At 48.3% G+C, this 139512-nt stretch overlaps 2 protein-coding genes and 2 pseudogenes across 6 annotated transcripts; 2 read left to right on the top strand and 2 right to left on the bottom strand.

Moving 5' to 3' along the window:
* Positions 1-3060: 3060 nt before the first annotated feature.
* On the top strand, positions 3061-7251 carry LOC134735926 (large ribosomal subunit protein uL15-like; annotated as a pseudogene).
* Positions 7252-17907: 10656 nt separating this feature from the next.
* MYBL2 (MYB proto-oncogene like 2) lies at positions 17908-67985 on the top strand. 5 transcript variants are annotated; one of them, XM_055266361.2, is made up of 14 exons: positions 17908-18184; positions 24831-24924; positions 32481-32552; positions 33490-33582; positions 37575-37795; positions 43139-43301; positions 51191-51478; positions 54577-54990; positions 57838-57977; positions 61407-61506; positions 62935-63048; positions 64454-64558; positions 66630-66779; positions 67458-67985. In XM_055266361.2, exons 1-14 carry the CDS (start codon positions 18165-18167, stop codon positions 67584-67586), a joined length of 2103 nt encoding a protein of 700 aa, XP_055122336.2. In that variant the 5' UTR covers positions 17908-18164; the 3' UTR covers positions 67587-67985. The 5 variants fall into 5 exon arrangements, with proteins under 5 accessions (XP_055122336.2, XP_063490265.1, XP_063490266.1 ...); XM_063634195.1 differs by having other exon boundaries at positions 62890-63048; positions 67392-67985; XM_063634196.1 differs by having other exon boundaries at positions 17920-18184; positions 67392-67985.
* Positions 43798-44221, bottom strand: LOC129474763 (large ribosomal subunit protein eL30-like; annotated as a pseudogene).
* A 9692-nt stretch (positions 67986-77677) lies between the features above and the next one.
* On the bottom strand, positions 77678-78523 carry GTSF1L (gametocyte specific factor 1 like). The gene is made up of 2 exons (XM_055266430.2): positions 77933-78523; positions 77678-77857 (listed from the first exon to the last, which is right to left on the bottom strand). The coding sequence occupies exons 1-2, from the start codon at positions 78209-78211 to the stop codon at positions 77765-77767; spliced, it is 372 nt and encodes a 123-aa protein (XP_055122405.1). The 5' UTR covers positions 78212-78523; the 3' UTR covers positions 77678-77764.
* Positions 78524-139512: the final 60989 nt, after the last annotated feature.

The raw sequence follows: 139512 nt of genomic DNA, 5'->3' as shown, positions 1-139512 counted from the left end.
TATTATTTTTTTTTTTTTTGAGAAGGAGTCTTTTTCTTTCGCCCAGGCCGGAGTGCAGTGGCGCTATCTTGGCTCACTGCAAGCTCCGCCTCCTGGGTTCATGCCATTCTTCTGCCTCAGCCTCCCAAGTAGCTGGGACTACAGGAACCCACCACCATGCCTGGCTAATTTTTTGTATTTTTAGTAGAGACGGGGTTTCACCGTGTTAGCCAGGATGGTCTTGATCTCCTGACCTCGTGATCCGCCCGCCTCGGCCTCCCAAAGTGCTGGGATTACAGGTGTGAGCCACCGCGCCTGGCCATTATTATTATTTTTTAGCTCATCAGCCATTGTTAGTGTATTTTGTGTGACCCAAGATAATTCGTCCAATGTTGCCCAGGGAAGCCAAAAGATTAGATACTCCTGATTTAGAAGCTGAGCCTGGGGAACAAAAGTGAGAGTCCATCTCTACAAAAACGAAAATTAGCCAGGCATAATGGCACACACCTGTAGTCCCAGGTATTTGGGAGACTGAGGTGGGAGGATTGCTTGAGCCTAGGAGTTCAAAGCTGCAGTAGCTATGATCATACCACTGCCCTCCAGAATGGGCCTCCCACACTTCTTCCCTCTCCTCTGGCTTCCTGAAGCACTCAGTTCTATCATCATATTGGGTTGTAATGTAGGGCCAAATGTAATCATCTGTTCCAAGGAGGCTAGAGGGTATTGTCATGGGACAATGGGAGAGACTGCACCTCTCAGAATGGTGCAGCTGGTGTATGGAAATGCACAGCAGTGTACTGACATACACAGAGAACCAGCTTTGGGCAACTCTGAAAGCCAGATGGAAGGTTGCAGAGCCACTGAGGAAAGGAGAGGAGGGGAAGGGAGGAGGGGAGCGGGGAGGGGAGGGGGAGAGGGGGAGGGGAGGAAAGGGGAGGAGCAATTCCCATTGCTGCACAATGGTAATAGTTTAGCTGGTGTTTCTATAAAGATGGGAATGGTAGAAGGATGGTCATTTAGAGGAGAGTTTATTATTTACCCCAAGAGCAAATAATAAGGATGTGGACTAAGGTGGAATTATATTAGGAAAAGTGGCATTTTGAAACACATTTGGTCTGGGCGTTGAAAGTTAGATTGGCAAGATTTGGGGTTTGACTTCCTGGGACAGTGGGGGCAGCTATTAAAAGATTGGGAGTCTGGGCCAGGTGTGGTGTCTCATGCCTGTAATCCCAGCACTTTGGGAGCCGAGACGGGCAGATCACCTGAGATCAAGAGTCCTAGACCAGCCTGGCCAACATGGTGAAACCCCATCTCTACTAAAAATACAAAAATTAGCCAGGCGTGGTGGCAGGCACCTGTAATCCCAGCTACTCGGGAGGCTGAGGTGGGAGAATTGCTTGAACCCTGGAAGCGGAGGTTGCAGTGAGTCAAGATCATGCCATTGCACTCCAGCCTGGGAAACAAGAGGGAAACTCTATTTAAAAAAAAAAGATGGGGAGTCTGAAGGGTGAGTGGTTTTGGAGCATAAGAGTCCAGTTGAGGGCCGGGCGCGGTGGCTCACGCTTGTAATCCCAGCACTTTGGGAGGCCGAGGCGGGCGGAACACGAGGTCAGGAGATCGAGACCACGGTGAAACCCCGTCTCTACCAAAAATACAAAAAATTAGCCGGGCGTGGTGGTGGGCGCCTGTAGTCCCAGCTACTCTGAGAGGCTGAGGCAGGAGAATGGCGTTAACCCGGGAGGCGGAGCTTGCAGTGAGCCGAGATCGCGCCACTGCACTCCAGCCTGGGTGACAGAGCAAGACTCCGTCTCAAAAAAAAAAAAAAAAAAAAAAAAAAAAAAGAGTCCAGTTGAGACTATGGCAATTAATACAGGTGGAAATAACTAGTAAATGGCTGGAAATCCCTAATTTAGGCTTAGAAAAGATGTCCAGTCTTAAGAGTTGAGTTGTTCATATGGAGTAGTTAATTAAAGTCATGAGAATCATTTGTCAAAGAGTAGTTTCAGAAATTTAAAAGCTTGGGAAGAACAGCTCAAGTCAAATCCTGAATTTCAAATGATTTCTTCATGGTAAAGCTCTGTTCATAGGCTTCCATTCTCTCCCATACTCAAGCCCTAGTACACGGCTTATTCAGAGTTGCCAGCCAGGGCAGAGCACTGGGCAATGGGGAGGCCACTCCAGGGGCAGAATTTGGGGGCTGTAGCTCAAAGCTGGGAGATAAGCAGCTAGAGGACAGGCCTGGGGAGTGCTGTGGCAGTGTGTTCCAAATACATACCCTAAATGTGTTCAACGATTGTCTCCCAACCCAAATGCTCTTCTCTTATCCTGTGGGCTTGAAGCTCCTCCCATTGAGAGGTGGGGTCTCTGTTCTCTTCTCTGAATCTTTGAATCTGGCACTGTGGCAGAAGTGATGCTGGCGACCTCTGAGGCTAGTTCATAAAAGGCTATACAGCTTCTGCCTGGTTCTCTTGGGACATTCACCTTTAGAGCACAAGCCTCCATGTAAGAAGTTCAAGGCCACGTGGATAGGCCGTGTATAGGTGTTCTGGCCAACAGCCAGAGATCTCAGTCTATACCAGCATCTTGGTATAAATCGCTTGCCAAACATGAATGATGATACCTCCAAATGACTCCTGGCCCCAGCCATCAAGCACCTCAGCCTTTTGTCATCCCAATTGAGGCCCCAGATTTCATAGAGCAGAGACAAGCCATCCCTGCTGTGACCTTTGTGAATTCCTGACTCCCAGAATCCATGAATGTAATAAAATGGGAGTGAAGGTGTGCCCTCACTGCCATTTTGTTATATTTGTTTTTATTTTTATTTTTGATTTGTTTTTTTGTTTTGTTTTGTTTTTTGAGACAGGGTCTCATTCTGTCTCCCAGGCTGGAGTGCAGTGACACAATCTCAGCTCACTGCACCCTCCGCCTCCCAGGTTCAAGTGATTCTCCTGCCTCAGCCTCCCCAGTAGCTGGGATTATAGGCACATGCCACCACGCCCGGCTAATTTTCTGTATTTTTAGTAGAGACGAGGTTTCACCATGTTGACCAGGCTGGTCTCAAACTCCTGACCTCAAGTGATCCACCCGCCTCAGCCTCCCAAAGCGCTGTGATTACAGGCGTGAGCCACTGCGCCCAGCCTTGTTTTTGATTTTTTTGAGACATGGTCTTGCTCTGTTGCCCAGGCTGAAGTGCACTGGTGTGATCAAAGCTCACTGTAACCTCAACCTCCTGGGCTCAAGCAATCCTCCTGCTTCAGCTTCCCAAGTAACTGCGACTACAGGTGTATGCTACCATACCCAGCTAATTTTAAAAAAATGTATTTTGAGTGGCTGGGCGTGGTGGCTCACACCTGTAATCCCAGCACTGTGGGAGGCCGAGGTGGGCAGATCATGAGGTCAGGAAATCAAGACCATCCTGGCTAACACAGTGAAACCCCGTTTCTACTAAAAAATACAAAAAAATTAGCCAGGCATGGTGGCAGGCACCTGTAGTCTCAGCTACCTGGGAGGCTGAGGCAGGAGAATGGCGTGCACCCAGGAGGTGGAGCTTGCAGTGAGCGGAGATCGGGCCACTGCACTCCAGCCTGGGCCACAGAGCGAGACTTGTCTCAAAGAAAAAAATATATATATAAATATATATATATATATATATATATATATATAGAGAGAGAGAGAGAGAGAGAGAGAGAGAGAGAGTCTTTCGCCTGAGCCGCCAACATGCCATCCAGACTGAGGAAGACCCAGAAACTTCAGGGCCATGTGAGCCACGGCCATGGCCACATAGGCAAGCTCCAGAAGCACCCCGGAGGCCACGGTAATGCTGGTGGAATGCATCACCACAGGATCAAATACCACCCAGGTTACTTTGGGAAAGTTGGTATGAGGCATTATCACTTAAGGAGGAACCAGAGTTTCTGCCCAGCTGTCAGCCTTGACAAATTGTGGACTTTGGTCAGTGAGCAGACACAGGTGAATGCTGCTAACCAGCTCCCCTCATTGATGTGATGCAATCTGGCTACTACAAAGTTCTGGGAAAGGGAAAGCTCCCAAAGCAGCCTGTCATTGTGAAGGCCAAATTCTTCAGCAGAAGAGCTGAGATTAAGGGTGTTGACGGGGCCTGTGTCCTGGTGGCTTCAGGCCACATGGAGGGAGGTTCATTAAATGCTAACTACTTAAAAAAAACAAATAGGCTGGGCTTGGTGGCTCACGCCTGTGATCCCAGCACTTTGGGAGGCCGAGATGGGCGGATCACCCGGTTGGGAGTTTGAGTCCAACCTAACCAACATGGTGAAACCCCGTCTCTACTAAAAATACAAAAAATTAGCTGGGTGTGGTGGCACATGCCTGTAATCCCAGCTACTTGGGAGGCTGAGGCAGGAGAATCGCTTGAACCCGGGAGGTGGAGGTTGTGGTGAGCCGAGATCGTGCCATTGCACTCCAGCCTGGGCAACAAGAGTGAAAACTCCATCTCAAAAAATAAATATAAATTTAAAAAATTATATATATATATTGTTTTTGGGGGGTGTGGGGAGCTGGGCATAGTGGCTCATGCCTGTAATCCCAGCACTTTGGGAGGCCAAGGCGGGAGGATTGCTTGAGCCCAGAAGTTTGAGACCAGCCTGGGCAATATAGCAAGACCCTATCTCTATTTATTTATTTTTATTTGAGATGAAATTGCAGACATCATAGCACTTTACCCCTAAAATAAATAAATACCTATAGAAATAAATATTGCCCAGGCTGGTCTTAAACTCCTAGCCTCAAGCGATCCTCCCACTTTGGCCTCCCAAAATGCTGAGATTACAGGCATGAGTCACTATACCTGGCCTTAAAATGGCAGTTTTAAGCCACTGATTTGGAGTAATTTGTTATACAGCAATAAGTAACTAGAATAAACACCTATAATCTTACAAGGAACTTTTTGGTTCTATCTGAATCTAATCCAACTTCCACTTTCACTTTTCAAAGGGATAACTGAGGCCTAGTTGCAGAAGAGACTGGCAATCTGCCTAGTAACCAGGAGTTTCTCCCAGCACACTCTCCTGACCAAGGAGGTGCCTTGGAGGAAGCAAGGCCTGCTCTGCCACAGGGTCAGTAGGCTTTTCACCTTCATCCATGGATGGCTTGTGGCAAGGATATATTTTTTCTCCCATTTATGTGAAAACTTTGAAAGTAATTTTGTGTTCTGTGAATGCTAGCTCTCTTGAATTGGGGTAATGGTTATTGTTTATAGAGCATAAGCCAAGTTTCATATTCTACAATGCAAACAGGTACCTGTTTCTAAATAAAACTGTTTACATTTAAAAAAAAAAAAAAAAAAAAACTTTGAGGGCCAGGCATGGTTGCTCATGCCTGTAATCCCAACACTTTGGGAGGCCAAGGCGGGCAGATCACTTGAGGCCAGGAGTTCAAGACCAGCCTGGCCAACATGACAAAACCCCGTCTCTACTAAAAATACAAAAATTATCCAGGTGTGGTGGTGTGCGCCTGTAATCCCAGCTACTCGAGAGGCTGAGGCAGAAGAATCCCTTGAACCCGAGAGGCAGAGGTTGCAGTGAGCCAAGATTGCATCACTGCACTCCAGCTTGGGCAACAGAGCAAGACTCTATCTCAAAAAAAAAAACCCACTTTGAAACAGAAAAGTGTAAAGAATAGTACATTAAACACCAGTGTGCCCATCAGACTTTAAAAAATTGCTAACATATTGCCATATATGCTTTCCGTATGTATAATCATTTTTATTTTTATTTTTTTACATGTAAACCTTAAAATCCCAATGTATAGGCCAGGCGCAGTGGCTCACACCTGTAATCCCAGCACTTTGGGAGGCCAAGGCGGGCGGATCACTTGAGGTCAGGAGTTCAAGACTAGCCTGGCCAACATGGCAAAATCCTGTCTCTACTAAAAATACAAAAATTAGCCGGGTGTGGTGGCGGGCGCCTGTAGTCCCAGCTACTTGGGAGGCTGAGGCAAGAGAATTGCTTGAACCTGGCAGGCGGAGGTTGCAGCGAGCTGAGGTTGTGCCATTGCACTCCAGCCTGAGCGACAGAGCAAGACTCTGTCTCGAAAAAAAAAAAAACCCAATGTATGTGTCATCTTTTTTTTTTTGAGATGGAGTCTTGCTCTGTCACCCAGGCTGGAGTGCAGTGGCACAACCTTGGCTTGCTGCAACCTCTGCCTCTCGGGTTCAAGCGATTCTCCTCCCGAGTAACTGGGATTACAGCTGTGAGCCACTGCCCCTGGCCTGTATAATCAATTTTTTTTTTTTAGACAGAGTCTTGCTCTATTGCCGAGGCTGGATGGAGTACACTGGCACAATCACTGCAACCTTCGCCTCCTGGGTTCAAGTGATTATCCTTGAGCCTCCTGAGTAGCTGGGATTACAGGCACACACTACCATGCCTGGCTAATTTTTTGTATTTTTAGTAGAGACAGGGTTTTACTATGTTGGCCAGGCTGGTCTCAAACTCCTGACCTCATGATCTGCCCGCCTCAGCCTCCCAAAGTGCTGGGATTATAGGCGTGAACCACCTCACCCGGCCCTGTATAATCTTTTTTACCAAACATTTGAAATGAAATTGCAGACATAATAGTATTTTACCCCTAAATACTTCATTGTATAACTATAATGCCATTATCATTTCTATTACCCAATGTTTAATACATATTCAGACTGTCCTCTAATTGTCCCCAAAATGTGTTTTATAGATTTTTTTTCAAGCCAGGATTTAGTCAGGGTTCACACATTGTATTTGACTGTCTCTTTAAATCCAGAACAGTCTCCCTATCTCTTTTTTTTAATGATCTTTTTTTTTTTTTTTTTCCAGACAGGGTCTTGCTCTGTTACCCAAGATGGAATACATAGCTCACTGCAGCCTCGACATTCTGGACTCAGTTGATCCTCCCACCTCAGCCTCCACAGTAGCTGGGACTACAGGTGTGCACCACCATGTCCAGCGAATTCTTTAATTTTTTGTAGAGACAGGGTCTCACTGTGTTGCCCAGGCTGGTCTGGAACTCCTGGGCTCAAGTGATCCTCCTACCTTGGCCTCCCGAAGTATTTGGTTTACAGGCATGAGTCACTGCTCCTGACCAGACACTGATTTTTTGAAAAGATCAAATTAAGTGTCTTGCAGAATATCTCACATTCTGGATTTATCTCATTGCTTCATCATGGTGTCTATTAACTTGTTCCTTTATCTTCTTTATTTCCTGTAAACTGAAGTTAGGTCTGAAGGCTTGACTGTGAATTAAACATTTTTGGCAAGAATATTTCATAGGTGGTGATGTCAGATTAGTTTTTATTAGTAAAATTAAGCTTAATCAACTAGCTAAAGTGTTGAGCAGGGGTGTTTTTTTGTTTTGTTTTTTGTTTTTTTGAGACAGAGTCTTGCTCTGTCGCCCAGGCTAGAATGCAGTGGCACGATCTCGGCTCACTGCAACCTCTGCCTCCTGGGTTCACACCGTTCTCCTGCCTCAGCCTCCCGAGTAGCTGGGACTACAGGCGCCTGCTACCACGCCCGGCTAATTTTTTGTATTTTTAGTAGAGACGGGGTTTCACCGTGTTAGCCAGGATGGCCTTGATCTCCTGACCTCGTGATCCGCCCGCCTCGGCCTCCCAAAGTGCTGGGATTACAGGCGTGAGCCACCACGCCCGGCGCAGGGGTGTTTTTAAATTCAAACATGAGCCACAAGAATGCCCCTTTATCCCAGCTGCTATTCACTATGTGCACAAACTTCCTGGTTCATAAGATAGTGAAAATGAAAAATAGCCGACTTGAACAAGTGTTCCAACTTCACTCTTAAAAATAAAAAAGCAAAGACAACCAAAAACAAAAAACAAAAGAAGAAAACATATATACCAGTCCTAGCAGGTAACAGTGTAAAAATAACTGGAGATCGCGCCACTGCACTCCAGCCTGGGCAACAGAGCCAGACTCCGTCTCAAAAACAAAAACAAAAACAAAAAAATAAAATCCTCTGATCCCCGAGTTTTCTGGGAGACTGATTTGAGTAATAATACAACTCCGGTCTCCCGCACAGCCCGCTCCGCGCGTTAATTATCCTTTCTCTATTGCAATTGCCCTGTCTTGATAAATCGGCTGTGTCCAGGCCGAGGGCAAGGTGAAACCCCTTAGGCAACCTCACAGGGCTGCCCTTCCGCAGCTCACAGTCTAATTGCTGAGAGAAATTAACCTAGTAAGAGTTGCAAACGGGACACCGGGCATGCAGTGTAAGGAGCTGGTCCAGAGCCTCTGACCCACACTGGGAAGTCATGGACGATTCAGGGGTCGGGCGCGACAAAATGTCCGAGGCCTGCGACGTCCCTCCCTTGCTCCCTCTCATCACTGCGACTTTCTTTCACCCGTCCTCCACACGAACGAGACCACGCCACCGAGAAGAAGGCTCTGGGGCGCGGGGCTGGTTAGAGCCCCAGACCCCCCGCAGCCCGGCTCCAGATGTCCCTGCGCACAGGCGCCCCACGGTGACGTCAGGGACGCGACTCCCGCAATGCCCCCTGAGCCGCCTGATCCCAGGCGCGGGCTCAGCCTGGGATCTCGGAGTTCCCCTGCGCCTTCCTGACGGTGCGGTCTGGCGGCCCGGGGCGCGGGCGCTGCCATGGGGCAGCCTGGAGCCTTTGGCCTCGGTTTACATGGGAGGCCCCTCGAAACAGGGCACTTCACTTGCCCCGGGCGGCGAGACTCTCGGGTTGACTCCAAGGCCTGACATTCCCCTCCGGTTTTCACGGAGGAGGGTGAGGATGTTGCCAGGAGCTGCCGTAAGGCTGGAGGAGCTTGCGGTTGGGTCCACCCGCCTCTGGATAGGCCTTAGCGTTCACCCGCGGTTTCTCCCTGACTTTGAACCCAAACTCCCTACCCCGCAAGTCCTTCCCTGTTTGATTGCTGAACTGCAAGTGACAGAAGAACTAAGTGTTGGCGAAAGCTGATGCTCCAGAGGGTGCAGAGTAGAGGTCAGGGGTGGGGGCCTCGCCATGGGGTATGTATAATGTAGCCCAGGGTCCTGGCACCGAGTCTCTTCAGGAATGGAAGGGATTTGGATTAGATGGTTTCTTAGAGATCTAAATTATCCCCCTTTGCAATTGCATACCTAAAGAAACTGCTAGGGCTGGCATGAGCCTGGAAAAACCCAGGCAGGGTTAATGGCCCTGTCCTTTAGTCAGTGGCCCACATGTCTTCCAGTGACTCAGAACGGGCCCCTGGAGTCGTGCAAATGGAACGTATCCATTATGCGCCAAAACGTCCTTGTGTCTCCTTGTAATCCCTTCCTCTCCACAACCATTGTCACTTTAGATTGGTTTCTGTCACTTTAGATTTGTGTGTAACTTCTAGAGTTTTTTTTGTTGTTGTTGTTTTGTGGCAGAGTCTCACTCTGTCATCCAGGCTAGAGTGCAATGGCGTGATCTCAGCTCACTGCAACCCCTGCCTCCCAGGTTCAAGTGATTCTCCTGCCTCAGCCTCCCAGGTAGCTGGGATTACAGGCGCGAGCCACCGTGCCCGGCCTAGAGTTTTATATAAATAGTCCTATAGGCCGGGCACGGTGGCTCACGCCTGTAATCCCACCACCTTGGTAAGCCTAGGTGGGTGGATCACTTGAGGTCAGGAGTTTGAGACCAGCCTGACATGGCGAAACCGTATCTCTACTAAAAATACAAAAATTAGCCAGGTGCGGTGGCTCATGCCTATAATCCCAGCTACCTGGGAGGCTGAGGCAGGACAATCACTTGAACCCAGGAGGTGAAGGTTGCAATGAGCCAAGAACATGCCACTGCACTTCAGCAGGGGTGACAGAGTGAAACTCCGTCTCAAAAAAAAAAAAAAAAAATTAGCCTGACATGGTGGTGTGTACCTGTAGTTCCAGCTACTCAGGAGGCTGAGGTGGGATGATGGCTTGAGCCTGGGAGACGGAGGCTGTAGTGAGCCAAGATCGCTCCACTGCACTCCAGCCTGGACTATAGAGCCAGACCTTGTCTCTAAAAAATTTAAAAATTAAGAAAAAAATCATACAGTATGCTCTCTTTTGCTTCTTTTAGCACAGTTTGTAACTTATTTATATTTTATCAATTTATTCTTTTTGCTGAGTAGTATTCCACTGTATGGATATATTTGTTTTTTATCTATAATTTGTTTATTCAGTCACCTGTTGACATTTAGGTTGTTTCCAGTTTGGGGTTGTAACAAACAAAGCTATCTAAAAGCTTTGTGTGGAGATATGTATTCATTTTTCTTGGAGTGGCTAGATGATATGACAGGTGTATATTTAAGGTTTTTCTTTTTTTTTTGAGACAGAGTTTTGCTTTGTTATCCAGGCTGGGGTGCAGTGGCATCATCTTGGCTCAGTACAACCTCCACCTCCCAGGTTCAAGTGATTCTCCTGCCTCAGCCTCTTGAATAGCTGGGATTACAGGTGCGCACCACCATGCCCAGCCAATTTTTATTTTATTTTATTTTATTTTTTTGAGACGGAGTCTCACTCTGTCACCCAGGCTGGAGTGCAGTGGCGCGATCTCAGCTCACTGCAAGCTCCGCCTCCCGGGTTCACACCATTCTGCCTCAGCCTCCCGAGTAGCTGGGACTACAGGTGCCTGCCACCACGCCTGGCTAATTTTTTGTATTTTTTAGTAGAGACGGGTTTTCACCGTGTTAGCCAAGATGGTCTCTATCTCTTGACCTCGTGGTCCACCCGCCTAAGCCTCCCAAAGTGCTGGGATTACAAGCGTGAGCCACTGTGCCTGGCCCTATTTAAGTTTTTAAGAAACAGTTTTCAGGCTGGGCATGGTGGCTCAAGCCTGTAATCCCAGCCTTTGGGAGGCCAAGGCAGGTGGATCACGAGGTCAGGAGTTTGAGACCAGCCAGTCTGAGTCACCCCGATCAACATGGTGAAACCCCGTCTCTACTAAAAATACAAAAATGAGTCAGGTGTGGTGGCGTGTGTCTGTAGTCCCAGCTACTCGGGGAGGCCGAGGCAGAAGAATTACTTGAACCTGGGAGGCGGAGGTTGCCGTGAGCCTAGATCTCGCCACTGCACTCCAGCCCGGGATACACAGCGAGGCTCTATCTCAAAAAAAAAAAACAGTTTTCAAAGTGGTTGTACAATTTTACATTCCCACCAGCAGTATTTGAGAATTCTAATTGCTCCCTATCTTCATCAACATTTGGTATAATTAGTCTTTTTAATTTTAGCCATTCTAATAGGCATGTAAATCTCATTGTGGTTTTAATTTACATTCCCCTAATTACATGGTATTGAGCATCTTTTCATGTGCTTTTGCCACTGGATATAGGATTTGCAGGTGGATCAGACACGTGATGTGAGAGAGTCAAGAATGATTTTGAACCCTTGCCAATCCCTGAGTACTTCCTAATCCCCCTCCTCCTTGCCATGCGCTGGCTATTTCCTGTGCCATTCCCTGCATTGCAAATTCCTAAATCATCCAGCTCTAAAGAGCCTTCAGTGATCCTGTTGGGTGGGCACTCACAGTCCTGGCAATTGATCTTCACCTGTACAGAGCTAATTTTCCACTCATTATCTTCTGGACCAGTTGGTGAGCTTCCTGAGAATACGGATGGTTGGATTTTCTCATTATGACTAACCTCTAGTTGTAGCCCAGACTCAGACTTTCAGTATACATCACAAATGGTACTCTCCAATCTAATATCAAGTTGTGGATGTTTTGCTTCAAGCTACCCGCCCTTAGCTGTGTGATCAGTGCAATTTACTTAATATCTCTGTGTCTTAATTTGTTTGTTGTTAAAATGTTACCTGCCGCACAGAGTAATAAGCATTAAATGCAAAATAAGCCAGCACAGTGGCTCATGCCTGTAACTCCAGCAAGCTGGGAAACTGAAATGGGAGGACTGAACTCAGGAGTTTGAGCTTGTTTGAGCCCAGGGGTTAGAGGCTGCAGTGAGCTATGATGGCACCATTGCACTGCAGCTCCCCAGATTGGAGTGCAGTGGTGCCATCATAGCTCACTGCAGCCTCGAACCAGAGACCCCATCTCTAAAAAAAAAAAAGGCAAAATGAATGTAAAACTCAATATGGAGCCAGGCACATAGTGTCTTCCCTAGAAAAATCATCCTGTTATTCTTTTTTTTTTTTCCGAGACAGGGTCTCACTCTATCACCCATCTCAGAGTGCAGTGGTGAGATCTGGGCTCACTGCAACCCTTGCCTTCAAGCAATTCTTGTGCCTCAGCCTCCCGAGTAGCTGAGACTACAGGCGAGCAGCACCACACCTGGCTAATTTTTGTATTTTCAGTAGAAATGGGGTTTCACCATGTTGCCCAAGCTGGTCTTGAACTCCTAGCCTCAAGTAATCTGCCCATCGTGGCCTTCCAAAGTGCTGGGATTACATGCGGGAGCCACCTTGCCCAGCCAAGCTGTTATTATTTTCTGATCTGAATACTTTGATAGTCCATTCCTGGAACTCAAAGATAGATGCTTTGCAAATGGTTATTAATGTAATCTCAATCTTTTGAGTAGTAAAAGCTGACATTGGGGGCCGGGCACGGTGGCTCACGCCTGTAATTCCAGCACTTTGGGAGGCCAAGGCAGGCAGATCACCTGAGGTCAGGAGTTCGAGACAAGCCTGACCAACATGGTGAAACCCCATCTCTACTAAAAATACAAAATTAGCCGGGTGTGGTGGTGCATGCCTGTAATCCCAGCCACTTGGGAGGCTGAGGCAGGAGAATTGCTTGAACCCGGGAGGCAGAGGTTGCAGTGAGCCAAGATCATGGCGCCATTGCACTCCAGCCTGGGCAACAAAGAGTGAAACTCTGTCTCAAAAAAAAGCAGGTGTTGAATTAGTTTGATTCCTTGAATCAATTATTTCCTTGAATTGCTTTCCTTCCTCCTTCCACTGAGATCCACATTGTTGTAGAAAGTGTCCCTTTCCAGGCTGAGTCCTTGGCCTCTTACGCCTATATGGCCACTTGTTTGCTACCATGTCTCTGTTCTCTACACTGATGCCCTGGAGTGGGACAGAAGAGTCTGAAAAACACCCCTTTGTTTCAAAATCTCTCTCTCTCATTTTTAGTAGAGACGACGTCTAGCTGTGTTATCCAGGCTGGTCCTGAACTCCTAGCCTCAAACTACCCTTTCACCTTGGCCTCCCAAAGTGTTAGGATTACAGGATTACATGTGAGCCACTGAACCCAGCCAACAGGTGTATGTAATAGTTTAAGGAGACTTGATATTTAGGTTTTGATTTAACAAATTTTTTTTGTACAGACAGGGGATCTCACTATGTTGCCCAAGCTGGTCTCGAACTCCTGGCTTTACACAATCCTTCCACCTAGCCCTCCCAAAGTGCTGGGATTATTACAGGTATGAGCCACTGCACCTGGCCCCAAATCTCTTTTTGAGACAGAGTCTTGCTCTGTCACCCAGGCTGGAGTGCAGTGGCACAGTTTGGGCTCACGGCAACCTCCTCCTCCTGGGTTCAAGTGATTCCCCTGCCTCATCCTCCTGAGTAGCTGAGACTACAGGTTCGTGCCACTATGCCCGGCTAATTTTTGTATTTTTAATAATTATGGGGTTTCACCATGTTGGCCAGGCTGGTCTCAAAGTCCTGACCTCAAAGTAATTCACCTGCCTTGGCCTCCTAAAGTGCTGGGATTACGGGCATGAGCCACCGTGCCCAGCCTGAATCTCTTTTGATGTCCCATATTTTATGAGATATAATTCAAACTCTAGCACTCCCAGCTTTCTCACTTGAGGTTCAAGCCTTTCTAACTCTCCAGGCCAAATGTTAGCTTTGTAACATTGCATCCACTCAATTTAAATGGAATGTGTAAAACCCTTCCATGAGTACCTACCAGAAGCCAAGCTATAGCAAACTTCTGAGTTCTGAAGCTTAAAATGTGCACAGGCTGTCCTTTCTCTTGAGAGAGAAATAAAATAGTGGGTGGAGGAAGTGTGATGAGGACAAGAATGGTAAGGAGGATGCTCTGGAGGTGGAGGGGGAAGACTCCAGCCAGAAGGGCCATGTGATTCTACTTATCATCAATCAGTGTTTGGTGTCCAAGCTGGTGCTGAGCCCTGAGCATTTAATAAGTTGATTTGATCCTTATCTTCCCAACATAGGGTCAAGGCCTGGGTCTGGAGCCGGGGTTGGGGCAAATTGTGGAATAACCAAATACCTGGAGCCTCCCTGTCCAAGGAGGGCGTTTTCAGGAAAAGTTTCCCAGCAGAGGTAAGTTCTGTATGTTATTAGTCAACAGTCCAGGGACCACTTCCAGGTGTGGTTTCACTCGGGACACTGGGAATCCTCTCTCCAGAGGATATCTGTTGGTATGATGATAACTGGAGAGGAAATGTGTGGAGATCATCAGATTCCATCTGGCACTAGGGTGATCTCCCTGCTGCCTGACTCGCAGCACTGACTCCAGGCTTCTTTGGCTCTAGGGCATTGGTTAACTGGCCCCAGTTCCAGGTTGCAAGTGCACTCTGCAGCTGTTCCCTGCCTCTTGCTTTGGGCAGATACCTTGCCCAAGCTGTCAGGTCCTGCCTCTCCCTGAAATGGGATGACTAATGTGTGGACCTCAAAGGATAAGAGTGAGGGCAGCTGAAGAATTACAGTAGTAATAATAGCTAACAGTAATATAGTTCTTTTTTTGCTGGGCTCAGTGGCTCACGCCTGTAATCCTAGCACTTTGGGAGGCCGAGGTGGGTGGATTGCCTGAGATCAGCAGTTTGAGACCAGCCTGGGGAGTATGGTGAAACCCCGATGTCTATTAAAATACAAAAAATTAGTCGGGCATGGCGGAGTGCTTCTGTAACCCTAGCTTTGGGAGGCTGGGGTTATTGAGATGGAGTCTTGCTCTGTTGCCAAGGCTGGAGTGCAGTGGCACGATCTCGGCTCACTGCAACCTCCGCCTCCTGGGTTCAAGTGATTATCCTGCCTCAGCCTCTTGAGGAGCTGGGGTTACAGGTGCACGCCACCATGCCTGGCTAATATTTTATATTTTAAGTAGAGACGGGGTTTCACTATGTTGGCCAAGCTGGTCTCAAACTCTTGACCTTAGGTGACTCACTCACCTCAGCTTCCCTAAGTGTTGGGAATACGGGCATGAGCCATTGCGCCCGGCCAATATAGCTCTCATTATGTGCCAGGAACTGTTTTTGGTGCTTTACACATATTAATTTATTTAATCCTATAATTATCTACAAAGTATAGTGATTAAGAGCATAGACTCTAGAACCAGACAGGCCAGGTTTGAATCCCTGCTCTGCCATTTACTAGCAGTGTGACCTTGGGGAATTCTGTGCCTCAGTTTTCCCATCTGCTAAAAGAGGATAATCCCAGTATCTACCTCATAGAGTTGTTACAAGGATTAAATGAGTTACAATTTATAAACAGAATGCTGGCTGGAAATATTAGCCGGGCATGGCTGCGTGCGCCTGTAACCCCAGTTACTTGGGAGGCTGATAGTTTAAAAGCTATCTAAAATTTTGATAAATCCCATTTTTCCAGGTGAGAAAACTGAGGCACAGAAGAGTTAGGTAATTGGCTGGGCATGATGGCTCATGCCTGTAATCCCAGCACTTTGGGAGTCTGAGTCGGGTAGATCACCTGAGGTCAGAAGTTCAAGACCAGCCTGGCCAACATGATGAAAACCCGTCTCTATAAAAATACAAAAATTAGCCAGGCATGCTGGCGCGTTCCTGTAGTCCTAGCTACTCGAGAGGCTGAGGTGGGAGAATCATTTGAACCCGGGAAGTGGGGGTTGCAGTGAGCCGAGAGCACGCCACTGCACTCCAGTCTGGGCAATAAAGCGAGACTTGGTCTAAAAAAAAAAAAAAAAAGTTAGGTAATTTGCCTAAGATACGGCAACTGAATGGTGGAGCTGGGACTTAAACCCCAGGAAGTTTGGCTGTGGAGGCTGTGCTTTCAATGAAGTGGGCATGTCCACCTTAATTACTTTATAAGGGGAGTGGGCAGGAGAAACCCTGAGTTAAGTGATGTGGAAGCTTCTAGCACTTAAGATGTGAGTTAGTCTTCCTTCTTCTGTGGTAAGTGAAGTTTGCAGCAGCTGGTGGCTGGACTGTCCCCAGGTGGCCAGCAGCTTCTGGAAGGGGGCTCTGAGGCCTGAACAGGGGCTAAAAGGCTGGGGTTTGGCTTGGTCTCTTCAGCATCCTGCCTCAGAGCTCATTTATCTTCCTCTCAGCACTGCTCCCAGGAAGTCCAGTGTGGCTTGATCCTTGGTACTTGGTAAATGTCAATCTAAAATAGAAAACCTTTGCTAAATCTCAAGGAGAGACAGTCTCACTGTCTGTCACCAGGCTGGAGTGCAGTGGCGGGATGATGAGGGCTTGAGCCCCTCGAACTCCTGGGCTCAAGCAATCTTCCTGCCTCTGCCTCCCAAGTAGCTGGGATTACAGGCATTCACCACCACAGCCAGGTAATTTCTTATTTTTTCTTATTTTTTTGTAAAGAAAGGGTCTCGCTGTGATCCCCAGGCTGATCTCAAGCTTTTGGACTGAATCAATTCTCCCACTTCAGCCTCCCTAAGTGCTAGGATTACTGGCGTGGGCCACTATGTCTGGCCTAATCTCTGGGAGTTTAAATCCAAGGTAAACTGAATTCAATTCAACAAACCTTTGCCTGGGGCTTCTTATGTCAGGTCCTCTACTGGGCCCTGGAGATACTGGGGTGCATTGAGAGGCCACCTGGACCTCAGGATGCTCCCAATTCAAAGGGGGAAATGCAGAAGCCCACAGGCAGATTGTGGGCAGTGGACCCCAAATTAAATAGGAATCAGCCACGTGGGAGGGGCAGGAAGTGTTCCTGCCCTGGGTAATGGTTCAGGCAAAGGCAAAGAGGCCGTTTCTTTTGGCCAGGGCTGGGTGGTGGTCTGGAAGATCAGATAAATGTGATTGTGGAGTAAGGAATTTACCCTGAGGGAGAGGAGGATGGTTTTAAATTCTGGAAAGGGTTCACGCCTGTAATCCCAGCACTTTGGGAGGACAAAGCGGCAGGATCCCTTGAGCCCAGGAGTTTCTAGACCAGTCTAGGCAACAGCAACATAGCAAGACCCCCCCACCCAAAAAAAAAGCGAGGTGTCTCACTCCTGTAATTCCAGCACTTTGGGAGGCCGAGGCGGGCGGATCACGAGATCGAGAGATCGATACCATCCTGGCCAACATGGTGAAACCCCGTCTCTACTAAAATAAAATAAAATAAATAGCCGGGCGTGGTGGCGCGCGCCTGTAGTTCCAGTTACTTGGGAGGCTGAGGCAGGGGAATCGCTTGAACCCGGGAGGTGGAGGTTGCAGTGAGCCAAGATCGCGCCACTGCACTCCAGCCTGGCGACAGAGCGAGACTCCGTCTCAAAAAAAAAACAAAAAAACAAAAATCAGCCGGGTGTAGTGGCGAGTGCCTGGTCTTAGCTACTCGGGAGGCTGAGATGGGAGGATCGCTTGAGCCTAGGAGGTGGAGGTTGCAGTGAGCTATGATCGCGAAACTGCACTCCAGCCTGGGCGACAGAGCAAGAACCTGCCTCTAAGAAAATGAACAACAAAAAATAAAGTCTATTAAGGAGGGTCTCTCGGAGGTAGGAGAGGAAGCAGGGAGAGGCACAGGTAGGGTTAGGGGCCGCTTTAGGGTGGGGCTCTAGGGACGCAGGAGTGGCTTGGACTAGCGTGGGGGATTCCGCCCTGGCGCTTTCCCTGGCTGGCTCTCCCATGCTCGCGCCTCGCTCCCCTTCCTCGGTCTTCGCTATGTGGGATACTCCTGGGCCGCCCCGGACTGACACCTGAGCCAGGCCTCGGTCACATCCCAGCCCGCTCCACAACTCCCAAGTCGCGGCCGCCGCCCCTGTCCGGCAGCCGGCCCTGGAGGGTCTGGGCAGGTGCCTCCCCGCAGGCCCCGCCCCGCCCCGCAGGCTCCGCCCCTCCCGCAGGCCCCTCCCCCGGCGCCCGCGCGCCAGGCCCGGGCGGCGCCGACGCGCTTGGCGGGAGATAGAAAAGTGCTTCAACCCGCGCCGGCGGCGACTGCAGTTCCTGCGAGCGGGGAGCGCGGGACCTGCTGGCACGCTGACGCCTTCGAGCGCGGCCCGGGGCCCGGAGCGGCCGGAGCAGCCCGCGTCCTGACCCCGGCCCGGCTCCCGCTCCGGGCTCTGCCGGCGGGCAGGCGAGCGCGGCGCGGTCCGGGCCGGGGGGATGTCTCGGCGGACGCGCTGGTGAGACGAGCCGGGCGGGCTTGGGCCCCTCCCCCTCCCTTTAACTCACCCCTCCCCCACCCAGCTCCCCCCGACCCTCCCCAGGTTCCCTCCAAGCTGGGGTGTGTGTGTGTTTTGGGGGCGGGGTGTTTCCGCGGAAATGCTGCGTCCTGGGCCCTCTGAGGCAGGGGCGCTTGTAAAGCTGGGGGGCTCTTGGGAGTACCTCGCGGCTCCCCGGACCTGCTGGGCCTCAGAGCTGGGTCGGGCGGGTCTCCTGGGACCCGGGCCAAGCCCTGCATGATGTCATTTTGTCTCCCGCCTAATTGCGGGATGGGGGTGGGCCGGCCGGTGTCAGCTGGCAGGGCCTTCGCCGGGGAGGGAGGCGACCCCTGGGAGCGAGAGGGAGTCTTCAAGTCCCAGCCAGTGGGAGACCGAGCCTGGGAGGCATTTGTTCCAGCCTAGTTTTGGGTCAACTTTGTGGGTGGGCTTGGCTCCTTAACATTCCGGGGAGCACAGAGTACCCCAAGCCCTCTCTCCTGGACTGAGAAGGGTGCTCCCACCTGGGTTCCGCACCCCATCTTGGTTCGGTTTGAGACCTCTCTTCTTCTTCCCACGAGGAGCTTTGGGCAGCTGGGGTTGAAGGTGCGGGGGAGAGAGAGTCCCTGGGGCAAAGGCAGGAACTGCGGTCTCCATTTTACTTATTTCCCCAGAGACTTAAGTGGCAGAGCTAAGCCCGGAGCCAGGTCTGTGGCTCCAGATCCTTGTCTTACACCTGTGCGCCTGGGGCCTGAGCTCCAAGCTTTTCAGCCTGCCTGGGAGACAGGACAGTGGGGTCCTGACCTCTTCCCTGCCTGGATCGCTGCAGCTCAGATAACCTTCGGTCCCTCTTTTTTTTTGGAGAAGGAGTCTCGCTCTGTCGCTCAGGCTGGAGTGCAGTGGCGCGATCTTGGCTCACTGCAACCTCCGCCTCCCAGGTTCAAGCGATTCTCCTGCCTCAGCCGCCCAAGTAGCTGGGACTTCTGGCGCGTGTCACCACGCCGGGCTAATTTTTTGTATGTTTAGTAGAGACAGGGTTTCACCGTGTTAGCCAGGATGGTCTCGATCTCCTGACCTTGTGTTCGGCCCGCCTCGGCCTCCCAAAGTGCTGGGATTACAGGCGTGAGCCACCTTGCCCGGCCAACCTTCGGTCCTTCTTTAGACGATAGCCTCATCTGAAGATGAAGCCTTCCATCTCTCTAGACTTTCGCCCTTTCAGGCTGAGGATAGGGATCTGAGCACAGGGACTGTGTTCCTCAGGCCCCACTTTCCCAGGACAGCGCCAATGTCCAGGAAGAGTTTTCTGTTCAGGCACCTATCAGACCCTGCCCTGGTTTTTTTTGTTTGTTTTGTTTTTTTTTGAGGCAGGGTCTCCCTCTGCAGTCCAGGCTGGAGTGCTGTGATGTAGTCATAGCTCACCATAGCCTCAACCTCCCAGGTTCAAGTGATCTTCCCATCTCAGCCAGCTGGGACTGCAGGCTGAGTAGCTGGGACTATGGGCACGGGCGCCACAACTGGCTAATTTATTTAATTATTTATTTAGGAGACAGAGCCACTCTGTGTCGCCCAGGCTGGAGTGCAGTGGCACAGTCTCGGCTCACTGCAACCTCTGCCTCCCGGGTTCAAGGAATTCTGTCTCAGCCTCCCAAGTACCTGGGACTATGGGTGCATGCCGCCACACCTGGCTAATTTTTTGGATTTTTAGTAGAGATGGGTTTCACTGTGTTGCTCAGGCAATCCGCTCGCCTTGGCCTCACAGAGTGCTAGGATTACAGGTGTGAGCCACCTCGTCTGGCCTGTTTTATTTTTTGTAGAGATGGAAGTGGGGGGTGGCCTTGCGTCGTGTCTCACCTCACTATGTTACCCAGGCTGGTCTCGAACTCCTGGCTTCCAGGGATTCTCCCCCCGTTGGCCTCCCGAAGTGCTGGGATGACAGGTGTGAGCCACCTTGCCTGGCCCCATCCTGATTTTTTGTTCAGGAAGAGTTATTCCAGAAGTGACTGCCCCTAGACCACCCCCAGGTCCTAGGCTACTTCTCCCACGAGGGGCTCAGTGGAGGAACCCCTCCCATGTGAAGGATGGCAGCTCCACAGCCCTCAGCCCATTTCCTGTCCACTTGCTGTAACTCTCCTCTGCCCTAGTGTCCCACTTCCCGCTTTGTCTCTGACTCACCCCTGTCCTGGAGCAGAGCCCAGCACGTTGAAGGGCAAAAGGTAGGGTATGTTGGACCAAAATGTGGTTGCCACCACTAACCTCTGCTTTTTCAGCCGGGATTAGGATGTGAGGACTTGCAGGTGTCTGGAGTTAGGAAGGTTCAGAGCCTGGCTCTAGGAACTTGGCAGGTGGCCTCACCCCCGCTGAGCCTCAATTTCCGCATCTGTTAAGGGGGATAATGAGAATGTGGGTGAAGTTGATGGCCAGCACATACTGTAAAATATATCATCTCACAGAAATGCCCCAGTCGTCTGAGATGCTGACCCTATCAAACAGCATTGGAGGCTGGGTGTGGTAGCTCATGCCTGTAATCCCAGCACTTTGGGAGGCCAAGAGTTCAAGACCAGCTTGACCAACATGGTGAAACCCCTCGTCTCTACCAAAAATACAAAAATTAGCCAGGCGTGGTGGTAGGCGCCTGTAATCGCAGCTACTTGGGAGGCTGAGGCAGGAGAAATTCACTTGTACCCAGGAGGTGGAGGTTGCTGTAAGTCGAGATCATGCCACTGCACTCCAGCCTGGGTGACAAAGCGAGACTCTATCTCAAAAAAATAAACAGCATTGGAGCACCAGGGAGTGTCCATGCAGACATCTTTTCATCCTTGAAAGAATATTTGCTGACCTGTTAGAAGCCAGGCCTTCTTTGTGCTGGATGCTGGAGAAGCAAAGATGGTTTCTGTCACGAGCTGTCTGGGGGCAGTTGATTTTAAAGCCAGCTTCATTCTGTTATTAGTATCTTCTGGATTTTTGCCTTCTATATTGCAATGGTGGAGGACTCATGAACTGGGTCAGGAATGAATTCCAGATCCTTCTGTATTGCTGACTGTAGACACCGTCCCTTCCTTTCCTATTTCTGAAAATTTTTTTCTTTTGAAATTGGGTCTTGCCTGGCCTAAAAAATTTAATTAGTATTTCTTATTGACTAATAGGCAGCAGCTTTGCACATTTTTTCATTCATTTGTGTATTCAGTCAGTCCCTGGGCAAACATTTCTTAAGGCCTTTTGGTGATAAACCCTGGGATACCAAGGTGGAGCTGACCTTTGTAGATGATGTAGAGGAGACAGGCAGTTGCAGTGTAAGGGCCCGAGACAGGAAGGTTTCCCATGTGCTGTGGAAGTACAGGAGTGACTCTAGGAAGCAACGGTGAGCTCTGGAGAACAAGGAGAAGGTAATGTGGATAGCACAGTAAGCCTTTCATTTGGTCACAAGACCTAGACTTGCCTTGTTTGGAAACCTGTAAGCTTTTTCCAGTTTACAAATGTCTGACCTAGCAACTTACCTGACCAACGTGACCTGATGCAGGTCCTGTCGGGTGGAGTTGGGGAAAGATTACTCACCTTCCTCAAGCACTTGACATCTCTGGAGGTGGATCCTATGATTTCCATTTTTTTTTTTTCTTTTTGAGACAGAATCTCCCTCTGTTGCCCAGGCTGCAGTACAGTGGCACGATCTCGACTCACTGCAACCTCTGCCTCCTGGGTTCAAGCAATTCTCCTGCCTCAGCTTCCTGAGTAGCTGGGACTACAGGTACATGCCACCATGCCCAACTAATTTTTGTGTTTTTTTTTTTTTTTTTTTTTTTGAGGTGGAGTCTTGCTCTGTCGCCCAGGCTAGAGTGCAGTGGCACGATCTCTGATCTCCGCTCACTGCAACCTCCGCCTCCTGGGTTCAAGCAGTTCTCCTGCCTCAGCCTCTCGAGTAGCTGGGATTACAGGCGCATGCCATCACACCCAGCTAATTTTTTTTGTATTTTTAGTAGAGACATCATTTCACCATGTTGGCCAGGCTGGTCTCGATCTCCTGGCCTCGTGATCCGCCCGCCTTGGCCTCCCAAAGTGCTGAGATTATAGGCGTGAGCCACTGTACCTGGCCTTAATTTTTGTATCTTTAGTAGAGATGGGATTTTACCATATTGACCAGGCTGGTCTCGAACTCCTGACCTTGTGATCCACCCACCTTGGCCTCCCAAAGTGCTGGGATTACAGGTGTGAGTCACCGCGCCCGGCTGATTTCCATTTTTTTTTTTTTTTTTTTTTTTTGTGAGACGGAGTTTCGCTCTTATTGCCCAGGCTAGAGTGCAATGGCTTGATCTCAGCTCACCGCAACCTCTGCCTCCCAGGTTCAAGCGATTCTCCTGCCTCAGCCTCCTGAGTAGCTGGGATTACAGGCATGCGCCATCACGTCTGGCTAATTTTCTACGTTTAGTAGAGACGGGGTTTCTCCATGTCGGTCAGGCTAGTCTCGAACTCCTGACCTCAGGTGATCTGCCTGTCTTGGCCCCAAAGTGCTGAGATTACAGGTGTGAGCCACCACACCTGGCCTGATTTTCATTTTTGTAACTATTAAACTGGATAAATATGAGGACTTTTTGGAGCAACTTGGAAGATTGCCTGGTAGAGTAAAAACACTCAGAATTCAAAGCAGCTCGTACTGTTTTTTTTTTTTCCCTACAGCTGCGTTAGAAGATATTGTACACTGGGCCAGGCGCAGTGGCTCACGCCTGTAATCCCAGCACTTTGGGAGGCCAAGGCGGGTGGATCACAAGGTCAGGAGTTCAAGACCAGCGTGGCCAAGATGGTGAAACCCTATATCTGCTAAAAATACAAAAAAAATTAGCCAGGCGCGGTGGCAGGTGCCTGTAATCCCAGCTACTTGGGAGGCTGAGGAAGGAGAATAGCCTGAACCTGGGGGCAGAGGTTGCAGTGAGCTGAGATGTCGCCACTTCACTCTAGCCTGGGCAACAGAGTGAAACTCCATCTCAAAAAAAGAAAAAAGATACTGTACACTGATTTTTCTCTCCATTAATTATGCCTGTGTGTAGGCAATTGTACACTGATTTTTCTCTCCATTAATTATGCCTGTGTATAGGCAAGGATTGAAAAGGGATTTGCAAAAATGGACATAAGCCGGACACGGTGGTGCACACCTGTAATCCAAGTTACTTTGGAAGGCTGAGGCAGGAGGGTCCCTTGAGCCCAGGAGTTCAAGACCAGTCTGGGCAGCATACTGAGACCCTGTCATTACAAAAAAAAAAAAAAAAAAAAATCCCCACACGAAAAAACAACTTGGCCAGTCACAGTGGCTCAGGCCTGTAGTACCAGCACTTTGGGAGGCCAAGGTGGGAGGATTGCTTAAGGCCAGGAGTTCCAGATGAGCCTAGGCGAAATAGTGAGATGTTTCTACAAAAAAATACAAAATAGCCAGGCATAGTGTCATATGCTAGTTGTTCCAGGTACTTGGGAGGCTGAGGTGGGAGGATTGGATTGCTTGAGCCTAGGAGTTGGAGGCTGCAGTGAGCTATGATTATGCCACTACATTCCAGTCTGGGTGACAGAGCCAGACTCTGTCCCTAAAAGAAGAAAAACAAGAAATGGACATAGAGAATATATTTAGAATTTTTTTTCCAAATAACTAATACCTCTTAAAATCCTGATGCCTGATAGCTTACTTCATCAACTTTATTCCTTAAAATATCCATGCAGGTTGGTTACTGAAAGGAAAAAGTGATAGTCTGATTTTGAACATAATATTCTTGGTGAAATCTTAACTTTCTTTTTCCTTTTTTTGAGACAGTCTTGCTTTGTCACCCAGGCTGGAGTGCAGTGACATGATCTTGGCTCATTGCAACCTTCACCTCCCGGGTTCAAGCAATTCTTCTGCCTCAGCCTCCTGAGTAGCTGGGATTACAGGCATGCACCACCGCACCCAGCTAATATTTGTATTTTTAGTAGAGATGGGGTTTCACTGTGTTTGATCAGGCTGGTCTTGAACTCCTGACCTCAAGCAGTCCACCCACCTCGGCCTCCCAAAGTGCTGGGATTACAGGTTTGAGCCACTGTGCCTGGCCTCTTTTTTTTTTTTTTTTTTTTTATACAGCATTTGAAATCACTAGGGCATTCCTGAAAATAAAAAAGAAGAAAGTAGCTCTTAACCCTATTTCATTAAAAAAATTTAAAAAGAGGTGTGGTCAGGTGTGGTGGCTCATGCCTATAGTCCCAGCACTTTGGGAGGCCGTGGTGGGAGGATTGCTTGAGCCCAGGAGTTCAAAACCACCCTGGGCAATATGGTGAGACCCCGTCACTACAAAAAATACAAAAGTTAGCCGGGCGTGGTGGCATACCCCTGTAGTCCCAGCAACTTAGGAGGCTGGGGCGGGAGGATCATTTGAGTCCAAGAGTTCAAGGCTGCAGTGAGCTACGATCATGCCACCCTGAATTCCAGCCCAGTGACAGAGTGAGACCCTGTCTCAATAAAAATAAGTGAAGCAGAAGTGCCTATGTCTTAAAAAGAAGAAAAAGTAAGAGCCTCTCTCCCCTAGACCTTTCCCTAGGGTGGGCTGGCCGCTGCCTACACGTTGTCCATTATGTAAAACATATGGACACACCATCCTTTACCCTTGGCCTGCTTTCCCCATAGCGAGGATCTGGATGAGCTGCACTACCAGGACACAGATTCAGATGTGCCGGAGCAGAGGGATAGCAAGTGCAAGGTCAAATGGACCCATGAGGAGGTGAGTGCCATGGGGAAGAGAGGGTTGATGGCAGCTGGGGGCTGTCCAGAGGAGCTGAGCCTGGAGTGTCTACCTGATGTCTCATCAGATGGGATGAAGAGGAGGAGCCGGTGAAGGAAGGGTTGGGTCCACTGATTGTCCTCATGCCTCTTCTCAGAGCATTCTGGGGGACTCTCAATTCTGAGGACTCAGCGGGTGGGAAGGGGATGTGTGTCCTAGACCTCAGGGTCCATCGTGTCTCCTGAGCAGCTGGCATGTTCTGTGTCATGGACATTGATTGTGCTTTTTGCCTTTTGACTGCTAGGAGGTTTGGCCAAGTCTGTAACTCCCCCTTTCTTTTTTTTTTTTTTTTTTTTTTTTGAGACAGAGTTTCGCTGTTGTCACCTAGGCTAGAGGGCAACGGCATAATCTCAGCTCACTGCAACCTCCGCCTCCTGGGTTCAAGCGATTCTCCTGCCTCAGCCTTCCGAGAAGGTGCGATTACCGGCGTGAGCCACCACATCCAGCTAATTTTTTTTTTTTTTTTTGAGACAGAGTCTCGCTTTGTCACCCAGGCTGGAGTGTAGTGGCACGATCTTGGCCCACTGCAACCTCTGCCTCCCGGGTTCAAGCAATTCTCCTGCCTCAGTCTCCCGAGTAGCTGGGATTACAGGCATGCGCCACCATGCCCAGCTAATTTTTTTTTTTTTTTTGTATTTTTAGTAGATACGAGGGCTTCACCATGCTGGCCAGGCTGATCTCAAACTCCTGATCTCATGATCTGCCTGCCTCGGTCTCCCAAAGTGCTGGGATTACAGGCATGAGCCACTGCGCCCGGGCTTAATTTTTGTATTTTTAGTAGAGATGGAGTTTCACCATGTTGGCCAGGCTAATCTCGAATTCCTGACCCCAGGTGATCCGCCTGCCTCGGCCTCCTAACGTGCTGGGATTACAGACGTGAGTCACTGCACCCTGCCAACTCCCACTTTCTTTTTCTAAAAAAATTAACTGTATTGAACCTTCTGACATCAAGCCCTGAATTGGTTTCCTTCTAGCTCCGTCTTTTTATTTTATAATAAATGTGATTGAAATATAATTTATATGTAATCATATGCAATCAAATGCCCTTTTTTTTTTTTCCTTTTTGAGACAGGGTTTTTGCTCTGTTGCCCAGGCTGGAGTGCTATGCTAGCATGGCTCACTGTAGCCTCAACTTTCTGGGCTCAAGCAATCCTCCCCCCTCAGCCTCCTGAGTAGCTGGAACCACAGGCATGCACCACCACGCCTGGCTAATTTTTGTATTTTGTAGAAACAGGGTCTCAACATGTTGCCCAGGCTGGTCTCAAACTTCTGGGCTCAAGCAGTTCTCCCACCTCAGCCTTCCAAAGTGCTAGGATTATAGGTATGAGCCACTGTCCCTGGCCAAATGCCCCTTTTTATGGTGAACAGTTTGATCAGTTTTTTTTCCTTTTTTTTTTTTTTTTGAGACGGAGTCTTGCTCTGTCGCCCAGGCTGGAGTGCAGTGGCGCAATCTCGGCTCACTGCAAGCTCCGCCTCCCGGGTTCACGCCATTCTCCTGCCTCAGCCTCTCCGAGTAGCTGGGACTACAGGCGCCCGCCACCACGCCCGGCTAATTTTTTTGTATTTTTTTTTTAGTAGAGACGGGGTTTCACCGTGGTCTCGATCTCCTGACCTCGTGATCCGCCTGCCTCAGCCTCCCAAAGTGCTGGGATTACAAGCGTGAGCCACCGTTTTTTTTTTTTTTTGATATGGAGTCTCTGTCTCCCAGGCTGGAGTGCAATGGCATGATCTCCACTCACTGCAACCTCCGCCTCCTGGGTTCAAGCGATTCTCCTGCCTGAGCCTCCTGAGTAGCTAGGATTACAGGCACCCGCCATCATGCCCAGCTAATTCTTGTATTTTTGTAGAGATGGGGTTTCACCATGTTGGCCAGGCTAGTCTTGAACTCCTGACCTCAAGCAAGCAGTCCACCCACCTTGGCCTCCCAAAGTGCTGGGATTACAGGCGTGAGCCGCTACGGTGAGCCAGTTTGATCACTTTTGACAAATGCATATACCAATGTAAGCACCACCCTGATTATCCCAAGAAGTTCTCTGTGGCCCTTTGTGGTCAGGTTTCCCCAGCTCCAGGCAGTTGCTGATTTGATTTGTTTTGCCTGTTTCTTTCTGGTGTGTGTGTGTGTGTGTGTGTGTGTGTGTGTGTGTTTTGTTTTTAACTTTAGGTTCGGGGATATATGTGCAGATTTATTATATAGGTAAATTGCATGTCGTGGGAGTTTGATATACAGGTTGTTTTGTTACCTAGGTAATAAGCATGGTACCCAATAGGTAGTTTTTTTTTTTTTTTTTTTTTTTTTTTTTTTAAGACAGTCTCTCTCTGTTGCCCAGGCTGGAGTGCAGTGGTGCGATCTTAGCTTACTGCAACCTCCGCCTCCTGGGTTCAAGCGATTCTCCTACCTCAGCCTCTCAAGTAGCTGGGATTACAGGCACGTGCCACCATGCCTGGTAAATTTTTGTATTTTTAGTAGAGACAAGGTTTCTACTTGTCTCTACTAAAATGTTCACCAGGCTGGTCTTGAACTCCTGACCTCAGGTGATCTTCCCACTTCAGCCTCCTAAAGTGCTGGGATTACAGGTGTGAGCCACTGCACCCAGCCCCAATAGGTAGTTTTTTGATCCTCATCCTCCTCCCACCCTCCACCCTCCTTCCACCCTCCACCCTCCTTCCACCCTCCACCCTCAAGTAGGCCCTGGTCTCCTTGTTTTGATCCTCATCCTCCTCCCACCCTACACCCCCCTCCCACCCTCCACCCTCAAGTAGGTCCTGGTCTCCTTGTTCCCTTCTTCGTGTCCATGTGTATTCAGTGTTTGGCTTTTACTTATAGATGAGAATATGTGGTATTTGGTTTTCTGTTCCTGTGTTTGCTTAGGATAGTATGTTTTGCCTGTTCTTGAATCTTCTGTAAATGAAATCATACGGTTACATTCTTTGCATCTGGCTTTTGCTCAGCATTGTGTTGGGTGATTCAGTAACTTGCCCTTTTCTATCACTGGATAGTAGTCCATTGTATGGGTATACCACACAGCATTTCACCTGTTGATGGATGTTTGGACTGTTTCCAGTTTTTGGCTATTATGTATAGTGCTACCTTGAAGATTCTTGCCTAAGTCTTTTTGCAAATACATGTTTCCCTTTCTTTTGGGAAGACAGTTAGGTATGGTCATGGGGTAGGTGTATGTTTAGTTTTACAGAAACTGCCTTTTTCTTAATTGATTGTACCATTTTAGACTTCTACTGGCCTTTTTATTTTACCTCAATTTTTCTTAGTGTCTTCAGTTCTTAAGTGTTTTTTGTTTTGTTTTGTTTCAACCCATAGTTAACATTATAGATGTCTTTAATTTTAGGATTGGGTTTTTTTTTTTTTTTTTTGTATTGTATTATTTCTATGGCTTTTGTTTTTTGTTTTTAAATAGAGAAGAGGGTCTTGCTATGTTGTCCAGGCTGGTCTCCTGGGCTCAAGCAATCTTCCTACCTTGGCCTCCCAAAGTGTTGGGATTACAGGCAGGAGCCACCATGACTAGCTTGTTTTGTTTTTTCTAAAACTTGCTGTGTGAGTGGTAAAACCCTTTTAAATCATGAAAGATGTTTTTCCAGATGCGTGCTAAGCAAACCTTTTCTGCTCATCCTGTTGTGGACCAGGGACTATATTTGGCTCTTGTGGGCTTAGAAGAATAAACAAGACCAAGTTCCTACCCCAGAGCAGCTTTCTCTCTGGAATGGAGAGATAAGACCGTGTACAGGTCCCTGGAATGTGCCGTGGTCATCCGTGGCACCGGTAGGATCAGTGTCTGTTGGTGCTCACTGTTGTAGCTCTGGGCACCTGATAATTGTAGGATGAGTGGGTGGCAAGTACCTTTAGAAGGAGAGATTACTGCTGCCTGAAGAGGTTAAGGAAACTTATGTGGAGAAAGTGACCTTTGAGCTAAGGATGAGGATTTGGAAATTTAGCAGTGAGGGAAGACCTACAGTGTGCAAAAAGGTGGGTAAGTCAGATCAGGAAAGGGGCTGTAGGTGGAGAAAAGCCAGTACAGGAGGCCAGTTTGGTTGGAGGGAAGGGTCCTTGAAGGGGAGAAATGGTTGACGGAGATGAAAGGATACACTGGGGCTGATTCTTCTAGGGCCTTGAGTGTTGGGCTTAGAAGCTGTAGGATTGTTCAGCTCTCAATGCAGAACAGAGCCAGGTTAGCTTGGTTTTTGGTTTGTTTTTTTCTAACTCTGAACTGGACAAAGATGGAAGGTTTTTAATGCCGGGAGTGATGTGAATGTAGCCGGGCTTCAGGGGAGTTCATCTGCTGTGTGGGGGATCGATAAGAGAGATGGGTGGCCTGGTGCGGTGGCTCACGCCTGTAATCCCAGCACTTTGGGAGGTTGAGGCGGGTGGATCACCTGAGGTTAGGAGTTCGAGACCAGCCTGGCCAACATGGCTGAACCCTGTCTCTACTAAAAATACAAAAAAATTAGCTGGGTGTGGTTGTGGGCGCCTATAATCCCAGCAATTTGGGAGGCTGAGGCAGGAGAATCACTTGAACCCAGGAGGTGGAAGTTGCATTGAGCTGAGATTGCACCATTGCACTCCAGCCTGGACAACAAGAGCAAAACTCCGTCTCAAAAAAAAAAAAAAGATATAGAGCACAGGCTGGGGCTGAGAGACCAGTGCTGAGGGAGTGGGAGAGGGCGCTGTGCCAGGCAAGCAAGAGGTGGCTATGGAGAGGGCAGTGCGGGGATGGAGCTGACCACGTTGGGGAGTCCCAGGGTGGGTGGGAAGAGTGTAAGTTTGGGAACGATAGTATCCAGGTCAGTTGTCAGGGAGGGTGGTGGTGCCGGAGATGGACTGGGGAACACAGAAGGAAGCAGGTGAGAGCCTGGCCAGGGCGGGTAGGGGGCATGGAATAGGTAGGGAAGGGTGTCCTAGGCTGGCTCACCCAGAGAATTTACGGTGACTTTGTCCAGCCTGTACTGGTTCTGGCCAAGCTATAGTTGAGGGCTTTGATACCTGTCGTGGGCCACATTGTGACCAATTTTTCTGTCTAGGAGCATGTATATATATATACACATATAAATTTGTGTGTGTGACAAAACCACCTCACTTTAAGTTTATCCCCTTTTCCTCCCCCTTAAATCTACCCCTTAACCATCTTTAACTTTGTAGTTCAGTGGTGTTAAGTATTTTCAGATTGTTTTGCAAAAGATCTCTAAAACTTTTTCATCTTTGAAATTGGCTGAGTGCGGTGGTTTATGCCCGTAAACTGAGCAGTGTGGGAGGCCGAAGCAGGAGGATTGCCTGAGTGCAAGGAGTCCTAGACCAGCCGGGAAAACATAGCAAGACCCTGTCATTAAAAACAAAACAAAAAATACCCGCCAACTTGGTGGGTCACGGTGGCTCAGGCCTGTAATCCCAGCACTTTGGGAGGCCGAGGCAGGAGATTGCTTGAGGCAGTCTAGACCAGCCTGAAGAACATGTGAGATCCTGTCTCTACAACAAAAAAACAAAAATTAGCCAGGCATGGTGGTGTGTGTCTGTGGTCCCACCTACTTGGGAGGGTGAGGTGGAAGGATCACTTGAGCCCATGAGGTTGAGGATGTGGTGGGCTGTGTTTGCACCACTGCACTCTAGCTTGGGTGACCAAGAGAGACCCTATCTCAAAAAAGGATGGAAAACTGAAACTAATTAAACATGAATTCACTCTCCTCCCACCCTCCAGCCCTTGGCAGCTATCTTTCTACTCTGTTTCTGTGATTTTGACTATTTTATTTATTTATTTTATTTTTTCAAGACAGAGTCTTGCTCTGTCGCCCAGGCCACAGTGCAATGGCATGATCTTGGCTCACTGCAACCTCCACTTCCCGGGTTCAAGTGAGTCTTCTGCTGCAGTCTCCCGAGTAGCTGGGATCACAGGCGCCCGCCACCATGCTGGGCTAATTTTTGTATTAATAGAGACGAACTTTCACCATGTTGGCCAGGCTGGTCTCAAACTCCTGAGCTCAGGTGATCCACCTGCCTCGGCCTCCCAAAGTGTTGGGATTAAAGGCGTGAGCCACCGCTCCCTGCCTGATTTTGACTATTTTAGATGCTTCCTGTGAGTGGAATCCTGAGTATTTGCCCTGTCTGGCTATTTGACTTAGCATAGTGTCCTCAGCTTTCATCCATGCTGTAGCATGTGTCAGAATGCCCTCGACTGAGTAATATCCATTGTTTATATGCATGACATTTTCTTTTTTCTTTTGTTTGAGACGGAGTCTCACTCTTGCTCTGTTGCCCAGGCTGGAGTGCAGTGGCACGATCTTGGCTCACTGCATCCTCCGCCTCCCGGGTTCAAGCAATTCTTTTGCCTCATCCTCCCGAGTAGCTGGGATTACAGGCACCCACCACCACACCTGGCTAATTTTTGTATTTTTAATTGAGATGGGGTTTTGCCATATTGGCCAGGCTGGTCTTGAACCCCTGACCTCGTGATCTGCCCGCCACAGCCTCCCAAAGTGCTGGGATTACAGGTGTGAGCCACCGTGCCTGGCTTGACATTTTCTTTATATATTAATCGATTTGACTGAGGAAAGCTTTATATATAATTAACTACAACCATTTGTAGTACAATTCAGTAGAACCGCCAGAACAGCCAGGCTATAGAACATTTCCATTGTCCCCAAGACGTTCCTTGCCCCCCTTTGCTGTTCATCCCTTTCCACCACTGGCCTCAGACAACCACTTTTTGTCCCTATAGCTTAGTTTACATTTTCTAGAATTTCATATGCATGGAATCATAGGGTGTGTACCCTCTTGTGTCTGGCTTCTTTCACACATCATAGTGACACTGAGATTCATGTTATCGCGTGAATTGGTAGTTCATTTCGGGAGGTTATTTTGATAGATACTAGCCTGTCTTCTAACTACTCTTGTTTTTGCCCAGGCCTCCTGCTTCTAGTGCTGAATCACTGTCAACTCTGGCCCGAGTTCAGTAATGACCTCCTTATGTCGACTCTGCTGCCTTCCAGCCCCTTTCCCACCCTGTAGCAGGCAAAGAGAACTTTATAAAAAGCGCGTTTGACTGTGACCACCCAGTGTTCAAACACATCAGTGGTTTTGCATGATAGATGGTTGAACTGATGCTGCGAATGGTCTGGCCCCTATGGTTCCCTCCAAAATCATCTTGGATCTGTTTTGCTTCCTCCTTTTTAGCTATTCGGCATTTCCTTGGAACCTATCCCTTAGTGTCCCTGAGTAGGCAGTCACCACGTACCTCTCCATATCTCCCAGCAGGGTGTGGCTTTGCTTTTGTTCCTGTGAGCCTTCTATTGCCAGCTGGCTCCCTCCCATGAGATCAGGGGCAGCTCTTTTGCTGCCTGCTGCTGCAGCTGTAGCGCCTGGCACCTTGTACGTATTCACTTCATGACGGAATGGATGAACGAGGCTGTTCCTTTTAGATTGGGCTCTGTCATGGGCAGCCCTGAGGTTTTCTGCACGTATGTGTGCTGAGCCCCTGTCTTTCTGGTGTTGGCAGGACGAGCAGCTGAGGGCCCTGGTGAGGCAGTTTGGACAGCAGGACTGGAAGTTCCTGGCCAGCCACTTCCCTGTGAGTACAGTCCCCCTGTGGCCCTCCCTCGGGGCAAGGGCTCTGGGAGAACAGTGTGCCTGCGACAGACTTTGCCACGGAGGAGAAAAGGGAGTTCCTTACTAAGCCCCTGAAAACAAACCAAATAAAACAGGGCAAATGGACCTTTGTAGGATCTCTCTTCCCAAACTGGCATTCAGGGTACACTGCTGTAAACATCTCCCAGCTCCTCAGCATGCCTGGTGGTCTTCAGGCTCTGAGACATTTGCAGCATGTGGTGCATATTTGCATTTCTTCCTGTAAGTCAGGAGTGAACAGGTGTTCGGTTTCTCAACAGTGAGACTGAAACTGAGGGGAAGCGATGCTTTCAGCAGGCTTCATGGTGAGGCCCCTGCAGGGCTGGCAGGTGCTACCACATTCGAGTATTTAGAGCCTCCTGATGGTGAGGGAGTTCCCCTCAGGACCTCCTTCTCAGGCCCTCCCACCCCTGACCCACAGGTGTCTGGGAGGGAGGGGGTGTGGCAGGAGCTGCCATATGTCTTACTGCCTGGGCTGCTCAGAAAGCACGTCACCAGATCCCTTCCTGCCCCATTTCCTCATCTCCCCCTCTTCTGTGTAATCTGAACTCTTCAGGGAATAAAAATGGTCTCCTAGAAAAAAGCAGGGGTCCCTGACATACAAGGAATTAAAGACTTGTGATGATGGCCCCTTGTATTTGGTTGGTAGGGGGTGGCTTCCCACAGGGGCCCGAGTTTGCCCTCTCGTGTAGCAAAGGGAAACCACCCATGTTACGGCATGTGGGCTTGCAGTGTGTGGTGGCTGCATGGAACAGGACACACCTACCCAAGGTGTGCCTAGTCCCAGGCCATGGGCCCCTGAGCCTAGTACTTAACCAGGCTCCCAGCCCGAGGTCCCAGAAGTTCTCACAGATTGGTTTGTTCTTCTGTTCTTTTCCCAGAACCGCACTGACCAGCAATGCCAGTACAGGTGGCTGAGAGTTTTGAATCCAGACCTTGTCAAGGGGCCATGGACCAAGGAAGAAGACCAAAAGGTAACTGCTGGGACAGTGCCTTGCACACAGTGGGCCTTCACTCACCAGTGTACCTGGGGACTGTGAGATTGCCTTGTGTTGGGGGCGTCAAGCTGAGCATTGGGTGTGAGTTGTCTACCAGCCAGTCTGGACACACTTATGCTGCCCTGGCTCCAGGCCTGAGATTCCAAGTTTCAGAGTGTCTCCAGGCTTCCCTACTCATGGTCCGAGGGCTGTTGGGCTGATTACTTGGCTTCTCTTGTTCCACCCATGGAGGGGAGCAGTAGCAGTGCACGTTGTCATGAGAGTTAAGCAGGTGATGCTTGTAGGGGGCTTGCAGGTCCTGTACATTTGCTCTCAGCAAATGGCAGCTGCTGCTATCCCTGATTTAATGATGATTGCACCCTGTGACCTTCACAGGGCACAGATGCCTTCTTTTGATCGCCATAGCAGTCCTGTGAGGTGGGCAGAAGTTGTTAGTCCCATTTTACAGATGGAGAGAGCAAGGCTCAGAGAGAGGGGCTGGGGATGTCCCCAACCTAGAAGAGGCAGTAAGTGCTATGACTGCCCGGGGCTACCTTGGGAGTTCCCTCATCTTTTCTTGATACCAGCCCAGAGGATGCCATTCCACCGAGGCAGGCGTGGCTCATGGGAAAGAGGGAGATGAAGGGAACTAGGCATTTTTTTTTTTTTTTTTTTTTTTTTTTTTGAGATGGAGTCTCATTTTGTCACTCAGGCTGGAGTGCAGTGGCACGATCTCAGCTCACTGCATCCTCTGCCGCCCGGGTTTGAGCGATTCTCCCGTCTCAGCCTCCTAATTAGCTGGGATTACAGGCACGCGCCACCACGCCTGGCTAATTTTTTTATATTTTTAGTAGAGATGGGGGTTTCACCATGTTAGTCAGGCTGGTCTCGAACTCCTGACCCCGTGATCCACCCGCCTCAGCCTCCGAAAGTGCTGGAATTACAGGCGTGAGCCACTGTGCCTGGCCTGGAAGTAAGCATTTTTAAATTAATTTTTTTTGAGACGAGTCTTACTCTGTTGCACTGGCTGGAAAGCATTGACTAATTTTTTTGATTGATTGATTGAGGTGGGGGTTCGCTCTGTCACCCAGGCTGGAGTAAAGTGACACAATCACAGCTCGTTGCAGCCTCGACCTCCCAGGCCCAAGCAATCCTCCCACCTCAGCTTCTAAAGTAGCTGCTACTACGTGTACCACCATGTCTGGCTAATCTTTTTGAAAAATTTTTGTAGAGAGAGTGTTTTGCTGTGCAGGCTGGTTGAACTTCTGGGCTCAAATGATCCTCCCACATCAGCCTCTCAAAGTGCTGGGATTGTAGGTATGAGCCACCATTCCTGTCCTTTTTTATTTTTTTGAGACTGAGTCTTGCTCTGTCGCCCAGGCTGGAGTGCAATGGTGCGATCTTGGCTTACTGCAGCCTTCGCCTCCTGGGTTCAAGCAATTCTCTGCCTCAGCCTCCCGAGGAGCTGGGATTACAGGCGCCTGCCACCATGCCCGGCTAATTTTTGTATTTTTAGTAGAGACGGGGTTTCACCACGTTGGCCTGACTGGTCTTGAACTCCTGACCTTGCGATCTACCCACCTTGGCCTCCCAAAGTGCTCGGATTACAAGTGTGAGCCACTGTGCCCAGCCATTTTTTTTTTTTTTTTTTATTTGTAGAGACGGGGTCTTCCTGTAAGTTTTCCAGGCTGGTCTTGAACTACAGGGCTCAAGCTATCTTCTCGCCTTGGCCTCCCAAAGTTCTGGGATTACAGTCATGAGCCATGGCTGGGACTTTGCCTTAAAATTAATTTTTAATTAACTCAGCGTGGTGGTGAGGTGCCTGTAGTTGGGAGGCTGAGTTGGGAGAATTGCTTGAGCCCAGGAGTTCAAGGCTGCAGTGAGCTATGATCACACCACTGCACTCCAGCCTGGGTGACAGAGTGAGACCCTGTCTCTTAAAAAAAAAAAAAAAAAAAAAAAAAACAAAACAAAACGCCTGGGCGTGGTGGCTCACACCTGTAATCCCAGCATTTTGGGAGCCCAGGGTGAGTGGATCACCTGATGTCAGGAGTTTGAGACCAGCCTGACCAACATGGCAAAACCCCATCTCTACTAAAAATGCAAAAATGAGCCGGGTGTGGTAACGCATACCTGTAATCCCAGCTACTTGGGAGGCTGAGGCAGGAGAATCACCTGAACTGGGGAGGCAGAGGTTGCAGTGAGCCGAGATGGTGCCATTGTACTCCAGCCTGGGCAGCAAGAGCAAAACTGTCTCGAAAAAAAAAAAAAAAGAATGAAATAAAATTTATTTATTTATTTATTTTTGAGACAGAGTTTCCCTCTTGTTGCCCAGGCTGGAGTGCAGTGGCATGATCTCAGCTCACTGCAATCTCCTCCTCCCAGGGACAAGTGATTCTCCTGCCCCAGCCTCCCGAACAGCTGAGATTACAGGTGCACGCCACCACGCCTGGCCGATTTTTGCATTTTTAGTAGAGATGGGGTTTTGCCATGTTGGTCAGGCTGGTCTGGAACTCCTGATCTCAGGTGATCCACCCGCCTCGACCTCCCAAAGTGCTGGGATTACAAGCGTGAGCCACTGGGCCCAGCCTGAGACCTTGTCTCTTAAGAATAAAATAAAATTTAGTTTGAAAATACTTTTTTGGCTGGTTGTGGCCAGGAGTTTGAGAACAGCCTGGCCAACATGGTGAAACCCCGTCTACCAAAAAATACAAAAATTAGCCAGGTGTTTTGGTGTGCCTGTAATCCCAGCTACTCGGAAGGCTGAGGCAGGAGAATCGCTTGAACCCAGGAGGCGGAGGTTGCAGTGAGCTGAGATCGCCCCACTGCACCCCAGCCTGGGCAACAGAGTGAGACCCTGTCTCAAAAAAAGTAAAAGCATAAAATCAGGCCAGGCGTGGTGGCTCATGCCTATAATAATCCCAGCACTTTGGGAGGCCGAGTCGGGCCGATCACCTCAGGTTGGGAGTTCAAGACCAGCCTTATCAACACAGAGAAACCCCGTCTCTACTAAAAATGCAAAATTAGCCAGGCGTGGTGGTGCATGCCTGTAATCTCAGCTACTTGGGAGGCTGAGGCAGGAGAATCACTTGAACCTGGAAGGCAGAGGTTGTCGTGAGCCAAGATCGTGCCATTGCACTCCAGCCTGGGCAACAAGAGCGGAACTTTGTCTAAAAATAAATAAATAAAAAATAAAATAAAAAGTAAAAACATAAAATCTTTAAAAAAAAAAATCAAAGTGATACATGGTTGCTATAAAAATTTAAACCATACAGAAATGAGGTCAAATATTTCTTCACCAAAATCTTTGCCAAAAGAAGCATCCACTCTTCCCAGTTTCTCGTGGTCTGTGTGCACGCGAGAACGTGTGTGTCTGTTGTGTGGCGGGGCCTGGCCTGGCTCTTATGGCTGCGTATGTTGTGGTTTGTGTCCTGAACTAGGAAGCCTGACTGAAGGCAGGTGGGGACTCAGGTCTGGCTAGGTCAGCCCACCATGCCTGCTACCATGGCTCAGCCTGTGCCCTCCCAATTTCCATGGAAGTGCTGGAGGGTCTTGGCGGCAGCCTGGGGCATGGCTGGGGTGGGAAAGTCTATTTCCCACCTTTAGTTTGGACTCCCTGTGTGTTGTTCCTCCTCATCCCTCTGCTCTTTTCTACTTAGCTTATTGGGTTGAGCCCTGAAGAGGGAAGCAGGACTCTGGCGCCTTGTTTACCCCCACTTGATCTCTACTCTAGAAAGTGTCTGGCCTTCTTGGCCTAGATTTATTCCAGGCAATAAATGAGAGGGATGCGGTCAGATCCTCAGGTAGGCCCTGTGGGCTACACAAAGTCATCCTGGGTGGCATCCCCTGCAGCCCACTCAGTGTTGCCTGAGGGGATGTGGTAGATGGCACCTCTCAGGGCCATGGCAAGGCTCAGGTGGATGTGAAGGGCTATGGTGGGGGTGTGGGAGGGGCTGGTGCAACTGGCTACCCAGAGGCTTTTCTCTAAGGTCATCGAGCTGGTTAAGAAGTACGGCACAAAGCAGTGGACACTGATTGCCAAGCACCTGAAGGGCCGGCTGGGGAAGCAGTGCCGTGAACGCTGGCACAACCACCTCAACCCTGAGGTGAAGAAGTCTTGCTGGACCGAGGAGGAGGACCGCATCATCTGCGAGGCCCACAAGGTGCTGGGCAACCGCTGGGCTGAGATCGCCAAGATGTTGCCAGGGAGGTAAGCTGTCTTCTTGGGGATTGGGGCAGGTTCCCAGGAGGCCAGGCCCATGTTTCTAATGGAGGAGGGTTCCTGGGTGGGTACTGTGGTTCTGTGCTCTTGTTCTCTAACACCCAGCCTTGGCTCCAGGGCTCCTAGAGGCATGCATAGTCAGGAGGAAGGGTGGTTCCCCAGGGAAGGCCCTGTCTTCTGTCAGCTTAAAAGAACAGATAAGGGAGACCTCAGCAAGAAGTTGGATACCCCGGAGTCTAGTTCTCATCCTGTTCCTAGCTCACTGTGTCTTCTTGGTTAGCCTCTTCGACTTCAGTTTCTTCTAACAGAATAGGCTTGAGATGTGGGGTAGATGGGCTTTCTTTAAGAAGAAAATGATCAAAAATGAGGTAGTACTATAATCTACTAAAAGGTGTTTTTTTTTTTCTTAAAGGGTTTATAATGAAAAACATCAGCCTCTGTTACCACTCTGTTAAATCACTCTACTAAAACAGACTCCTCTTTTTGAGTTCATTATCTCTTGAAGTGATATGCCATTCTACATATTGATCCTCTGCTACAGGAGATTAGCTTTCTTAGGCTTTCCCACTCCCCATACATCCCTATTGCTCCAATAACGTATGATAGTTATTAAAATAATAATGTTTATGGACGGGCATGGTGGCTCATGCCTGTAATCCTAGCACGTTGGGTGGCTGAGGTGGGTGGATCACTTGAGGTCAGGAGTTCGAGACCAGCCTGGCCAACACAGTGAAGCCTCGTCTCTACTAAAAATACAAAAAATTAGGCGAATGTGGTGGTGAGCCTGTAATCCCAGCTACTTGCGGGGCTGAGGCAGGAAAATTGCCTGAACCTGGGAGGCGGAGGTTGCAGTGAGCCGAGATCACATCACTGCACTCCAGCCTGGGTGACAGAGCGAGGCTGTCTCAAGAAAAAAAAAAAAAAATTTTTCTAAATACTGAAAGCATTCCATGATCTTTTCTCCTAGTTTTCATCTCTTTTGCTTCATTTTCTGGGAGACTTCTTATCTTCTCTTTTTTTTTGAAATTATTTTCACTAAAAATTTTACTTTCTAAGGGCTCTTCCCTTTTCTGGCACTCTTTTTTTTTTTTGGGAGCCCAGAGTCTCGCTCTGTCACCCAGGCTGGAGTGCAGTGGTGTGATCCGGGCTCACTGCAACCTCTGCCTCCCAGGTTGAAACGATTCTCCTGGTTCAGCCTCCCAAGTAGCTGGGACTACGGGTGTGTGCCACCATGCCTGGCTAATTTTTGTATTTTTAGTAGAGATGGAGTTTCACCATGTTGGCCAGGCTGGTCTCGAACTCCTGACCTCCTGCCCACTTCAGCCTCCCAAAGTGTTGGGATTATAGGCATGAGCCATTATGCCTGGACTCTTTGAAACAGGGTTCTCACTCTGTCACCCAAGCTGGAGTGCAGCCTCAACCTTCTGAGCTCAAGCAATCCTTCTGCCTCAGCCTCCCAAGGACCTGGGACTACAAGTGCATGCCAGCATACCCAGCTAGTTCTGAAATTTTCTGTAGGGGCAGGGTCTCCCTGTATTGCCCAGGCTGGTCCCAAAGTGCTGGGATTATAGGCATGAGCCACCACACCTGGCCTGGCACCCTGTTCTTATTTTGTGGTTTCAATAGCTTACCTCTCTGTCAATATTATGTTTTTTAAGACCGAATTTTGCTCTTATCGCCCAGGCTGGAGTGTAGTGGCATGATCTTGGCTCACTGCAACTTCTGCCTCCTGGGTTCAAGTGATTCTCCTGCCTCAGCCTCCTGAGTAGATGGGATTACAGGCGCTCGCCACCACACCTGACTCTAATTTTTGTATTTTTAGTAGAGATGGGGTTTTGTCATCTTGGCCAGGCTAGCTAGTCTTGAACTCCTGACTTCAGGTGATCTGCCTGCCTTGGGCTTCCCAAAGTGCTGAGATTACAGGTGTGAGCCACCACACCTGGCCCTAAGCTGGATATTGTTCCCCTGTTTTCCATCTTCTGAAAACTTGTAAAAAAAATCTCTTACTAGTGGCTGTCTTCTACCTGTTTCTCTTTGTCCTTGTGAATTTTTGCCTTGCTTTATTTTGAATCCTTTTTTTTTGTCATGGCAGTGTGGTCCTGGCAGGGAGAGAAAATGCCAGATGGTGTGTTTTCCCCAAAGTCTGAAATGATCCCTTTTCAAAGCTCAAGCTTGAATGTGTCATCTTTCTGGGGCTTCCCTTGCCACTTGGGTTGGAAACTCTGGCTTCTTTCCCCACACGGCCTGTTTGGCTCACAGGTGCCACCAGCCTCACGTTGATCCACTGTCACTCCTGCTCACTCGGTTTTAGCTGCTTTGCCTCTTTTCAGTCCCTCAAACCCTGAGCTCTTCTCAGAGCTCCTAGTGCTACTCTGTCGGCCTGCAGTGCACTCCCTCTTGTGCTTATTGTGTAGCTAATGTGTTCTCATTCTTCAGTTCTCAGTGGGAGTGCTATTTCTTCAGAGAAGTTTTCTCTGTTCTCCCAGACTATGGTTGGTCCCTGGTGACCTCTGTGTTGTGCCCACACCTGTCTGCAGAGTACTGTGTACCCCAACTGTAGCTGGAGATAACATTCATCTCCCCTGCTAGATTTAACTGTCAGTGGCAGCCACCTGTCCTATTTACCGATGGATCCCCAGTGCCTACAATAATGCCAGGCACATAATGGTGCTTTTTGTTTGCGAGCAAAAGAATGAGTCTCACTATAGCTTGGGGCACCGCAGACTCTGGTCTTGGGGAGTGGGAGGGCTGGGGAGGTGTTTTGGGTCAGGTTCCCTGGAAGTGGAACCTGTGACTCAGAGTTTCAGGTGCATGGGATCTCTTGGAAAGGTTCTCACCTGTGAGGGAAGGAGTGGAGAAAAGTAGGGAAAGGGCCAAACAAGGGATGGGGTCTTGGAAAATCCAGCTTTGGCCTGCTATAAGGCCAAGGGGTGTGTGTGTTCACATGTATACATGCGAGGTATGTACGTGTGAGGAGGGCACATGTGTACATGGGTCGGGGAACTCCAGGGGCATCTTTGTTTGTGCCTTCCAAGGGCTGTTTTTTGTTTTTTTTTTTTTTTTTGTTGTTGTTGTTGTTTTTTTTTTTTGAGACGGAGTCTTGCTCTGTCGCCCAGGCTGGAGTGCAGTGGCGTGATCTCAGCTCACTGCAACCTCCACCTCCCAGGTTCAAGTGATTCTCCTGCCTCAGCCTCCTGAGTAGCTGGGATTACAGGTATGCACCACCACGCCTGGCTAATTTTTGTATTTTTGGTAGAGATGGGGTTTTACCTTGTTGGCCAGGCTGATCTTGAACTCCTGACCTCTGGTGATCTGCTTCCAAGGGCTGTTACGCAGATAAAGTCATAGTAGAAGCCGTCGGCAGCATGCCCGGCAGCTGGGGAATTGGATTTGCTGTAGGGACAGAGGATCTGGGCAAAGCACCAGGAGCACCCCTTACCCTACACCTTTGCCCAGGAGCATTGTGTCCCTGAGGGCTTAGAGTGCAAATGATCCGAGGATATCCTCTTAGACTGGGTGCTCAGTTAAGCTGTTACTCTCTGTTCACTTTTCAAGGGAAGAACATTCTGCTTGGCACTCCAAAGAAGGTGGTGACTACTGTGTGTCAGCACAGTACCTTTGTCTTTTTAGTAAAGATGGGGCTTCACCATGTTGGCCAGGCTGGTCTTGAACTCCTGACCTTAGGTGATCCACCTGCCTCAGCCTCCCAAAGTGCTGGGATTACAGGTGTGAGCCACCGCACCTGACCTGCCGCTTGCTTCTCACCACTATACTTCTATACACTTTTGTGGTACTATCCCATCCTCCTGTATTACTCTATGCCTTTATTACTACATGTTTCTCTGCTAATCTACTCTGTGCTTTATGCTACTGTTCTACTGTAGATGTGTCTCCTCCCTGAATCTTTTTTTTTTTTTTTTTTGAGACGGAGTCTCGCTCTGTCGCCCAGGCTGGAGTGCAGTGGCACGATCTCTGCTCACTGCAAGCTCCATCTCCCGGGTTCACGCCATTCTCCTGCCTCAGCCTCCCGAGTAGCTGGGACTACAGGCGCCCGCCACCACGCCCGGCTAATTTTTTGTATTTTTAGTAGAGACGGGGTTTCACCATCTTGGCCAGGATGGTCTCGATCTCCTGACCTCATGATCCGCCCACCTCGGCCTCCCAAAGTGCTGGGATTACAGGCGTGAGCCACCGCGCCCGGCCCTCCCTGAATCTTTAGTGAGTGATAGAGTATGACGTAGTCTTCTGACCTTCCAGATAAAGAAACCAAGGCTCAGGGAGGTGAACAGTTGTGGGCCTTCTGCCCTCTTTGGCCACTTATCAGTCTGTGGGAGGTGAACAGGCCTTGCATCTGAGGTCAGTGTGAGACTCAGTGGAAATGAGCAGACAATGTTTGCTTATGGTTTCTACACATTCGAAGTGGGCAGGGAAGGGGCTGAGAGTTCCAAGCACATATCTTCAGTTTTATAATTTTTAAAAAATTTTTCATTTTTCATTTTTATTTATTTATTTTTATTTATTTTTGAGATGGAGTCTCACTCTGTTGCCCAGGCAGTAGTGTGGTGGCGTGATCTCGGCTCATTGCAACCTCCACCTCCTGGGTTTAAGCGATTCTCATGCCTCAGACTCCCAAGTAGCTGGGATTACAGGTGCCTGGCATCACGCCCAGCACCTCCCAAAGTGCCAGGATTACAGGCATGACCACTGTTCCTGGCCTTATAATTTTTTTTTTTTGAGATGGAGTTTTACTTTTGTTCCCAGGCTGGAGTGCAATGGCATGATCTTGGCTAACCACAACCTCCACCTCCTGGGTTCAAGCGATTCTCCTGCCTCAGCCTCCCAAGTAGCTAGGATTACAGGCATGTACCACCATGCCCGGCTAATTTTGTATTTTGAGTAGAGACAGGGTTTCTCTGTGTTGGTCAGGCTGGTCTCGAACTCCCGATCTCAGGTGATCCGCTCGCCTAGGCCGCCCAGAGTGCTGGGATTACAGGCGTGGTGAGTCACCACACACGGCCATTATTTTTTTTAATTAAAAAAATTTTTTTTTTTTTACCTGAACCTGACAGTAGCTGATGTCGTTTTATAATTTTTGCCATAGCCTGAGAGATTCAGTTGCTTATTTCACAGAGCTTCGTGGAAATGCTTTGTAAATTATTAGGGCTAGAGACTCGTGAGGCTTCATCTTGGAACTGAAAGAGAACTTTAGAGTTCATCTAGTGGAAGATTCATTTACAGGAGCAGGAACTTGGCTTAGGGAGGTTAGTCATGTGCCTGGTGGCACCCCACCCACAGAGCTGGGGTTCAAAGGCCCCCTGCTGCCCCCTGCAGGACAGACAATGCTGTGAAGAATCACTGGAACTCTACCATCAAAAGGAAGGTGGACACAGGAGGCTTCCTGAGTGAGTCCAAAGACTGCAAGCCCCCGGTGTACTTGCTGCTGGAGCTCGAGGACAAGGACGGCCTCCAGAGTGCCCAGCCCACGGAAGGCCAGGTGAGACAGCTGCTCAGCCTTTGGCTTGGTTTGATTTCACATTCATCTGACACCATCTCATTGAACACCTTGTCCACAGCTATTGGTCAGTTTCTACCACAGAGTCTAAAAGTGGGCCATGTGCTTCTGGGGCCTTGTGACACTTCTGCACATAACTGGCACTTGTCTGCCTACAGATGAAGGATAGCAGAGCAAGCGGATTATATAAAACTGTGAATTAGTTAAGGAGATCCTCAGCCTCCATCTCTCCTTGCTGGTGGCCTCCTTCTTACCTGTTGCTCATTTTAATTTTTTAAAACTGAAAGCATGTTTGCAATTAAAAAAAAAAAAAAAATCAGAGGTGCCTGGGTGCATCGGCTCACACCTGTAATCGCAGCAAGTTGAGAGGCCGAGGCGGGCGGATTGCTTGAGCCCAGGAGTTGGAGGCCAGTTCAGGCAACATGGTGAAACCTTGTCTCTATCTTTTTTTTTTTTTTTTTTTTCTAACAAGCAGAACTTTATTAAAGGAAAATTTTGCATGGTTTACTTTTCACCAGTCTGTTCTGGCATGCTTCTAATGATGTCAGAGTCACCTGCATCAATGATAGCCAGTGTGCACACTCTGTAGTATTTTCCACATGCTGTGCCCAGTTCAATATTATTGCCACTGTAGTGATGGACACCAGTTTTAGCCAACATTGCATAGTACTGTATTTCAGATTTCCTCAAAGCTGGGCAGTTGTTAGCGAGAATGACTAATTTCGCTTTGCCTTGTCTGATCATCTTCAGAGTCTGCTTGTACCCCAGGACTTACTTCCCACTTTTCATAACGAGTTGGAGCCTAGAGTTGATAGACTCCAGTGACTTTTTCTTCTTCTTTGCGGCCACCATCTTCCTGCCTTAGGTGCGGGACGGCCCCCAACCAAGAGCAGCTGCTAAGATGGCCGGGGAGCGAGAAAGGCGTCTCTATCTTTTTAATTAAAAAATGTATTGAGTTGTAATTTACATACTCTTAAACAGTTTTGAGTTATGACAAAGCATACAGCCATGTAACCACTGCCACAGTCAAGGTATAGAACGGTCCCATCACCCCAGAATTCCCTTGTGCTCCTTTTCTAGCCTTTTTTCGGCCCTTAGCTCCTTGCACTGTGATCTGTTTTCTGTCTCTATAATTTTGACTTTTCTAGAAATTAACAATTAAAATCCTATAGTATTACATTTGCAGGCTGTTTATTTTTGAGACAGAGTCTTGCTCTGATGCCCAGGCTGGAGTGCAGGGTGTGATCTTGGCTCACTGCAACCTCTGCCTCCTGGGATCAAGCTATCTCATGCCTCAGCAACCTGAGTAGCTGAGATTACAGGCATGCACCACCACGCCTGACTAATTTTTGTATTTTTAGTAGAGATGGGGTTTCACCACGTTGGCTAGGCTGGTTTTGAACTCCTAGCCTGAAGAGATCCACCTTCCTTGGCCTCCCAAAGTGTTGGGATTACAGATGTGAGCTACCATGTCTGGCACTACATTTGCAGTTTTTATTTATTTATTTTTTTGAGGTGGAGTCTCACTCTGTCGCTCAGGCTGGAGTGCAGTGATGTGATAGCTCACTGCAACCTCCGCCTCCCAGGTTAAAGCGATTCTGCTAGCTCAGCATGCCGAGTAGCTGGGATTACAGGTGCACACCACCATGCCTGGCTAATTTTTGTATTCTTAGAGATGGGGTCTCACCATGTTGGTCAAACTGGTCTCAAACTCCTGACCTCAAATGATCCACCTACCTGAGCCTCCCAAAGTGCTGGCATTACAGACGTGAGCCACCATGCCCCAGCTACATTTGCAGTTTTAAAAATGAAATCGGTGTATACTTATGTTAACATCCACTGTCCTATACACCAGAGCAAAGTTTTTATTTATATTTTTTAACTATATCTCTAAAGGTTATTTTTCAAAATAAAAATTTGGGCAGGGTGTGGTGGCTAACATCTGTAATCCCAGCACTTTGGGAGGCCAAGGCGTATGGATCTCTTGAGCCCAGGAGTTTAAGACCAGCTTGGGCAACATGGTGAAACCCCATTGCTATAAAAAGTAAAAAAAGTTAGCTGTGTGTGATTTTGTGCACCTGTAGTCCCAGCTCCTTGGGAGGCTGAGGTGGGAGGATTATTTGAGACTGGGAGGTGGATGTTGCAGTGAGTGGAGATTCCGCCACTGCACTCCAGCTTTTATTTATAAATAAAATAAAAATTTGAAGGCCAGGCACAGTGGCTCACGCCTGTAATCCCAGCATTTTGGGAGGCCAAGGCGGGTGGATCACGAGGTCAGGAGATTGAGACCATCCTGGCTAACACGGTGAAACCCCGTCTCTACTAAAAGTACAAAAAATTAGCCGGGCGTGGTGGCGGGTGCCTGTAGTCCCAGCTACCCAGGAGTCTGGGGCAGGAGAATGGCGTGAACCCGGGAGGCGGAGCTTGCAGTGAGCCGAGATCACGCCACTGCACTCCAGCCTGGGTGACAGAGTGAGACTCTGTCACAAAAAAATAAAATAAAATAAATAAATAAATAAAAATTTGAAGCAAGCATGACAAAACATTAAGATTTGATGATGCCGGATGTGTGGTAGGTAACACAATTGTCCTTTGTTATTTTCTAATCTTTTCTGTCATGGTGTGAACTATTTAATAATTTAAAAAAATCTTTTTCCCTCTTCTTACTGAGTAGAGATAACTTGTTGACAGCTACAATTCTTCCACAGTGCCCTCCTAGAGTGATATATTGTGTTTTTGCCTCTATTTCTTGATTTTTCAATTTTAGAGAATATCTCTCGATTTCCCAATATGAATGCACCTATGAGGTAACTTTCAAATGGTAGAGAAAGGTATAAAATGAAAAGTAAAACGACTTCTTTTTCTAGTTTCAATTCCATGTGCATCTCTTAACCAGAGGAGTCTACTTCTGACAATTTCTTGTATATCTGAGTAGTATGCTTTTGATCTTTTACTTCTGATTGAAGAAAAGGTCTCCATTCCACAAAGAGAAACAGTGGGCATCAGCCGACTCATAGAAGACTTTCAGTATAGGATGGAGTGAACAGATCTCTAGTCTCTTAAAAACTCTACTGTGCTGAAAGCCAGTTATTGACTTGGCTTTTGTCCCCTGACACTGAGTGTCTGGAGTGCTGGCTGTGCTGGGCTGGGACCAAGCCCCAGACCATAACCATAACCCTGAGCACAGGAGGTCAGTTTTTTTTTTTTTTGAGACAGAGTCTTGCTGTTGCCCAGGCTGGAGTGCAGTGGTGCCATCTCTGCTTGCTGCAACCTCCACCTCCTGAGTTCAAGTGATTCTCCTGCCTCAGCCTCCTGAGTAGCTGGGAAGCTGGGATTTATAGGCATTTGCCACCATGCCTGGCAAATTTTTGTATTTTTAGTAGAGATGGGGTTTTGCCATGTTGGCCAGGCTGGTCTCAAACTGCTGACCTGAGGTGATCCACCTGCCTCAGCCTCTCAAAGTGCTGGGATTGCAGGCATGAGCCACCGTGCCTAGACTGTGTTGATTTCAGCCTTACCCATTTCTCTCCAGTGTTGTCTTTCTGGTGTGCTATTTATTTAACTAGTTTCTTACTGATGAAGATAAGGATATTACTGTTTTTTTGTTATTAGAGATAAAACGCTAATAGTCACCCTTGTGGCCAAATGACTGCTTCTTTGTGCAGTTATTTCTTGAGAAATTCCTAGAGATGGAAGAATATATATGGTGGTGGGGGGAACCCTTTTGGCTGAGTATGGTGGCTCATTTCTGTAATCCCAGCACTTTGAGGCCAAGGTGGGGGGATTCCTTGAGACCAGGAGTTCGTGACCAGCTTGGGCAACATAGGGAGACTCCGTCTTTACAAAAAAAAAAAAAAAAAGCTGGTGTGGTGGCACACACCTGTACTTCCAGCTACTTTGGAGCCTAGGGCAGGAAGTTCACTTGAGCCCAGGATTTCAACAGGGTGAGGCTCTGTCTTTGAAAAAGCAAACAGGCCAGTTGTCGTGGCTTACACCTGTAATCTCAGCACTTTGGGAGGCTGAGGTGGTCATGCTGACACAGGCTTGTAATCCCAGCTACTCGGGAGGCTGAGGCATGATAATTGAGAATCCACTTGAACTGGCATGACGGAGGTTGCAGTGAGCCGAGTTCGCACTGCTGCACTCCAGCCTGGGTGGCAGCAAGACTCTGTCTTAAAAAGAAAAAAACCTCTTAATACATTTTGTTAGATTGCTGCCAGAAGAATTTTGCCTGTTAATTCGTGTATGGGACCACTCCCAACTTCCTCCACTCACTGGTCAGTGCTTGCTGTTATAAAATTGGTTCCTCTGCTTCAGAAGTAATGCGTGATCATTGCAAAAACTTAACAACTGTATAGAATTGGGCAATGCAGAAGGCTGAGCCTGCTCATCTCAACTTTTTTTTTTTTTTGAGACGGAGTTTTGCTCTTGTTGCCCAGGCTGGAGTGCAGTGGTCTGATCTTGGCTCACTGCAACCTCCACCTCCCGGGTTCAAGCGATTCTCCTGCCTCAGCCTGCCGAGTAGCTGGAATTACAAGCATGTGCCACCATGCCTGGCTAATTGGGGTTTCTCCATGTTGGTCAGGCTGGTCTCAAACTCCTGACCTCAGGTGATCTGCCCACTTGGCCTCCCAAAATACTGGGATTACAGGCGTGAGCCACCATGCTGGGCCTAAAATTAGATGATGTCTTACTGTTTTACAACTTTCTTTTTCTATTTAACATATCTTTCCATGTTGTTATGTGTATTCATATCTCCAGCATTCCTGAATTTGCCGTATCTTATTTAACCGTTATATTGTTGAACATCTGTTAGTATTTCCATCAATGCTATAATGAACATCATTGTTCAGTTTCTTTGTACATTTGCTGAACTGTGTGGTTGATTTTTTTGTTTTTAGACGGAGTCTCACTGTGTTGCCAGGCTGGAGTGCAGTGGCGCAATCTCGGCTCACTGCAACCTCCGCCTCCCAGGTTCAAGTGATTCTTCTGCCTCAGCCTCCCGAGTAGCTGGGATTGCAGGCATGCACCACCATGCCCAGCTAATTTTTGTATTTTTAGTAGAAACGGGGTTTCACCATGTTGGCCAGGATGGTCTCGATCTCTTGACCTCGTGATCTGCCCACCTCAGCCTCCCAAAGTGCTGGGGTTACAGGTGTGAGCCACTGTGCCCGGCCGGTTGATTTTATAGATATGTGGAATGATTGGGTAAAATAGTGTGGACATGTGAAGTTTTCATAAGCATTGCTGAATTGCTATCAAAGGGATTGTACTGTTTAATCCTGCTATCAGCAATATATGGGACTGCTTGTTTCCAGCCTTATTGTCAATACCAGCTATGGTTATATAAAAAACTGCCAATTTTAATGAGCAACAAATGCATTATCATGTTCTTATTTGATTGAATTATTTTGGAGTTGATCTTTTTTTTTCAGCTTTATTAAAATATAATTGACAAATAAATTGCATATGTTGACCAGGGGCTGTGGCTCATGCCTGTATTCCCAGCACTTTAGGAGGCTGAAGTGGGCGGATCACTTGAGGCTAGGAGTTTGAGGCCAGCCTGGCCAATATGGTGAAACCCCATCTCTACTAAAAATATAAAAAATTAACCGGGTGTGGTGGTGCACACCTGTAGTCCCAGCTGCTCAGGAGGCTGAGGCATGAGAATCACTTGAACCCGGGAGGTAGAGGTTGCAGTGAGCTGAGAGCGTGCCTCTGCATGCCAGCCTGGGCGACAGCAAGACTCTGTCTCAAAAAACAACAACGGCTGGGCGCGATGGCTCACGCCTGTAATCCCAGCACTTTGGGAGGCCGAGGCAGGTGGATCATGAGGTCACGAGATCGAGACCATCCTGGCTAGCATGGTGAAACCCTGTCTCTACTAAAAATACAAAAAAAAAGAACCCCAAAAATTAGCCGGCCATGGTGGCGGGCACCTGTAGTCCCAGCTACTAGGGAGGCTGAGGCAGGAGAATGGCGTGAACCGGGAGGTGGAGCTTGCAGTGAGCCGAGATCACGCCACTGCATTTCAGCCTGGGCGACAGAGTGAGACTCCATCTCAAAAAAAAAAAAAAAAATTGCATATATTTATGGTGTGCAATGTGATGTTTTGATTCATTGTTTTGGTTTTCATTTCTTTTACTATTAATGAGGGTGAGTAACAAATTACCCCTCAATTTGTTATTTGGCTTGGTTGTCTTTTTTTGTTTTTTGGTCTTGTTACTGGTTTGTACATTTTATTTGTATATTAAGGATGTTACTCCTTTATCATGTAGTAACTATTTTTTCCCAGTTTGGTAGCTTTTTTCTTTATTTTATAAAGGTATAATTTACATACAGTAAAATTCACTTTTTGTTTGTTCGTTTGTTTTATAGAGATGGGGTTTCCCTATCTTGCCCAGGCTGGTCTCGAACTCCTGGGCTCAAGGGATCTGTCTGCCTTGGCCTCCCAAAGTGTTGGGATTACAGGTGTGAGCCACCACGCCCTGCCTTTTTTTTTTTTTTTTTTTTTTGAGACAGAGTCTTGCTCTGTCACCCAGGCTGGAGTGCAGTGGCGTGATCTCGGCTCACTGCAAGCTCCTTCTTCCGGGTTCACACCATTCTCCTGCCTCAGCCTCCCAAGTAGCTGGAACTACAGGCACCTGCCACCACGCCTGGCTAATTTTTTGTATTTTTAGTAGAGATGGGGTTTCACTGTGTTGGCCAGGATGGTCTCGATCTCCTGACCTTGTGATCCGCCCTCCTCGGCCTCCCAATGTGCTGGGATTACAGGCGTGATTTTTTTTTTTTTTTTTTTTAATGAGTCAGGGTCTTGCTCTGTACCCCAGACTGTAGTGCAGTGGCGTGATCATAGCTCACTGCAACCTTGAACTCATGAACTCAAGGGGTCCTCTTGCCTGAGCTTTTCAGAGTTCTGGGATTACAGGTGTGAGCCACCATACCCAGCCCCCTCCCCCCCGCTTTTTTTTTTTATTAGAGTCTTGCTATGTTGCTTAGGCTGGAGTGCAGTGGTGTGATCATAGCCCATTGCAACCTTGAATTCATGAACTCAAGGGACTCACTTGCCTCGGCCTCCCAAAGTGCTAGGGTTACAGGCATAAGCCACTGTACCTGGTCTTTTAATTTTTTAATGTTTATTAAGCATTAAAAATTTATTTTTTAATTTTTTTTGAGACGGAGTTTTGCTCTTGTTACCTGGGCTGGAGTGCAATGGTGCGATCTCAGCTCACTGCAACCTCTGCCTCCCAGGTTCAAGCAATTCTCCCTCAGCCTCCCGAGTAGCTAGGATTACAGGTGCCCACCACCACACCTGGCTAATTTTTTTTGGTTTTGTTTTTAGTAGAGACAGGGTTTTACCATGTTGGCCAGGCTGATCTCGAACTCTTGACCTCAGGTGATCCACCCACCTCAGCCTCCCAAAGTGCTGGGATTACAGGCGTGAGCCTCTGCACCCAACCTCTGTGTATTACTTCTTTCATCTGAGCCATTTGAGAATTAGTTATGTAGCATAGATTCCTAAGAATAAGGCCATTTGCTTACATAACCACAATAAAGTTATATTCAATCCAGGGAATTTAAGCCTAATTCAGGATCTTTATCTACAGTTTATATTCCATTTTTCCCTGCCCATGATGCAATCTAGGACCAGACATTGCATTTAGTTGTCCTATCCCTTTAGTCAGCCTTTCTTAGTCTCATGATATTGACATTTTTGAAGTATATGGTATGGCTAATTATTTTGTAGAATGTTTCTCTATTTGGGTTCATCACAGTTTCCTTCTTAGATTCAGGTTGTGTGCTTTAGCTGGAAACTACTATATAGTCTATATCTCAGCGAAATCCAAATGTTGTACTCTTGTGTCTTACAGGGAAGTCTTCTGACCAACTGGCCCTCCGTCCCTCCTACCATAAAGGAGGAGGAAAGCAGTGAGGAGGAACCTGCAGCAGGCACCACATCAAAGGAGCAGGAGCCCATCCCTACAGATCTGGACGCAGTGCGAACGCCAGAGCCGTTGGAGGAATTCCCGAAGCGTGAGGACCAGGAAGGCTCCCCACCAGAAACGAGCCTGCCTTACAAGTGGGTGGTGGAGGCAGCTAACCTCCTCATCCCTGCTGTGGGTTCTAGCCTCTCTGAAGCCCTGGACTTGATCGAGTCGGTATGTTGGTCACAACACTTCACAGTGGACACAGAACACCCCTAGCAGGAAGTGCTTCTCTCGTGGGCCCACATCCTTTTGCTCATTCCGTCGCCCTGCTAACAGTTACTGACTTGATGCTGAGTGCCCAGCCCTGACCCAAGGGCTGGGGACACCAGGGTCGTCACCATGCAGTCCCTATCCTTGGGGAGCTCCCGGTGTGTGCAGCAGGAGTTTGTGGTGGCATCTGACCTCTATGTATGGCACAGGGTGGGGTGGGAAGTCTGCCCAGAGGAGGTGGCACTGCACTGAGTCCTAAAGGTTGACTGGCAGGTGACAGCACAGGACAGCGTGGTATTTGTGGCATCACACATGGTTGGGTCTCCCTGAAGAGGAGCCCAGGAAATGCCAAGGCTTTGTGCTGGTCTTGGAGTGGTGAGTGGGTTCTGGTTACTCAGGGTTGGGGCAGCCATTGAGCCCGTGTTGTGGTTACTGTGTTGGCTGTGGGGTTGTGTCCTTTGAGGTGGGCTTCTTGGTGTGACACCCCAGCTCCTGGCTGCATCGGCCAGGCCTGCTGTATAGAGCGGGTTTTGGGAGGTGAAAGACCAGAGCCCTGGTCACTAGGGTGGGGAGTTCATTATGGGGGTCCGTGTTTGCCTTCCCACCCAGGTGTCCCATCCTAGAACATCTAACTGCCAGGGTCTGAGCTTAACATACAGTCTGCAGGGCCGGGCGCGGTGGCTCACGCTTGTAATCCCAGCACTTTGGGAGGCCGAGGCGGGCGGATCACGAGGTCAGGAGATCGAGACCACGGTGAAACCCCGTCTCTACTAAAAAAGACAAAAAATTAGCCGGGCGTGGTGGCGGGCGCCTGTAGTCCCAGCTACTCGGAGAGGCTGAGGCAGGAGAATGGCGTGAACCCGGGAGGCGGAGCTTGCAGTGAGCCGAGATTGCGCCACTGCACTCCAGCCTGGGCGACAGAGCGAGACTCCGTCTCAAAAAAAAAAAAAAAAAAAAAAAAACAAACATACAGTCTGCATGGTATCCTGTGAGGTGTGTCATTTCTGTTTTGTAGGTGAGACTGAGGCTCAGAGAGGTCAAGTAGTGAACCCAAGGTTGCACAGCAAGTATACTTGGTGGTCTTGACTGCCATGCTATGCTCCTGCTACTACCTGATGAAGGGTTGGGGGGCCATCTACTCAGGCCTTTTTTACTGTAAGTCTCACCTCTTGACCCCAGTGGCTGGGACTGGACCCAGCTGCAGGGTCTGTCTGTGGTGCCCCCACCTCTAGGGAGTGTCAGAGGCACTAGCACGTTCTTAGATTCTCAGCACAGCTCTGAAGCAAGCACTGCGCCCCATCCCTCCCCCTAGCCCTGAGGAGAGTGTTGAGATGAGAGTTGGCCCCTCTGTGCCTGGCACACTGTGTGTACCACAGCATCACCTCCCTTTACCCCAGACTGTTCTGTTTTCTTTTGCTTGGCAGGCACAGCTCGCTTGTATTGAGCACCCACTGATTGCCGGAGCCAGTGCTTAATGAGTAATTACAGTACCTAACATTGGAGTGCTTGCCACGTGCCAGGCCCATCACTTGCTACCTAATGTGTAGGCTCTTAGTTGGTCTTTAACAGCCTGTGAGGTGGGTAGTGGACTCATCAACAGTGAGAGCACCCCACGCTCAGAGAGGTTAGGAGACTTGGCCAGGTTCACACAGCCGGTGACCTCCAGGAACAGGAGTTAGACCCTGCTGTCCGGCTCAGAGCTCAGGCTCTTTCCACGACGACCTTCAGCGCCTGTTGGGGGAGTTATTGCATGTGTGGAAATCCTGTCTTCCCTCCTCTGCTCTGCCCACTTCAGTGGTCCTTGTAGGATGTACTTCTGGTCTACCAGACACTGTCAGTGCTGGGTCCTCCCTGAGTTGGGGTGTGGGCCTGAGGTCAGTCCTGCCCCCAGCTGGCCTCCACCCTTAGGAGTGAACTACTCTAAGGAACCAGACTTCGACTTTAGTGTCTGGGTCCGCTCAGAGGCCAGAACCCAAAGACCAAAGTGGAAGCCTCTGTGTCCAGAAGCCTTTTGGTTTGTGTTGTGATTTATTGGGTAAAGGAGGGAAAACCTGTAGTGACTCGCGGGCTTGTTCTAGAAGCTGAGTAACTTCGGGAAGACTGAATCCCCTTAGCTCAGCTTCCTTGGTATGAAAGGGAAAGTAATGCTTCCCTAGCAGAATTGTGGGGATTGGAAACAACTTTTGTGAGCTTCCCCAAGGAGGGATCAATGATGAGTTATGAGCTGCCCCAAGGAGGGATCAATGATGAGTTACATCCCATTCAATGCTCTGTATTTCGTTCTATAAAAATATCTGCAGGCTGGGTACTGTGGTTCATGCCTGTAATCCCAGCACTTTGGGAGGCTGAGGTGAGAGGGTCACGTGAGCCCAGGAATTTGAGACCAGCCTGGGTAACATAGTGAAACACAGTCTCTATAAAAAATATTTTAAAAAATTAGCTGAAGCCGGGTGCAGTGGTTTACACCTGTCATCCCAGCACTTTGGGAGGCCAAGGCGGTCAGATCACCCAAGGCCAGGAGTTCGAGACCAGCCTGGCCAATATGGGCATGGTGGCACGCGCCTGTAGTCCCAGCTACTCAGGAGACTGAGGCAGGAGAATTGGCTTGTACCTGGAAGGCGGAGGTTGCAGTGAGCCGAGATTGCACCACTGCACTACAGCCTGGGCGACAGAGCAAGTCTCCGTCTCAAAATAAATAAATAAATAAATAAATAAAAAATTACCCGAGAATGGTGGTACATGTCTGTAGTCCCAGCTACTCGGGAGGCTGAGGCGGGAGGATCACTTGAACCCAGGAGTTCAAGCCTGCAGTGAGCTGTGATTGTGCTACTGTACTCCAGCGTAGGCAACAGAGTGAAACCCTGTCTCTTTAAAGAAAAAAAGAATCTATGAAAATATAGATGTATAGTCATAGAAAACTTTGAGGAAATGCATGAAATATTAATGATTGGTCCTGGGCTGTGGGATCATACTTGACACTTACATATTTCCCTTAATGAATGAGTCCTCTTGTATTAAGAGCATAGTAATTGCAATTCCTAACCTTCCTCCCTGGACAGGACCCCGATGCTTGGTGTGACCTGAGTAAATTTGACCTCCCTGAGGAACCATCTGCAGAGGACAGTATCAACAACAGCCTAGTGCAGCTGCAAGCGTCACATCAGCAGCAGGTCCTGCCACCCCGCCAGCCTGCTACCCCGGTGCCCAGTGTGACCGAGTACCGCCTGGATGGCCACACCATCTCAGACCTGAGCCGCAGCAGCCGGGGCGAGCTGATCCCCATTTCCCCCAGCACTGAAGTCGGGGGCTCTGGCATTGGCACGCCACCCTCGGTGCTCAAGCGGCAGAGGAAGAGGCGTGTGGCTCTGTCCCCTGTCACTGAGAATAGCACCAGTCTGTCCTTCCTGGATTCCTGTAACAGCCTCACGCCCAAGAGCACACCTGTTAAGACCCTGCCCTTCTCGCCCTCCCAGGTGCGTGGACCCCCCTCTGGCTGCTTATTGGGTCGGTACAGACACCTAGTGTTCAGTGCTGGGGCAAGGGTGAGCAAAACCAGACCTGGCTCTGCCCTCATGCAGCTTATGCTCTGGTAGGAAGACCAGTTAACTAAAAAAGACCCAGAAAATGTGATAATCAGGATGAAAGAGAAGGTTTATGGTGCTGCATATGTGTATCTAGTCTGGGCAAGTCCAGGAAGACTGCCAGGAGGAGGAGGAGGATGCTGGTAACTGGGTAATGAAGGAGAGAAAGAACTGTCGTGTTTGTTCAGTCCATGTGTGGAACCTATTTCATAGCTGACTTGCCAGCACTGGGGAGCAAAGATGAAGATGATGGGTTGTCCCCAGCACTGGCTGGCCCTGCCCGGTCCTGGAAAGACCTGGGATAGCCAGTGCTGGGGATGGGCTTGTAATGAATTAACCAGAATAGAGTGTGGGAAGTGCCATGTGATAGCAATTGCGAAGTCACTGAGAACGCACCGTTCTGGGTGTTGCCCCTGGGTGCTCTGTTAGTAACACACAGAGCCTCGGGAACCGGGATGGGTGCCAGGGTCTCTCTGAGATAGAGGTCGTGGGGGGCACCTGGCCTTCCTGCAGAGAGGTGTCTGGGATGGGTCTCCTTGAGCACCTTGACCAAAGGCACAGAAAAGGAAGGGCAGAGTGGATGTGGAGTGGTGGGGGGTGGTGCAGGGCCTTGGTGGGCCTAGGTATAACTTAGGGGCTTTGGCTGTCATTAGGTCTGTTCTTCCTGTGAGGCTGTGGGAGAGAGCGAGGCCCTGAGGTGGCCTGGTGCAGGAGGCGACCCTCTCATCACGGGTCAGGATGGCTAGTGGCATTTTGAGAGAGACCCTGTGTCGGTTTGCTCCAGCTGCTTAACAGAGTACAACAGACTCAGTGGATTCGACAAGAAATTTAGCAGCGTTGTTTTCTTCTGAGGCCTCTCTCCTTGGCTTATAGATGCTGGCTGCTCCTGTGTCTTCACGTGGTCACCTGTATCCTAATCTATTATTTTTTCTTGTAAAACCTCTTATTTTATAATGTTATAAGGACACCAGTTACTGGATTAGGGCCCACACTAATGACTTTATTTTTTTATTTTTATTTTTTGAGACGGAGTCTTGCTCTGTTTCCCAGGCTGGAGGCTGGAGTGCAGTGGCACGATCACAGCTCACTGCAATCTCCGCCTTCCAGGTGCAAGCAATTTCCTGCCTCAGGCTCCTGAGTAGCTGAGATTATAGGCATGAGCCACCATGCCCGGCTAATTTTTTTGTATTTTTAGTACAGACAGGGTTTCACCAGGTTGGCCAGACTGGTCTCGAACTCCTGACCTCAAGTGATCCACCTGCCTCAGCCTCCCAAAGGGCTGGGATTACAGGCGTGAGCCACCGCGCCCAGCCTCTAATGACTTTATTTCAACTTACCACTTTATTTTTTATTTTATTTTTTTGAAATGTAGTCTTGCTGTGTTGCTCAGGCTGGAGTGCACTGGTGTGATCTCAGCTCACTGCAGCCTCCACCTCCCAGGTTCAAAGAATTCTCCCACCTCAGCCTCCTGAGTAGCTGGGATTACAGGTGCCCGCCACCATGGGGTTTCACCATGTTGGCCAGGCTGTAACTTACCACTTTATTTATTTATTTATTTTTTGAGATGGAGTCTCGCTCTGTTGTCCAGAGTGCAGTAGCGCAATCTCGGCTCACTGCAACGTACGCCTCCTGGGTTCAAGCAATTCTGCTTCAGCCTCTCGAGTAGCTGGGATTACAGGCGCCCACCACCATGCCTGGCTAATTTTTGTATTTTTAGTAGAGACGGGGTTTCACCATGTTGGCCAGGCTGGTCTCAAATGCCTGGCTTCAGGTGATCCACCTGCCTCAGCCTCCCAGAGTGCAGGGATTACAGGCGTGAGCCACCGCGCCTGGCCTAACTAACCACTTTAAAGGCCCTATCTCCAAGTATTAATGCAGTCCCATTCTGAGGTGCTGAGAGTTGGGACTTCAGGATGTAAATTTGAGGGAGACACAGGTCAGCCTGTAACATTTTGCAAGTGAGGGCTGCTGGCTGGAGAAGGAAGGCAGCGGGTCCCTGAGCTACTATTTGGGAAGCTCAGGATGATGGAGCGTGGTGGCCACCCTACTTCAGAGACCCCATTTAGGGTGGTGACCCTGAGGGTTGCAGATGGCTCTCTGTTATAGCACCTTCAGGGAAGGGAGGGAAGAGAGGGAGCTTCAAAGGATGGATGTTAGCTTAGATCTAGATTTGAAACTCACTTCTAGCGCTCAGTGCAAGACTCAAAACCTCTCTAAGTGTTGGTTTTCTTATCTGTAAAAGGGGGATAGTAATAGTGCCTATGTCTCAGGATTTGTGGTAACTAAGTGAAATTATTTGTGTGAAGTGCTTAGCACTGGCAAGAGAAGGTGCCCTCTAAATGATAACCCCACTGCCACCAGCATCACTACAACTGTCACATGCCTTTTGCCTTCACAGGTCAGTTCAGAGCTAGTTTTATTTCTTCTGAGAAGGAGCCACTCTCCCACAGTTGGCTTCCTGTGCCTTAACTGCGTCGTCAGCACTTGAGTAGAGATGGCAAAAGCTAGGATTAGGGCGACGGAAGCCCAGAGGCCTCTGTGAACCTGCTTGGTGGGCTTCTGGCATCGATCTGTCCCAGTCCTTGTTCTCTGGTGTCTGATGGGTCAAGAGGGGACCTCAGTATCAGAGCAGACATTTTGGGGGAGGGGCTCAAGGATCTCTCCCCATGACCCCCTGAGGTCTCAGGGATACACATGCAGGTCATCATTTTGTCTCATTCCCTCTCTCTTCTTTGGCAGTTTCTGAACTTCTGGAACAAACAGGACACGTTGGAGCTGGAGAGCCCCTCGCTGACATCCACCCCAGTGTGCAGCCAGAAGGTGGTGGTCACCACACCACTGCACCGGGACAAGACACCCCTGCACCAGAAACATGCTGCGTGAGTGCTGCAGTGCCCCCCACATTCGCCATCCTCTCCCTCAGCAACACCAGACCATAGGCCTCAGGACCACTGGTGGAACAGTGGGGAGGGGGCACCCTTGGAATAACACTGAAGACTGTTTTAAGAAAGCCCTGTCCTTTCTGGCCACCACGATTTATCATTTTTATCAATATAGTTTTGGGCTCCACCTTGTTGTTGTTGTTCTTTTTGAGATGGAGTCTTGCTTTGTCACCCAGGATGGAGTGCAGTGGTGCAACTCAGCTCACTGCAACCCCCGCCTCCCGGGTTCAAGCAGTTCTCCTGCCTCAGCCTCCTGAGTAGCTGGGATTACAGGCACGCGCCACCACAACCAGCTAATTTTTGTATTTTTAGTAGAAACGGGGTTTCACCGTGTTGGTCAGGCTGGTCTCAAACTCCTGACCTTGTGATCCACCTGCCTCAGCTTCCCAAAGTGCTGGGATTACATGCGTGAGCCACTGCTCCCAGCCAAAAAAATTTTTTTTAATTAGCTGGGCATGGCGGTGTGTGATTGTAGTCCCAGCTACTCGGGAGGCTGAAGTGGGAGGATTGCTTGAGTCCAGGAGTTTGAAGCTGCAGTGAGCTATGATTGGCTACTGCACTCCAGCCTAGGTGACAAAGTGTGATTCTCTTTCTAGTTTGTTTAAAAAAAAAAAAAAATCGGAAAAAATCGGTTTAAAGAGGTGATCTAAAGCGTAACTTAGATAGGTTTCGTGAGAAATGATTGTCCGTTCAAACCAGGATCTTGGACTTCGCATCTAAGCCCTTAAACACATGCTGTCACTACAAAAGTCATTGATACTTCTCTCTCTCCCTTTCTTTCTCATCCATGTGGCCTCATTTGCTGCCTCCTTCCAACTCCTTTTTTCTATAGGAAGAAGCATCTCCAGTGCTCTTCATTCTTCTTTAGATCCATATTTCCATCTGGTTCCTTCTGAAGGCCATCCTTTAACCATGTAGTGTGGGCCTGCTGGCGATGAATTCTGATTTTTATATTTTTTGCTAATTTTTCTATTTTTTTGTAGAGATGGGGTTTTGCCATATTGGCCAGGCTGGTCTCGAACTCCTGACTCAAATTGCCTGCCTTGGCCTCCCAAAGTGCTGGGATTATAGGCGTGAGCTGTAATCCAGCTGTTATTGCTTTGTAGAGAGTCTCTTTAGTTATCCCTCAAATTTGACAGGCTGTATGGTGGTGTGTTATTTCTCTATTTTTCTCCCCCCTGGCTTTCATTATGAGACTAAAGATTCAAACCTTGAGCTGAGGAAGTGTTTATTTCTTTAGTTTTTCTTTCCCTGTCTGCCCCTTCTCCTACCTTAGGAATTCCTTCATATATAGGCTGGATTAGTCTCTGTGTCTTTTTCGTCTTCATACACCTCTTCGCCATCTTAAGCCATTTCCTTAATCTGCGGAGAACATGATGGGATTGTTTTCTGATTCACTAGTTTGGTTGTCTGTGGTTTCCAACCTGCTGAGTTCTCTGATTTACAGAGCTGCATTTTTTATCTCCAAGCAATCTTTTGAATTCTCTTTTCAAGTCAGCCTCCCTGCCTCCCTGAGTTTTCTTTTTGAGACAGTCTTACTCTGTCCCCAAGGTTGAATACAGTGGTGTGATCATGGCCCGCTGCAGCTTCTACCTCCCAGGCTCAAGCGATCCTCCCACCTCAGCCTTCTAACTAGCTGAGACCACAGGTGTACACCACCATGCCTAGCTAATTTTTTTGTGTTTTTGAGAGACAGGGTCTCACTGTGTTGCCCAGGCTAGTCTTGAACTCTGGTACTCAAGCAGTCCTTCCGCCTCAGCCTCCTAAAGTGCTGGCATTATAGGGGTGAGCCACCAGGCCCGGCCTCTCCCTGAGTTTTCTAATGTGTGTATATACACTCTTTTTTTTCTTTTTTCCGAGACAAGGTCTTTCTTAGTCACCCAGGTTGGAGTGCAGTGGTGCAATCATGGCTCACTGTAGCCTCGAATTCCGGGCTTGAGTGGTCCTCCTACCATAGCCTCCGGAGTAGTTGGGACTACAAGCACCACCATGGCTGGCTGATTTTTTAATTTTTAGTAGAGGTGGAGTCTGTGTTACCCAGGCTGTTCTTTAACTCCTGGCCTCAAGTGATCCTCTCCTGTCAGCCTAACACTAATCCCAGAGCGTTAGGATTACAGGTGTGAACCACCGCCTTTGGCCACATGTATGCTCTTAGTCCTTGTTGATGCCACGAATTAGAGAGGTTCTGGAATTTCCTCATGTTCCTCAGAAACTCCATGTCCCATGGAGATGCTTGAGTGGCTCAGATTCACCCCTGTGAGTTGTGGTTTGAACTGTAAGATGTGTACATTTAACTTGTGCTTATCTGTCTTCACTCTTCCTTACAGAGGGGGATCTCTGTGTGTCCCAGATGGGGGATAACAAGGGTTTGGGAAGAGACTGTGGATCCCTGACTAATCTCTAGGTCCTGAGGAAGGAAGAAAAGAATGGTCTGCACTTGTTCTAGTTTTTTATCTCCCCGTGGAGTGGCTGGCCAGCTGCAGGAAGTGGAGGCAGCCAGGCCCCAGGCTGCTGTTTCTAGGAGTTGGCCTCATCACCCAAGTCCCTGGCTACCTGGGATGTTTCTCTCATCCTCTAAGTGCCCTGGTTATGCCATGAGAGTCAGCCATGGTGGCATCTCCAGGTGACTAAGGTCACATACCAGCACACAAGGGCTCATGTTTTTGGAACCTGGTAGCTTCCTTCAGAGCTGACACTTGCCCACAGCCAGCCTGGCCCAGCCCCGTACCACCAGCCCTGGCGCTCTGGGGCGTGAGGTGCCTTTTCTGCCCCCCTGCTCCAGGGCAGGCGGAAATCAACCATGGTGGGTCTACATCTGATAGAAGCATCTTACAGTTCTGTTTCTGGACCAAACCATCCTGGGTTTTTGTCTGCTCTGCTGAAGGGTTCCCTCCACGTGTCCATCACCTCGGTGAACTCTCAGGATACCTGGGAAGATGCTGGCCTCACCTCTCACCCCTCCTTTCCCCATTGTGCTGCCACCATCCTTCTCACACAGGCTGTCCAGGGAGAGCTGGGCAGGATGGGATCTTCCTGGGTTCCCAACTTGCTCCGTGCCCCTTTCACTGTTCCTGAAGTCTGGCCATGGACTGCCTTGTTATCTGGAAAGTCCCAAGTCTGGACCATGACTGAACAGCATTCTCGGCTATCTGCCACCCGTCTGGGGCTCCTGGCCCCTCTTAGACTCCCCTCTCCCTTCTGTTTCCCCCGAGCCCCTGACTTTGACCTGCAGGGTGGGGAGAGGGATGGGAAGAGAACCTGTACTGGGGCCAAAGGTCACACTGGGGGAAGGTGGAGCCAGGGCAGCAGAGTGCCTGGCGTCAGCCCCTATCCTGTCACTGGTTCCCCCGTTCTGGCCCCTGGCAGGTTTGTAACCCCAGATCAGAAGTACTCCATGGACAACACTCCCCACACGCCAACCCCGTTCAAGAACGCCCTGGAGAAGTACGGACCCCTGAAGCCCCTGGTACGTGGTGTGGTCGCTGCCACGGATCTCTGCACAGTGGGATCCCTTCGGTTCATCCAACCATGTTCAGTCCACAGGACCCTTCCCTCTGAGGTCTCATTTGATTCTTCCTCCTGATAAGATGCAGAGATCCTGATAGTATAAATGGGGAAGCCGAGGCTGCTCCTTGTCACTTCCTTGGACTGCTCCTGAGCACCTGAGTGTGCAAGCAGGCGCTGGCTGGTGCTGGAGACGTGGTGGTATCCCGTGACACTCAGCCTCAGGATGGGGGAGACTGATGTGAAATACAAATAACTTAAACACTTTCAGGCAAAGATAAGCGCTGGGCCTAGTTCAGAGAAGTGGCAAATTGCTGCTCTGGCCTATCTTCTGACCAACTCCCAGTTCTCTACAGAGCACCGGAAAGCCCCTCGGGAACGTCTTTCCTGCAGTGTGCAGGCTGCCTTTCTCCCCTACTCTTCCCAGTTGATGGGATGGTTGTGTTTTCTCTATGAAAAAAGGAGTTGGCACCTTGGGCTTTCTGAAACACACAGGTGTTTTAGAAATCAGTGGAGGGTGAGAGAAAGGCATGGTTGTGGAGGCACTGGACTGTGAACAAGGTCTGCAGTGGGTCCCCCTGCTGTTTCTCTCCACTGCGTGGAGCCTCCTATGAAGCCCAAGGTGGCTGGGGGCTGAGGCTCCCCTGGGCCTGCCATGGAACTGATTCTAAGTCAAGCAGACTTTCCACGGACCAGGCTACATGAGCCGAGGTGAGGCACTAGTTAGTGCTCCTTTCCTGTTGCAGTGGAGATTTGGCTCCTCTGTACTAAAATGTCTGCATGCTCTCCAAACAGGTGTGAGGGCAAATCTCATGACCTTGGCAGCTGTAATTAAAAGTTTGCGGGGGCTTTTCGGATGACTTATGAGGAGTGGTTGTGCTTCGCACCTTTTGCTCTTAGTAGCACTCTCCCTCCCCTGTTCTCTGTTGCCTGAAGCTGGAGAGGTCCTTGGAACCCCCGGGACTGAGAAAGGGAAATGGGTTTGAGAGCCCCCATTAGTGTGGAACAAAGGGTTGAGTGAGCCTGGGCTTTTGAGCTGTCGGGGTCCTAATTCAGCAGCTGTGTGACTGTGTGCCAGGCTCTTGATCTCTGAGCCTCTGTTTCTACTTGCTTAAGATGACAATTATTGCACAGGGCTCTGTGAGGGTTACTGTGCATCTCTGGGCTGCTCCCAGCCATGGCAGGCCCCCGGGAATCAAGGTCATCAGCTGCTTGTCCAAGGCAGCAGTTAGTGGTTGTGAATGGTGTGTGTGAGATCTGCATCCTGGCATCAGGGCTTCTTCCTGCCTTACCCAGGACAGCCCAGTTGCAGCTGGGTTGGTCCCACAGTCCCACACACTTACAGCCCGAGTATGGTGCCTTACGTGGGCTGCCCCATGCCTACCCACAGCCGCAGACCCCGCATCTGGAGGAGGACTTAAAGGAGGTGCTGCGCTCTGAGGCTGGCATCGAACTCATCATCGAGGACGACGTCAGGCCTGAGAAGCAGAAGAGGAAGCCTGGGGTGAGTAGGCTGGGGGTGGAAGAGCCTGGGCAGGGGGAATTGGAGCCGTGGCATGGGGGAGGCATCTGGGGACAGGTTGTAGAAAGTGAGGCTCTGGGGAGAATGGGGGCGCAGCATGTCCCCTTTGCCCCCTTTCTCACGGTGGTTGTCGAGGAAACTGACAAGATAAGGACAGTGTCTCTGGGACCCTCCCCTGCTCCGCTTTGAAGGATTCACTTACTTCTCCAGCATTGTGTTCTGACCCTGCTCAAGTGGGGCTGGGCTGGATGTGGTGGATGGAGCAGCGATTACGACCCAGACTGGATCTCCCCTTAGTGTTCAGGGGGCAGAGACAGATGCTAGACAGACACACCATGACTGAATTTACAGGGTACCAAGGGCCACAGAAAGGGAGGTTCCAAGGGAATCCTTTGGATAGAGGTGAGGCGGTCAGGATGAGCCAGTCAGGCCAGGCAGCGCTGGGCTGAGTGTCAGGCTGTATGAGCTGGGGGTGGGGGGATGGGTTCAGGTGAGGTGGAGTCTGCAGGGACTCCTGGGCAGGGGAGCAGGGAAGGGACTGTCCCAAGCCTCCATTCTATGCCAGCCTCTCTCCCACTGTGTTGTTAGCTTTCATGACAGTGCGCTATCCCTTCGAGTCTCCTTGTGCTCCTTTTTCCCAGACTGCTCTCCTCAAGGGAGAGCTGGGAACGGTGGGATGTGCAGGGTGTTAGGTAAGGAGGGGAGGTGGGCAGTCAGCCTGGGTGGGACTTGCCCGAGCTGGCATCCCATGTGCAGGTGGAGAGAACTTGGCCTCTGGCCTCCAGGGTCCTCCCTGGCCTCTCCTTGGTGGTGGGGATGGTTGTGAGCTGTGGCAGCCCCTGCTGAGTGCACTATTGGGTGGAGTGGGGGTGTGACTCTCAGAGCTGCTTCCTGGTATCGGAGCAGACCCTGGACCTGCTTCTGTGAGGTGCATGGTTAGGAATGGGGCATTCCTTGCTTGTATTAGGCATTGCAGAGGGGCTTGTCCTGAGGGGTTTGTGTTCCCATATTACTGGCCTGTGGGTGGTATTTTAGGTGTTACTGGGATGATTCTCTGCTGGGCCTGTTTGAGGGGCTGTGTCTGGTCCATTTAGGGTGAGAACAGGTCACTTTGTGGTGGAGGTTCATGCTGTGTTCCTGTTCACTGTTGCAGCACCTGGCAGGACAGGGTCTACCTTGGGTAGAGAGTCTAATGGGGCCATGAGGCCTAACTTTCCCAGCACCCCCCATTCTTTTGACAGCAGATTCCCACTAGCTGGGCCTTGCTCCAAGTCTGCACTGCAACAGGGCATGGTTTTGTGACCATCCATGGCCATGACCCATCCAGGCGCTGACCATGGGGAATCCAGACACTCACCCTAACCCCCTTCTATCTGCAAACCCCCAGCTGCGGCGGAGCCCCATCAAGAAAGTCCGGAAGTCTCTGGCTCTTGACATTGTGGATGAGGATGTGAAGCTGATGATGTCCACACTGCCCAAGTCTCTGTCCTTGGTAAGGCTTCAGCCACCCCCATCCCACTCCAGAGCTGCCCCCAGGAGGATGAGTTCTCCTTGGAAGGCTTCTGCCCCTTGGAACTGTTGAGTTTTGGAGAGGACCCTCAAGGTAGAGTTAGTGTAGTGACTCTCCAACTGGGCTTCTGGAACTCTGGGCTCTGCAGGGAGGGGCTATCAGGGAGGGTGCGTCTGGGCACCCACTCATGGCTTCAGTCAGCAGCTCTGCTTGTCTCTCACAGAAGGTTTTGTTTGGCAGAGTTGCGCACCTAGGACATGTTTGAAAACCATGCGTCTGGGTCTCCAGCATCCTCCCAGAGAGGGTCAGTGATGTGTCTTTTTTTTTCTTTTTTTTTTTTTTAATCGGAGTTTCGCTCTTGTTGCCCAGGCTGGAGTGCAATGGTGCCATCTCGGCTCACCGCAACCTCCGCCTCCCAAGTTCAAGTGGTTCTCCTCCCTCAGCCTCCCAAGTAGCTGGGATTACAGGCATGCATCACCACGCCCAGCTAATTTTGTATTTTTAGTAGAGACAGGGTTTCTCCATGTTGCTCAGGCTGGTCTCGAACTCCCGACCTCAGGTGATCGGCCTGCCTCGGCCTCCCAGAGTGCTGGGATTACAGGCGTGAGTCACCGTGCCCAGCCTGGTAATGTGTCTTAAGGTATAGCCAGGCACTTGGGCACATCAGTCCTAGGATGGGTGCTATACGGCCCCCAGGCCAGTGCACTTGCTATGCCGGGTACTACAGTCAGGTCGACCTCAGAAAGGGGGTTGTTGCCTGTGCAGAGCCTGGGTCCCCAGAAGCCAGGGTGTGCTGCTGATCCCTCTCTGCTCACAATGGAGTGAGTTGGCTTGCCCTGGCTCAGAGCGGGGAGGCGGTGAAAGGCATGGCGGCGTCATGAACAAAGGTTAAGGGTTGCCTGATCTTCCAAGTAGACTGCTGCCCTCATGGTCCTTGCAGAGCCTTGTCCTGGCTAGGGGTCCCTGACAGGCTGGGGACCTGCAGCCAGGTTACTGCAAAGAAAAAAACGTCACTGCAGGGAGTGAAGAGCACAGATTGCGTCAGGTGGGCCTGGGTTTGAGTTCTGACACCATCACTGCTCTCTGGGATCTTTCAGGTTCCCTGAGCCCCAGTTAAAAGCCTATAAAAGGGGTGCCAAGCCTAAGTCAGGAGGGCTGGAAAGGCGTGGGAGGGGCTTTGTACAACTCTGCTGTGCTTGGGGTTAAAGCTGCGTCTTTATGATGCTTGTGGATGTTTCTGGTCCCAGGAAAACTAGGAACAGCCTTGGCTCCTCCTGAGGCTTTATGTGACAAAGGCAGCATTATTGAGTATGTTATTACTCGATAATGCTCAGTAATACTCCACATTTATTGATTATGTTATTATGGCCTGGGAGCTGCACGGCACCCATCCCAGGGCTGGTGTGCCCCCAAGTACCTGACTGTGCCTCCAGACACATCACTGAATCAGGCTCTGAAATGCACACAAATGTTTCTTTACTTGATTACTTGATTTTTTTTTTTTTTAAGTAAGAAAGTTCTTTAGAACAAGATTAAGTTCTTCGCTTAATTTTTTTTCTTTTTTTGAGATGGAGTCTCGCTCTGTCTCCCAGGCTGGAGTGCAGTGGTGCGATCTCGGCTCACCGCAAGCTCCACCTCCTCCCAGGTTCACGCCATTCTTCTCCCTCAGCCTCCCAAGTAGCTGGGACTACAGGTGCCCACCACCACACCCAGCTAATTTTTGTATTTTTAGTAGAGACGGGGTTTCACCCTGTTGGCCAGGATGGTCTCGATCTCTTGACCTCGTGATCCGCCTGTCTCGGCCTCCCAAAGTGCTGGGATTACAGGCGTGAGCCACCACTCCTGGCCCTTTAATTAATCTTTTAAGTATAAAGTAAGATTAAGCTCATGTAAACTCCCCATCTGAAAGCAGAAACTGAGGCTTGGAAAAGTATGTATCCTCTTTCAGGTCTCAGCAGCCAGGTGGTGGTGCTGGGGTGGGATTGCGGGTTTTCTTTTTCCCTCTCACAGCTTCTGGCAAAATGGTGACTCCTTGACTTGGTTTTGGTTTCAGCCGACAACTGCCCCTTCAAACTCTTCCAGCCTCACCCTGTCAGGTGTCAAAGAAGACAACAGCCTGCTCAACCAGGGCTTCTTGCAGGCCAAGCCTGAGAAGGCAGCAGTGGCCCAGAAGCCCCGAAGCCACTTCACGACACCTGCCCCCGTGAGTGCTGTGGCCATCCCTGGGGGTCCTGTAGTGTCCGCCTTCTTAGCTCAGGGCTGAGTGCTGGCCATCCCTGGGGGTCCTGCAGTGCCCGCCTTCTTAGCTCAGGGCCTTTGCATAGGCTGTTCCTCTGCCTGGGTGCTCTTCCTGCTACTTCCCGTGGCTGCATTTGCTTAACTTACTCTTCTGATCTCAGTCTCAATGCTGCTTCCTTAGGGGGAAGCCTTCCCTGGCCCTACATTCTGTAGAGATACCCCCATTCTGCCATTCTCTCTTTTGTGGCCTGGGTTTCACTTGTAACTAAGTCATTATCCCTGTATTTGGTTTGCTGAGTACATGTCTGTCCTCAGGCAGGGGCTGGCTTCAGGCTGCTGACCCATCTCACTGCTCCTTCTCACCCGCCTCCTGGCTGTGGCTTCTCCTCGAGGCTGGTGCTGCATGCGGGGGCGGGCAGTGCATGGCCATGTCTCCTTGTCCAGCTTCCTACTTACAGTTGAGGAAGCCCACAGCCAGGAATTGACTTGTCCAGGGTCACAGGGAATGTGGAGAGAAAATAAGAAGGCTCTGGCTTCTAGGGGAGGGAGGCTTATAACTCCACCCTTCCCTGGCCAGGATCACCAGGGTCTGTTGGGAACACATAGTCCCTGCCTGGATGGCAACCCTCTTGCCTCCTCCCAGATGTCCAGTGCCTGGAAGACGGTGGCCTGCGGGGGGACCAGGGACCAGCTCTTCATGCAGGAGAAAGCCCGGCAGCTCCTGGGCCGCCTGAAGCCCAGCCACACATCTCGGACCCTCATCTTGTCCTGAGGTGCTGGGGTGTCACGAGCCCATTCTCATGTTTACAGGGGTTGTGGGGGCGGAGGGGGTCTATGAATCTGAGAGTCATTCAGGTGACCTCCTGCAGGGAGCCTTCTGCCACCAGCCCCTCCCCAGACTCTCAGGTGGAGGCAACAGGGCCATGCTCTGCCCTGTCGCCGAGCCCAGCTGTGGGCAGCTCCTGGTGCTAACAACAAAGTTCCACTCCCAGGTCTGCCTGGTTCCCTCCCCAAGGCCACAGGGAGCTCAGTCAGCTTCTCCCAAGCCCAGGTCAGGCCTGGCCTCATCTCAGACCCTGCTTAGGATGGGGGACGTGGCCAGGGGTGCTCCTGTGCTCACCCTGTCTTGGTGCATTTTTTTTTGGAAGAATAAAATTGCCTCTGTCTTTGTGCTGGTCTGGACTCTGCCTCTCTACTGGGCCCTGCTCATGGTTCCCTGGTGACCTAGGGGCCTCTTCTGGGATATAGGGACCTGAATGCTCATCCTCAGAGGCCAGCCTTATCGGCACAGCCCAGGCCTGAGCCCTTGACCCTGTTTCCACAGAGGGGCACAGTGAGCTGAGAGCAATTTCTCTCATCTCTGCACCCAGTGGGCATCTCTGCAAAGCTCTGAGTACTATTAGCCATGGGGTTGGGCAGGGGTGGGCAGAGACTGGGGGTGGAGGAGGACGATGGGTTGGTGCAGTAGGGCCTTGTCTGGCCCTTCCTTGCCTTGGGTGGCTCACCTGCCCACTAACAAGCCCCTGCCTCAAGCTGAGCCTGGCCCCCAGGTCAGACTAGTAAGCAAGGAAGGGGGTGAAGGCAGCTGGGCAGAACCCTCTAGCCCCATTGGGCAAGGCTGCGCAGGAGGCCAGGATGGGCCAGAGCCTCTGCCCTTGTGGCCCTAAATCCCTAGTGTTGTGGCTACAGAGCACAGTGCTTGGCAGGTGGTTGGGAAGAGTCACTGGGGATTGAAGAGGGGAAGATGCCAAGTCTGAGAATGTCTAAATGAGGAAGTGATGTTTTCAGCAGCAGACTTCATGGGACAGGCACATGGCCATCCCGTGGGCAGAGGTTGAGCGGACTTGGGGCAGGTCCTCACCTGGGGCAAGAGATGCGGCCAACTCTAGAGGGATGGAGACTGAGTTAATTAGGGCGCCAGAGTTCAGATGTGTCTGGCCTCAGACACACCCCTTTCTCCCTGCTGATCTCCCACCTACGGTCCCCCTACTCCTGTCCATTCACATGCAGGCATGCCATGCTTGGTCCTGGCAGTGTCCCACTTCTTGATCTAAAGCCGAGGAGGAGCGGGGGCTCTGTGCTTCCCACCTGGCACCCTGCAGCCCATGTGGCTGGGCCGCATGCTCCTGCAGGTTCCATAGATGAACCACACCTAACTCATGCCCTGAGCTTTTGTGATTTGTCAGCCTGGAGCCTGTCCCCTCCCCAACTTCTTCCCCAGGCTCTGTCACTGGCCGCTCCCTACAGGCCTTGGTCACCCAAGGTGGATGACCTATGCCCCACAGTGAGGATGGAGACTGCGTTACCTTGTCTCCTACAGCTCACACCAAGACTCGGTGGAACAACTTTGTCAAACTCAAATGCAGTGCGCTGCAGGTTAATGATGAAAATTCCTGGGCCCTCTGAGTCAGGTACCTGGGATGGAGCCTGCAAAAAGGGATTTTTAACAAACCACCAGTGGGTGATTCACATGCAGGGCATTGACTGGCTACACTCTGAGCTGACGCCTGTGAGGCTCCAGGGGCTTGTACCCCATGCCCTGTCTTGCCTGAGGTCTTGCTCATTCCCAGGGACTGCCCTGAGTCCGTTTCCTGTCCTGGAGGGAGGAGACTGTAAAGAACAGAGTGGTTGCAGGTAACAGCAAGCTTAACATACCATCCTCACTGAGCTCTGTGTGCTGTGGGCTTGTTCTTTGGTTCATGCATTAAATAAATACTTACTAGGCCGGGTATGGTGGCTCATGCCTATAATCCCAACACTTTGGGAGGCCGAGGAGGCCAAATTGCTTGAGTCCAGGAGTTTGAGATCAGCTTGGGCTGCATCATGAAACCCTCTGTCTACTAAAAAAAAAATACAAAAAATTAGCTGGGCATGGTGGCATGTGCCTTTAGTCCCAGCTCCTCGAAAGGCTGAGGTGGGAGAATCACCTGAGCGCAGGAGTTGGAGGCTGCAGTGAGCCGAGATCATGCCACTGCACTCCAGCCCGGGGAACCAGAGGGAGACACTGTCTCAAAAACAAAAACAAAACCACACTTATTGAGGGACCCTCCAACCCTACCCCCACATGTCTGGCATAGTTGTAGTGCTGAAGGTACAGCAGTAAAGGATAGAAACCAGACCGGGTGTGGTGGCTCATGCCTGTAATTTAGTACTTTAGGAGGCTGAGGTGGGAGGATCACTTGAGCCCAGGAGTTTGAGACCAGCCTGGGCAACATGGTGAAACCCCATCTCTACAAAAAATGTTAAAAACGTAGCATGATGGCTCATGCCTGTAGTCCCAGCTACTCAGGAAGCTGAGGTGGGAGGATCTCTTGAGCTGTGGTTGTGCCTCTCTACTCCAGCCTGAGTGACAAAGCAAGACCCTGTCTCAAAAGACAAAAACCAAAAAAACTACCTTATTCTCATGGAACTTAAATTCTTCATTTTTTTTTTTTTTTTTTTTTTTTTTTTGAGACGGAGTCTTGCTCTGTTGCCCAGGCTGGAGTGCAGTGGTGCCATCTTGGCTCACTGCAAGCTCTGCTTCCTGGGTTCACACCATTCTCCTGCCTCAGCCTCCTGAGTATCTGGGACTACAGGCACCCACCACCATGCCCGGCTAATTTTTTTTTTTGTATATTTAGTAGAGACAAGGTTTCACCGTGTTAGCCAGGATGGTCTCGATCTCCTGACCTCGTGATCCGCGTGCCTCAGCCTTCGAAAGTCCTGGAATTACAGGTGTGAGCCACTGCGCCCGCCCATGGAGCTTAAATTCTAAAAAGCAGACAGATATAAACCAACCAATCGATATAAAATGTGCCAGAGGGAACACAAACTTTGAAGTAAAGCAGGGGGTACCATGAGGCCAGTCATCTGCTCAGAGAAAGTGGGGAGGAGTCAGATTTGACACAGCTCCTGGCCATCATGGGGACAGGGAGAGTCCACATGGGAAGGCAGATTGGTTGCCACTCAGGAGGTGCTGGGGGCCCAGCTGCTGTTTGATCATGAGTTTGGGGAACTTGGTCATGAGGATTGATCCAGGCCTGATGTTTCCCAGGCTAGTGTGGCAAGCAAGAGGGAGTTAGCCAGATAGCGCTGAGGGGCAGAGGGCCTGAGTTCAGGATGGTAGTAAGGAGTGGAGGCGCTGCGGTCAGCCTGGGAGAGGGACAGGCAGGAGGGAAAGATGAGGCTTAGTTAAGATGGCAGAGGGAGGCCGGGCGCGGTGGCTCACGCCTGTAATCCCAGCACTTTGGGAGGCCGAGGCAGGCGGATCACCTGAGGTCGGGAGTTTGAGACTAGCCTGACCAACATGGAAAAACCCCGTCTCTACTAAAAATACAAAATTAGCCAGGCATGGTGGCGCATGCCTGTAATCCCAGCTACTTGGGAGGCTGAGGCAGAAGAATTGCTTGAACCCAGGAGGCGGAGGTTGTGGTGAGCTGAGATCACGCTATTGAACTTACTCTAGCCTGGGCAACAAGAGCAAAACTATCTTGGAAAAAAAAAATGGCAGAGGGTGAATGTTCTGGCAAGATCCAGATGATTGTCTGGCATTTGGTGGCCAGCATGGCCTGGAGGTGAGAGGCTCACAGATATAGAGGCTGTGGTAGATTGTTCCCAGCAATGGCTCCCAAGGGATCACTGCTCCCTGTAGCTATTCCCATGAGTGGGTCATGTGGTTGGCTTTGCCTCTGGGGGACTCTGGGAGAATCTGCTGAAGGAGGTGAGAATTCTAGTTGTTCTGGTTGAGACTCCAGACATGTGAGTAAGGCCACCCTAAACCATCTAGCCTCACCTGATCTGGCCCAGACTGGAGGAACTGCCCGTCTGATCACAGAGTCATGAGAATAATAAATCAGTATTGCTTTAAGCCCTAAGATTGAGGATGGTTTGTTACACAGCAGAACTTGACTGATACAGATGCTGGCATGAGGAACTGGGATATGTGAGTACTTGTGTGGTCCAGGATAAATGATAAAGTGTCCTGCTTCTCAGAGCAAGGCAGGGACTGGGGCAGGAGCAGGCCGCAAACCTGTTTTGATAGGCCAGGAGTAGTTTGGGAGTCTTAATTAGCCACTTTCTCAGCAGACCTTGGTGTATCACTGAGGAAAATCAACACTGAGCCATGGGCTCAACAGGGTTGGGGAGAAACAGGAGACCTAGGGTTCCAGGAACTTTGCGGGAAATGAATGGGGTGAAGGATTCTGGAGTTCAAAGCCACTGTGACCATACCTGTGTCTTGTTCCCCAGAGCTGAAGGCACTGGGGAGAGATGTGGCTCATAGCATCTGGCAGACTCTCCCAGGTCCTCCTGCAGTCCTGGGTAGAGCTCTTACTTTGGATCAGACAGACTTGGGTGTAAACTCAGCTTAGCTCTTGGGAGCTGTGTGTCTCTTTAATGCACTGAGCCTTGGCTCCTTGGCTGTAAAATAGGGAGAATCCTTCAACTTCAGACTTGTTGAAGGGATTGGGAAGAACATGGCACATACTTGGTGCTCAGATAACATGGGCTCTTAGTATGTTATTACTTAGTATGTTTTTAGATGTTAGTTTTTCATTTCTTTGTTACACACAATATACCCTGCAAAGGAGAAATTAGTACCCACGTTTCAGGTGAGTGCTGGGAGGGAAGATGGTAGATAGTGGTTGAGTCAGGACTTGAGCCCAATCCTGGACAGCAAGTCTGGCATTTTAGTATGCCCCATTCCATGCCATCCTCTGTGACATACTGTTAAGGGATCTTTGGGTTGTCACTTTTCTGGCCAGAAACATCTGTGGCTGATGGCACCTTTACCCGAGTTCTTGTCCTGTGTCCAGGAGGTATGCAGACAGGTGGAAGGTGAACATGATGAAGAGAAGCTTTATTGAGTGTTACAACAGTTCACAGGAGACCCTCAGTGAGTAACTTCTATCTGTAGGCAGATGGTCTGCAGTGTTAACTCTCAGCAGAGAGGAGTCCCTGGAGGAGGTTGCTCCTCTCTGCTACTGTTTGTCCCGTTATCTCCAGTTATCAGCATAGACAGTAGCTTCTCTCTGCAGCTGGTCATCCCTTTCTCTGTCCTCTCACCTGCTCTGGCTGAGCCCAGGACTTTTATAGATCTCAGAGGGGGTGAAGTGCATGCTGATTGCTCCGTGGGTGGCCATGGGCAGCAGGGAGGGGGCACCACAAGTCCCCACTCCGGTCCTCGGGACTGGCAGCTGGCTCCCAGCCTTTAGGCCTCCCTGGCCTGAAGGAGGGGCCTTACTGGGGACCCGCCCCCTTCTGCCCAGGAATCTGACTCCCGCTGCCATTCATGGCCCCTGGGGTGCGGCCCCAACCCTGCTCCCAGATGGAGCAGGCGCCGGGAGAGGAGAGAGTCCAGGCAGCAGGAGCAGACACCCCTGAGCCTGCAGGGATGGGGAGCATTCCCCGCCTGAGAATGCAGGCTGCAGAGATGCCCAGGTCCTGCACCTGGAAGGGCCACTACAGCTGCACCCAGGGAGCTCCCACCCCGCCAACTTGGAAGGGGTGGGGATCCTGCTTGTCCCCAGCACCTGCCTACTTTGTGGAGCAGGAGGCCCAGGTCTGCAGCCGCCAGTCAGGTGGCTGCAGCTGCACCCAGACAGGCAGATCTTCCCTGCTCCCAGCCCCCCTAAGAGCAGGGGAAGGCTTGGATCCACAGCTGCAGTTTGGGCAGCTGCAGTAGGGCAGAGTTCCTGCCTGCTCTGTGGAGCCGGAGGCCTGGGTCGGCAGCTGAGATTTGGGCAGCTGCAGCGGCCCTGGGGGAGCACCAGATCCATGGAGTGTGCAGCTCCCGCGCGCCTCCCTGCCGCAGGTGCCTCCCTGCTGCAACCCATGTGATGGCAGAGGCCGTTGACAATACCTGTCAGCCAGGGTAGGAGTATGGTGCCATAGAAAAAAACCATAAGCATTAGATAGAGGTTCAGTTAAAATCTTTCCATCGGAGTGCAATATTCATACAGAAGAGTACATGAATCCCACGTGGCTGTGGATATGTTTTCACAAAGTGAACAGACTCGCATAACCAGCACCCAGATCAAACAACAGAACAAGAGCAGCACTGGAAACCCCCTCTCCACCCACGAAGGGTAACCGCCATCCTGACATCAAACACCAGCTTTGCTTTGCCTTTTTATTTTCATTAAATATTATGTCAACAGAATTTCACATTATGTGAGATTCATCCAAGTAGATATGGGTAGTTATCATTTGTTCATTCTCATGACCGTTTTGTTTTATTTTCTATTTTATTTTATATATATTTTTTATATTTTATTTTATCTTATACATAGTCTTACTCTGTCACCTAGGCTGAAGTGTAGTGATGTGATTTCGGCTCACTGCAGCCTTGAAATCCTGGGCTCAAGTGATCCTCCCACACATCAGGCATCCCGAATAACTGAGACTGCAGGTGCACCACCATGCTCGGCTAATTTTTTTTAATGTTTTTATAGAGACAGGGTCTCACTATTGCCCAGGCTGGTCTTGAACTCATGGGCTCAAGTGATCCTCCTGCCTCGGCCTCCCAAAGTGGGGCTGGGATGAATTAGAGGCATGAGCCACCACACCTGGCCAATTTTATTTTTAATTGACAAATAATTGTATATGTTTATGGGGTACGATGTGATGTTTTGATGCGTTTATACATACATAGTAGAATGATTAAACCAAGCTAATTAACATATTACCTTGCATACTTATTTTTTTGTGGTGAGACCATTTAAAGTCTACTCTTCTCAATTTTGAAATTTACAATATTTTTCATTGTGTGACTTCCACAATTTACCCATTATCTCAAAGGACGTGTGGATTGCTTCCAGACTGGCTATTACACGTAGTGCTGTTAGCACCTCTGCTCAGCCACCCCACAGTCTGGGAAGTAAGAAGCACCTCTCCCTGGCTGCCATACCGTCTGAGAAGTGAGGAGCACCTTTGCCCGGCTGCTGTGCCACCCTCCAAGTGTGAAGTGGTAGCCTTGTGTGTGATCTGTCTGCCCTCTCCAAGTTTGCATTTTCGAAATTAAAGTTTACTTATAAATTAAAAAAAAAAATAGAGCTGTTATGCACACCTCATCCTCAGGTTTTGGTGAACTCTCGTGCACATCTGGTTTATACATACCTAGGAGTGGAATTGCTGGGGATGGATTCAATTAGGCCACTTGCCATGCACTAACTTTGTGAACCAAGGCACATTATTTAGGTTTTTTTTTTTTTTTTTTTTTTTTTGAGACGGAGTTCTGCTCTATTGCCCAGGCTGGGGTACAGTGGTGCGATCTTGGCTCACTACAACCTCCTCCTCCTGGGTTCAAGTGATTCTCTTGCCTCAGCCTCCCGAGTAGCAGGGATTACAGGCACGCACCACCACGCCCCCTAATTTTTTTGCATTTTTAGTAGAGACTGGGTTTCGCCATGTTGGCCAGGCTGGCCTCAAACTCCTGACCTTAGATGATCTGCCCACCTTGGCCTCCTCAAGTGCTGGAATTACAGGTGTGAGCCACCACACCTGGCCGTTATTTAGCTTTTCTGAAACTCACTTTTCATATCTCTATATTGGAAATAAAAATAATTGCCCCTCAGTGTTGTGGCCTGGACTTAATGGAATTATTTCAGCAAGGCACCTGACCTGAATATAGTTCCTCTCTCTTCTTCCTCTGCCAGCCAGAGCACCCTCTGCCCCAAGACACAGCTTTTCCAGGGCACCCTCTTTGCCAGGAACCCTTAACATGAACCTGCAAAGCTTGCCTGTTGCCCAGGGTTGGTGGGGCTGCCTTTCCCACTGCCTGTTGGCCAGCTGCCCTTTGGGAGCTTGGAGGATACCTTCAGAAGGCTCAACAGAATGCTCCAGGCTGCCACTACATAGTGACAGACATCAGCTCTATCTTGCTGTGTCTTGACAGAGCCCCTGTGGGTAGTGCTTCCACCAGGCTCACTCCCTTTTGGCCCAATTCTGAGAGTTTCAGGAAGAGTAAGTTTTCCTGGTCCTATTGGCCTATGGTTTATAGACATATATTCTCCACATCACTTTTTCCCCCTATTTCTTGTATGTCAGTTCTCTAGTTCATGCACTTCATTAATCACTGTCATCCAGAACTTTTTTTTCCCCCAAGAAGTCTTTGTTTAATACTTCGTGTAAGCAGTTGAAGGGGCCAGCTGGGTGGCAGTTACGATTACTTAAAAAAAAGCAGTGAGCCTAGGCAACATAGTGAGACCCCATCTCTACCAAAAAATAGAACTAGCCAGTTATGGTGGTGCACGCCTGTGGTCCCAGCTAGCTGGTAGGCTTCGACGAGAGGATTGCTTGAGCCTAAGAGGTTGAGGCTACAGTGAGCTATGATTGCGCCACTGCACACCAGCCTGGGCGACAGAGTGAGGACACTGTCTCAACAAACAAAAAAACAAAAAAAACTTAACAGTTAAGATTTCCTCCTGAAAAACTTTCAAAACACAAGTCTTCTACCTGCTGTTTAAAAAAAAATAGTTTAATTTTTGACCAGATAACATATTGATATATATTCCCATGTAAAAGATTCTAAAGAGTAAATAGTAAAGAAGGGCTCTCTCTTGTCTTCCCTGGAGGCGGACAGTATTAGTTTCTAGTGAAGAGGCAAGCAAATTTTTCTATTAGGCAACAGGTTGAAAAAACATTTTAGGCTTTGTGGGCAGATCTCCGTTCTAGAGTATCCTTAAAGAGAAATTTTATGCAAAAACAAGTACATACATATTCATGTCTTCTCCCGCAACTCTCCCCAAATGGTGGCATACTGTATAGACTGTTCTGGACTTGTTTTTTCTTTTTTTCCTTTTTTTTTTTTGGAGACGAAGTCTCGCTCGGATTGCAATGGCGTGATCTCGGCTAACTGCAGCCTTCGCCTCCTGGGTTCAAGCTATTCTCCTGCCTCAGCCTCCTGAGTAGCTGGGATTACAGGTGCCCGCCACACGCCCGGCTAAGTTTTGTATTTTTAGTACAGATGGGGTTTTGCCATGTTGGCCAGGCTGGCCTCGAACTCCACACCTCAGGTGATTGGCCCGCCTCCCCCTCTCAAAGTGCTGGGATTACAGGCTTGAGCCACCGGGCCTGGCCTGGACTTGGTTTTTATCAGTTAAACTGGAGGTTGGCAAACCGTGGCCCACCAGTCAAGTCCAGCCTGCCACCTGTGGCTGTAAGTCATTTTATTGGAACCTCTGTTCATTTGTTTACATATTATATGTGGCTACTCTTGTGTTGCAGTGGGAGGGCCGAGTAGTTGCAACACAGACTGCGTGGCTGGCAAAGGCTAAAATATTTACCATCTGGCCTTTTACAGAAAAAGTTTGCTGACCTCTGAGCTCAACGGTGTGTCTCAGCCTTTCCATATCAGCACAGAAAGAGCTTCCTCACTTTTTTTCAAGGCGGCATAATATTTTGTTGTATGGCTGCAGTATAACTTATTTTTAATCAGGCCCCTTTAATGGATATTTAGGTCATTTTTGACTTTTTTTGTTGCTTAAGACAGGATCTCACTATGTTGCCCAGGCTGAACTCAAGCGATCCTCTTGCCTCAGCCCCCAGAGTAATAGGCTACAGCTGTGATTCAGCACACCTGGCTCATTTCTAACTTTTTTGCTGCTGCAAATAATGCTGCAATAAATAAGCTAGTACTTAGCTCATTTTCCACATGTGTGATTATATTTACAGAATGAAGCCTGGAAGTGGAATTGCTCAATCAAATCCTGTGTGCATTGATAATGTTTATAGCTATTGTCAAATTGCCCTCTGTGGAGGTTGTACCAACTGACATTCTCACCAATGTCATGAAAGTGCTCATTTTGCCCTACCTTTGCCAGCAGAGTATTTTAAGCCTTTTGATATTTATCAGTCTGCCAGGTTAAAAAAAGAGGTAGCCCAGGGTAGTTTACTTTGCATGTCTTTTATTCTGATGCATTGCTTGTTCTTCCATGCATTTACGAGGCGTGTGCTCCTTCCTCAGCTGGCAGTTTACTGTCCTGGTCTGAGGATCTTCTGGGGACTGGTCTCTCTTGCTGACTTTTTTGTGTCATTTTCACAAACAAGCTTTTGAGGAAAAAAAGTCTTAAGGACAAACACATGCTGACAATTAGCACCATCGACGTTCCAGATATCGGGGCTGGGAAGGCAGGGTGAGACCTGCTGGGTGTCATCGTTCTGCTCTGAACTGGGAAGACTAACTTTCAGAGGGTTCTTGGTGTCCTCTTCCTCCATAGCGCTCCTGTTGACACAAACAGCCTCATGTTCCTCCAGCTTTTTGATGGGGACCACGTGGCAGGCGTTGTATTTGCAGGTGGCCATCTTTTTGGCTTTCTTGGGGTTCTTGATCCTGCATGATGCCAGGTGGTACTGGAATCTGCTGAGTGGAATTCGGTGGTGAGGATCGTAAGGGCAAATTTCAAAGGCTTCTGGCTCCATGAGAAATTCTTGAAGCAGCGTATCTCACTGCTCAGAGTCTAACGGAAATGCTTCTTATAGAGAAGCCCTTTTGTAAGAAGGATGGAGTTGTCCTCTGCCCAGTTTTGGCCCTTGGGATTCTGTAGGTGACAGTCTTAACTTGTGGTCTGTTCTCTAGGACCATGAGTGGTGGATTAGAAGAGAGATGAGGAGCTGCCAAAAGCAGCTACACAGAGAACAGAGTTAGCAAATGGCACCTGAGACAGAACTATACACAGCAGATGCAAGAGCCAAAAACCCACAGCCACTTGACTCAGGGATATACTGTGATGTGAAGCTGCAGTCACTGGTGGTCACAATTGGCAGCCTAAGTCATCAGGAGGAGGCTATTGTGCACTGCTTGCGAGGGGTGGATGGCTTTGGGGAATGCTGCCATCTAAAATTGTTCATGGATGTATGTTGTGACTTAAGTCTTTTAACTGTACATATTTGTTTTTTGTTTTGTTTTTGGTTTTTGTGAGACAGAGTCTCGCTCTGTTGCCAGGCTGGAGTGCAGTGGTGTGATCTTGGCCCACTGCAACCTCTGCCTCCCAGGTTCAAGTGATTCTCCTGCCTCAGGCTCCTGAGTAGCTGGGATTACAGGCGCCCGCCATCACGCCTGGCTAATTTTTTGTATTTTTAGTAGAGACGGGTTTCACCGTGTTGGCCAGGCTGGTCTTGAACTCCTGACCTCAGGTTATTCACCCGCCTCAGCCTCCCAAAGTGCTGGGATGATAGGTGTGAGCCCCTGCGCTTGGCCAGGGCTGGTTTTTGGATGTGATTCTCAGGGCTTTCTTTACCCTTCTGCTCTGCTGAGGCCCACTGCAGCCTAGTCTCCTTGGGGGTGGGGGAAGGGTTTAAATCTATCCATATATCCCAGAAGGTGAAGCCTTTTGGTGTTCCAGCTTAACATGGGGAACATTTCCTATAAAACGCCCCATCTTAGGTCGACCCTGCCGTTGCCCCTCACAGAACTGGACCAAAGTCTGAATGGACGCAATTGACACATATCTCAGAGTGTTAGTGGTTTTGGTCCTCTGACATTCTATTTACCTGTCTGGTGTTAGGTAGGATTTCTTCTAAAAATTGGCCTGGAGCTCCTTCCCACCCCCCACCCCATTAAATTGTTTCTCAAGATCTGAATGACAGTAGAGAAATACCATATTCCTGATTAGGAAGACTCAAAATCATAAATGAATATTCTCTGTAAACTAAATTATATAAATTACATAGTCACCCTAAATTAATACATAAATATAATGCAATTCTAAATAATTTTTGTAGCTTTATTTTACGTGCTGATATCTGATAGAGCAAGTCTCTGCTTGTTATTAGTTTTCCCCCCGAAAGCCTTGACTATCTTCAAGGATTTGTTATTCTAGATCATGTGTCAACAAACTGGGCCCATGATTCAAATCCAGGCGGCTATCTGCTTTTGTAAATAAAGTTTTATTGAAGCACAGCCACACCCATTTGTTTCTATATTGTCCATTGGCTGCTTTTGAGCTAGATTTGAATAGTTGCAACAGAATCCAGATAACCCAGAAACCTCTAATGTTTTCTGTCTGGCCCATTATAGAAAAAGCTCGCCCATCCTATTCTTGGTGGTGGTTAAGGAAGCTGACTGAATTCAAATTCTACCTCCTGTCACTTACCCAGCCACGTGACCTTGGGGAAGGTGTGTGTGTGTGTGTGGGGTTCCTAGTATTTACTAAGCTCTATTGATGGTGTCTTTTCAGGTAGGCTTTGTAGTTTTCTATTTTTTGCACGTTAAAAAAAAATTAATCTATGATGCTTTATGGTTTTTTCTTTTTCTTTTTTTGTCATTGTAAATGACACTTTTTCCATCTCTCCACATCCTAGCTATGGTGTTCAGCCTTTTTTGAGGCTTGAAGTGATTGGCTTTGTCTACATTGTTACATAATTGCAACTGATCATACATGTGGGATGTCTTGTTACTATCATATGACATGCAGACAATTTAGCAACATGACACTCACTGATGTCATAGTAAGAAATTGTAATGGGAACCCAGGTATAGACAAAAGATTAGACAAAGGATTCTAACAAAAGGCATCTTTCGTAACTATGCCATTTATTCTGGGTGTGCCAGTCATGATAGGCAAGGTTAGGCTGTTATAACATACAGTGCCAAAACTTCAGTAGCTTAAAACAACGAAGGCTTATGAGTCACTTTCATGTCTAAAGCAGGTTTCTGGGTTGGGGAGGGGTATTGGGGATCTGCTCCTTGTGGTTAATGGATCCAGGCTGATGGAGCCTCCATAGCAACACTTGCTTCCTTCTAGAAGAAGGAAGGGGATGTGGTGAGTCATGCGCAAGCTTCCACCAGGAAATGATGAACATCACTTCCGCTACTGTTTCATGGTTCAAAGTAAGTCCTACCTAACTTCAAAGAGCAAGGAGGTACCGTCTTTCCACATGCCCAGAAGGAGGAGAATAGGAACTTTGGGAAGTCCTGAGGGCTTCCCCAGTCTGCCCTTCTCGTCACCAGCATTCATTTCTCTTTTCTCCACACACATGGAGCATATTCTTCCCCATGGGAGAAAACTCAAAGTCCTAGCTCAGAGTGGGGGATCAATGGCTTGCTCAGTGCTCTCCTGGGGCTTCTTGAGATCTGGCTCTTACCCTAGACCAGTGGAATTCTAGTGCCTCAAACCAAGCTGGCTCCTATGAGGAATGTGAGGCCAAGAAGTTGTGTTCCCTGTACCCCAACCCAGTCACCCTAGCGATAGCTCCTGGTTTGCTCTGCTAAGTGTCCTTGGTAAACTGTACCTTCCATATCATGCATGTAACACAGAGCCCATTTTCTTCAAGCCCACAGCCCACTATTAAAGGAAATATGGTCGGGTGCAGTGGCTCACTCCTGTAATCCCAGCACTTTGGGAGGCTGAGGTGGGTGGATTGCTTGAACCCAAGAGTTCAAGACCAGCCTGGGCAACATGGCAAAACCGCATCTCTACAAAAAATACAAAAATTAGCCTGCTGTGGTGGTGCATGCCTGTAGTTCCAGCTACTCGGGAGGATGAGGTGGGAGGATCGCTTGGGAAGTTGAGGCTGCAGTGAGCCTAAATTGTGTTACTCCACTCCAACCTGGGCAGCAGAGTGAGACCCTGTCTCAAAAAATAAAATAGTTTTTTTTTTTTTTTGAGATGGAGTCTCGCACTGTTGCTTGGGCTGGAGTACCATGGTGCGATCTCCACTCACTGCAAACTCTGCCTCCTGGGTTCACGCCATTCTCCTGCCTCAGCCTCCCGAGTAGCTGAGACTACAGGCGCCTGCCACCACGCCTGGCTAATTTTTTGTATTTTTAGTAGAGATGGGGTTTCACCGTGTTAGCCAGGGTGGTCTCCATCTCCTGACCTCGTGATCCACCCACCTCGGCCTCCCAAAGTGCTGGGATTACAGATGTGAGCCACCACGCCCGGCCTAAAATAATATTTTTTAAAAGGAACTATAGTGTTGTCCTTACTGGGAGTTAACAGGGAGTTCAGCATCTGCTCTTCCACACCCCCAAGTCTGGTGCAGTGTCTGCCGATGATGCTGATAGCAATCTTCTTTTTTTCTTTTTGGGATACAGTCCCTCTGTCACCCAGGCTGGAGTGCAGTGGCAAGATTTGGGCTCACTCCATCTCAAACTGCTGAGCTCAAGTGATCCTCCCACCTCAGCTTCCTGACTGCTGGGACTTACAGGTGCAAGCCATGACACTTGGCTAATTTTTTTATTTGTTGTAGAGATAGGGTCTCTCTATGTTGCTCAGGCTAGTCTTGAACTCCTGTGCTCAAGTGATCCTCCCACTTTGGCCTCCCAAATGTCTGGGAATTACAGGCGTGAGCCACCATGCCCGGCTGACAGTGACTTTTTAATCCCTAGCGCCATAGTCTTTTTCATGCTCCCGACCAGAGGTGGCCCAGGCTGGAGTCTTCAGCCTTCTGTAATTCTGGTTGTCTTTGATCGTTTGTGGTTTATTGTCCTTGAAAAATTATTTGTGAGGGTTTCCCAAAGCCTAGGTTACATGTGCCTGGCTGAGAGAGGCTTTGCAATTCTGCATATGGAGATCACAATGAAAGCACTGTATCCATCATTGAAATCCACATAATGAGGAGTAAGACATTGCTGTTGCAGGTTTCTCTGTGGCCACGCACCTATTAGTGTGGCAGGCTGAGATTCAGTCCATTATGGAGAGAGGGAAGGCTGGGGTTGTTTGTGCTTCTTATTTTTCTTTTTTTTTTTTGAGATGGAGTCTCACTCTGTTGCCTGGGCCGGAGTGCAGTGGTGTGATCTCGGCTTACTGCAACCTCTGCCTCCCAGGTTCAAGCAATTCTCCTGTCTCAGCCTCCTGACTAGCTGGGATTACAGGCGCCCGCCACTATGCACAGCTAATTTTTTGTATTTTTATTAGAGATGGGGTTTCACCATGTTGGCCAGGCTGGTCTCAAACTCCTGACCTCGTGATTCGCCCGCCTCAGTCTCCCAAAGTGCTGGGATTACAGGCGTGAGCCACCGCGCCCGGCTGTTTGTGCTTCTAATGGACATCTTGAATGGTCCTCAAGCCTGCAGCCTCCTCCTGGCACCTGCTGTGAGCCTGGGACCTGACAGGTTGCTCACCATGGCAACCCAAGAGGAGCTAGGGATGCACACACATCTGTCTGTGTGAAACTTTTCAACCCTGTCTGTGCATGTGTGACCAGCGCTGCAAATAAGATTGGACCTGCTTTCCTCTCACTTCCCTCCCTGCTGATCTTCATCCTGAGAGATGCTGCCAACAGATGGTAACACAGGCATGGAGAGGAGAAGGTCACAGAGCGTGCAGAAACTGTTTTCTGAAAATGAGAAATGGCATGTCCTGGTTAGCTGAGTCAGCAATTATCATTATGGGGTGGGATGCAGCCATCGGAGGATTAGTCATCATGAATCTGAAGTCTCCAGGCGAGGAGAGCGTCTGATGTCATCAAGGCCAGCTTCTCTCCCAGGGCCGGCATGCCCCCCGCAAGAGCATCCCTGGAGGATGGTCAGACAGTGATGGGGAGCTCACTACCTCTCCCGACAGTTCAATTGTTGGGTTGTACACCGAGCTGACTGCCTCCTCAAACCCTGTAGCAGTTAGTGTCAACACTGTGCCCTCCGCCCCAGGCACCTCCTGCAGGTTAAAGGAGATCCTAAGCATGCTAAACTCAAGCTGTGTGTATGTGGCGTTAGTATGGGTGGCCACTCCATTTCTGGCTCCTTGAGTCTCCCTGCCATGTCCAGGAGACAGGTGTGGACAGCATAGGTAGCCCCCGTGGGCTTTTGGGCTCTGGCCCAGGGCTTCTCCACGCTGACCGCCTCTGTGGGCCGCCCCTTGCCCAAGGGCTTTTCTGGTCTCAGCCGTCTGGGCACCTGCCAACTCCTTTGACTCAAGGACCTTATTTAGAAAACTCTCTTCATGGAGTGACGATGAGTGTAGCACCATGTAGCATTTCTCAAACTATAATGTGGCCAGGAATCGCTTGGGTTCTGGTTAAAATGCCCGACTGGGTGAAGTTTGGTTGTCTTTGTCGGATTCCATGTCACGGCTATGCTAGATTTGTAAACTGAATCACAGCACATTCTCTTTTTTGTTTTCTGGGTGGTTTAAACAGCCTACAAACATTTTTTGAAAGTCTGAGAGAACTTGTCTGCTAAACTCTGACCCACACCCTTTTGGGAAATAGTCCTCTGTCAGTTTTAAAGTTGGTTCCATGGTTTTTTACTTCTCTTGGCAGTTCTCATTTTTCTAGAAAAGTATGCTGTTATGGATTGAATTGCATCCCTCTCAAATTCATATGTTGAAGCCTGTGACCCCCAAATATCTGAGACAGGTCTCAGTAAATTTAGAAAGTTTCTTTTGCCAAAATTAAGGATGCCCCCGTGACACAGCCTCAGGAGGTCCTGATGACATGTGCCCAAGGTGGTCGGGGCTCAGCTTGGTTTTATACATTTTAGGGAGACATGAGACGTCAATCAGTATATGTAAGATGTACATTAATTCCATCCGGAAAGGTGGGACAACTGGAAACAAAGGCGGGACAACAACAAAGGAAGGGAGGGGGCTTCCAGGTCACAGGCAGATAAAAGACAAACAGTTGCATTCTTCTGCGTTTCCGATTAGTCTTTCCAAAGGAAGCAATCAGGCATTTATTTTAGTGAGCAGAGGGAAGACTTTGAATAGAATGAGAGGCAGATTTGCCCTGACCAGTTCCCAGCTTGACTTTTCCCTTTAGCTTAGTGATTTTGGGGTCCCAAGATTTATTTTTCCTTTCACAAGCTTTAACTCTCAGTGTGACTGATTTTGGAGACAGGGCCTTGAAGGATGCAATTAAGCTTAAATGAGGTCATAAGGATGAGGCCCTGATCTGACAGGACTGGTGTCCCTAGGAGAACAGGAAGAGACACTACAGCTCTCTCTACTCCTGCACAGAGGAAAGGCCAGGTGTGCACAGAGCAAAAAAGGCTGATAGCAGCAAGCCAAGAAGAAAGGCCTTACCTTTCCCTGCTGGCACCTTGATCTTGGACTTGCAGCTTCCAGAACTGTGAGAAAGAAATTTCTGTTGTTTAAGCCACCCAGTCTGTAGTATTTCCTTAGGGCAGCCCGAGCTGAGGAAGACACATGTGTTCTTCACTGAACTGTCCCAGCTGACTAGCACACTGCATGCATTTAATACTCTTCTAATCTGAAACCTCTCCTCTGTGTCTTTGATTACATTTCCTTCACTTCTCTAATGTGTTTTTGTGTTCTCTCTTGCTCACTTGCTTCCTACTCCCTCCCCCCGCCCCCGCCAACTGTTTTTTTTGAGACGGAGTCTCGCTCTGTCACCCAGGCTGGAGTGCAGTGGTGCGATGTCAGCTCACTGCAACCTCCACTTCCCGGATTCAAGCGATTCTCCTATCTCAGCATCCCGAGTAGCTGGGATTACAGGCGCCTGCCACCACGCCTGGCTGACTTTTTTATTTTTAGTAGAGATGGGGTTTCGCCATGTTGGCCAGGCTGGTTTCAAAGTCCTGACCTCAGGTGATCCACCCGCCTCGGCCTCCCAAAGTGCTGGGATTACAGGCGTGAGCCACTGTGCCCGGCCATGTGCCTCCTCCCTTTATTGGGCTTCCACAAGGCTGGGTGTCCTACAGCTGTTTACAAGAAACCGAGTCTTTGATTTATCAGTTCTATGGATTTTTATGTTTTCTATTTCATTAGTTTTTATCTTTATTTCTGCTTCTCTCCCTGGGTTTATCGTGTTGCTTATTTTCTAGCTCCTTAAGTTGGATGCTTCATTTGCCTTCAGTCTTCCTTGTTTAATAACAGAAACATTTGCAGCTATGGGGAGTACTTCGGTTTCATTCCCTAAGTATCGCTACATGGAGTTCCAATTGTCATGATGTTCTGAATGGCCCATAACTGCAGTTTTGTTCCTTTCTTTGATTCAAATTATTTAGGCATAAATTTCCAAGTGATTTCATTTTGTTGTTGTTGTCTATCCTTTTGTTTTTAATTTCCGTTTTTATTGCACGGTGGACAGATAATGTGGCCTGAGAAAACGATGGCTTGTTAGTGCCTGTGAGGTATTCTTGGTGGCCTAAAATGTCATCAGTTTTGGTCACTTCCTTACAGATGTTTGAATTAAATGTCTTTCCTGTTTATACCTACTTATTAAATGAAGCTTGTTTTTCCAAGCTGGCATTGCCTGGAATGCAAGTCCTACAAGTTGCTCTGGGGATTGTCACACTGTACCTTCTCCTGGGGAATCTCAGTGGACATCAGCACAGATCCAAGAAGGCCTTAAGAAAAAGCCAACCATGAACCTTTGCTTCACTCAGTGTCTCCAAGGTGCAGCCTTTTCTCTTTAGCATCTGTCGCTCCCTCTACCAGCTAGTTTCCTGTGGAACATAGTTGAGAAAACTCTGTTTTAAGGTTTTCTCCTATTTCTTGAGGAGCAACTATTTGTTAAGGGTCATCGGTACTCATTTCTCAGGTTTAACCTCACTCTGTCTCACTAAGGCTGGAGTGCAGTGGCATGATCTTGGCTCACTGCAGCCTTTGCCTCCCGGGTTCAAGCGATTCTCCTGACTCAGCCTCCCAAGTAACTGGGTTTACAGGTGCCTGCCACCACACCCAACTAATTTTTGTATTTTTGGTAGAGACGGGGTTTCACCATGTTGGCTGGGCTGGTCTCGAACTCCTGACCTCAGGTGATCCGCTTGCCTTGGTCTCCAAAAGTGCTGGGATTATAGGCGTTAGCCACCATGCCCGGCCAACCGCCTCTTTTTTTTTTTGAGATGGAGTCTCACCCTGTCACCCAGGCTGGAGTGCAATGGCTCAATCTCAGCTCACTGCAACTTCTGTCTCCAGGGTTCAAGTGATTCGTCTGCCTCAGCCTCCTGAGCAGCTGGGATTATAGGCATGCACCACCATGCCCAGCTAATTTTTTGTATCTTTAGTAGAGATGGGGTTTCACCATGTTGGCCAGGCTGGTCTCAAACTCCTGACCTCGTGATCCACCCGCCTCGGCCTCCCAAAGTGTTGGGATTACAGGCATAAGCCATTGTGCCTGGCCAACTTCTTCCTTTTTTAAAAAAAATAGAGACGGGGGTCTTGCTTAGTCACCTAGGTTGGAGTGCAGTGGTGCAACCGTATCTCACTGTAGCCTGGAACTCCTGGGCTCAACAGTCCTCCTGCCACCACACCTGGCTAAGATTTTAAAATTTGTTTTAGAGATAAGGTCTCACTATGTTGCCCAGGCTAGTCTTGAATTCTTGACTTCTGCCTTAGCCTCATCGAATAGCTGGGATTACAGGCATGAGCCACAGTGCCCAGTTGACCTCTTTCTTTTCATCTCTGAGCCCATCTGTGAGTGCTGAGCTGCTTCCCTGCTGGAGTGGAGTGTGTCCGTGTGGCTTCTGTCTGATGCTGAGGCAGTCTCAGTTCAGGCTGGATTCTCTGTCCTTTTGCTCTTGGAGACTTGGTTATCTGAGGGACCCAACAGAGGAGTGAAGCTGTGTAGTGACTTTACTGATGCGCCCAAGGGTTTTTCTCTTTGTTCTAGCAGCCCAAAGTTAGCTGGACCTCAGGAACAACCCACACCTCATTCCAATATCAGCGCAGGAGGGCGTGAGATGTGGCCACAGCCTGTGGCACCATGGGATGGGCCAGCCCTCCTGCTCCTTCAGCAGGGGCAACATCAGCGCTGAGCTTTAGTCCTCAGTGATACCCAGTAGCATTTGCTTCTCTGCCACCTGCTGCTTTGAGCTTGCCAGTTTTGTGGAGTCCTACTGGTATTATGCTAGAGTTCTTCCAGAAGTAGACCCTAAGACGAGATTTCAGATGTAAGTAGTTCATTCGGGAAGTTCAGGTAAGGCTGTAGGAGAAAGAGTAAGGAAGATACATTTATAGATGCACTCACATACCAATATTTACAACTAATGAGAGTCAAAAATTATAACAATTTTTTGTATTTTCTTTTCTTTCTTTTTTTCAAGACAGAGTTCCACTCTTGTTGCCCAGGCTGGAGTGCAATGGTGCTATCTTGGCTCACTGCAACCTCCGCCTCCTGGGTTCAAGCGATTCTCCTGTGTCAGCCTCCTGAGTAGCTGGGATTACAGGCGCTCATCACCACACCTGGCTAATTTTTTGTATTTTTAGTACAGACGGGGTTTCTCCGTGTTGGTCAGGCTGGTCTCGAACTCCTGACCTCAGGTGATCCGACCCCCTCGGCCTCCCAAAATGTTGAGATTACAGGCGCGAGCCACTGCACCCAGCCTTTTTTTGTATTTTCTAAAGTTTTAATGGGCATATTTTTCTGTAACAAGAAAAATCAAGCAAAAATTATATTTAGAAAAACATGGAAACTAGTAAAGACTTTCAAAGGTCAAAGTGTGAAAAATCCCCCACGTGATTCAGCTGTCTACTTCAGTGAGCATCTGAGGCCTTTAGGGGAAACTATGGGAAGTGATACAAAACACACAACTCAGAACTACCCCACCCAAGGGGTGGGGGAGCTGGGGCATTTACACCCCAACCCTCAAGAGAGTCGTTTGTTAAAAGCTATTTCTGGGGTTGTGAGATAGGAGGTGAGACTTGACTCCAGAGGTGGGGCTCAAACACTGGACTAGATTGAGGACTAGCTAAAACAGGGCTAGGGTGAAAGCAGCTTTCAATCAGACACAGTCACCAGTGTGTTAAGTCAGTTTACTGTTGCCATGGCAATACCCAGGGTTACCGCCCCTTTTCAAGGCAATGACCCCAAAGTTACCATCCTTTCCTTAGAAATTTCTGCATAAACTGACCCTTAATCTGCATGCAATTAAAAGTATGTGTAAATATGATTGCAAAAGTGCCCTGAGCAGCTACTCTCTGCCTATGGGGTAGCCCTGCTATGCAGGAACAGTCACAGAGCTATAATCTTCAATAAAGCTGTTTTCTTTTACCTCTGGCTTGCCCTTGAATTCTTTCCTGGGCAAAGCCAAGAATGCTTATGGACTGAGCTCCACTTTGGGGCTTGCCTGCCCTGCCTCATAAGGTCTTTGGCGGTTCCAACCTGCCAGGCATGGGCAGTTCTGGGAGCAAGAGCCTCATTTCTAGTTGCAGAGGCTGGAAGTGGAAGCTGGCCAGAGCACACTGAAAAGTCACAGGGATACAGGTAGGGTGCAGGCCACTTGTGCCATGGGTCCCTCCAACTTACAGAGATTCATTTCTTCTTACTTGGTGACTTATGGGGTAGTCAGTCCCACAAATGCTTAAACAGCCAACGTTTGAAACAAAATCATCCATTTGTAGTATCTGCCAATTTCCATGGTGTAAATATTCCCACCATGGCCGATTTCAAGCTACCAGTGGTTTAACAGCTGTCAACAGGTGAGGAAAACAGATAAAGTAACACTCCTAGAGATAGACCTGTAGCAAGTGGCAGAGTTGGGGGTGCAGCCCAAGCCTGCCAAACTAAAATACTCTTGCGCTTTTTTTTTTTTTTTTTGAGATGGAGTCTTGCTCTGTCACCCAGGCTGGAGTGCAGTGGCAAGATCTCAGCTCACTGCAACCTCTGCCTCCTGGGTTCAATGATTCAGCAGCAGGAAAACAGACTAATACAGCCATGTTGGTCTGGCTGGTCTCCAACTGCCGACCTCAGGTGATCTCCCCATCTCAGCCTCCCAAAGTGCTGGGATTATAGGCATGAGTCATCACACCCAGCTTACTCTTGCGCTTTTTGTGACATCAAGTTCAGGTGAGCTCAGGCGTTTACGGTGTTGACCTTGTGGGTCAAAGATCTCCAGTGGGGAGACAGATAGACATCCTTCTGATCAGGATACAGTGAGTGCAAGGATGAGGGGACAGCCGGCTGCTGTCTTTCAGATGAGGACTGAGCTGGCCTGGAGGATAAGCAGGAACCAACAGGCTGTAGGAAGGGTGTTCCCGGCAGGTGGACCCGCATGAACAAAGCACCGAGGCGGTTAAGAGCGGCTGGGCTGGGAACTATATATGAGATGTCCCCTACAAAGTGGGGTGGCAGGGGAGGGGTGGAAATGCACATGGGATTCAGACCTAAGGGCACCCTTGCTGGGTGCTGAAGTGATGGGGAGCTGAGGAAGGTTTCAAGTAAGGAAGTGATATGGACAGGTTTCCATCTTATTTTCTGTCTCTGGGGCCTGTGGTTTTAAAAGCAGCAAGAAAGGCAGGGGGCCTGGTTAGGGGGCTAAGGAGGCAGAAATTAGCCTGGCGTGCTGGCTCATACCTCTAATCCCAGCACTTTGGAAGGGTAAGGTGGGTGGATCACTTGAGCCCAGGAGTTTGAGACCAGCCTGGGCAACATAGTAAGCCTCCATCTCTACAAAAAATGAAAAAATTAGCCAGGTGTGGTGGTACACGCCTGTGGTCCCACCTACTATGGAGGCTGAGGTGGGAGAATTGCTTGGGCCAGGAGGTTGAGGCTGCAGTGAGCTGTGATTGTGCTACTACACTCCAGCCTGGGCAATAGAACTAGACCTTGTCTCAAAAAAAAAAAAAAAAGAGATTACAGAAATCTGCCCAGAGAGGTGGTTTATAGAAGCCCACCCACACAAAGCCATGGTCCAAGCACAGCTGGACTGTACAGTAACCCAAGCACACAGCAACCACCATTCCCAAGCACAACAGGAGGGTCCCCTCTGAAAGGCCAGGGCAGGAGAACACATCCCAGACAGAGGGCAGGACCCCCTGCCAGCCCCTCCCGGCCCCTCTCCCCTGGTGAGGGCCATGCTGTGGCAGAGGGTAAGGGGAATTGGATTCAAAACCTAATAGACTGGTGGCTTTGAACAAACCAATGCCCTTCCAGTGCAGGCTTCTCATCTGTAAACTGAAGACTGACTAGAAGATCATATTAAACACTGCTGTGCTCAGGACAGTCTTTTCCTAGACTAGGCATTTAGCAAAGGTGAAGCTGATTGAATGGAGAAGTAAATTCTAGCCCTATGGTTTCAGCGATCCTGGTCTTTCAGCCTTGTGGAAATGTGAGTGAGTTGGTGTGGGCTAATTCCACCAGACACAGCACTGGGCCGATTCCTCACTCCACCGGGTCCGCCTTATGTTCCAGTTCACCTCAAGGGCTTCTAGCATGTGTCTGGCATCCTCGCTGGTTTACGTGTGAATATAGATTTTCCTGTTTTTCCTTTGTCCATTTTAGCAAGCATTTGGCAGGGAGCAGTTAAATGGATCCCAGAGTCAGTCATCTGGAAATCCCTTTGCTTTTAACCTTTATGTAGCATTTCACTGGCCGTGGGCTTTTTTGTAAATGAGCTGTTTGTGTATGGGGAGGGAAGGCTCTGCCCTTTGCTCTCACTCGGTCTTCTCTCCAGGAGGAGCTGCTGAGCTGGGATTCCAGATTGAGGAACCCACTTTTCCTGGTGGGAGGGTCGCTCCCTCTTTTACTTTGCTCCTCCTGGGTCTGGGAGGGGGCCATCTGCGCCTTTCTTGGCTCTCATTTTCTAACACACCAGTTATAATGTGCTGGGTTGCTACATGTGATCCAGGAGGCCAAGTTAAATTTCAGATAAACAATGAATACTTTTCTTTAGCACAATATCCCAAATATTGCTTGGGACATATTTATATTTAAAAAAAGTTTAGGCTGGGTGTGGTGGCTGATGCCTGCAATCCCAGCACTTTGGGAGGCCGACATGGGTAGATCACCTGAGGTCAGGAGTTCAAGACTAGCCTGACTAACATGTTGACACCCCGTCTCTCCTAAAAATACAAAAATTAGCTGGGCGTGTTTTCTGTTTTCTTTTGTTTCTTTTGAGAATCTGTTCCTTGGAACTTCATGAGGAAGGTTAATGGGTGCCTGCAATCACAACTACTCTGGAGGCTGAGGCAGGAGAATCGCTTGAACCCAGGAGGCAGAGGTTGCAGTGAGCTGAGACCACGTCATTGCACTCCAGCCTGGGCAACAAAAGCGAAACTACGTCTCAAAAAAAAAAAAAAAAAAAGAAAAGAAAAAGAAAAAGTTTACTGTCTGTGTGAAATTCAAATTTAACTAGGCGTCTTCTATTTTTATTTGCTGAATCTGGCAACCCATGTACTCTAAGAACTATTCTAAGGGGTTCTCTGGAACAGCTGGCCGTCAGATCCAGATTTGGGTTTCCATGGAGCCTCTGGTTAGGTCTCCAACGTCATTATAATAATGTGGAAACATGTTTTCCATTTTCTTTTGTTTCTTTTGAGAATCTGTTCCTTGGAACTTCATGAGGAAGGTTAATGGGCAGGGTAGGACTTGGGTATTCCCTCCAGCGAGCTGCCATCATATATCATTAAAACCTCACTTTGGCTAGGCGTGGTGTCATGTGCCTGTAGTTCAAGCCACGCAGGAGGCTGAGGCGGGAGGATTGCTTGAACCCAAGAGTTCAAGTCCAGCCTGGGCAGCCTAGCAAGGCCCTGTCACTGAAAAAAAACCAAAAAAAAACCACCAAGCCAAAAACAAAACACTAAACACCTCACTTCTTTGAGGTCTAACAATCTGTAGTTTAGATTTTGTTTTTTGATTCAACCTAAGCATTTTAGATGAATTTAACTCATGCACATTTATTATGACAGCTGTTATGTGTGGTCTTACTTCTGTTATCTTGTTATGCTTTTTGTTTTTAGCGAGCCATGTTTTCTTAAATTAGTTTTCTTTGGTGTCTTAGAAGTTATACATCCTTTATTATATCAGAAGTTATTTTAAATAGAAAAATATTGAGACCATTTTGTTTACTTATCAAATGGCAAGAATAAAAATAACTATAATACCATCTCATTAGTTGACAACGTCACTCATCTACTTCCATTCACTCCTGCAAACCAGGAGTTTTGATTCCTTTCTTTTCCTCCTTCCCCATGTCAAATCCATTATCAAGCCCTGCAACTCTCAACTTCTGAACAGTTTTTGGATCTATCCAATTCATCCTCATCATTACTACTCCAGTACTGTTGACCATTATCTCATGTCCAGTCTAAGATATGATTCCCCATGCCATTCTTCTTTTACTTCCTTTCATGTGTTTCTTTCTTTTTCTTTTTCTTTTTTTTTTTTTTTTGAGACGGAGTCTCCCTTTGTCGCCCAGGCTGGAGTGCAGTGGCATGATCTTGGCTCACTGCAACCTCCACCTCCTGGGTTCAAGCGATTTTCCTGCCTCAGCCACCCGAGTAGCTGGGATTATAGGTATGCACCACCATGCCCGGCTAATTTTTTTGGTATTTTTAATAGAGACGGGGTTTCACCATGTTGGCCAGGCTGGTCTTGAACTCCTAACCTCAAGTGATACACCTGCCTCGGCCTCCCAAAGTGCTGGGATTATAGGCGTGAGCCACCATACCTGGCCCTTTTCATATACTTAACATTTGGGGAAATTATTTGGGATTTTCAGAACCAGATGGTTATGACCTTCCTGCCCTAACCTGGTCATTAATAAAAAATTATTTTAACATATTGTGTATCTTCAGCTTAAATATTTATTTTGGACATTTGCAATAGGTTTCATGCCTCATTATTTGTAGTCAGCCCTATATTTTTGCATTTTCATCGTTGGTTTTTATTTTCTCTGTACTGTTTCTTCCCTATTTCTGAATTTGCTGTTTAGATTCCTCAATCTTATTCTCTGCTTCTAGGCCATCAAATGCTGGAGTCTTGTGAGCTTAGTTTTCTCTTCTCTCTTATTGTCTAGATGTAGATAACTCACCAATATGCATCTGGAGGTCTAAACTATCTGCTTAGTGCAAGCCTGTGAATCCACCTTGGACATCTCATGGATACCTCATACTTAACCTTCTCCAAACCAATCTAAAATTGACCTTCCTGCCATAACCTGGTCCTGTTTTAGAGTCTCCATCTGTACTAGTCAGGATTCTCCAGAGAAACAGAATGAACAGGATAGGAAAAATGAGGAACTGGCTCACATGATTATGGAGGCTGAGAAGTCCCATGATTTGCCATCTGCGAACTGGAGACCTAGGAAAGCTGACGGTAGAATTCAGTTCAAGTCCAAAGGCCTGAGACTCAGGGGAGATGATGATATAAATCCTGGTTGGAGGACAGGAGAAGATGAGAAGAGAAATGTCTCAGCTCAAGTGGTGAGTTAGGAAAAAAGGGACAAATTCCTCCTTCCTCTGCCTTTTGTTCTGTTCAGGGCCTCAGTGGATTGGATGGTGCCCACCCACATTAGGGAGGGCCACCTCCTTTACCGAGTTCACTGATTCAAATGCTCATCTCAGCCAGAAACACTCTCACAGGCATACCCAGGAACAGTGTTTAATCTGGGTACCCTGTGGCCCAGTCAAGTTGACAAATAAAATAAACCATCACGCATTTCCTCTGCTGACATCACCCATCCACTTCCATTCAGTCCTGCAAACCAGGAGTTGTGATTCCTTTCTTTTCCACCTCCCCCATGTCTAATCCATCACCAAGTCCTGCTACTCTTAACTTCTGAACAGCTTTTGAATCAATCCAGTTATCTTCATCCTCATCACCACTGTTCTAGTCCTATTGGCTATTATGTCTTGCCTAGTCTAAGGCAGTAGTCTACTAAGTAGTCTCCCAACTCCCTTCTGGTCTCTCTCTTCTAGACCTGACCCTGAGGGAAGGTCTAGAAATGCAGGCAGGCTGACCCCATTCTGCTTCTTCTACACTAAGGTCTAGTCAGGATACTTCAGGTGCCCACAAGGCCCTCCACCCTCCGAGGGCTGCCACACCTGGCCATACCTGGCATGTGCTTCCTTCCTATCCTCTCTGCACACCAGCCACACTGGCCCATCCTGGCCACTCCTGGACTCCGTGCTGTCTGCCACCACAGGGCCTTGGCATCTCCTGCTTTCTGTTGTCTTCTTTCTTTACGTGCAGAAGCTCCTGCCTGGCCTTTGGAGCTCAGCCTCCCCTGAACTCTCTGACTCAATTAAATTCCTCTGTTCTTTACCCTCATAGCCTCACATGCCTTTCCTTCATAGCATTATATGGCAACTGTCATTTTACATTTATTTCTTTCTATTTTCTGATGAACGCCTGCCTCCCCCAGTAGACTATCAGTCCCCAGAAGCATGCACCTTGTCTTTTTCAATTCATTTCTGTATTTCCAGTGCCCAGCACAGTACCTGGTGCATAGCAGGTGCTCAAGAAGTATTCTGAATAAATGAATGATTCAGAGCTGATCACAGCTGGAAGAGCCACTGAAGGTCATCACTATTATTAAAAGTAGACCTCAAGGCTTAGATCCCAGGGAAGGGAGGACCCCAGAGAAGCCTGTGAGATGAGAGTCAAATTTTAGAGTGTTGCCGGGCGTGGTGGCTCACGCCTGTAATCTCAGCACTTTGGGAGGCCGAGATGGGTGGATCACCTGAGGTCAGGAGTTCGAGAGCAGCCTGGCCAACATGGCGAAACCCCATCTCTTACTAAAAATACAAAAACTAGCTGGGCATGGTGGCGCACGCGTATAGTCACAGCTACTCAGGAGGCTGAGGCAGGAGAATCGCTTGTACCCGGAAGGCGGAGGCTGCAGCAGGTTTTTTGTGTTTTTAGTTTCCTAAGCTTGGCTTGGCACAGCACACACAAAGCCACGGGGACCCAGAGCTTGTGACTTACACCATGAAGCACAGGGTGGGGAAGAATGAGTGACAGTGAAGAATGTTCCTTTGCCTAAAAGGAGATGATTCGGAAAAGACCAGATGGAGGAGGTGTGGTTAGGGATAGGAGTTACTGGGTCCCCAAGAATGAGTCCAGCACCCCATCCCTCAGGGGATAGAAACCCACGTTAAGGTTGTAGAGATCCTGGAAGACTCCCAGAGAAGCCCACTTTGGTGGCGCAGCAGTGGCACAGGGAGGTGTTGGAATGCAGTGGCCTCAGGACAGCCTCCTGGGGATCAGGGACCCTGCACAGTGTGAGGGAGCAGATTAGAGTTCTCAAGCCCCTGGAGAGAGCGTGCACGTAGCTGGGGTGGATGGCTGTCCTGGGTGGGCTCAGGCTCCCAGGAGTGGGTGATCAGGGACCATGGCAGACCTACAGTCACCTCTGCAGAGGCAGTGGGGACTGGGGTGACTCAGACTGCAGGGAGGTTGGCGAGGACCCCTCCCAGCCAGGCGACTCACCCCAGATGCTGGTGTGGTAGGTAAGCCCCTCCCCACACCAGCTGCACCACCTCTGGGTGGGGTGTGTGTGTGTGTGTGTGTGCGTGTGTGTGCATGCATGCCGGATGCGTGTCTGAAATCTGAATGCAGTGAGTGTTTACCTAAAGAGCAGTGGAATGAAGTGGCTGCTCTTCTTCATGTTTGCAACTGTTTCCCACCTTCAGTGGAAATGGGAGCTTAAAAGCTCAGATAAGCCAGGGCGATGGCTCATGCCTGTAGTTCCAGCACTTTGGGAGGCCAAGGTGGGCGGGTCACTTGAGGTCAGGAGTTTGAGACCAGCCTGCCCAACATGGTGAAACCCCGTCTCTACTAAAAATACAAAAATTAGCTGGGAGTGGTGGCTCGTGCCTGTAGTCCCAGCTACTCGGGAGGCTGAGACAGGAGAATCACTTGAACCCGGGTGGCAGAGGCTGCAGTGAGCTGAGATCACACCACTGCACTACAGCCTGGGCGACAGAGTGACTGAAAAAAAAAAAAACTCAGATAAATTAAATATGCAGAAATAGAGAAAGTAATAGGTTTTTATCCCTGAAGATATGGTCTGGGAAATTTATACTCATTCCATAGTATTTATATGAGTATTTATACGAGTATTTTTACTCGTTCCTTGTATTGCTTGAAGTTCCAGCAAGGAACAGAATCCTACTCAGTTGGATTTCATGACTATTATAGAGAGGTGGGCGGGGCAAAGAGCCCCAACCAAGGCCACAGAGGCTCCTAGGCATCAGCAGCAAGGGGAAGCCTGCCGGGGTGGGGTAGAGGATTATGCTGTTGAAGTCCATTGACAGCTGGAGACAGAAAGTAGAACCACCCAGCAAAAGCTGGGGTTGAGGGACTAAGCCACTGCCCAGAATGGAACCTGAAGAAGGAAGGAAGCAGGAAGAAATATCCCTACTTCTCTCTCTCCTCCTAGCGTCCGAAACCTGGAAGCCAGCCAGCAACGATGTGCGGGTGATGCAGCCCACAGGGGCCAACCTTCCAGGGTCCACGGCAGGGCGGACAGATGGGTGGAGTGGGGCTTGAGTTAAAGAACAGATGGGGAAACTGAAGCCCAGACAGGGGAAGGACTTGCCTAAGGTCATTTAGCAATTGAAAGGCACCGTGAGGACTCAGCCTCTGACTTCCTTCTTCTCATAGGAGGGCTTCCTGCTCAACACCATGCTTTATTGCCTACACACACAGCTGCGTGGTTGCTTCTCATTTTCAAACTTTGTTGTAAAAAGAAGTTGGAAAATGCAAACATTGTATGAAGAAAAGAATGTGTTGGCGTCTAGTCTTCCAGGCTACCTCTCTGTGTGTGGACACATATTGATTTATTTTAATGTTCTTAATTTTAGATTCAGGGGTGTGTGTGGGCAGGTTTGTTCCGTGGGTGTGATATGGGTTTGGGCTTCTGTTAATCTTGTTACCCAGAGTGAACATAGGACCCAATAGGTAGTTTTTCAACCCCTGCCCCTCTCCTTCCCTCCTTGCTTTTATTTATTTTGGAGACAGGGTCTTGCTCTGTTGCCCTGGCTGGAGTGCAGTGGCACGGTCTCAGCCCACTGCAACCTCCGCCTCCCAGGTTCAAGCGATTCTTGTGCTTCAGCCTCCGGAGTAGCTGGGACTACAGGCGGGACCACCACTCCCGGCTAAGTTTTGTATTTTTAGTAGAGATGAGGTTTCATCATGTTGGCTAGGCTGGTCTTGAAGTGACCTCAGGTGATCCACCTGCCTTGGCCTCCCAAACTGCTGGGATTACAGGCGTGATTCACCACCGTGCCTGGCTCCTCTTTGCTTTTAGAGTCCCCAGTGTCTGTTGTTCCCAAATGTGTGGACACACATTTAGTAAAAATGGGAGTGGGTTTTGTAAACCTAAAAGTATTTGAGACAGGTCTCAATCAATTGAGAAGTTTATTTTGCCAAAGTTAAAGACATGCCCAGAAGAACAGAACACAGAATCACAGAAACAGTCTGTGCCTTTCTACAAAGATGATTTTGAGGGTGTCAGTATTTAAAGGGGAAAAGCAGGCTGGAGGGGAACGAGAGAGGGTGTGGTCATACTACTGAATTCACATGTTGCAAGAGAAAAGGAGTAGGTGGGGGAATCGTCAATTATGTATTCATCTAGCACTCAGTAAATTGGCACTTTAAGTAAGATAAGGTGAACCAGAGTAATTGGAGATATCTGGCCTTTTATCTCTACCTATCTGCTTAGGCACAAAAGGGAAGGCCATTTCTCGCATGACTCAGCTTTCAGCTTAATTTTTTTTCCTTTGGGTAGAGTGAATTGGAGTCTTAAGTTTTATTTTCCTTTCACAGTTTAGGAAGTTGGGAGAGGTGGGTTCACCTGGGAACTCATAGTGGGACCTGCACTCTGAATTCCTTGGAAGAGAGAGGAGAAAAATGAAGGGGGAAAAAAAAAAACAAGGTGGGGAGGTGGTGGAGGGAGAGAGGGAATGGTCGGTGCTTTGGCCAGCCTGAGTTTCCCCAGCTGCTCCTTGTTTAGGCAGGAGAGACAGGCAAACCGCAGAGCACTTGTGAGTTCTCACGGGAGCCCCCGCGCCCTGTGGGTCTGTTTCAGCATTGTCCTCCGTGCTGGGGATATCCCAGCTCCCAGCTTCCTGGAAGGCTGTCGTGTTAACCACGTTAACACTTTGTGTGGGGCTCAGCACTTGTGAGTGCCCGTTTAGTTCTTAGAGTTGCCCTGTGCGGGGCCAGGTAATGCCTACCACGTCCTAAAATGCACTGCGTGCCCCACTGTGCCCCACTGGAGGTATGTGAGTGACATTTCATGGTGTTTTGGTGGACAGTTTTAATTTCAGTAATTACATATTGATATGGTTTGGGTTTTTGTCCCTGCCCAAATCTCATGTCAAATTGGAGGAGGGCCCTAGTGGGAGGTGGTTGGATCATGGGGGTGGATTTCCCCCTTGCGTTCTTGTGGTAGGGAGTGAGTTCTCATGAGATCTGATGGTTTAAAAGTGTGTGGCACTTCCTCCTTCGTGCTCTCTCTCTCTGGCTCTGCCGTTGTGAAGATGTGCCTGCTTCCCCTCTGCCTTCTGCCATGATTGTAAGTTTCCTGAGGCCTTTCAGCCACGCTTCCTGTACAGTCTGGGCAACTGTAAGTCAATTAAACCTCTTTTCTTTCTTTCTTTTCTTTTTCTTTCTTTCTTTTTTTTTTTTTTTGATATGGAGTTTCGCTCTTGTTGCCCAGGCTGTAGTGCAATGGCGCAATCGGGGTCACTGCAATCTCCACCTCCTAGGTTCAAGTGATTCTCCTTCGTCAGCCTCCTGAGTAGCTGGGATTACAGGTATGCGCCACCACGCCTGGCTAATTTTTTTTTTTTTTTTTTTGTATTTTTATTAGAGATGGGGTTTCTCCATGTTGGTCAGGCTGGTCTGGAACTCCCGACCTCAGGTGATCCGCCTGCGTCGGCCCCCTGAAGTGCTGAGATTACAGGCGTGAGCCACTACACCTGGCCTAAACCTCTTTTCTTTATAAAGAAACTTTTCTTTATAAATTACCCAGTCTCAGGTAGTTCTTTATAGCAGTGTGAGAATGGACTAATACACATGTGTTTTAATGCATCTTAGCAGGGCTGATCATAAACATATTTGACAACTGAATGGCACAGGCATCAACCAATCAGAACGGATGCTAGCAGTAAATAGCCGTGAATGTCTCTGGGACTCATAACTGAAAGGAGCTCAATTTTCCCCACCCGCCTGGTGATTGGGGTGCTCATAGTCCCCCAAGAGTGGGTTCCTGCTGTTTTCACCACACCACTCTGGCCTCCAGAAATCCACTCTGAACTTTGAGCTTCCATACAGGGAGCTCAGGGGAGGGTAGGGAAGAAGAAAGGAGGGTGGGGATGGGGGGAGGGCTGCTGCCTGGAGCTGCCTCTCACACAGGACCCCCTGGATAGTCACTCTGTTTCTGGCATATTTAACCCCTGAAACTGTCCCCTGAGCAGTTGTGTCACCTCTGACCTGCTGCTCAGTGTCACCCCCATCTTTTATTTTAAGAAACAGAGTCTTACTCTGTTGCCCAGGCAGGAGTGCAGTGGTGCAATCATAGCTAACTACAGCCTCAAACTCCTGAGCTTAAGCCATCCTCCTGCCTCAAGCAACCCTCCTGAGTAGCTGGGACTACAGATGCATGCCACCATGCCTGGCTAATTTTTAAATGATATTTTGTAGAGACAAGATCTTGCTATGTTGCTCAGGCTGGTCTCAGATTTCTGGCTCAACCAATCCTCTTGCCTTGACCTCCCAAAGTGTTGGGATTATAGGCGTGAGCCGCTGTGCCTAGCTTCATCTCTCCTATTTTTAGGTGTGCCTTTGTAAATTACTTGTATTTCACTGGTTACTTTTTGTTTCTATAACATGTTTTACTGTGACACATAAAATGCAGGAAAAAAATGCATAAAGCTCGTATGTGTGGGTTAACACAGGACTGTAAACATGTCCTACACAAAGAAGGAGAACTGGGTTCCCTGGGGCCCCCACCATCTCTTCCCATGACAGCCTCCTGACCCTCAGAGTAAAGCACTATCCTGACTTTTTTTTTTTTTTTTTTTTTTTTTTTTTGAGATGGACTCTCTCTCTGTCACCCAGGGTGGAGTGCAGTGGCACAATCTCAGCTCACTGCAACCTCCGCCTCCTGGGTTCAAGCAATTCTTCTGCCTCAGCCTCCCAAGTAGCTGGGACTACAGGCGCGCACCACTACACTGGGTTAACTTTTGTATTTTCAGTAGAGACGGAGTTTCACCATGTTGTTCAGGCAGGTCTCGATATTCTGACCTCAAATGATCTGCCCACCTCGGCCTCCCAAAGTGCTGGGATTTACAGGCGTGAGCCACTGCGCCTGGCTATCCTAATTTTTATAACGCTAATTTCTTTGCTGTTCTTTATAGTTTCACCACTTAGGAAAGCCCTTGTTTGTTTTTGTTTGTAAAATGGCAGTCTTTTTATTTACGAAAATCTTGGTAATCCTGGTTTTGTTTTCATCCCCTCCCCACCATGTCCCCTCCCCGCCCCCAGCCCACCATTTATGGCAAGTGAAATCCACCCCTGTTTACTGTGGGTATTCGTTTCTCTCTTAACATGAGTTGTAATACATAAATATGTTTATTAAAAAAAATTTTTTTTGAGACAGGGTCTCGCTCTGTTGCCCAAGTTGAAGTGCAGTGGGTGATCATAGCTCCCTGCAGCCTCCAACTCCTGGGCTCAAGCGATCCATCCTCCTGCCTCAGCCTTCTGAGTAGCTGGGACTACAGGTGACAGCCACCACCACACCCGGCAATTCAGAGAAAAATTAAGTAAAGAATAGCATGTATAAATGAGATGGGCAAGATGATGAAGGTGGTACCCAAAAACTGAAGTTTGGGAAATCTTGATTATGTTCCATTTATGAAGAAAAAAAAGTCTTGGGGAGGTCTCTGGAGAGTCAGGGACTGGAACCCAGGTGCGCTGACCCAGGCCAACTACGTGGGCCACCAGGACACCACAGTCCTTGGGGCGCCGGCGGCTGGTGTTCCCTCAGGGAGCCCAGAGGCTGCAGTGCCGCTACGCACCACCAGAGGACAGCACGGCCCCGGCTTGCGGCGCCCGGCCACTTCCCACACGGGCGGCCTGGGGTGGCGCTGGGCGGCTCTCCCTGGGGATTCGGGTTTACCTGGACTCACCTTAGTCCAGAGATCCTCAAACGAGCTCTGGGACACACTCCCTTCTAAATTACCTGGGTGCTTGTTAACAGTGTAGAGTTTGGGGCCTTCCTGGACCCACAGAATCAACATCCCTGAAGCTCCAGGTGTGCGGCGTGGGAGCTGGGAGGGTTTGGACAGTGGGGTGCTGGTCAGGGGAGTTTTGAGAACACTGCTGCAGGGAGGTGGGCACTGTCTCCCAGGGTCAGAGTTTGGGGGTGATGTGTGTGTGGGTGTGTGTGCAGAGGATTATCACACACACCGAGAAAGATTGCTGGTCAGAGGCCTGGGCTTGCATTTGGGCCCACCTCTTACTTGAATGGGTGGCAAATTCTTCATTAAGCATTTTGCATCTGACCACCCATCCATCCATCATCCATAAATATATGATAACTAAACCCTCACTATGGGTCCTTTCTGTGTGTGGAGATACAGTGGTGGGCAACACAGACACCATCCCTGCCCTCCTAGAATTCATGCTTGTGTGGAGGAGCCAGATAGTAGCAAATAATCCCTTAAATATAAAATTACATGTTAGGCTGAGCGCAGTGGCTCACACTTGTAATCGCAACATTTTGGGAGGCCAAGGTGGGAGGGTTGCTTGAGGCCAGGAGTTCAAGACCAGCCTGGGTAATATAGCAAGACCCCATCTTTACAAATATTTAAAATAAAATTATAATTTATAGGAACTGCCTTGAAGGAGGAGGGATTCATAGGGTGCTGTGTGGATGAAAAGAGCTCTAGGAACCTGAGGATGTGAAGGATTCTTCCCTTAGGAAATTATGCTTGAATTGAAATCTGAGGGTGAGAAGGAGTGGACCAGGCGGAGTCAGAGGGAAGAGTGTTTCAGACAGAGGAATCTCATGTGCAAAGGCCCTGAGGTGGAAATGAGCTCATTTCCTTGGCAGAACAGTGTGGTTGGAGCAGGGAGGAAGAGAGGGACTGGCTGGACCTGGGGTATGGGCAGTAGACAAGGACCAGTACCCTCAGGTTCTCAAATTTCCCATCTTCAAATGGGGCAACAAGAGAACAATCTATCTTGCAAAGAGGATAAAATGTAATGATGAGCCTAAAGCATCTAATGTAGTGCCTGGTACATAGTTGGTGTCAATATTGGGGGTGGAGGTGGATCTGGGCAGAGGGTACAGCCTGGTTAGAGAGCTGTGGGGAAGCACTGGGCAACTGCGGGGACCAGAGCTGTCTCGGCCGCCTGCAGGGACCAGCTGAGAAGCGTGTTTAACCACGGTGATCATTACTGCTGGCATCGCTCTCTTGTTGAAAACAAAGTGAAATTGGAGAACATACTGTTGTCTTGAACTAGGCCAAGATGACTAATTATTAGACTCACTTTTGAAAGGTTACCATATACAGACATGCGATGAGGTGGAGAGAGGAGAGTTTGGAAATCTGATTCATTCTGAAACCCCAATAGATGGAACTCTTGCTCAGTTTCTGATCATAATGACTGTGAGCATTCGATTTAACTCAGCTGTCCCCACAGGCATGGTGCAAAACAAAATGTTTTGCATCAGCTCCTTGGAGTGTCATGGGGCAGCTCATGGCAGCCCTGGGGAGATCTCTGCTAGATGGTGAAGGGTGTGCAACGTGGGTGCTGGTGTTGGGGAATTGAGGGGACGCCAGACCTCAAATCTGGGATCTGAGTCTGAGGGATGGCTTTGCCACAAGTGGACCATGTGGCTTAGGTTAACTTCCTCCTTTCTTTGGGCCTTAGTTTCCTCATCTGGAAAATGAAGGGCTAGACCAGATGCTCTCCAAGAACTTCTCTAGTTTTGTTGTTCTATGGCCTTCGCTGGTGGTGTGACTTTGGATGTTACCTTCAGCTCCTGGGTTTTAGTTTCCTTTTGAGCATTTTAGAGTTCCCCAAGTGTTGGTTTATTTCACTCCCCATTTGCCGCCCCCACCCTTGAAGTCTAGCGACTCTAAATCCTCTCCAGACTCCATTGAGAACAAATCACCCTAGTTCCTTGCCCTGTGGGTCAGTGGTTTAATCTGGGGATGCGTGAGTCCCTTGGTCCTGTCTGGAGATGCATAAATCCACTGTGGCCTGATGTGGGGATTCCAAGTCCTTGAGGTCTAATCTGGGGATGCATGTGGTCCAGTACTCACAGACCCAAGGGGTCCTGAAGGCACCTGGACTCTTCGGGAAGTCCTGTCTCTGGGACTTGCAAGGGAACATTCGTGAAGCTGGTATCAGGGCTGAACATGGATTGGGGCTTTCTAAGGGCCAAGTGCAGGCACTCATTTCCTTCTCACATTATTCCCACCTCTGAGGGGCAGAGGGGCTAAGTAATTTTCCTAAGGCCACACAGGGAGCAAGGGGCAGAGGTGGCATGTGTGCCCAAGCCTATTTGATTCAAACTGTTGTTGACTTTGGAAACTGACCCCACCATCTCATTTATTTCTGACAACAAATATGTCCATTAACAGGTATCAAGCCTTAGAGGCTTCGTAGCAAAACAGAGTGGAGACCTGGTAGGTAAGCAGGCAGCTTCCAGATTTCTCTACCCAGTCCCCACTTCCTGGCCAGGAACTGGAGGCAGGGAAGCTCCGTTGCCCATATAGCTGTGTGACTTTTCATTTGCCCGTTCCTGTGGTCAGACTCCGTGGTGTGAGACTTCCTGTGGTGGAGCCGAGTGATGCAAGAATGTTGCTGTGTAGGGCTGTGGTCCTACACCGTCCACTTTATTGGTTGTCTAAGTCATCTCCAGTGGTAAAATGGGAAAGGCATAGTTTTTGTCCTGAACGTTGTCCTTAGACCTAAGCCAGACTTGATCAGATGCCACATGGGGCGTATCCTCCTGAGCATCCCACGTCTACCCCCTGCCTTGGATGTCTGACATCAAGTATGTAAGTGCTTGTGTCTGGACCTGAACTTCACTCCAAACAGTGGGGTTGGGCTACAGGTCAGTTACCCATGTGAGATTATAGTGCCTTGACTGGTTATTCTTTTTTTTTTTTTCTTGAGACAAGGTCTAGCTCGGTTGCCCAGGCTGGCGTGCAGTGGTGTGATTGCTCTGTCTCCTGGGCTCGAGCCATCCCCCCATCTCAGCCTCCTGAGTAGCTGGAACTACAGGCATGCACCATTGTGCCGGCTAACTTTTACATTTTAGTAGAGATGGGGTTTATGCCATGTTGGCCAGGCTGGTCTTGAACTCATGGCCTCAAGTGATCCACCCACCTTGGCCTCCCAAAGTGATGAGATTACAGGCGTGAGCCACTGCGCCTGGCCACCTGACTGGTTATTCTTATCAAAATGAGAACAGAACTGAAACTGAACGTAAGCCACCATTAATTATCATCAGTAATGTATTTAATATAAGGCATAATTTACAGTCACACTAAAATAAATATAAATGGCTTGACACAAGTAAACATTCTTGCTCAACCCTTGACACCCTCTAGGGATGGATCTGAAGATCCCCTAGACATATGAATATTATTTTTCAAATTATTATTATGATGATTTTTTAGAGACAGGGTCTCACTCTGTTGCCCAGGCTGGAGTACAGTGGTGTGATCATGGCTCACTCCTGGGTTCGAACTCCTAGGCTCCAGAGATCCTCTGTATTCATCTGTTCTTGCACTGCTGTAAACAAATACCTGAGACTGGGTAATTTATAAAGAAAAGAGGTTTAATTGCCACATGATTCTGCAGGCAATACAGATGCTGGCATCTGCTTGGCTTCTGAGGAGGCCTCAGAAGGCTTCCAATCATGGTACATGCATTGCATGGCCAGAGTAGGAGTGAGTGGAAAATGGGGCACTTCTACACGCTTTTTTTTTGTTTTTTTTTTGAGACGGAGTCTCACTCTGTCGCCCAGGCTGGAGTGCAGTGGCACGATCTCGGCTCACTGCAAGCTCCACCTCCTGGGTTCACGCCATTCTCCTGCCTCAGCCTCCCGAGTAGCTGGGACTGCAGGCGCCCACCACCACACCCAGCTAATTTTTTGTATTTTTTAGTAGAGACAGGATTTCACCGTGTTAGCCAGGATGTTCTTGATCTCCTGACCTCGTGATCCGCTCGCCTGGGCCTCCCAAAGTGCTGGGATTACAGGCGTGAGCCACCACGCCCGGCCTGCTACACGTTTTTAAACAGCCCGATCTTGCAATAACTCACTCACTCACTCAACAATAACAGTACCAAGGGGATGTTGTTAAGCCATTTGTGAAGGACCACCCTCATGATCTAGTCACCTCCCACCAGGCCCCACCTCCAACCCCGGGGATTACAATTCAACATGCTATTTAGGCGGGGACACAGATCCAAACAATATCCTCCTCTCACGTAGCTGGGACTACAGGTGTGTGCCACCAAGCTTGGCCTCTGGTTTTTCAAATGATACCCCAAATTGGAGCACCTCTCACCACTTCCACTTTGCTACTTTTATTCAAGCCACTAGCCAACGATGTGGGTTATGACAGAAACAGGAGCCTCCTCGCTCCTTTCCTCCTCCAAACTTGCTCACCTTGTAGGTGACTCTCTGTGCTGCGGGATCTGTTAAGGCTTGAGTCAGATGGCGAAGTCTGTGCTCGAGGCCCTCCGATGGTTTCCCTTCCACCAGGAGTCAAAGCCAAAGTTCTTACCGGGGCCTCCATGACCTCACTGGGTCTGCCCTGGTCCTTCTCTGGGCTCATCTCCTGCTGTTCTGCTTTTGCTCACCTCGTTCCAGCCTCTCTGGCCTCTGCGCTATTCCTTCAGGCACATTTCTGCTGCCTGGCTTTTGCACTTGCTTTTCCCTCTCCCTGGAGAGCTCTTGCCCCAGGTGCCCATGAGGCTCCCTCTCTCCCCTCCTTCCGGTTTCTGCTCCATTGTCTGTATCCCAGAGAGGCTCTTCTTGACCACTCTATCTAAAATATCAGCTTCCTGCAATAAAATATCAACTTCCTTCACTCTTTATTCTTTTTCCCTCTTAATTTTTTGTTATATCTCCACCTGACATGTATTTGTTGATTCTTTCGCCACTAGAATATAAGCCCCACAAAAGCCACATCTCTGCCCCTCTCCCTGCTACATGCTTAGAGTCAAGCCTAGTTCCTGACCACATCAGTACATTGGTTGAATTGAATGAAGGATCAATAAAGGAATAAACTGAGGTTGGGCACAGTGGCTCACGCCTGTAACCCCAGCACTTTGGGAGGCCGAGGCAGGTGGATCACCTGAGGTCAGGAGTTCAAGACCAGCCTGACCAATACGGTGAAACCTCGTCTGTACTAAAAACACAAAAATTAGCCGGGCATAGTGGGGTACACCTGTAATACCAGGTACGTGGGGGGCTGAGATGGGAAAATCACTTGAACCCGGGTGGTGGAGGTTGCAGTGAACCAAGATTGTACCACTGCACTCCAGCCTGGGCAACAGAGTGAGACTCCATCTCAAAAGGAATAAATGGAGCTTTCTGTGGTAAGTATCTTTGCTCATGGCAGGAGCCTCACTGACAGTTTCCTGAGTCACTCTTTCCGGTTTCTGCGTTGCGTGTACATTGAAGCCATTCCAATGGTGGATCTGAGCCTCAGGATAATTGGAGATCGCTTTTCAGTATGTAGTTCCACATCATCATTTTTTTGGATGCCTTTAATTTTTCTTCACTTCTTCTTGTGTCCCATCACCAACATGAGTAGTTGGATTTATTTTAGGGCCCTTTCTCACAAAAAGCAAAGTTTCATCACTTTGTGGGAGTAGCTGGGGACACATAGGACCAGGACAGAGGTGCAGAGCCATGCTGAGAGGCCCGGGCGGTGGCTGCCTCTCTCGCTGGCTAAGGGGCTCAGCTTCAGCACCTGCACCCAGTTCTGCAGTGCACGATTTGAACTCATCCCTCAGTGAAATAACAAATGATCCCAATCATAGTCCTTGAGGACAGCTTACAAGTGATTGATGTTGAACTCAAGAATGCCAAGGAATCTTGTGGGTTTATCTGCTCCATCTCTGCTTTAACCTCGATGTCCTCCCGGCTCCAGTGGCTCCATCATGTTCTCAACTTTGTGTACTCATGGTTCTACAATCCCAAACCCTGGATTCCTGTCTAAGGCTCAGTCTCTTGCTAGGAAGAAAGACATCTTATCAGATGTTAGGTGTGAGATGTTGGAGGCTGTGTTTGGTCTCCCAGCATTCTTGTGAGTGAAGGGCTTCTAGCCACATTCTCTCTGTCCCTTGATTTCTCTCTCACTTTGTGGGAAAGTAGACAGTGGGACCATCACCCCAGTTCAGGATTGAAAACTCAGATGTTTAAATTTGCAAACTCATGATGGGTTTCTCTCCTTGGCATGTGGTCTCCTTTATTTGAGCTGTATGTGTTGAGGACCTACTGTGTGCACTAGGGCACTCCATGGGTATGGGGAGGAGTAAGACAGGACCCTTGTCCCTCAAGACTGGAATCCAGAAAAGGGTGGGGATGAGTGTGGCAACAGCTCTGGAGTAGGAAGAGGGACATGGGTGAGAGAGAGGAGAGAGCTGTGACTCCAGCTGCAGTGGGGTCAGGGAAGGACTTATTGTTTTCATAAAAATAGCACAGATGAAGGCTGGGCATAGTGGTGGCTCATGCTTGTAATCCCAGTACTTTGGGAGGCCAAGGTGGGTGGATTGCTTGAGATCAGGAGTTCAAGACCAGCCTGGGCAACATGGTGAAACCCCGTCTCTACAAACAAACAAACAAACAAACAAAAAAATAAGCTAGGCATGGTAGAACGCACCTGTTGTCCCAGCTACCCAGGAGGCTGAGATGGGAGGATCACTTGAGCACAAGTGGCAGAGGTTGCAGTGAGCCAAGATTGCACCACTGCACTCCAGCCTGGGCAACAGAGCCAGATTCTGTCTCAAAAAAAAAAAAAAAAAAAAAAAGCTCAGATGGCCTTGAAAGGCAAAAAATTTAGAAAAGATACAATAGATAAAACAAAGGGCCTCCCAAGTTTCCTCCCTGCAAAACCATCATTCAAGCTGTGTTTCTATGTGGAGTCTCTAGATGGAGAGACAGATAGGCCTACTTTATAAAATGGGATACTTTTGAAAGTAAAAGTTATAGAGGCAATTTTACTTAACATAAACAGAAGACAAGGAAACAAAACCAAAGGAATCTGAATCTTAAACAAATATTACATTATCACCAATGGAATTGGTTCCTAAAAGATCCCTCTAAGTTTTTTTTTTCTTTTTTCAGATGGAGTTTCACTATTTTTGCCCAGGCTGGAGTGCAATGGTGCGATCTCGACTCGCTGCAACCTCTGCCTCCCCGGTTCAAGCGATTCTTGTGCCTCAGCCTACCGAGTAGCTGGGATTACAGGTGCACACCACCATGCCTGGCTAATTTTTGTATTTTTAGTAGAGACGGGGTTTCACTGTGTTGGCCAGGCTGGTCTTGAGCTCCTGACCTCCAGTAATCCACCCGCCTTGGCCTCCCAAAGTGCTGGGATTACAGGCATGAGCCACCGCGCCTGGTCAAGATCCCTCTAAATTTAACGAGATTAGGAAAAACATTGTGATTGGAGTTACATAGTTTTTTCAAATCTTTAAATTTTATTATAAGAATTAACAATGGTATTCTTCTCAGATAAAATACTTAAATTAATCCAATGGTGGGAATTTTGAGAGTAATGTGAATTTGTTCATCATTAAATCAGAAGACAGGCATATTCTATGAAAAGTCTATAACCAAGTTTTCCATTTGTATTAGTCCATTTTCATGCTGCTGATAAAGACATACCTGAGACTGGGCAATTTACAAAAAAAAAAAAAAGGTTTAATGGACTTACAGTTCCACGTGGCTGGGGAGGCCTCACAATCATGGCAGAAGGTGAAAGGCACATCTCACATGGCGGCAGACAAGAGAACAGAAATTGTGCAGGGAAACTCCCCTTTATAAAACCATCAGATCTCATGAGACTTATTCACTATCACGAGACTAGCACAGGAAAGATGCACTCCCATGATGCAATTACCTCCTACCAGGTCCCTCCCATAACACGTGGGAATTGTGGGAGCTACAATTCAAGATGAGGTTTGGGTGGGGACACAGCCAAACCATATCACCATTCCTGTCCTTTTCTCATGCACCCTTCACAGATGTGCACACTTAGTGCTCTGAGTTCTGAATAAGCTTAGCCATGTGTCCATCAAGATGTGGCGTGGCTCCATCATCCCCAACAGTCTCTGCCCTGATGGGCTCCTCCTTCCTCACTTGGACCCTGGCAATCACTGATCTGCCTTCTGTACCTGTAGATTTGCCTTTTCCAGACAATCACATAATTAGAAGATAATCTGTATCAGTCCATTCTCACACTGCTATAAACATACTACCTGAAGGCTGGGCACCTGTAATCCCAGCACTTTGGGAAGCCAAGGCAGGCGGATCACGAGGTCAGCAGTTTGAGACCAGCCTGACCAACATGGTGAAACCCCATCTCTACTAAAAATACAAAAATTAGCTGGGTGTGATGGTGCGCTCCTGTAATGCCAGCTACACAGGAGGCTGAGGCAGGAGAATTGCTTGAAACCGGGAGGCGGAGGTTGCAGTTAGCCAAGATCATGCCACTGCACTCCAGCCTGGGTGACAGAGCGAGACTTTGTCTCAAAAAAAAAAAAAAAAGATACTACCTGAGACTGGGTAATTTATAAACAAAAGAGGTTTAATAGACTCACAGTTCCGCATAGCAGGGGAGGCCATAGAAACTTACAATCATGGCAGAAGGTGAAGGGCAAGCAATGCAAATCTTAATTCTAATGCTTTCATCACAGTATCTCATACCTATTATTGGTTGTGTGTGGTGTTCCTTTTCAAGTCTCTGGCTTCAACATCTGCAGGGAGTAAATTTCCCACCTGCTGGGGATGGGGAGCATCATTGCCCGACTGTGCAGGCTCATAAAAGGGGGTCTGGGTTCTAAGTGCTCATCAAACAGACTCTCAGCCACTTCTGTTTTCAGCCTTTCTTGCACCCCCCTTTCAGAGGGATTCTGGTTGATGCAGAGTTTTGTGGCTCAAATAGATTTTCTGTTCTCAGGTTCTTCACCCTGCAGGCACACATAGGACTTAACTTTCTCTCATTTGCTGGGCCAATTACCAATCATTCACTTTTTAATCTTCCAAATTTTGATGACATCTTTTTTTATGTTATTTTTTTTGAGTCAGAATCTTGCTCTGTCGCCAGGCTGGAGTGCAGTGGGGCAATCTCGGCTCACTGCAACCTCCGCCTCCCAGGTTCAAGCAATTCTCCTGCCTCAGCCTCTCGAGTAGCTGGGACTACAGGCGTGCACCACCATGCCCAGCTAATATTTGTATTTTTAGTAGAGATGGGATTTCACCCTGTTGGCCAGGCTGGTCTGGAACTCCTGACCTCAAGTGATCCACCCGCCTTGGCCTTCCAAAGTGCTGGGATTACAGGTGTGAGCCACCACACCTGGCTCTGGTTGCTTTCATATCTTTGTTTTTCTTAATATTTATTATCTGTCTATTCATAATTCCATTTTCAGCAGGGTCTCTTCTGATTTTGACATTTATTATTAATTTGGGACTTCTGTAATGTTATTTGATTTCAATTTGTTTCCTTAGGTCTCTCTTTTGTGTGTCATTCTGCTGTTTAATCAACTTATCTTTGAAATTTTGTTGTACCAAATTCCTGTTCTTGTTCCATCATTTTATAGCAGAGAGCACCTATGTGAAGTTTTCTTCCAGTTTTGGGGTTATATCTTCTTCTAGGCTGGATTCTTTGTCTTTTGGGTGCTTTTTTTCTTGGGGTTTTGGTGGGAGTGTGTGCACGTAGTTTCCATCAGTTTCTTACTTGTGCGTGGGCATTTCTGTTCAAATATTCTTTTTGCTGTTAGACAGTGTGAACTTGGACTCATTTCTCAGTGTGTCTGAGATAGGTTTTGCCATAGTTTGAAGTCCACATATTTTTTGTTCTTAACATTTTTCCTTTAGCCTGGGATCATGGTGGGATGAGGGGCAGGAAAGTGGAAAAGCTTATTGGGGCAGTGCATATTTCTGGAACAAATATGTTCTCACTTCTGAGGGTGTGAAAATATACTAGGGTTGCACTTCCCTGGGGAGAAAGATAGCTTCCCTTTAGAATGTGGGATAGTTAGCTGGGCATGGTAGCACACACCTGTAATCCCAGCCACTTGGAAGGCTGAGGCGGGAAGGTTGCTTGAGCCCAGGAATTTGAGGCTGCAGTGAGTTGTGATTGTGCCACTGCTCTCCATCCTGGATGACAGAGCAAGGCCTCATCTCTTAAAACACAAAAACTCAGACCCAGGGGTGATGGCTCACACCTGTAATCCCAGCACAGTGGGAGGCTGAGGTGGGAGGATCACTTGAGGTCAGGAGTTTGAGACCATCCTGGCCAACATGGTGAAACCCCGTCTCTACTAAAAACACAAAAATTAGCTGGGCATCGTGGTGGGCGCCTGTAGTCCCAGCTACTAGGGAGGCTGAGGCATGAGAATCACTTGAACCCAGGAGATGGAGGTTGCAATGATTCAAGATCGTGCCACTGCACTCTAGCCTGGGCAACAGAGTGAGACTCCGTCTCAGAGACAAAAAACAAAACCAGAAGGCAGGATATTTAATACTCATTGCCCCAGCCTTGTTGGGGAGGGGCACAATAAGAAAAATCCCATCCGGCATCCTGAAACAAATCAGTATTGGAGTGAGCCCAGTGGGGCAGCTGATGGCTGAGTCAGTCTGGTGCGATGGAAGGAGCTGTGAGGGTCCCGTAGCTTGGAGCATCCCTGGTCCCCTTAGCAGCCACCATGAGACTGAGCAGGCAGGGCTGGAGTTGGACAGCACAGTTTGGAAATGCCCGCCATGAATGAGTGCCCCGTGGCTGCCTTGGGAATGTGTGCCAGGACTGGAATCCTGCAGTTGAGGATCTGAAAGGTTCTGACCAGGTGGCTAAAGAGTATGACTTCAGGCGGGGCGTGGTGGCTCACATCTGTAATCCCAGCACTTTGGGAGGCTGAGGTGGGTGGATCACCTGAGGTCAGGAGTTCGAGACCAGCCTGGGTAACATGGTGAAACCCCGTCTCTACTAAAAATACAAAAATTAGCCAGGCATGGTGGTGCACGCCTGTAGTCCCAGCTACATGGGAGGCTGAGGCAGGAGAATGGCTTGAACCCAAGAGACGGAGGTTGCAGTGAGCCAGGATTGTGCCATTGCACTCCAGCCTGGGTGACAAGAGCAAAACTCCTTCTCAAAAAAAAAAAAAAAAAGTATGACTTCATAATAAGGTCATGTTGCCAGGGACCATGTATTGACGTTTCTAGGGAGAAATGAGAAGGAATACAGCAACCGAGTAAGACGATGTTCGTTTGTGACATCCATGATGTCTTTCAAGGCTTGAGAAACACTCTCTTTTGTCTAATTAGTCATTGTGACCATATCTCCATGGAGACCATTATGTTTGTACTCAACAATAGACACGTGTGCATCCATTAAAGGAACACAGTTGCCAAACGTATGCTCTGGGCCCAGGGTGGAGTGGCTTTTTACAGCACAGCCATTGGGGCTGCTGCAAAAAGTGTCAGAAAACAAGCAAGGAGCTGTCCTTATTCATGAAGAGAAGCTGTCTCTGGCATCAGGCCCTGGGTCTAGGGGAGTGTGAAACCCAGGAAGGCGGGGTGCTCACGCTCATGGCAAAAGCTCCGAAGGCATAGATTCACTTTTTTTTTTTCAAATGTGTGCCAAATATTTTTAAGCTCATTAATTAATGAAGGGACCAGTAAGATGTTAAGAACTGGCTCAGGAGAGAATGCAGAGAACAGACATTAATATAGGTAATTAGGAATGTTTTGGTCAAGAGACACAAAATTTATTTCTTCCAAGAGCAGTAAGGAGAATGGGGAGAAGATTTAGTCTTTCATTAAAAAAAAAAATTGAGAGCCAACAAGTGCTCAGCAGAGTGAGTGGTGCTCGGACGGAGGGGTGGACAGGCCGGATGGGACTCAAGTGAGACTGTGCTACCCAGACCTGGGCAGTGCTCCAGGGATGCTCAGCAGAGGGGCAGGAGGCTGTGGGGGATGCCGCTGGCTGGGCCCTGTCCTTTTTGTGCTAAGCATCCCCAGCTCCCTGCACAGGCCCCAAATAAGGTAAATGCACGGCAGCCCTTGGGTCATGAGGGAACGAGAGGGGACCTTCCAGAAGAGTGGAGTGGGAACAGACCATGAAAGCTTGGGATTGCAGACCCCAGCTCTGCCATTGGACAAGAAACCAGTCCCTCTCAGATATAATTCGACACTTGTTTCTGCCTCAGAACTGAGAGCAGCAAAGGGCTTTTGTGTTTGTCCTGCTCCTGGCTTCTTTTTTCTTTTTCTAGAGACAGGGTCATGCTCTATCACCCAGGCTGGATTGCAGTGGCACAATTGTAGCTGACTGTAATCTCAAACTCACTTCTGGGCTCAAGTAATCTTCCCACTCCAGCCACCTGCTAATTTTTATTTTTAGGTTTTGGTAGAGACAGGTTCTTGCTAAGCTATGTTGCCCAGGCTGGTCTTAAACTCCTGTCTTTAGTGATCCTCCTGAGTTGGCCCCCCAAAATGTTGGATTACAGACATGAGCCACTGCACCTGGCCTTCTCCTTAGTGCCTTGTCCGATGGGATTTTGGGACTAATGTGACTTCAGCTACCTTGTTTGTACTGACCATCATCACTAACTACAGAAATACTACAAGGCCGAAGCCCTCAAGCCCCTAACCTGGTAGTTACAAAGGGAAAAGTTTCCTAAGCTCACCAGAGTGGCACTTGACTTAACTACCCACTTCTGGCTGGACTCAGGAAGCAAACCGCCATGGACCTCGTCACCTGCAGTCACACGCACAGACAGGCACTTGCTCATGGCCGTTTCCTTTTACTTTGTACACAATTCTAACAACTCCAGTATTTTTAGTAAAGTGAGAGTTGATGGCACGGCTGTTGGCAGGCACATGGACACCAGCAGGAGGGAGTAGCTGGAAGCCTGTCAGTGAGGTCAGGAACTGGAGAAATATCAAAGCAATCACACAAGGCCAGGATGGCATGCTGGGGCCGCTCAGAGCACAGAACACTCTAACTCACTCCTGGCCTAGCGCAGCTGCTGACCATTCTTAGCCATAGCCTTGAGTCACCCAGGAAAGAGTTTACCAACAACAAAGCAGGAGCTTTGGGATCATAAAGTTCTGGGTTCAATTCTCTGCTCCCTGTTTGCAAGGCTCTAGGCAAAAAGTCTCCCTCTCAGGCTAGAGTGCAATACCGCAATCTCGGCTCACTGCCACCTCCATCTCCCGGGTTCTAGCGATTCTCCTGCCTCAGCCTCCTGAATAGCTGGAACTACAGGTGTGAGCCACCATGCCCAGCTAATTTTTTTGTATTTTTAGTAGAGACGGGATTTCACCATATTGGCCAGGATGGTCTCAATTTCTTGACCTTGTGATCCGCCCACCTCGGCCCCCCAAAGTGCTGGGATTACAGGCAAGAGCCACCATGTTTGGCTTTTTTATTTTTATTTTTATTTTCATTTTTTTAAAGACAGAGTCTCACTCTGTCACCCAGGCTGGAGTGCAGTGATGCGGTCTTGGCTCACCGTAATCCTCGCCTCCTGGGATCAAGTGATTCTTGTGCCTTATCCTCTCGAGTAGTTGGGACTATGGGCATACACCATCACACCCAGCTACTTTTTGTATTTTTAGGAGAGATGGGTTTTCACCATGTTAGCCAGTCTGGTCTTGAACTCCTGACCTCAAGTGATCTCCCTGCCTTGGCCTCCCAAAGTGCTGGGATTACAGATGGTGCCTGGCTGGTCTAGGCAAATCACTTTTAATACTGCCTTCATATTAGAGTGTTGGGAGGATTAAATTAGTTTACAGAGCACATAGTAAATGCTCATGAAAAATTAGCCGCTATTGGCAGGGAAGTGAATGATGGTCAACGACGTGCAACAACATGGACGAGCCTCAAAATAATTCTAATGACAGGAAGAAACAGACACAAAAGGGCACTTACCATCCGGTTTCATTCATAGAAATTGCAAAACAGGCACAAGTCATCTGTGATATTAGAGGTCAGGATATTGGTTATGTGGGTTTGCCATTTTTGTTGTAAAATAGAACAGATAGAAATAATGCAGCAGGGAGGTGAATTTTTAAATATTGTATATTTCAAAATAGCCAAAAGAGGATTTTAAGTGTTCATACCACAAAGAAATGGTTAATATATGAGGTGATGGATATGCCAGTTTAATACCCTTATTTGATTATTCTACAATGTATACATATATCAAAACATCACATTGTACCCCATAAATACATACAATTATTATTTGTCAATTAAACATTAAATAACAGCCAGCGTGGTGGCTCATGTCTGTAATCCCAGCACTTTTGGAGGCTAAGGCAGGAAGATTGCTTGAGCTCGGGAGCTCAAGACGAGGCTGAGCAACATAGCAAGACTTTTCTCTACTAAAAATTAAAAAAAAAAAATTGGCTAGGCATGGTGGCATGCACTTGTAGTTCCAGCTACTTAGGAGGCTGAGGTGGGAGAATTGCTTGAGCCCAGGATGTTGAGGCTGCTCTGAGCCGTGATGGTGGCACTGCACTACAACCTAGGTGACAGGGCCAGACCCTGGTTCAAAAAAATTAAATAAAACATTGAAAAGATTACATAAGATAAACCTGCCGCAGTTTAGGGAACTACTGTGAGGCTACCCCTGAAGCTAGTCCTGATCACAGTCTTCTTCCTCCCTCTAAATATTTTGTTTCTTGATCTGAGTGTTAGTTACCCAGGGGTGTTTATGAAAAGTGAGGGAGCAGTACACTTACGTGCGCTTCTCTATATGCATATTATGCTTCAATAAAAAGCTTAAAAGTGAGGCCGGGCGTCGTGGCTCACACCTGTAATCCTAGCACTTTGGGAGGCTGAGGCGGGTGGATTGCCTGAGCTCAGGAGTTCGCGACCAGCCTGGGCAACACGGTGAAACCCCGTCTCTACTAAAATCCAAAAAATTAGCCGGGCGTGGCGGCGTGTGCCTGTAGTCCCAGCTACTCGGGAGGCTGAGGCAGGAGAATTGCTTGAACCTGGGAGGCAGAGGTTGCAGCGAGCCGAGGTCACGCCACTGCACTCCAGCCTGGGTGACAGAGCGAGACTTCATCTAAAAAAAAAAAAAAGCACTTATTATTGTTCTTAATATTATTATCAAATTAACTTATTGGAGCTTTAAACTCTTCATCTGTCTAATGGGGTTGATTATCCCATTTTTTGCAGAATTGTTAGAAGTTACAGTATTCACAGCATATTCGTTTGTTCATTCAGCAGATATTTACTGAGTGCCTGCAGGCTCAGGCATGGTTCTAGGTGCTGGTGATAAAGACGTGATCCAAACAGACAAAAATCATGGGGTTTACATGCTGGCAAGGGAGAGAGACATGCTAAGCACTCACGGAGAACTATGAAATTTGGACAGCACCCTCTGGTTCAGAAAATGAGATCCTGGACTACATCTCTATCCCATATGGTGAAGTTCGTTTGGTTTGGTTTTGATTTGGCTCCTTAAATAATTAGCTTCACTTGTTACAAAATCTTGGTTAGCACAAAGTCAGATGAGTGAAAGCGTGTGGATGCTACATAAACAATGCCTGCCTTTTCTAGAATTTCTAGGTGCAATCAAATTGCGAATTAGAGCAAATCACCCTTCATGAGCCGCTGTGTTGAGGACCAAGGAATGAATAGCCCAGCAAAAAAAATGCTTTCTCTCTCCTGTTGTGAGGAACTCGGGCCCTGTTTTGAGGCCCTGCACCCTGCAGGCAGGAAAGCGTTAAGAAAGAAATGTGCATTTCCACTGAACAAGAAAATCAACTTAGAAAAGAAATGTGTATTGGAAAATATCTATTTGCCTGCAAAATAATGTAAAAATAATGAGCTCCTATTCCCCTTTGATGTGCAGCGCACGCTTTTAAGGAAAGATTCTGCATTTCTGAGATACTGGGCCTGGCGTGTAATGAAGTGGTTGTTATGGCAACAACTTTCAAAAGCAAGTATTTTCTGAGATGTGCTCCACACAGCCAGCGTGAGAGAGGAAAACATGAAAACAGAGACAGGGAGATGAGCTAAACAGAAGGCATTAGATGTGGAGAGCATCTGCTCCAGGTCCAAGGGGGAAGAAAAGTGCCCACTGCCCCCACTTCCCCAGCCTGGATTTGCAAAGCTGCAGGGGAAGCCAGACCCCTGCCCTGGAAGGGGCCCCTTGAGGAATGGAGCTGGGACAAGGCGAGGTTGGGGCTCAGACAGTGTGAGACTGTGGAGAGTGACAGGAGGCTTGAGCCTGGGGGCTCCATCACCAGTCCCTCACCACGGCCCCCTCCTCCCAGCCCGACTCCAGCCTCAGCCTCTGCCCCTCCCAGCCTCCCTGCTCTTCATTCATTCCAGGTACCAGTCTTCCCACTGGCAGTCCGGGCCTTCTGCCCATTCCACCCCATCATGTGCCTGGGGGTCCTGCCAGGCTGGGCATAGCACCAGGAGCCGGCATTCATCACCCTCTTTGCTCTGCACAGCAACCCCAAGTGCCTGGCAAATAGTAGCTGCCTGATTTCTATTTGTGGAGTCAATAGGTGGTCCTTCTCTGACAGCTACTGCTGTTGTCCCCATTTTGTAGGTGAGGTAGTTGAGGCTTGGAGATGTTGAGTGATTTGCCCCAGCCCTGCAGGCAGTGGGCAGTGGAGCTGGGCTACCCACACCCCTGCATGGTGCTGCCTCTCGGTACCCCCGATCCCAGCCTCCCTGTCTTTGTTCATACTGTGTCTCTGCCTGGTGCACCCTCTCCTGTCTTGTAAGATCTGACCCAAAGGCCATCCCGTGGCCATGATGTCATGAAAACGCTGCCTCGGCCGGGCGCAGTGGCTCACGCTTGTAATCCCAGCACTTTGGGAGGCCGAGGCGGGCGGATCACAAGGTCAGGAGATCGAGACCATGGTGAAACCCCGTCTCTACTAAAAATACAAAAAAAAAAATTAGCCGGGCGTGGTGGCGGGTGCCTGTGGTCCCAGCTACTCGGAGAGGCTGAGGCAGGAGAATGGCGTGAACCCGGGAGGCGGAGGTTGCAGTGAGCCGAGATCGTGCCACTGCACTCCAGCCTAGGGGACAGAGCGAGACTCCGTCTCAAAAAAAAAAAAAAAAAAAAAAAAAAAAAGAAAACGCTGCCTCTAAATGAGACCCCTGGATGTGTCAGTGTCCGGGAATGGGGTCCTCACTACCTGCTAGGGATTCTGGGCTGGGCACACATGTCCTGGCGGCTGGGAACTGCCAGGAACAGAGCTGCCACCAGAGGGACCGTGTCTGTCCCATTCACCATGCTCCTCCCCATGCAGTGCCGGGCACAGTGGCGGCACTCAGGAACCCTTGGGTGAATGAGAGACTTTGGAACCCAGACAGTTTGGGAAGGTCCTAGTTGGTCAGGTTTTGGAGATCCTTGGGGCTGCCCCAGCCAAAGCTTTCTTGCGATTGGATAACCTCCTCAAACGCAGCCCAAGCTCGTATTTGACAGTGATGGTGAGGAGGGGGCATGTGAGTGTGTGTGGCACCTGAGTGTGTAAATGTGTGTGCATGGCCTCGTTGGAGGCGATTTGCCCTAAAAAGGAATCTGGGCTACACATGTGTGTGCCTCTGTGTCAGGGGTGAGGGAGATGAGTGTGTGCACAGATTTGAGGAGATCCGTCTAAAGGGGACTGCATCTAAATATGTGTGTTTCAGGAGCATGTAGTGTGTGTGTCTGTGTGTGTGTGCATGGCCTTGATTGACGGAACTTGCTCTGTAAGGGGGCATATGTTTATATGCAGGTGTGCCTGCATGAGGGTGTGTCTTGTGTGTGTGCACCTGGTCTTGTGTGTGTGTGTGTGTGCATGTGAGAGAGAGAGAGATGAGCGTGTGAAGCAGTGTGCTTCAAGGAGAGGTTTGTATGAATGTGTGTGTATCGGGGATGTACCTGGGAATGTGGGGATGGATGCCGGGGAAGAACAGTGGATGCATTCCTGGCTGCTGCGTTTCTCATATAGAGGGAGACTATTGAAGTAAATGGGCTGTATTTTTGGTTCTCTGCTGTGAGAGAGCTTCTGGCAGCTGTGGTGGCAAACCTATGAGTCACAGAGAGAGAACTATGCCATGACACTGTCCTCTGGATCATAAAATGTAAGTTAGAGCCAGAAGCAGCCTTGGAAGTCACCTAGTTCTGTCCCTTGTGTTACAATTGATGGAAAACAGAGAAGGGAAGCAAATTCTCCAGATCACACAGCGAACTCAGGATAGAGCTGGAACTTGGACTTGTGTCTGGGTCTGGGACTTCCCGATCCTCCACTTCCTGCTGCCAGGTCCCTGAGGAGGAGGGAGAGGGTTAACCACAGAGTAATTAATACCAGGCACCAGAGTATTATAAAATTTCATTTCCACTTTAATTAGGGGAACTTAAAAAAATAGAAGTCTTTGTTGTGTCAATTAGTTGATTGACTATCGTTGGTTTCTGGGTTAGGGAAACTTGATCTGCAGTGAATGAATTTGTTTATCAGGGAAAAGGAGCCAGGGGGTGGAAAGAGAAATTCAATTAAGTGACAGGCTGCTGAGTGACAGGCTGCATTTGATAGAACTTTTAGCTTAATTGCTTGTATTTCATTAAGAGTTTTATTTATCAGGAGCATTCTTCATGTTAAAAATCTCAGGTGGTGTCGGAGTGGCTTTGGGCTATTTTTCTGCATTGATTAAGGACATTGAATTGTGGACCTGAAGAATTACCTGGGACTTCAGAGACATTCTTGTCTGGGCAAAAACCGTCCTTTATCCTAGCTCCTGGGGCTTGTGTCCCCCTCATGCCTCCCCTCCCATAGTTATATCCAAAGTTTAGTAAGTGTTGCATTTCTCTGGGGAGAATAATCTGTATTTCTTCTTTAGATTTGCAAAGGGATAGCAGTCGCATAGACAATAATACTCAGCCAAACTGACCAACTTGTTTGGTTTTGCTCTTTGTTGTTGTTTTTCTTCCCCAGAAAAACAAATTTAATTGCATGCATAGTTGTAAAATTGTACGTGAAGGCAGTGCTAGAAACTAAATTACGATTACTCTGCATTAACAAAAATGACTGTAAAAATAGCTATCCTTGAGAAGAAAATGATCCCTACAAGATTTAATTTAATTAGAGATATGATTACTATCAGGGTTTTCCAAGAATGTCATATAAGCTCAAAAGTAGATGCATTTTATTATAAATCAAATGGGTCCTGGTGCCCCAGAGTTATATAAAAATATACAATGTGGCTTGCTTGAGTTATTCTTTTCTGAAGGCCTCCAGACCCTTCTTGTGAGGAGAATTGTCCAATGCATAATCTATAATGGCTATGCAGAGGGAGAGGGAAGGAGGCACAACCTGCTGAGCCTTGGGGCTCTGTCACCAGTCCCTCACCACGGCCCCCTCTGGCCCTCTGTGTGCATCTATGGTCCCAGCTACTAGGAGGCTGAGGTAAGAGGATCACTTGAGCCCAGGAGGTTGAAGGGGCTCACTTCAATCCCCTCTGGCCCTCTCTGAGCCTTGGTTCTCTCATTTATAAAGATGATCACTTGTTTTATAAGTGAGAGAACCAAGGCTCAGAGAGGGCCAGAGGTTTTCCCAAGGACACACAGCCAGCTATGGGCAGAACCAGGACTGGCACTTGTTCTTCCTGCTTCTTTTCCAAGAACCTGGCTCTGTGTGGGGCCTCTGAGTTGCTGGGCTTAGGTCCTTCAGGGACAGTTCAGCAGGGCAGCCATTTCTTTTCCTTTTGATCTATTAGCGCAGGAGAACAGAGTGGTTAGGACTGCTGTCACCACTTGGGCTTATATGCTGGATTTCCTGCTTGTTATGTGAACTTGGACAAGTGCTTTGATCACACTGGTAAATGGGATAGTAAGAGCATCTGTCTCACTTGGCTGTCAGGAGGATCATGGGGTACTCCATGTAATGCACTTAGACTATACCTGGTACATAGTAAATGCTCAGTAAATACCAGCTATAATTATTATTGAGTTTCCAAGTAAGATTTCATTTGAAAACAGTTTCCTAATTTTTTTTTTTTGAGACAGGTTCTCACTCTGTTGCTCAGGCTGGAGTGCAGTGACACGATCACAGCTCACTGCAGCCTCAACCTCTCGGGCTCAAGCAATCCTCCCACCTCAGCCTCCCAAGTACCTAGGACCACAAGTGCACACCACCAAGCTCAGCTAATTAATTTTTTTTTTTTTGTAGAGACAGGGTCTTGCTATATTGCCTAGGCTAGTCTTGAACTTCTGAGCTCAAGCAATCCTTTCGCCGCAGCCTCACTAAATGCTGGTATTACAGGCATGAGCCACCACACCTGGCCTCTAATTCTTAAAAATAATTGAGGAGCATTGTCGTGGACTAAGTAGCTCCCTCTCCAATCAGTTCTTAAGAAGAAATAATTTACTCCAGGAGATGGGTGGACTCAGTCCTGGTCCATGATGAGGGCTGGGGAACCGAGGTTTCCTACCACTTTGAGTTTTTCTCTTCCTGGCACTCCCTTTGGTCCCTGAGTATTTTTCTTTTCTTTTCTATGGTAAACATCTATTCTGGCTCTATTCTCTTCCTCTTTCCTTTTTCCCCTCCTTTCCTGTCTTATCTCTTCCTTCCTCCCTCCCTCCCTCTTTTCCTCCCTCCCTCCCTTCCTGCCTCCCTCCCTTCCTGCCTTCCTTCCTGCCTCCCTCCCTCCCTCATTTATTTCCTTCCTTCCTTCCTTCCTTCCTTCCTTCCTTCCTTCCTTCCTTCCTTCCTTCCTTCCATTCATCCACCCACCCACCCATCTGTTGGGTGTGGGAGGTGGCTTTTACAGTCGCTTAAGAGCTGATTGTGCCTGTCTGTTTCTGACTCTGCATTTAATGATATCACGTGGTGTCTTGACATCAGCCATGGTGGGAATATTTACACCATGGAAATTGGAGAACACTACAAATAAAGGTTTTTTGGGGGATTATTTGTTTGCTATTTTGTTTGTTTATTTATTTATTTATTTATTTATTTATTTATTTATTTATTTTTTGAGATGGAGTCTCACTCTGTCGCCCAGGCTGGAGTGCAGTGGCGTAATCTCAGCTCACTGCAAGCTCTGCCTCCCGGGTTCACGCCATTCTCCTGCCTCAGCCTCTCCGAGTAGCTGGGACTACAGGCACCCGCCACCACGCCCGGCTAATTTTTTGTATTTTTAGTAGAGACGGGGTTTCACCGTGTTAGCCAGGATGGTCTTGATCTGACCTCGTGATCCGCCCGCCTCGGCCTCCCAAAGTGCTGGGATTACAGGCGTGAGCCACCGCGCCCGGCCCTTGTTTGCTATTTTGAAAATTATTTTTCAGCCTACTGTTTCATCCATCCATCCCTGTATCATGCCTCCCTCTCTGTGGATGTCCAGACATCCAACCACCAAACCATCATCCATTGAACCATTCATCTATCTGATGTGTATTAAATACTTCTTGTGAGCCAGGCCCTATACAGGCTCCATTGGGAGGGCAGAATTGGCCTCAGCCTGCTCCCTGCCCTTGAGGAATTGACATGTTAGTGGAACAGACACCTTACACACTCAAGGACTGTCCTGGACATCATCTCATTTGATGGTCATGGTCGATATTGTTATCTCAGTGTAACAATTGAGGAGATTAAGGCTCAGAGAGGTTAAATGAATTGCCTGAGGTCACACAGCTGGCTGTCCATTCATTTGTTTACTTGTATGACAAGGCTTACAGAGGTGCTTAAATCCAGCCAGATGCCAAGGTGAAAACTGATTTTCAAAGCTGTCCTTCAGAAATAAACCTTCTTAAAAAAATAAAAAGAAAGAAAATAAAAGAATAGGGAAAGTTATTTTTCCATCTTGCTTAGATGGGGACAGTTTTGAATTTATTTTTTTCAGATTGAACAATCGTTCCTCAAATGGATAGTGATAGGTGATCTAAAAAATAATCTTTAAAAACGTCGCCGAGTTGGGCATTTCCTCCGGGTGACATAACTCAGTGTGACAGAATGCATTTAAATTCACGGAAAAGAAATGGCAAGGAGTGCAGTGTGGAAGGTGTTTGTGTGGCTGCCGGCTCCTTAACCCTCTCCTTTCACCATTCTTCCCCCTTTCCTCCACTGCCCCTGGGCCTGTGGGCACATTCACTTCCCTCACTGCCTCCAGCCATATGTCTACACATACGCATACGCATACACATACACGCGTACGCATACACATACACATACACATACACATACACATACACATACACATACACCTAGCAGGGATCAAAAGCACTTCTGAAGATCCTGGGTCCCAGAATGTGGGCAGCTGATAGGCTAGGGGAAGAGGGTGTGGGTTTCCTAATGGGCCAAAGAAAGAGGTGCCAGGAATGTGTGGAAGATGATATCTTTCTTTTCTCTAGATTCCTGCCTGTTCCCATTGTATTTCCATTCCTGCACATGGCCACCGTGGTAACAAGGGGAGGGCTTTGCTTTGGGAAGGCCAGGGCCAGGCCAGGTGAGGCTCACAGACAAAGCATCTGCTGGTAACTTAGATTCAGCGTGCGAGGAAACCATGCCACGATTCCTCCCTGGCTTGGTGGGTGGCCTCCCTCTAAGAGACAGAACCCCAGGGTCATGCTAGGGTTGCAGCTGAGAGTGTGGATGGCCGCATGGTGCTCAAGGTGCTAGAGTTTCTTTTGTGTGATATTTTAGTTGTACTTCCCAAGGTATGTTCCATTATTAGCACACTGGTTTCTAGTTTCTGGCATTCTGCATATGCCATTATGGCTGGGAAGAAAGAAGAGAGTAGAGAACTCCTTAGGGAGGAGAAGGAGGATCTGATGGAGGGGATGTCTTAAGTCAGCTTTCCTAGATGGAGATTCTGGCAGAATTTTTGCAGAGTAAATTATTGCGGGTTGGGAGTGAAGGGAGCTAGACATGGGAGGGGAAGGACCTGAAGCTGGAGATCAGCTTTAACCTGATCCACAGGAGGCTCTGGAGTGTGAATTGTCCACAGATTGGTCCCCACTTGAGGCCAGGGAACTGGCATTTGTACTTCCGTGTCAGTCACTCGCTACTGGTTGCCACTGGTGGGGATGGGAGTGAGAAGAGAGTAGCTTCCAAGAGGGGGCAGATCTGCCAAAGGCAAGTCTCCGGGAAAGGGAACAGGGTGAGCCTTCAGGACTCACAGGACCCAGGGGCTGGGGTACTAGTCTTATAAAAGGAGTGTTATGGTTTGAATGTGCCCCCTAAATTTCATGTTGTGGAAACCGAATTCCCAAATCTATATGTTGATTGGAGGTAGGGCCTTTGAGAGATAATTAAGATGAGATAAGGTCATCAGGCTGGGGCACCCATAATGGAACTGGTGGCTTTATGGGAAGAGGAAGAGACCTGAGCTGGCACGCTCCCTGGCTCTCATCATGTGATGCCTTTCACCACATTATGACACAGCAAGAAGGGCCCCACCAGATGCAGCCCCTCAGCCTTGGACTTCCCAGCCTTCAGAACTGTAAGAAATACATGTTTTTTCTTAATAAATTACCCAGTCCCAGATATTAAGTTATAGCAACAGAAAATGGAACAAGACAGGGCGTATGGGTTGGGAAGCAACAGCTACTACAAGGAGAACTTCAATAAGACGGGAAAAGGGAGAGGAGGGACTGTTCCCTTCCCTGCCCTGGGGGACTGTGGGAGGAATTCAGCAGCAAGCAGGAGGCACTCTTTACTCACTGTAAAAGTTCACAGAAAGCCCTCTTTTAATAACTGGGTGCCATCAGCAGGTAGGGGAAGAAACGTGAAAGACACATTCATGAAAGAGAGACTGAGGTGAGAGATGGTTTAAATACTTGCTGCTTTAAGTAAGGCTCCAGGACCAGCATCACCAGCATCACCTGGAGCTTGTCCAAAATGCAGGCTCTCAGGTCCCACCTGAGGCTACTGAATCCAATCCGAAATTTTAACAAGATTCCCAAGTGATTTGTGTATACACTTAAAGTGTGAGATGTTCTCCTTAGAAAAAAGATATTACATCAGGAAATGTGCCTCTTGGCTGGACAGACAGCTGAAGAGTAGCACAATATCTTCATTTATTTATTCTCTGTTCTTTATTTTGTTTGTTCCTTCAACCCATCACTGTATTGAACATCAGTTTTCCAGGCAATGTCCTAGGGAAACAAAGCTTCCTGCACTCCTGGAGCTTGCTGTCTGTGGGGGAAAGCAGACACTGGACATAAAGTAATACACATAGTTTATTACAATTGTCATAAGTACTACAAAGAAAAAGTACAGGTGACAATAACAGCATAACACAGGGAAGCTGACCTGGTCTGGGGCTTACGGAAAGCTTTTCTGAGGAAGCAACATTGAAAAACGGGGGACAGCCGTGTTCTAGGCAGAGGGAAGAGCCCATGCAAAGGTCCTGAGGCAGGAAGAAGCTCTGAGACTTTGAGGGTGTTTTAAAAAATTCCAGTCCTGGCCGGGCCCATTTGTCCACACCTATAATCCCAGCACTTTGGGAGGCTAAGGCGGGAGGATCACTTGAGGTCAGGAGTTTGAGACCAGCCTGGCCAACATGGTAAAACCCCGTCTCTACCAAAAATACAAAAATTACCTGGGTGTGGTGGTGCGCGCCTGTAGTCCCAGCTGATCGGGAGGCTGAGGCAGGAGGAGCACTTGAACCCAGGAGGCAGAGGTTGCAATGAGCCAAGATCATGCCATTGCACTCCAGCCTGGCAGCAGAGTGAGACTCGGTCTCAAAAAAAAAAAAAAATTCTCAGTCCTTGCTGTGGACTTGAGAAGAATGAAAGAGAGACAGGAGATGGGATAGAGAGATGGAGGCAGGGGTGCAGCCCTGCAGGCCCTTGCATGCATGATAAGGATTTTGGACTTTTATCTTCAGAGCAGATGGCATCCTTGAGAAGAATGTTTAGTGTAACTCATAAGAGCGTGAACTCTGCCACTCGCTAGCTGTGAGACCCTGGATGGGTGGCTGAACCTTTCAGCATCTTGATCTTCTCGTCGGTAACAGAAGAACAAGGTAGTGCCTATGCCATAGGGTTTTTAGGATTAAATGAGTTGCTATATGTAAAGGGCTTGTAACAGTGAATAGCACATGAGAATTTACAATGACTGCTGAAGGGTTTTTTTTTTTTTTTTTTTTTTTTGACAAAGTCTCGCTCTGTGGCCCAGGCTGGAGTGCAGTGGCATGATCTCGGCTCACTGCAAGCTCCGACTCCTGGGTTCACACCATTCTCCTGCCTCAGCCTCCCGAGTAGCTGGGACTACAGGGGTCCGCCACCGTGCCCGGCCAATTTTTTTGTATTTTTAGTAGAGACAGGGTTTCCCTGTGGTCTCGATCTCCTGACCTCGTGATCCGCCCACCTTGGCCTCCCAAACCGCTGAAGGGTTTTCATCGGACAATAATGTGATAAGATTTGTGGTGCTTCAAGAAATCACTCTCACTACTGCACAAGGGAAACTAGACTGCAGAAGAGACACTAGACTGTGGAAGGGAAAGTAGAGTGAAGGCAGAGAGACCAGTCAGAAGATTACAGCTCCCCAGGAGAAGGATGATGGTGGCTCAGACCAGGGCAGAAGCAGTGGAGGTGGAAAGAGGATGGATGAATAGACTTGGTGAATTGTTGCATTTGTGTGGTGGGGCTGGGGGAAGGGAGTGGGTGTGAGGCAGCAGAGGAGTCGAGGATGCTTCCAAGGTTTCTAGTTTGGGCATCTTGGTGGTTGGATAGCCAGTTTTTTGGTGGAAGGTGATGAATTAAATTTTGGACATGTTGAATTTGGACATGTGAGATGTTAAAATGAAGATATTGAACAGGCAGACGAGACGTGGGGCTGCAGATAAAAATTTAGGAGCCACTAACATAAAGATGACAAATAAAACCATGGGAAGAGGCCAGGCACCGTGGCTCATGCTTGTAATCCCAGCATTTTGGGAGGCCAAGGCAGGTAGATCACTTGAGGCCAGGAGTTTGAGACCAGCCTGGGCAACATGGCAAAACCCCGTCTCTACTAAAAATACAAAAATTAGCTGGTTGGTGGTGCACGCCTGTGGTCACAGCTACTTGGGAAGCTGAGGTGGGAGAATGGCTTGAGCTCAGGACATTGAGGCTGCAGTGAGTTGTGATTGTGCCACTGCACTCCAGCCTGAGTGACAGAGCCAGACCCTGTCTCCAAGCGAGCAAACCAGCAAACAAGCAAACAAACAAACAAAAAACACCACGGGAAGAGATGAAACTACTCAGAAACAGTACATGGAGTTTGGAGTCCCATAGACTTGGGTCTGAATATCCCCACCAGCTAGCCATATGGTTTTAGGAGAGTTATTTAGCTTCTCTGATAATCAGTTTTTAATCTGAAAAATGAGAATAATTATACCTATACCCAAGGGTTATTGTGGGAGGTAAATGAGACAATATGTATAAAACACCTGGCACGGAGCTCAATCAATATTAATCACTTTTCTTCTTTTACCCCTCCTTCCTCACTCATCACATACATTTTTTTCTACCTTGGTTTCTAAAGCCTTCTACATCCGAGTACACCAGGCCTGTGTTCACCTGTTGCCCAGGTGCTGAACCCAATGTAGTGCATGTCCAGATGGGAACCTGGCTGCCCCAGGCAAGGTTACCACACATAGGTGAGGGAGTCATGTTGTGAAATGAACATGAGTCTTCAGGTCAAGTGGACCTTGATTCGAGTCTCATCTCTGCTTCCCACTTGCTTGGGATCTCAGGTAAATCAATGCACCTGCCAGGGCCTCAGGCATTCATCTGCAAAGTGAAGCATCAGGTGATTCTGCTCTGTATTAATTTGCTAGGGCTGCGGTAACAAAGTGCCACAAGTGGGGTGGCTTAAAACAACAGCCTCGGCCAGGCACGGTGGCTCACGCCTGTAATCCCAGAACTTTGGGAGGCTGAGGCGGGTGGATCACGAGGTCAGGAGATCGAGACCATCCTGGCTAACACGGTGAAACCACGTCTTTACTAAATAAAATACAAAAAATTAGCCAGGCGTTGTGGCGGGTGCCTGTCACCCCAGCTACTTGGGAGGCTGAGGCAGGAGAATGGCGTGAACCTGGGAGGCAGAGCTTGCAGTGAGCCGAGGTCGCGCCACTGCACTCCAGCCTGGGTGACAGAGTGAGACTCCATCCCCCCGCCAAAAAAATATAAATAAAGAAAAAATAAAAATAAAGAAAAAACAACAGCTTCGTATTCTCTCACAGTTCTGAAGACTCGAAGTCTGAAGTCCGCAGGACCATGCTCCTCTGAGACTCTGGGGAGGACCTTTTCTTGCCTCTTCCTGGCTTTTGGTGTTGGCCAGCAATCCTTGCCATTCCTTGGCTTGCAGCTGTGTCACTCTAGTCTCTGCCTCTGTGGTCACATGGCATCCTCCTCTTGGGTGTCTGTCTCTTCTCTTCTTATAAGGACACTGATCATATTGGATTAAGAGCCTATCTTACTCTGGCATGACCTCATCTTGACTAATTATATCTGCAATGGCCCTATTCCCAAATAAGGTTACATTCTCAGTTACTGGGGTTAGGACTTCAACCTATCTTTTTTGGGAACAACCCATAACATAACTCCTAATATTTTTTTTTTCCTTTAAATCTGTAGAAAGTAAGAAAAAAAAATCTCTCCAGAGAAAAGAACTGTGGAATGTTAATTATATTTTCATTTGTTGTTAGAAAACAGTTTTCTGACTCCTTGGAAATATGTGTTTTCTCTGTTAATTATGATCTCCTTGTGGCAAGTAATCATTGCAGGTAAAAGCTCTTTCTCATTTAGAGAACAAACACAAAGGCAAGAGTTGGACCCTGCTACATCTGGGGAGAAGAGATTGGTGCTAAATTGGAAAATACAACCCTTTTCTCCCTTCTTTGTTCTCTGACACAATTTCTTTCTAGGATGGGGGCATTACCGGGGGTGGGGAAAGTTTGCTTTCTCTGTTTCCGTTAAACTGGACCTCTAGAAATCATTCGCCTTCTCCTGATAGGGGCAGCAGTACACCTTTGCCTTCCTGCTTCAAGGACAATCCAGTGTCTGGGTGTGAGAGACTCTGATGGTCTCTCCATTTCATAAAATATCTTATGGTCAAGTCCCTTGAAGAAGTCATGTCTGTGGATGCTGGAAGTTAATTAAGGGCCCATGGCCAGGAGGTCCTGGTCACCAAAAACTCATGGGCAATCACGCTCCTTAATATTTACTCAAATGAGTTGAAAACTTAGGTCCAGACAAAATCCTGTGCATGGATGTTTACCGCAGTTTTATTCATAATTGCCAAAACTGGAAAGCAACCAAGATGTCCTTCAGTAGGTGAATGGATAAACAGCCTGTGGTATATCCCCACGATGGAGCATCACTCAGTGATTTTTTTTAAAAAAAGCTATCAAGCCACAAAATGACATGGAAGAATCTTAAAGGCATATTGCTAAGTGAAAGAAACCATTCTGAAAAGGCTACGTACTCTGTGATTCCAAGGATATGACATTCTGGAAAAGGCAAAACTATAGGGGGAGTAAAAAGATCAGTGGCTGCCAGGGGTTTGGAAGGAGGCAAGGAGGGATGAATAGGTGGAGCAGGGGCATTTTTAGGGCAGTGAAACGATTTTGTATGATGCTGTAATGGCAGGTACGTGACATTTGCCAAAGCACGTAGAATGTGCCACACAGAGAGTGAACTCTAAACTATGGGCTTTAGTTATTAATAATATATTAGTATACATTCCTCAAGTACAACAAATGTACTACACTAATGCAATATATTAATAATAGGTCAACTGTTTGCAGGGTTCAGTGGAGAAGGAGAGGGAATATATGGAAGTTCTCTGTACTTTCTGTTCACTTGTTCTGTAAACTTAAAACTGTTCTAAAAAAAAAAAAAAACTCTTAAAAAACAACCAACCAAACAAACAAAGAAAGAAACAAAAACCCCTCACAGGTCAGTCACTTTGGGGAAGCTCTTGGGGTCTATGAGTATGGGACTTCTTGGGATTTTCCTTGTGAGGCAGAAGGCACTAATGCCTAATGCATCTCTTCACATCTGGGTGGCCTTATTTCAACCAGTGCCCACCCTGTCTAAAAGGTTATCAGCTTTGAGTGGAGCTGCAGGCAAAAAGAGGTCCTATAGCTGGTCCAACAACTGTACAAGTGACCCCACCACTTGGCAGGCCTGGTGGCAGATCAGCATGCTGTTTGTAGTCTGGAAAATCTTAAGAATCCTAGCAGATGGTGCTAGGCAGTGACTAGGATAAGGCAAGTGAGACGCTTGCCTGGGGCATGAAATTAAAGGAGTTAGCCAATAAGCCTTAGCCATCAATATTTTACTATTTTACAAGAGTTTACTAATATTACTATTTTAAAGCAATGCTTTAAAAAACAATGCAAAAAAATTCATTGTAAACAAAATATCCAAACTTTAAGGCAGGATCCAACCTTGCACTTATGTAACTTGGCCACACTCATCTCACTCTTGTCTTGGCCTCATCACATCCTGCCTCGATTTACTATTTTGAGATTTTAGTCATCTTGGCATTAATTTTTATTTTAAAAATTATTTTGGCAAAATATTGTTTATCTTGATGACTGAGATTTTGAGCACCTTCCTTTAAATTTCTTGCTCAAGGCAAGTGCTTGACTCATTTCACTCTAGTCCAGGTCCTGCCCCTATGCCTCTCAATGATCAGATTAATATATTCATTCAGTAAATGTTAATTAAGTGTCTACCATGTAGGTACTTGGTAGACAACATAACTTGCCCCATGGGTGTCCATCCTCCTCATTCCCTGGTCAGCCCATTGTTCAAGGGACTTACCACCATGTGGCCACAGCAGTATGCATGTATCCAACAGTAAGACTTCCTGGGCTGTCCCCTCTGCTCAGTGCTGAATGTTCCAGCAGTAGATGTCTTCACCAAGTCCTCAATGAGGTACCATAGCACACTGAGGGGATCTGGTGGCTGGTTGATTAATAGGTCCCCATTTGCTATGGAGGGGAAACAATTTGTTCTTACCAGAATAGACACATATCCTGGATTTTCATTTCCATCATGCCCTGGCAGCATCACCATCCATGAACTTGTGAAATGTGTCTTCATAGCCACAGTGTTCCCTTGGGCCACAGCAAGTGCAGTGAGGAAATGGGCTTGTGCTCACGGAATTTGCTATTTTTACCATGCAGACATGAAGTGGCTAGCTTAGTAGAAGGATGAAGTGGCCCACTGAAGACTCAGCTCTGCCACCTTTAATGCTGGGCTACTCTTGTGCAGGACATAGTAGTATATGCTCTGAAGCAGCAACTGGTATCTAATGTGTTGTCTTCCATGACCAGAATACACAGATCCTCTCCCTTGACTCTGAGTTGCATCTACTCAGAGATCCTGACTTACACCAGAGACCACTGCTTGCCCAAGTCCTGTTTCTCCACCCAGCAGTTCAGCTTCCCAAACTGCATTCCTGTATTGAGGGCACCTACCATTTCTCACTATCTCCTCCTTCTGGCAGTGAGGCATATTCCCCAGACTTTTGGGAGTAGCTTGGACTCTAGCTTTAAGCTGGAGGACACCAGAACTGGGACACTTCTGTTGACCTCATGGTGCTCATGCTTTCCCACTACAGACTCTGACATACAGATCCTCTATGTAGCTCCATAGTTTGCTCTGAGTATGCTATGTACAGGAGTATAGGTTGTGCACTGCACAAGTCCATAGGACACCATTCAAATGGAATAGATGTGAACAGTGCCCTTGGAGCTGTGCAATGCAGAAGCCTTGCCTGAGCAGTTAGGCATAAGGAACTTGCACCAACATATTGAAGGAAAGGGGCATGGCAAACTGACACTGATGCCTAAATTAATGTGGTGATAACAACAACATTTATTTAATGTTCTGAAGCATTGTGCTTAGCCTTTTACATTGATCATCTCAGTTAATCCTTACAACAGCTCTGTTAGGTAATATTAATATCATCCTCATATTACAGATGGGGAAACTGAGACTCAGGTTGGGTAGCTTGCCAAGGACACACAGCTGGAAAGTAGTAGAGCCAGGATTTGAACCCAGGAAGGTTAACTCCCCAGCCTTTGCACATGATGCAACACTGGTTATATTGCTGACTTCATTTCAAGACTGGGAGCTGGATCCACTTCTCAGAAGAACCTAAGACCTTGCCAGGATCCTAAACGTGTTATGGGGGAAAGAGATTTAGAACTAGGCAAATGTGGATCAAAGCCATGCTTCACCATTTACCAACGCAACTTTGGCCTCATCCCATCATCTCTCTGAGCCTCCATTACCTGTTCCAATTTGCCTTTAATTGCTAGAAGGTATTGCACACTTACCTTCTAAGTGTCTGGCACAGCGAAGAACTTTAACCACATGACCTCCTTCAGCCCTTAAAACACGTCCATCTGCAGCCCATTCTGATAGGACCCTGGCCTGCAGGGACATCCACGTGAGAACATGTGTTAAAAGGACTTTCAAAGTATCACCATGTGATATGGTTTGGCTCTGTGTCACCACCCAAATCTCATCTCGAATTGTAATCCCCATAATCCCCACATGTTGAGGGAGGGATCTGTGGGAAGTGATTGGATCACAGGGATGGCTTCACCCATGCTGTTCTAGTGATAGTGAGGGAGTTCTCGCGAGAGCTGATGGTTTTAAAAGTGCTTGGATTTCTGTAGAGATGAGGTTCTGCCATATTGGCCAGGCTGGTCTCAAACCCCTGGCCTCAAGGGATCCTCCTGTTTCTGCCTCCCATACTGCTGGGATTACAGGCATGAGCCACTGTACCTGGTAGCAATTAACTACTTCTTCTCCTTTTTTTAAAGTGAAATCAAGTTTATTAAGAAAGTAAAGGAATAAAGGAATGGTTACTCCATAGGCAGGGTAGCCTCGAGGGCTGCTGGTTGGTTATTTTTATGGTTATTTTTTGATCATATGCTAAATAAGAGGTGAATTATTCATGAGTTTTCCGGGAAAGGGGCAGGCAATTCCTGGAACTGAGGGTTACTCCTCTTTTTAGACCATATAGGGTAACTTCTGGATGTTGCCATGGCATTTGTAAACTGTCATAGTGTTGGTGGGAGTGTCTTTTAGCATGCTAATATATTATAATTTGCATATAATGAGCAGTGAGGATGACCAGAGGTCACTTTCATCCCCCTCTTGCTTTTGGTGGGTTTTAGCTGCTTCTTTACCACATCCTGTTTATCAGCCGGCTCTTTGTGGCCTGTATCTTGTGCCAACCTCCTATCTCATCCTGTGACTAAGAATGCCTAACCCCCTGGGAATGCCACCTAGCAGGTCTCAGCCTCATTTTACCCAGCCCCTATTCAAGATGGAGTCGCTCTGGTTGGAACCCCTTCCATTTTACAAGGGATTCTTTTTTTTTTTTTTTTTTTTTTTTTTGAGACGGGGTTTTACTCTTGTTGCCCAGGCTGGAGTGCAATGGCCCGATCTTGCCTCACCACAACCTCTGCCTCCCAGGTTCAAGTGATTCTCCTGCCTCAGCCTCCCAAGTAGCTGGGATTACAGGCATGCGCCACCACGCCCAGCTAATTTTGTATTTTTAGTAGAGACAGGGGTTTCTCTATGTTGGTCAGGCTGGTCTCGAACTCCCCACCTCAGGTGTCCCACCCACCTTGGCCTCCCAAAGTGCTGGGATTACAGGCATGAGCCACTGCGCCCAGCCATTGCAAAGGGATTCTTAATCCTAAGGGTTGCAGAGGGATGAAGGTCCATCTTCTGCAGCTTCTTTAAGCTGAATAGGGGCCATGACATTCTTGCTTAACTATTAGGGTCTCTCGTATCCAGGGTAGAGAGGCGCTCAGTCAGACAGCATTGGTATGCTGAGGGCCATTCATAACTCCAAAATTTCGACAAAAGGTGATATCCAAAGTCAACCAATTGGTGCTGCAGTCTATTTCCTTTGGGTCAGGGTTCTCTCCAGTATTGTCCCTTCGAGGTTTGCTAGAAAGAGGTTACTGGAAAGGGATTCTGATCTAGACTCCAAAGGAGGGTTCCTGGATCTGGTGCAAGAAAGAATTCAGGGTGAGTCCATAGAGGAAAACAAAAGCAAGTTTATTAAGAAAGTAAAGGAGGCTGGGTGCAGTGGTTCACGCCTGTAATCCTAGCACTTTGGGAGGCTGAGGTAGGCAGATCACGAGGTCAAGAGATCAAGACCATCCTGGCCAACATGATGAAACCCTGTCTCCACTAAAAATACAAAAATTAACTGGGCATGGTGGCATGCGCTTGTAGTCCCAGCTACTTGGGAGGCTGAGGCAGGAGAATCGCTTGAGTCCGGGAGGTGGAGGTTGCAGTGAGCCGAGATGTTGCCATTGCACTCCAGCCTGGTGACAGAGTGAGAGTCCATTTAAAAAAAAAAAAAAAAAGAAAATGGCTACTCCGTAGGTAGAGCAGCCATGATTAACTTCATAATGCCTTTTGGTCATTCCTATTTTAACTCCTGTGGATTGCAAGGTCGGGTTTTTGTCCATTTAAAAAACGGGAGTAGGGTGTTGTCCTCTTCATATTGATGGAGAAGAAATTTTGGGTCTTATGTTCTTCATTATATGACAAATAGTGTTTTTTGAATTTTAATTTTGTTTGTGGTGCTTCCTGATACATAGAAGGTAGGCAGATGACTATAGTCAGGTGTATCAGTTTTTCTTTTTTGAGTCTTTCCTTTTGTCTTTTTCTCCTCTTGCCTGAAAAGTTATACTTCTCTTGATACCAGAAAAAATATTAATCTATATTTTATCCTCGTTTTTCATGGTTTCATTAAAATAATAGCTCTTTGATTGATTTGAAATTTATTTTATTTTACTTTATTATTATTATTTTTGAGACAGAGTCTTGCTCTGTCACCCAGGCTGGAGTGCAGTGTGGCATGATCTCAGCTCACTGTAACCTCTGCCTCCTGGGTTCAAGTGATTCTCCTGCCTCAGCCTCCCATGTAGCTGAGACTACATGTGTGCGCCACTATGCCCAGCTAATTTTTTGTATTTTTTGTAGAGATGGGGTTTTGCCAGGTTGGCCAGGCTGGTCTCAGACTCCTGGCCGCAAGTGATCTGCCCGCCTTGGCCTCTCAAAGTACTGGGATTAGAGGCGTGAGTCACCATGCCCGGTTGAAATTTATTTGATATATGGTAGGAAACGCTGAACTTTTTCCTGCCCCAAATTGTTAACGAATTGTTCCTGCATTATTTATTGAGCACCCCACAAAATTCCCCAGTAATTAATTAATTTTTTTTTTTTTTTTTTTGAGATGGAGTCTTTCTCTTTCGCCCAGGCGGGACTGCAGTGGTGCGATCTTGGCTCACTGCAAGCTCCACCTCCCAGGTTCACGCCATTCTCCTGCCTCAGCCTCCTGAGTAGCTGGGACTACAGTCGCCCCCACCGCGCCCGGCTATTTTTTGGTATTTTTAGTACAGACAGGGTTTCACTATGTTAGCCAGGATGGTCTCGATCTCCTGACCTCGTGATCCGCCCTCCTCGGCCTCCCAAAGTGCTGGGATTACAGGCGTGAGCCACCGCACCCAGCCTAATTAATTAATTATTTTAGACGGAGTCTCCCTTTGTTGCCCATGCTGGAGTGCAGTGGCACGATCTTGGCTCACTGCCACCTCTGCCTCCCGAGTTCAAGCGATTCTCCTGCCTCAGCCTCCAGAGTAGCTGGACTACAGGTGCGTGCCACCATACTCGGCTAATTTTTGTATTTTTAGTAGAGACAGGGTTTCACCATTTTGGCCAGGCTGGTCTTGAACTCCTGACCTCAAGTGATCTGCTTTCCTTGGTCTCCCAAAGTGCTGGGATTACAGGCATAAGCCACTGTGCCTGGCTGAAATTGTCCATTAATTTAAGTGCCACTTTAATCAATACTGAATTCCTATGTAGACTCGGGACGGTTTTCAGGCTTATTCTTTCATAGCTATGTCTATTCTTTGACACTGCTTTATTATAATTTTACAACCCATTTTATAGCTGGTAGATAAAATCCATTATTTATATTTTTGAAAATTTTCTTTATTATTTAACCTCTTTTATTTTCCATTCAAACTTTAGACTAATATTTTTAACTTGTAGAAACTTCGTAGCCAGGGCATTTTTTGCTTTTTTTTCAAGACGGAATTTCGCTCTTGTTGCACAGGCTGGAGTGCAATGGTGTGATCTTGGCTCACAGCAACCTCCGCCTCCCGAGTTCAAGCGATTCTCCTGCTTCAGCCTCCCGGGTAGCTGGGATTACAGGCATGTGCCATCACACCCGGCTGATTTTGTATTTTTAGTAGAGATGAGGTTTCTCCATGTTGGTCAGGTTGGTCTCGAACTCCTGACCTCAGTGATCTGCCCACCTTGGCCTCCCAAAGTGCTGGGATTACAGGTGTGAGTCACCGCGCCCGGCCTTTTTTTTTTTTTTTCAGTTGGTGTCTCGCTCTTGTCACCCAGGCTGGAGTGCAATGTCCAGCTCTCAACTCACTGCAACCTCTGTCCCCAGGTTCAAGTGATTCTCCTGCCTCATTCTTCCGAGTAGCTGGGATTACGGGTGCCCGCCACCTAATTTTTGTATTTTTAGTAGAGATGGGATTTCACTATGTTGGCCAGGCTGGTCTCAAACTCCTGACTTCACGTGATCCACCCGCCTCGGCCTCCCAAAGTGCTGGGATTACAGGCATGAGCCACTGCGTCTGGCCCTAGCCAGGTTTGAATTGCAAGTCCATTAAACTTTCATATGACTTTAAGCAGAAATAATCCATTTGAAATATCGTTTTCTTACCCTTGAATACGGTATGTCTCTGTGAGGATCTTTTTTTATATTCTCTACAAAGTTTTGTCACTGTTTCAAATACTTCTGCATATATGTTTTTTTTTTTTTTTCTTTTTGAGATGGAGTTTCACTTGTCTCCCAGGGTGGAGTGCAATGGCGCGATCTCGGCTCACTGCAACCTCCTCCTGCCAGGTTCAAGCGATTCTTCTGCCTCAGCCTCCTGAGTAGCTGCAACTACAGGTGCCTGTCGCCACGCCCTGCTAGTTTTTTGTATTTTTAGTAGGGATGAGGTTTCACCATGTCAGCCAGGCTGGTCTCAAACTCCTGACCTTAGGTGATCCGCCTGCCTCGGCCTCCCAAAGTGCTGGGATTACAAGCATGAGCCATCACACCTGGCCCTGCATGTATCTTAAACATTTTATTTGTAGGTTAAAGAAATCAATCAATCAATCATTTATCAGTCTGTCACCTGTCAACTGGGATCATCTCCCAGGGGACATTTGACAATCTCTGGACATATTTTTAGTTGTCACAACTGGAAACTACCTATTGGCATCTGTTGGGTAGAGGCCAGGGATGCTGCTGTACATTGTACAATGCCCAGGGCAGCCCCTACACACAAAAATTGTTAGTGTGAGATGTCAGTAGTGCTTACATTAAGAAACTGTCATCTGGCTGGGTGTGGTGTCTCATGCCTGTAATCCCAGCACTTTGGGGGGCTGAGGTGGGCAGATCATGAGGTCAGGAGTTTGAGGCCAGTCTGGCCAACATTGTGAAACCTTGTCTCTAGTAAAAATACAAAAAATTAGCTGGATGTGCTGGTGTGTGCCTGTAATCCAAGATACTTGGGAGGCTGAGGCAGGAGAATCACGTGAACCCGGGAGGCGGAGGCTGCAGTGAGCCGAGATCATACCACTGCACTCCAGCTGACAGTGTGAGACTGTGTCTCAAAACAAAACAAAAAAAACTGTCATCTATCTATATTGTGAGTGAAGTCTTTTCCCCATGGATTGTCCTACCGGCATAACAGTATCTTGGTCAGTAACAGAGGAGATCTGTTAAGCATCTGAGGGGTTGGTCCACGTTCTCTGGGTGTTTGCTCCAAGCCCTGGGAAGAGCAGCCACCCTTGAGAGGCAGCATCCCTTCACTTTCACAGAGCCCAAGAACACGATGGTGTGTGGCCCTTGACCGTGGCTCCGGCTCTTACAGGTCTCTTAGAGAGACTAGGTGTCCCAGAGGAGGTGTCTTCCGGGGAGAGACCAAGAAGGCCTGAAAGAAAATCCATGATTCCATTTAAATAAATGTCAAGAACTGGCAAAACTCACATCTGGTGATGGAAGTCAGAGGTGTGGTTGCGGGGTTGGGGAGAGCATTGAGTGGAAGGGCCGCAAGGGAAGTTTTGGGGATTATTTCTGGCACAATGAGCCTGTGTGATGGAGAGTGTTTTTTCCCCAGGACTTTTTATTCTTTAAACAAGGCACAACTATAGCTGCAGTATCGCCCCTCTTTTTTTTTGAGACAGGGTCTCGCCCTGTTGCCCAGGCTGGAGTGCAGTGGTGCAATCACAGCTCACTACAGCCTCAGTCTCCTGGGCTCAAGTGACCCTTCTGCCTTAGCCTCCTGAGTAGCTGGGACTACAGGCATGTGCCACCACGCTTGGCTAATTTTTTTATTATTATTTATTTTTGGTAAAGACAACGTCTCACTATGTTGCCCAGGCTGGTCTCCAACTCCTGGCTCAAGTAATCCTCCTGCCTTGGCCTCCCAAAGTGCTGGGATTAATTACAGTTGTGAGCCACTGTGCCTGGCCATCAGAAGCCCCTTGATATCCTGCTCCAGCCCCAGCTCATTCCCCTTTCTTTCTCCCCAGAGGCAGCCAATGTCCAGAAATTGATAAGTATCTTTCACATCCATATTTTTGTATTTTTTTAAGCAGTGTAGTTTGGTGTCTTTTGTTTTCAATTTTTTTATTGCAGTAAAATATATATAACATAAAATTTACCATCTTAACCAGTTTAGTATATTAAGTACATTAATTAATTTAATTACTCACCTAATTAAGTAATTAAATAATTTGGTATATTAAGTCCATTTAGCATATTAAGTACAGCGTTATTAAGTACATTCATATTGCTGTGCAACCATCACCACCATCCACCTCCA

This window comes from Symphalangus syndactylus, chromosome 24 (genome assembly GCF_028878055.3).
Source record: "Symphalangus syndactylus isolate Jambi chromosome 24, NHGRI_mSymSyn1-v2.1_pri, whole genome shotgun sequence".
In the NCBI taxonomy this organism is placed as follows: Eukaryota; Metazoa; Chordata; class Mammalia; order Primates; family Hylobatidae; genus Symphalangus; species Symphalangus syndactylus.
Note: the sequence above shows the minus strand (reverse complement) of the source record. Positions and strands in the feature narration are given on the sequence as shown.

Coding starts and splice junctions, on each gene's coding strand:
- GTSF1L (XM_055266430.2), bottom strand. CDS start 78,211: ATGGAGCCAGAAGCCTTTGAAATTTGCCCTTACGATCCTCACCACCGA. Junction 77,858..77,932: donor AGAACGATGACACCCAGCAG/GTCTCACCCTGC, acceptor TTTGTCCTTAAG/ACTTTTTTTCCTCAAAAGCT.
- MYBL2 (XM_063634195.1), top strand. CDS start 18,165: ATGTCTCGGCGGACGCGCTG. Junction 18,185..24,830: donor ATGTCTCGGCGGACGCGCTG/GTGAGACGAGCC, acceptor CTTTCCCCATAG/CGAGGATCTGGATGAGCTGC. Junction 66,780..67,391: donor ACTTCACGACACCTGCCCCC/GTGAGTGCTGTG, acceptor TTCCCTGGCCAG/GATCACCAGGGTCTGTTGGG.